Raw genomic sequence first — 119,816 nt, 5'->3', positions numbered from 1 at the left:
GCCTTTAGCTCTGTTTCTGGAAGGCAGAAGAGAAGACATCTTACCTTCATACAAAATAGCTTTTTTAAAAAAAGAAACCTTGGGTGTAGTGGAGCATCTGCTTGGCATGCAGAAAATCCTAGGTTCAATCCCCGGCATCTGCAGCTAAAGGAATCGGGTAGAGGGTGATGTGAAACATCTGTGCCTGAGGTCCTGGAGAGCTGCTGCCAGTCTGAGTAGGCAAGACTGACCTTGCTGGACCATGAATTTGACTTAATATCAGGCAATTTCATGCGATCAGTTATTTTTGGAGGAATTAGGAGTCAAAGGTATGGTTTGGAAAATTCTGGAAGGGTCGCCATGATAGTCCATTGTAGCAAAATAAAACAAAAGTTTGGGTGGCACCATAAAGACTAACCACATGTATTCCGACAATGAATTTTCATGAGTCAGAGCTCATTGAATCTGAATCTGGGGAGGGACGGCGGCTCAGTGGTAGAGCATCTGCTTGGTAAGCAGAAGGTCCCAGATTCAATCCCTGGCATCTCCAACTAAGGGTGATGTTTGGCGAGCCAACCTCCCTGTAGGACCCACTTATATGTGGAGTGCCGCAGGGAGCTATTCTCTCGCCTACATTATTTAACATCTATATGCGCCCCCTTGCCCAGATTGTCTGAGGTTTTGGACTGGGTTGTCACCAGCATGCTGATGACACCCAGCTCTACCTGTTGGTGGATGGCAGACTGTCTTCCGCCCCTGAACAGCTGTCAGAGGCGTTAGAAGTCATGGCTGAAGAAGCAGAGTCGGCTGAAGTTAAATCCAACTAAGACAGAGGTCCTGAATCGAGGGGGGTGGGTGGGTTCGTGCATCCAGCTCCCAGCCCTGGGCGATGCCGCTTTGGTACTGGCCCAGCAGGTGAAGAGTCTGGGAGTGATTCTGGATGCCTCCCTCTCCATGGAGGCCCACGTCACAACAGCTGCACGGTCTGCCTTCTTCCATCTACGGCAGATCAGGCAGCTAGCACCATACCTATCCTCCCAAGATCTGGCTACAGTGATCCATACAATGGTCACTTCCAGGCTGGACTACTGTAACTTGCTCTACACTGGCTTGCCCCTGAAACTGATCCGGAAACTGCAGCGGGTGCAGAATGCGGCAGCTCCCCTGCTAGCTGCATCACCTATACGGGTGAAAATACGGCCAGCGCTCCGTGACCTGCACTGGCTGCCTATAGAGTACCAGATCCGTTTCAAGGTGTTCGTTTTGACTTTTAAAGCCTTACGCGGCCTGGCACCAACATACCTACGGGACTGTCTCCTTCCATATACGCCCCGGAGGTCGCTTCGTTCAACCTCCCAAGATCTTCTGATAGTCCCCGGCCCGAGGGATGCCTGTCTTGCCTCTACCAGGGCCAGGGCTTTTTCGGTCCTGGCCCCGACCTGGTGGAATCAGCTCCCTATGGAGATCCGAGCCCTACCTGGCTTGTTGGCCTTTCGTAGGGCCTGTAAAACGGAGCTGTTCTGCCATGTCTTTAGATGAGGCAGCAGGCATCTATCCACCTATTAGATCGGTTGGCCTCCCCCATGCCCTTATGGCCTGCTGCTATACTATCTTGCTTCATATCATCATGCTGAACTGACCTATTGCACTTTACCGATTGCTGACGTTGATTTTATTATGATTTTATTGTGATCTTAATTTAAATTGTTGTACTCCGCTCTGAGCCCCCCAAAAGGGGGAAAGGGCGGGATAGAAATAAACTAATAATAATAAGTGTCCAGGCAAATAGGCGTGGAAAACCTCAGCTTGAAACCCTGGAGAGCCGCTGCCAGTCTGAGCAGGCAATACTGACTTTGATGGACCCAGGGTCTGATTCAGTATAAGGCAGCTTCATATGTTCAAAGAGTTGGAAGGGGCCATACAGGACATCTAGTCCACCCCCGGCTCAATGCAGGATCAGCCTAGAACAGTGGTGGCCAAACTTGCTTAACATAAGAGCCACATAGAATATACTTCAGATGTTTGAGAGCCACAAGACAAGAACATCGATTTGTTTGAGAGCAGGCAGGCAGGAAAACAGATTGGGGGAGGTCAATTTCTCAGCTCAATTTCTTCACCATGGGTTAACGCAAGCTCTCATCAGCTGCTGCATTAATCCATGTTGAAGAAATTGAGCTGAGGCTCCGAGTATCGCCAGGAGGAGGCTGACGAAGCTGATGATCGAAACCGTGAGGAGTCCTTTCATAAGCGGTTACTTCCTCACTCTCTCCACATCGTTCGGAATCGAACGCTGAGATAAAATGTGCTTACCCATTGTGTCTATCTGAAGAAGCCATTCCATAAGGCTGTTGAAAGACTTTGTGAGGATATTTCATGTATTGAATACTCAGTGTTCTGTAGTTTTTTGTCATATTCGGTTTGCACTGAACTATACTTATACACTGTTGACGTGAAAGTTACATTGCTTCCGGTGGTTTTCTCACAAAGCCTATTAATTACACCGGTTCGTTGTTTTGATCACGACAGGGTGGTGGAGGCTTCAACAGCCACACGGTATGTGTGAAAGAGCCACATGTGGCTGCTGAGCCACAGTTTGGCCACCCCTGGCCTGCAGCATCCCCGACAAGTGTTTGTCCAACCCGCTGCTTAAAGACTGCCAGCATGGGAGAGCTCACCACCTCCCTAGGCAGCTGATTCCACTGCTGAACGGCTCTTACTGTACGTTTTGTACGCCCCTCTGTCGATCTATAGTCCAGCCCATTTTGCAATACTGTTCAGTTCTGGTTGCCTTGCCTCAAAAAGGATATTGTAGTGCTGGGAAAAGTGCAGAACAGGGTGACTGAGATGGTCAAAGGGGTTGGAGCACTTTTTCTATGAGCAAAGACTGAAGAGTGGGACTTTTAGAGTTAAGGGGGAGAAGATAGAGCAGGGGTCCCTAGTAGGGTGCAAACACCTTTCTCGGTTAGGGTTGCCGGTCTGACTCAAGAAATATCTGGGGACTTTGGGGGTGGAGCCAGGAGCAAGGGTGTGAGAAGCACGATTGAACGCCGGCGTTCTGGCCATCACATTTAAAGGGACTATACGCCTTTTAAAAGTCTTCCCTCCATTTGGAAATAATGAAGGATAGGGGCACCCTCTTTTGGGGCTCATAGAATTGGACCCTCTGGTCCAATCTTTTCGAAACTTGGGGAGGGGTTGCTTTGAGGAGCGGCAGTAGATGTTATGCTGAGAATCTAGTGCCTCCACCTCAAAAAACAGCCCTCCCCAAGCCCCACAGATCAATTCTCCATTATACTCTATGGGAATCAGTATCCATAGAGTATAATGGAGTGCCCAGCACACATTCCCCCACTCTCGCTTTCTGATGACCTTGAGGGGGGAGGGCCTCCAAACCAGGAGATCCCCTGCCCCCACCTGGGGATTAAGTAGCCAAAGTGAAACACAGATAAGGGTGGCTAAGGATCCATAGCTTCTAGTAACCTATCTGGAACTAAAAAACTGGGTATGGATCTTAAGAACATAAGAGAAGCCACGTTGGATCAGGCCAATGATCCATCCAGTCCAACACTCTGTCACAGAGCGGCCAAAAAACCCGTGAGAAGTGCCTTGTCGCGATTGGAGCTTAGAGAAAGCCTGGAAGGTGAAAACGGGTTCTGAATTTCCGGATACCTCATTATGCAGTAAACATAGACATTTTCTACACGTCTAAGCATCTACATTGACCAGCCAATGTTCACCCATTCCCCTTGGTGTTCTTAAGGTGGTCCTTCGTTCTGTTTGCTTCACAGAAGGCTGAACCTGCACCTTCTATGAAATTGACTTAAGAAAAAGGAAATTGCCTCTGTGGACTTTTAAAAAATATTAGGTGTTTGGCTCTTCGCCTGCTGATGTTGCGTTTGCTATATTTTGATAAGGCCAGTTATCTTTTTGTGTTAGAGTAACTTTATTTGTCTTAGCTTTCAGAAGCACAATTGAGACTAATTTATACATGGAACCCTTGCTTTGTGTCTCTGCCACCCACCTGGGGATTAAGCAACCAAAGTGAAACACAGCTAAGGGTGGCAGAGGTACAAGCAACACTGTATAAATCAGTCTCAATCCTATTCCCGCTGCTCACCCAGTGTTTGTAGAACACGGGCATTGACAGGTGGGGCTTTTGCCCAGCAAGGCTTCTGATCAGCTATCTGAGGTCTGATTAGCTGTGCAGGCTTTTAAACCACTACACCAAACTGAACCAGTTTGGTGTAGAGGTTGTGTGCGGACTCTTATCTGGGAGAACCAGGTTTGATTCCCCACTCCTCCACTCGCAGCTGCTGGAGTGGCCTTGGGTCAGCCATAGCTCTTGCAGAGGTGTCCTTGAAAGGGCCACAGCTGTGAGAGCCCTCTCAGCCCCACCCACCTCACAGGGTGTCTGTTGTGGAGGAAGATAAAGGAGATTGTGAGCCGCTCTGAGATTTGGTGTGGAGGGCGGGATATAAATCCAATATCATCTTCTTTGGAAGCAGCTACCACTACAGCACCAGAACTCCAGAAGCCCTCCCACAGAATACAGAGCATCTCTACCCCACACGGAGTGTTCCTTCTATACCTAGTGGCTAACAGCCACTGATGGACCTCTGCTCCAGATGTTCATCCAGTCCCCTCTTGAAGCCATCTGTGCTTGTAGCTGCCACTTCTTGCAGCAGTGAATTCCACGTGTTCATTCCTCTTTGGGTGAAGATGCGCTTCCTTTGATCTGTTCGAAGCCTACGGCTCATCAATTTTATTGACTGCCCTCGAGTTCTTGTATTGTGAGAAAGAGAGAAAAAGACTTCCTTCTCTGCCTTCTTTCTCCCATGCATGATTCTGTAAATCTCTATCATGTCACCCCTTAGTCGTCTCTCCAAGCTAAAAGCCCGAACTTCTTTAACCTCTCCACATAGGGAATGACAAGGTGTTCCATCCCCTTAATCAGTTTAGTTGCCCTTTTCTGCACACTTTCCAGGGTGCTATAATATCTTTTCCGAAGTGCAGTGACCAGAACTGTACATAGTATTCCAAATGAGGCTTTATACAGGGGCATGATGATGCTGGCTGATTGGTTTTCAGATCCCTTCCTAATAACCCCCAGCATTGCATTAATTTAAGAGTTTCCCCCAGTGGTCTTCCTTACATGTACAGACTCTGCTTAGCTTCCCAGATCTGATGTGATCGAGCTGTACCACGCTGCCTTCCCTCTCTAACAAGAGACACGTTCTGTGATATGTATTTTCCAAGACACCTCTTAAGAAGGCTGTTCCCAAAGAAAAGTACAGGAAAATTACTTTGCAGTGCTTCGAAAGAGCCAATACAGGGCAGCAGTCCCACAGAGGCTTCTGGGATAGATGATGCTGCTGGCTCCACTTTGAGCTCTCTTTCCCCTCGAAAGAATGCTCTGAATTTCTTTATTAAAACATTTATATCTCGGATATCCTCAGGGTTGAAGGTGGCTTACAATAATAAATACATTTTCTTGCTACAACTAAAATAGCCAACCCCAGATCTCCCCCCACCATTAAAAGATGCCTGCCGTTCAAACCCCCTCGAATGCCCTAGCAAACAGGAAGGCCTTGCAGCACTTCCTGAAGAATGCCAAGGACGGCCCCTCCTCCTCCCCTCTTCAGGGAGTCTATTACAATTTAATTTAATTTTGATTTATATCTCGCCCTATCCCACAAGCAGGCTCAGGGTGGCTTACAACAAAGGGCTGGAGCCATGATGGAAAAGGCCCAGGCTTTGGTCAATGCCAGATAAGCCACACTAAATGGTGGGATAGCCCCAAAAGGTTACCTGATGACCATGGTTGGGGTAGAGGGCACTATGGAAGGAGACAGTCCTTTAAGTATGTGCATCCCAGGTCATGAAGGTTGTTGAAGGTCATAATTAGCACCTTGAATTGAACTCAGAAACAAAATGGCAGCCAACACAACTGGGTTGACTTCACGAGCAGTCTAACATAGAGTGTGTTGCAGTAATCCAACCAAGGGTGGAATTTGAGCAGGAGCTCCTTTGCATAGTAGGCCACACCCACCTGATGTAGCCAATCCTCCAAGCGCTTACAAAAAAAGAGCTTTGTAAGCTGTTGGAGGATTGGCTACATCAGGTGGGTGTGGCCTACTTTGCAAAGGAGCTTCTGCTAGAATTCCACCCCTGAATCCAACCATAAGGTTGAAGGAATCCAACCATGAGGTTACCTAAGATATTCACTTAAAACAAATTATCTCCCACATTATACACACACACACACACACACAAAACAAATTTTGGCCCATAGCTTGGGTGAAAGTAACCTAGTAAAACTGGCTATAAGGGATACCTCCCATCTTATGGTTCAAACTCCATGAAAGAAACAGTATTTGTAAAAAAAAATAATTAAGTTAACTTTCAGCTCTGGCCCACAGTGAAATTTTCTCCGCTTTTTCCATCAAGTGTATGGATCTTATGGTGCTTATCAAGGCTAACTCTCTGAATGAAGCTCTTCCCGCAGTCAGAACACTCGTAGGGTTTCTCCCCTGTGTGGATTCTCTGGTGTCGATGTAGATTGGAGTTGCTGCTGAATCGCCTCCCGCAGATGGGGCATTTGTGTGGCTTCTCTCCAGTGTGGATTCTCTGATGACGGTAAAGGACTGAACTGCACCTGAATGCTTTCCCACAGTCTGGGCACTCATAGGGCTTCTCCCCTGTGTGAGTTCGCTGATGAATTATGAGTTTGGAGCTAGAGAGGAAGTACTTCCCACAGACCAAGCATTTGTGTGTTTTTCCTCCTGCAGTAGTCTTTGAGACATTTGGGTTCTGACTCAAACATTTCCCATAAGCTTTGCTGGAAGTTCGTTTTGTACCTAAGTTACTTCCCGTTTGGACTGTGTTCTGAATGTAGGCCTTGTAACTTCTCTCACATGGAGAAGATTCATCCGCATCCTCCACCGTGTGGATTTCTGGGTGGGCCTCCGGTCCTCCCCAGCTCATTGAGGTGTTATCCTGCTCACAAGGCCAGGAAGGGGTCTCTCTTGTTTTCCACATCAACATCTCGCTTGGTCCTTCCAAATCTTCTGGCGCACATTTCTCCCCTTCATCTTCGGTCAACCCCTCATGGCCTGAAGAAGAAATCAGAGAGTCGTAAATAAGTATTTCCCCAGGCTACAGTGAAATGGAATTTGCAAAACAAGGAAACAAAAGATAATTAAAATAACAGACAAAAGATGATATTCCCTTCAAATACTCAACTGGAAGAACATAAGAGAAGCCATGTTGGATAAGGCCAATGACCCATCAGTCCAGCGCTCTGTGTCACACAGTGGCCAAAAAACCCCAAGTGCCATCAGGAGATCCACCAGTGGGGCCAGTACTACTAGAAGCCCTCCCACTGTGTCCCCCCAAGCACCAAGAATACAGAGCACCACTGCCCCATAGAAGAAGCCAGACATCAGACAGACATCCAAAGCACAAATCTTAAATTCAAGAAAACACACACAAAATAATTGGCACATGAAATGCACTGCCACAGGAAGTGATTGTGGCTCCAGGCACAGATGGCTTTAAGAGGGGACTGGATAAACACATGGAGCAGGATGCCTTCCCTTGGTCATGCAAAGAGGCAGTTATCCATTCCCTACTTTGAAAACCATCCTTGCAGGAAAATGATGCAACCTAATTTTGGTGCTGCAGAAGACTCTTGAGAATCCCTTGGACTAATCAGTCAGGTCAAATCAGTCAGTCCTAAGGGAAATCAACCCAGACTGTTCCCTGGAAGGTCAGATGCTGAAGCTCAGATACTTTGGCCAAAATGAGAAGGGAGCACTCACTGAAGAAGATTCTGATTCTGGGAAAGACAGAACGCAAAATAAGAAAGGGATGGCAAAAGATGAGATGGCTGGACAGCATTACTGATGGAACTAACACAAATTTGAATGCACATCATTTGTTATGAGGACTGGAAGTAGCATAAATGAGATCTTGCCGGGCCATGTGTGTCATAAAACGTAATGCCAGCTGGCAGAGATATAAACTTTATAAAGGACACAGACCAACACAATTAAAGGTTAAAAAAAAACTTAAGTAAAACATGCTTAAAACATTAGCAGTTCTTTCTCTTAAAGGTGCTTTCTTTGTATCTCTCCCATGTAATCCAGGCTCTCTCAATTGCACAGCAGAGTTACTGAGCCAAGCCTCTCTTCCGTCTATTGGCTGAGGCTCCTCCCCCTCCTGGTCCCGAGGAAGGAAGGAAAGAGCCAGAGCTTCCTTTGAAGCATGCTATCCCCCACCCTTCACTCCCAAGGGAGGAGCCTTAGCCAATGGAGAAAATAGAGGCTTTGCTCTGTAGCTCCTGAGCAATTGAGCAAGCCTGGCAAAGCAGGCTTCTGTGATGCAGAAGGAAGCATGAAAGGGAGAAGGAAGCAGATGACAGCCAGTTGCTTGGGGGCCTGATAGGAGCCCTCCAGGGGCCTGATTTGGCCCCTGGGCCACATGTTTGACACACCTAGTCTAAATCTTCTGATGGTGCTGAGGGGTCCTTAGCCAGCGCCTGACTGCTGTGATTAAATGGTTAAAAGGCAAATAAACTGAAACTGAACCAAGACAAGACAGCGGTAGTACTCGTTGAGAAGGCAGGGATCTTGACAGACACTGTTCTCCCCGCCTTTGATGGAGTTCAACTGACTCTTGCTGATTCAATTAAAAGCCTTGGGGTCATACAGGAACCAGCTTTATTAATGTACCTACAAAAAAGGTTTCTTCCAAATTTATTCCCAGCCTAATTTACATCACAGGATTACTGTGAGAATAAAATGAAGGAGAGGAGAATAATAAAAGCTGCTTTAGATCCCTGTTGAAGAGAAAGGTTGTGTATAAATGAAGTTAAATAAAGAAATAAGGACAGAACAACCTTCTGAAGCAAACAAAAGTGCCACTCCCAGGAGTTCCAGAACACTCAAGGGGTCAAACACAAGATATCCATACTTACTAGAGATGCCAGACCCCACCCCCAGTGGATGCAGGATTCCCCTGCTGCTAGGCCTTTCCCCCAGCCACCAATCAGCTAATTGGTGGGAGGACCTACCAGTAGAAAGAAGGCTACCTAGGCCACGTTGCTGGGGGTCACACAGGAAGTGATGTCATCATGCCAGTGACTTCCAGATGACACTAGTATTTGGGCAAAAACTCTATAATAGAAGCCAGTTTTACCATAGAGTTTTTGCCCAAAGACTAGAGTGTCACCTGGTAGTCACTGGCGTGATGACATCACTTCCTGTGAGTTGTGGCTTGGGCCTTTCTCTTTCTCCTAGTAAGTCCTCATTAGCCCCCACCGGCTGCTAGGACAGACCTGGCAGCCCTGGTCCTTACCTATCACGCTGGCATCATTGCTATCTTCCTGCTTGGGCTCCCGGCACAACTGTTTCTGCTTGGGATCAGAGTGAGCTGGATCTGCTTCCCAGGAATCCACACCTGTTGTGGCCAATTCCACCTGGAAGGGCAGCAGTAAAAGCTTTCAGGCAGAGCAATTAATCTAGCGATAAGATCCCTGATTCCAACACCCCATCCCTCTGCTTAGCAGCTTCATTCCCATTAGCTCCATGGACATGGGGTGGGTGGGTGCGCGGGTGCAGGGGTAACATATGCGAGCATGGAGCGAGAAGAAGCAGGACAGACCATGCTAGCACCACCCTGGGATCGAATACACCCATCACCCAAAAAGATTCATGGCAGATTTGATACCAGGTCCCCCCTTCCTAGTCCAAAACTCTTAACCGCAATACCAACGAAGCTATCAGCAAACCAGAAAACTGCCAACTTTCCATTTGGCTCAGTACAGTCAAGTGAAAAGATCACAAGCCACGTGAAAAGATCATAGGCCACTGCAAAAGGATATCATATCTAGATCAGACAGCAACATCAGATAGTATTGGGAAGCAGGGTTGGAAGAGGGCATCAGGATAAAGTTTCTTTTAACAAATTTAGTGACTTCAGGAGTTGGAAGAGGACAAAAAAAAATCAGGACCAAGTTTCCTTTTATATATTAAAAGATTTTAGGAGCTTCCTTCAGACTGTATTTAGTTCACAGGCCCCTAGCAGTCTTGAGCCTGTGGGCAACTTGGGACACGACTCAGCGTGGTGGGCGCAGCCACATAATGGCTGCCCCAGCTAATCTTCAGTCACACCGTGAAGATCTGTGCTACGGTTGCAGATGCTGCCAAAGGAATGTTTTTAAAAATCCGAAAAGCCAATCAAATCTCCCATATCAGATCTCCAGCAGCCAATCAGAAACCTTGCTGGGCAAAAGCCCCATCTGACCCCTACCCACTTTCTAAAAACAACTGGTGGTCACTGGGTGCTATGATACTCATGGGCACCATGCTACGGACCCCTGATTTGGACGGCCAAAACTCCCAAATGATCAAGGGAGCAGGTGGATTTGGTGCGCTAGATCCACAGCCAAGACTGGCTCTGACCCAACACCCAACACTGGTTTGGCACTCTAGGAGCAAGCATTGCCAAGTCCAATTCAAGAAATATCTGGGACCTTTGGGGGTGGAGCCAGGAGACATTGGGGGTGGAGCTGGGAGCAAGGTTGTGACAAGCATAATTGAACTCCAAAGGGAGTTCTGGTCATCAGATTTAAAGGGACCGCACACCTTTTAAATGCCTTCCCTCCATTGGAAATAATGGATAGGGGCACCTTCTCTTGGGCTCATAGAACTGGACCTCCCAGTCCAATCTTTTTGAAACCTGGAGGGTATTTCAGGGAGAGGCACTGGATGCTGAAAATGTGGTGCTTCTATTTCAAAAAACAGCCCCTCCAGAGTGCCAGATACTCACAGATCAATTCTCCATTATACCCTATGGGAATTGGTCTCCACAGGGAATAATGGAGTGCCCAGCAGGCATTTCCCCCCCTCCCCGCTTTCTGATGACCCTGAAGTAGGGGGAGGGCCTCCAAACTGGGGGATCCCCTGCCTCCACCTGGGGATTAAGTAACCCAATATGAATAGAGAATCACAGATAAATGACTAGCAGGGGAGCCCCTAAGGGTTCTGTGATTAAACCAGCCTCCAATATAATCAACAAAATTTCATTGAAATTTATAAAGGAAACATAAACAACTACTTAAAGCAGTGAATTGTACATAAGGTGAAATATTACAGTATGCACAGTCCTTTGTAAGGACAAAATTAGGTGAAGTTATATAGTATGCACAGTCTTTCTTGGGACCAATAGGCCTCCAATTGGTTTCAGCCAAGAACTGGCAAAGTAGAGTCTTCTTCACAAGTCAAACTGCTGTAGAAAAAAGCCAACAGTAGCAGACAGCTACGGAGGCGGCGCCTCTCTGCCTCCGTTTCTCTGAAGCTTCCACAGGCTTAATGCAAAAGATTACAAAGTTGATAATGGAAATCAATCCTTCAAGTACAGTGAAAGTGATGTTTATAATGAGGTGCTCCAGTGCCGCCTCCGTAGCTCTCTGCTACTGTTGGCTTTTTTCTACAGCAGTTTGACTTGTGAAGAAGACTCTACTTTGCCAGTTCTTGGCTGAAACCAATTGGAGGCCTATTGGTCCCAAGAAAGACTGTGCATATTATATAACTTCACCTAATTTTGTCCTTACAAAGGACTGTGCGTACTGTAATATTTCACCTTATGTACAATTCACTGCTTTCAGTGGTTGTTTATGTTTCCTTTATAAATTTCAATGAAAATGTGTTGATTATATTGGAGGCTGGTTTAATCACAGAACGCTTAGGGGCTCCCCTGCTAGTCCACCTGGGGATTTGCAACCGTAGGTGTGAGCCCTTCCTCTGGGCACACGGAAGTCAATGACTGCCTTCAGACATCTCAAGCACTGTTTGTTCACGACAGGCCCAGAAACAGCTTGTTTGCTGTGCCAGCAGATCCAGTTCTCTTCTCATTTCCTCACATGCAAAGCCTGAAAACTCCCTGGCTTGGGAATCTCCAGTCAGACTCTTATTTGCTAGGAAATCCAAATGCAGCCTCCTGAGAAAAATCTGGATTTCAGACATCGCAGAACATTGGAGTTTGACTGAAAACTTCCCAAACCATGGTGTTTTCAATCTCACGAAGAAGATGATGAAGAAGATATTGGATTTATATCCTGCCCTATACTCTGAATCTCAGAGTCTCAGAGCGGTCACAATCTCCCTTACCTTCCCTCCCCCCCACAACAGACACTCTGTAGGGTAGGTGGGGCTGAGAGAGCTCTCCCTGAAGCTGCCCTTTCAAGGACAATTCCTGTGAAAGCTATGGCTGACCCAAGGCCATTCCAGCAGGTGCAAGTGGAGGAGTAGGGAATCAAACCTGGTTCTCCCAGATAAGACTCCCCGTGCCTAACCACTACACCAAACTGGCTCTCATTGTGCGTAGAAGGCAAGGAGAGAGGGAGCACACAGGCACAGCAAACAAACGACATTCACACCCACATCACCAACTGAACTTTGTGGTGGCATCTGAATGCATTCTTTAATATCAAAGACACACAATACAGCCTCACCTCATTTTCCTGCCTCTCAGCCTCTGGTTGCCTCAGCAAGAAAGCCTCAGCCAGGGCCACTGCCTGAGAGCAGGTCTCTGGACCAAGCTCCCTGACCCAGCTCTGGATCTCTGGCGGCAGGATAGTCAAGAACTGCTCCAAAATCAGCAGCTCCAAGATCTGCTCTTTCGTATTTCTCTCAGCTTTCAGCCACTGACAGCAAAGTTCTTGGAGATGGCTATAAGCAGCCCTTGGGCCCTCGGCCTCTTGATAGCAGAAATGCCTAAAATGTTGTCGCTGCTTCTCCCTGGTGATGGAATCCCTTCTCAAGATGGCTGTCTTCACTTTCCCATAATCCTCTCTGTCTCCAGCTTCGAGCCTGTTAAAAGCCCGCTCAGCTTCCCCACTGAGTGCTGGCAAAAGCTGGGCTACCCATTTTTCCTTGGGCCAGTGACAAGCTTTGGCCACTTGCTCAAAGGAGGCCAGGAAGGCTTCAGTGTCATCCCATGGTGTCATTCCATGTGAGATTTTTACCTCTAAATGAGGGGAAGTAACGGTCTTTAGATACACTTGCTTTTGGGCATCCCAATGCCGGACCAAACAGTCTTCTGGCTCCTCCTTCACCCGATACAGGGCTGCCCATCCATGGGTCCTCCCAGTACTTCCCAACTGCATTGCCTGAGGAGGTTTACCTTCTCCCATCAAATCCATCTCAGGCTTGAGGCCTACAGCATCTTGAGAGACATGAGAAGATTTCCCTTCTCTCTCCAATACTTCCAGTTGCATATGGCCTGGGCGAACATCTTCCATTTTCATCCTTGGTCAACCCCTCAGAGATAACGCTGGGCTGTAGAAAATTCTAGAAGAAACGATGATGTAGATCAGTATGTTGCACTTCCACAGCGGGGAGGGGAAGGACACAGACAGAAAGCATGAACACAATATTCTATTTGTAATCTCAAGAGAAAAATCATTTCTAGCTCTATCCTCATCTTTATTAGTTCCTGAAAGTTAAACAGGGTCAGCCCTGCTTAGTTCTTGGATGGAAGACCACCAAGGAAGTCCAGAGGTTCCCATCCAAGTACTGATCAGGACTGAAGTTGTTTATCAACCAAGATCTGACATGACTGGGCTATCCTAGACAATCCACGCCAGGCCACAGAGGACACTGTCACTCTCTCATTCCTTCTTGGTGCCATACCAAAATGGTGATCACAATCTCTCTTCTACCAAATGAAAGGAGACATGGAAGTTTTGGTTCGGATTTGACCAAGCAAGAGAAATAATAACTTGGCTTTTTATTTGGTTTACTATCTGTAATCCTCATTCTCTGCTTATGAACCAGTAAACCATGCATGTATTATTTACAAAACTTCTAAGGATAATGACTTGGAAGATAAGTAATACTGCCAAGTTCCTAGATTGTGTATTGGAAATGGCTTCCCTGTGCTGTTACTAATTTTGTGAAACAAGTGGAAAACTTTCTGCCTGCTGTTCTGATGAGGAGGTATTATTTGTACCATTTTTTGAAAGCATGCTTGGTGGAAACTTCCATCAAGTCACAGCTGATTTATGGTGACTCAGTAGAGTTTGCAGTTAGATCCAAGTGGGCAGCCGTGTTGCCGTAGAACAAAGTAGGAGTCCAGCTGCACCTTTAAGACCAACAAAGTTTTATTTAGAATGCAAGCTTCTGTATGCATGCATACGTCTTCAGACGAGGGGATAGGGAACAGTGGGCTGAAATACATGTAATTTGGTGGGTTAAGAGTGTAAACTGAAACAAGTTGGGGAGCACTCAGCAGCTCTCCTCCCCTGGCTGATGTCCTGACAGGATGCCCGACTCAGGGCACCTGCAGCAGGCCCTTAACATTACATAAGAGCAGCAAGAGCCAGTCTGGTGTAGTGGTTAAGTGTGTGGACTCTTATCTGGGAGAACTGGGTTGATTCCCCACTCCTCCGCTTGCAGCTGCTGGAATGGCCTTGGATCAGCCATAGCTCTCACAGAGGTTGTCCTTGAAAGGGCAGCAGCTGTAAGAACTCTCTCAGCCCCACCTACCTCACAGGATGTCTGCTGTATAGGTGTGTGTGGGGGGGAAGTAAAGGAGATTGTGACCGCTCTGAGATTCAGAGTATAGAGTGGGATATAAATCCAATATCTTCATCTTCAATTTATATTTATATTTACATTTACATTTAAATGTTAGGAATTAAAATGTGAGGGAAGGGATGGGGCCCCAGCCTCTCAGCTTTCACACCCGTGGTGGTGGCAGGGGGAGGGAGGGAGAGCCAATGGCACCTGAGGTGGGGCACCAAAAAGGAAGTCATGGGGCAGGGTCCCCACAGGGCCTTCTGTAGCCACAGCCCTGCTACTAAACAGCAAGTATCACCCTTTAAATAGTAGGGGTATTGAAAGTGAGATTTGTCCTAGTGATGATCAGTGGTTCAAGGTAGTTTCAAAACATGGTAACCCTACTGTATGGCATTACACCCTTTTGAGTTCTCTCCCCCAAACGTGTCTTCTGCAGGCTCCAGTACACCCTCTCCAGGAATCTCCCAAGCTGGAGTTGGCAACCCAGCTCTTTCCCACCTCGGATCGCAAAGCCCCTGCCTATCCTAGAAGCCAAAAAAAACAAAGCGAAGCGTTCCTTTTTCGCCGACCGACCAAAAAGAAACTCTACATAACGAAATGACAAAAAAGATTACCAAAGCGCTGGCGCGGTTACTAAATTCAATCCCCGAAGTTACTGCAAGTCGCGTTCTCCACGTGCTTTACAAAGAGAGAAGGTGCGGGTGTATCACAATCACAAATCCTTTCTCCAAATCATGGGTGTAAAGGGGATCCTTTGCTCAAGAGGGAAGCACAAGAGGCTTTGCAATTGCCTAACTCCCTGGGAGAGAAGCCTCCGGTGCCCTTGTCTCGATCCTGATGCTTACCTTTCTACAAGCAAGCAAAACTCCTCTCCCAGTTGCAGCAGGGAAATTGACAAGCAAGCTCCGCCTCTCTGGCGTCTTATCTGTCCTCTCTAGGAATTGGAGCTCTGTCAGTTTAACCCCTCTCCAGCCCAAGCCTGGACATTTGGCTTGTTCATATGTGCAAGTTGTCACTTGATGTCTTCATAGTGCCCAGCAGACATTTCCCTCCCCCCCCACCGCTTTCTGATGACCCTAAAGCGGAGGGAGGGCCTTCAAACCGGGGAATCCCCTGCCCCCACCTGGGGATTGGCAACCCTATCTCTAGATGACCAATAATGAACTTTAGTGTGTGTGGTTTGCTGATTTCAACTTTCAACCTGCGATTTGAGAAGAGCATTAAGGAATTAGGAAGAGAACCGCAAACAGGGGTCTCCCCCACTCTTCTGCATCAGGTTTATGGCACTGCTGGTGCTAGAACAGAACCAGTGAGGAAAGATGGGAAGTCACCCTGCTCCAGAAAAATAATCACACAAAGAACCCAAACAATTCATAAGAGAGCCTGGAAATATTAGCATTTATTATTTCTAATACATCACCGTCAGTGGATTTGACAGAGTAACCTACCCAGGGGAGAAGGGCGTGTCCCTCCCTCAAAGGAGTTTATAATCTGAATTTTAAATCCCAAATGTAATTGAATTCCTACTCAGTTTCATACATAGCCAAATACAGGCCTTGAATTCAGCAGGAGCTCACAGGAGTGCAGCTCCTGAACCCTTCTGATGCCCCCCTCCTCCTTCCCACCTACCTACCTTGTCTATTGAATAGTTGGTACAGTTGCATAACAGTACCTGGATAGGAATGTGGGCAGCCAGCCAGCCACCAGGAGCTTTGCCACACCCCCAGCAGCCCTCATTAACCCCTGCAGAAGCCCACACCACCCTTTCTCCACTTCTTATGTGATTTTGGGTGGTGAGCGGCTTACTGGCCTTTTGACTTGGGGGGCAGGGCGGCCAAGGAGAGCCCCAGGTGAGCGAGGCCTGCTTGGGCTGGCTATTCTCTGGTCAGCCCAAGCAGGCCTCGCTCACCTGGGGCTCTCCTTTCTTGTGTCAGGTTGCTTTTGGCTGGTGGGGGAGCAGCAAATACTAATGAGCTCCACCACCTATTTTTCTTCAAAACAACCCCTGGCCAAATATGACTTCTCCTCTGTTAGCCGTAACATGAATGTGCAACTACCCCTGCATAGCAACCCTGGGCTTCCTTAGTGGTCTCCCATCCAAGTAGTAATTGGGGCTGACCCTGCTTAGCTTTGGAGATCTGATGAGGTTGGGCTAGCCTGGGCCATCCAGGTCAAGACTGGGCTATACAGGTCAGTTAAAGTAAAGGTAAAGGTAGTCCCCTGTGCAAGCACCGAGTCATTACTGACCCATGGGGTGAGGTCATATCATGATGTTTTCTTGGCAGACTTTTTGTTACAGGGTGGTTTGCTCTTGCCTTCGCCAGTCATCTGCACTTTCCCCCCAGCAAGCTGGGGACTCATTTTACCAACCTCAGAAGGATGGAAGGCTGAGTCAACCTTGAACCGGCTACCTGAACCCAGCTTCCACCGGGATTGAATTCAGGTCATGAGCAGAGTTTAGGACTGCAGTACTGCAGCTTTACCATTCTGCGCCATGCGGCTCCTGTTGGTTAGCTCCTGTTAAAAAAAGGTATCTTGGATGTTGGGAAGGTCTTTCTCGACCAGAGATGCTGGAGAGGAGCTCATAGGCAGGCACAACAGTTATGAAGGCAGATGGTTAGACTCTTGGGTACCACAGCTTCATGTGTCCCATTAATCCTGCTCATTGATCTTTACTCCCACAAGGTTCTGCAGCCCTCAAATAACAACACTGTGGAGAACAAAACTCTACCTCAGGGGTGCCAAACAAGCATCCCAGGGGCCAAATCAGGCCCCCCTGAAGGCTCCTATCAGACCCCAAATAACTGGCTGTCAGCTGCTTCCTTCTCCCTCTCTCTTGCTTCCTTCTGCATAACAGCTTGCTTTACAAGACTTGCTCTAACACACAGGAGTTACAGAGCAAAACCTCTATTTTCTCCATTGGCTGAGGCTCCTCTCTTGGTGAGGAAGGGGAGGAGGGAGAGCTTGCTTTGCCAGGCTCTCTCAATTGCACAGCAGAGTTACTGAGCCAAGCCTCTCTTCCTTCTATTGGCTGAGACTCCTCCCCCTCCTGGTCCCCTGGGGAAAGAAAGAGCCAGAGCTTCCTTTGCCCAGTTCCCTGGATCCTATGGGAGGGATACAAAGAAAACACCTTTAAGACCAACGAATGCTAATGTTTTAAAGGTTTTTTAAAACCTGGTCTTAAATAGGTACATATATGACCCGGCCCAACAAGGTCTCATTTATGTCAGATTTGGCCCTCATAACGAATGAGTTCGACACCCCTGCTCTAGCCTACTGGGCTCAAGAGATGTTTGTGTTGGTCTGACTGATCTTCCCCCACATTTTCACCTCTCGACAGAATGGAATGGTGGCAACACAGACTGAGTCCCTCTCTTGATGTCTCATGACCCACAGTCAGGACTTGCTGTGAGTTCAAGACCTGACACTTGGCAGAGATTCACAGAACAGAATCACAGAGGGCCGTACAAGGCATCTAGTCCAACCCTCTGCTCCATGTAGGATCAGCCCTACAGCATCCCTGACAAGTGTTTGTCCAGCCGCTGCTTAAAGACTGCCAGTGAGATTCTCACATGTTTTACTACACCTAGCTGAAACTCTGCTACGGTTTCTCTCTCGTGTGACTGTCTTGGTGCTTAATAAGAGTCGATTTCAGACCGAATCCTTTCCCACACTCGGAGCACTGATATGGCTTCTCTCCAGTATGGTTTCTCCGATGTCTGACAAGGTGATGGTTGTAAATGAAGCCCCTCCCACACTCCAAGCACGTGTATGGCTTCTCTCCGGTATGGATTCTCTCATGGGCTTTAAGCTGAGATGGCCGGTTGAAGCTTTTCCCACACGCTAAGCATTTATAAGGCTCCTCCCCTTTGTGGGTCCTCTCGTGGTTATGAAGGCTTGATGTCTGGTTGAAGCTTTTCCCACACTCTGAGCATTTGTATGGTTTCTCCCCTGTATGGATTCTCACATGTACAACAAGGTTGGACTTCAAACAGAAGCTTTTCCCACAGTCTGAACACTGGAAGGGTTTCTCTCCCGTGTGGATTCTCTGGTGTCTGATGAGGCTCGCTTTCTCACCAAAACCTTTCCCACAATCGACACACTTGTATGGTTTTTCTTCCATGAGCACGCTCTCATCAGCTAGATGTGTTTGATGATGTTTAATGAAGTAAGAGATTTGTCTGAAGCTTTTCCCACATTCTGGGCATTTATAGGGCTTCTCGCCAGTGTGAGTTCTTTCGTGTTCCTTTAGGTTCCCAGCCTGGCTGAATCTCTTCCCACACTCAGAACACTTATATGGTCTCTCTCCTGTGTGGGTTCTCTGATGAGCAATGAGGTTAGAGCTTGTACTAAAGGATTTTTCACAGCCTGAACATTTATACGGTTTCTCTCCCGTGTGGAATCTGTGATGTGTCGTAAGCTCAGAAATTTTCCGGAAGCTCCTCCCACAGTCTAAACATGTATATGGCCTCTCTCCTGTGTGGGTTTTCTCGTGTTCTTTAAGGGACCCTAACCGGCTGAAGTGTTTTCCACAATCAGGACACTTGTAGGGTTTCTCTCCAGTGTGGATTCTCACATGCAAAACAAGGCTTCCTTTATGGCTGAAGCTTTTCCCACAGTCAGAGCACCCATATGGTTTCTCTCCTGTGTGGATTCTTGCATGAGCAATAAGGTTTCCCTTCTGGTCGAAGCTCTTACCACAATCCAGACACTTGTACGGTTTCTCTCCCGTGTGGATTCGGTGATGTCTAATGAGTTTAAAGTGAGCGTTGAAAGACTTCCCGCAATATAAGCACTGGTATATTTTCTCCTCTGTTTGGGCTCCATCATTCGCAGTACGGTCTGAGCTGTCCTTCCACTGCGTTAACACCTCCTGTCTCTCACTTTCATAGGTTCCTTCCTGGCCTGCAATTCTACTTCCTTGGCAAGGAGTAAAGTCACTGTCTCTCTTCTTCAAGTTGTCTTCCTCTTTCCCCCATGGCCCTTGTGGACTTCTAGCAGCTTCAGGACTTTTGGAAACATTCCTTCTGGCTGTTCCATCTGACATATGTAGCTTCCCTTGCTTGGAGGCTTCCCAATGGCAATCGTCATTTCTGCTGTCAAGCTCACCTCCCTCACCTAACAGAGATAAGAAAATTCCAGAACAGACAAATTTAGAATGCAAAGCCAGCATGGTATAGCGGTTAAGAGCGACAGACTCTAATCTGGAGAACCGGGTTTGATTCTCTGCTCCTTCACATGAAGCCAGCTGGGTGACCTTGTGCCAGTCCCAGTACTTTCAGAGCTCCCTCAGCCCCACCTACTTCACACAGGGTGTCTGTTGTGGGGAGAGGAAGGGAAGGCGACTGTAAGCCGCTTCAAGACTCCTTTGGGTAGAGAAAACTGGGGTATAAAAAATTGTGTTCCTCCCTTCAAATACTGTATACAAAATTATTGCGATGAAGAAGCAGAATGAGAATTAATTCTAAATGTAATACATTGAATATGTGTATGGAAGTGGTTTTAGGGAGAAATTTTTAAAATTATATTATATATAATAGACTTTCCTTCTGTATTTTTGTTATATTATCTATCTGTTATGTTACTTTTAATAATTTATAACTGTTTTAATTATGTTTTTATGTTTTTATTATGTAAAACCGATGTAATGTATCATTATGTTGTGAGCCGCCCTGAGCCCGCTCCGGCGGGGAGGGCGGGATAGAAATAAAAAATTATTATTATTATATTATTATTATCTGCCAAAAGTAATAGTGAGTATGCAGAAATGGTGAAAACATACAGTGCTGAGTATGCAGCAATGGTTGAATAATTAGGGCTTTTGTTGAGCAGGAACACACAAGAATGCAGTTCTGGTTGACTTGGTGTCACGAGGTGTGGCCTAATACGCAAATGAGTTCCTGCTGGGCTTTTTCTACAAAGAAGCACTGTGTGAAACAATGGTGACATCATGGGGCATGGCCTAATATACAAATGAATTCCTGCTGGGTTTTTGCTACCAAAAAAACCCCTAGTTGAATTAATAATTCAGCTGAAAAATAATTAGTTATGAAATCTGAATTATAAAATGTTGAATATAAATGTAACACAGTTGGAGTCCAGTAGCACCTTTAAGACCAATAAAGTTTTATTCAGGATGTAAGCTTTTGTGTGCTAAAAGCACACTTCATCAGACAATAGAATGGGATGGAATTAGCAGTCCAACATATATAGAGAGTGGGCAGTGACTTATTATCACAACGGAAGTAAGTTTTATTGTATTTTATAGACAGTGTCAAAAAAACCTTTTAATTTAATGAAGGGAGCATTAGGGAGAAATACTTCCTACTTATATTCTGTTATATATAATCACCTTTTGATATAAATAATAGCAATAATCATTTTTTTCTTTTCTGTATTTTCTTTTTATTATCTTTAAAAAAATATATCTATCTATCCATCCATCCATCCACCCACCCTCCCTTAAAAGAAAGGAAATTCCAGAATGAGTTTGTAGGAGTTAGGCCATTTGTCCCATCGAGGCAAGCAGAGTCCACTTGGGCTGGCAGTGGCTCTCCAGGGTCTAGTTATACTGATCCATATTAATACAACCTCTAGGAGGAGCTACTGCAGTGAACTCTATGTGGGGCTGCCCTTGGAATTTAATTAGTACAAAATGCTCGAATCTGAATCAATCTGAATATAGAACACGTGTTCTTAAAATGATTCATCGGTGACCTCTTTCTCTTCAGTGCTTATTATTTTTAAAGCCATTCACAGCTTGGGAAACACACATCTAAAGGACCAACTCTCCCTGTACGAAGCAATATATCGACTGCATTCTTTTATCTATTTAAAGATAAAGATGAAACAATGATGTAAGCCAGGGGTGGTGAATGTCCATCCTGAGGTCTGTTTATGGCCCTCGAGATCACTTGGTCTGGCCCTCGGGGATTGCTGGGCCAAGCTGAGTCACGTGGGGGTCTCCCTGAGACCCGGTTGGCTGGCAGGGACTGCGGGGCCCAGCCACACTGTGCAGCAGCCTCCCTGAGGCATGACTGGTTGGCCAGGATTGTTGCAGGGCCTGGAAAAGTCACTGTCACAGTTCAGGTAAGTTCTCCCCTCATTTCTTTCTTTCCCTTTCTTTCAAGTTCTTCCCTCCATTTCTTTGTTTCCCTTAATTCCTCTTTCTTTCTTTCTTTCTTTCTTTCTTTCTTTCTTTCTTTCTTTCTTTCTTTCTTTCTTTCTTTCTTTCTTTCTTTCTTTCTTTCTTTCTTTCTTTCTTTCTTTCTTTCTTTCTTTCTTTCTTTCTTTCCCTTTCTTCCCCATTTCTTTCTTGCCCTTACTTGCCATGCATGGAACTTCTCTCACCTTGGTCTTCAGAGGACCCAAGCTCCTCCTCACATTTAACTGTAGCACAGCCAAAAAAATCCTCTGCAAACTCTGGAGAGGTCCTCTGTGGACAACCCTCTTGACTCACACCAGGTCTTGGCCTAGTTTTACAGGCCTTGGGTTTTGAGGAAAGTTCATCCTTGACTTTTTCTGAAGAAGACACACGTTCTTTCATCCGACTCAGGGCACACCTCTTCGGAGAGCTCCCCTTCGATTTTATTGGCAATGCTGTCGCCAAGCAAAATGCCGAGAGAACACAGTGTAACTACAAAGACTGCAATTATTTTTTCATGGCCCCTTGTGTTGTCATTCATCAACACTGGACTTGGAATGGAAAGACTCATTTTCAAATCTTTGTTTAGCCATGAAGATATTTTTGGAGGGCAGCCACATAGGTCTGAAGTAGAAGAGCTAGATTTGAAGAGCACCCTGGAGTCCCACAAGAGTTTTCGGGTGTGACCTTTCAAGAGTCAAAGCTGCATTCAAAGGTTCAAAAGTAGCTTTGACTCACAAAAGCTAAAAACTTGTTAGTCTCTAAGGTGCTCCTGGACTTGCATCTAGCTCTTGTTCAGCCATGAAAACCCACTAGATGGACGTCTGGCCAGTAGGGTTGCCAAGTCCAGTTCAAGAAATATCTGGGGACTTTGGGGGTGGAGCCAGGAGCAAGGTTGTGACAAGCATAGCTGAACCCCAAAGGGAGTGCTGGCCATCACATTTAAAGGAACCACATGCCTTTTAAATGCTTTCCCTCTATTAGAAATAATGTATAGGGACACCTTCTTTTGGGACTCATAGAATTGGACCCCCTGGTCCAATACTTTTGAAACGTGGAGGGTGTTTTTAGGAAAGGCATCGAATGCTGTGCTACAAATATGGTGCGTCTACCTCAAAAAACAGGGGGCTCCCACAGCCCCAGATACTCACGGATCAATTCTCCATTATACCCTATGAGAATCGGTCTCCATAGGGAATAATGGAGTGCCCAGCAGACCTCTTCCTCCCCCACAACATGCTTTCTGATGACCCTTAAGCAGAGGGAGGGCCTCCGGACAAGAGGATCCCCTGCCCCACCTGAGGATTGCCAACCCTACTGGCCAGACACCATCTTGTAACCTACTCCCATATTGTAAGGGGGAAAAATGGAATAAACCCATGGGTGCTACCCAGAGACTGTCAAAAGGGAAAGGCAGGACACACACTGAATGCTAACTAAGGCAGTGCAGCATTGTAGTTAAGGATGCAGCTGTGAACCAAAAGTGCTTGGTTTGAATTTAGTCTCTGCCAGGAACACACAAGATTACCTCAGGCAAATCTCTCCCCTCTCAGCTCCAGACTCTTGATCTATGTTATAAGAATAACCCCACTGACTGGTTGTTGAAAAGTTTACTGATACATTAACTGCGAATTAGGGCTGTCGCCCAACTGAAGAAATCTTAGCCTAGAGACTGAGCCGATATCCAACGAACTGGCTCCCCACAGGAAACCCTATTATTAGCCCTTTCTAGAAGCCTCTCTGGAATAAACTGCCAGAGGCCTGGGTAAAATATCTTTATGGAGGGGAGTTTCATCAATGGCTACTACTAGTCATGGTGACTAAAGGGAACTTCCCCATTCAGAGGCAGAAAACCAGTGCCAAGAAGCAGCATCAAGGGAAGGTCTCAGCTTCTACTCCCAGGTCCCAGAGGCGACATTGGGCCTCTCTGCCCTATTGTTGGCCTTCCAGAGGAACCGGTTGGCCAGTGTGAGACAGGAGGCTGGAATAGATGAACCCCATGCCTGATCAGCAGGGCTCTTATGTTCTATTATTAATACCAAATCAAGGTTTGTATATCTTGGCAGAGGGTGCCCCAAGGCATTTCCGGCTGGAACTAGCCCTCCTGCTTTGGAAGCTCAAAGAAAAGACCCATTCGGGCCAATGTTCCCTCTAAGCTGCAGAGTCTTGTGAGCAAAAGTTCTATTTTGTGAGCTACTAGTATTAAAGTTGTGAGCTACTGCATAAATTATTGTGTTCTGGGGCCATTTTTTCCTGAGCTGGGAGAAAAATGTGTGAGCTGGAGGCTAAAAATCTGTGAGCTAGCTCACACTAACTCAGCTTAGAGGGAACACTGATTCGGGCTCTAGAGCTAATCAAGGACCTATTCAGACACTAGAACTGCCCCATACTCATAAGAAAAGATGCAGGGTAATAAGCAGGTCTCCCAAATTGGCCATACTTTCTCTCCCCACCCCGCCTCCCCTGCATAACTCAATCAAGGTGGGGAGAACCATCAGTGCTCTGCCCAGTCCTTTGCTAAGCTGGGCCAGTAACCTAATCACCCCAGGTTGACTTTCCTCATACCTTCCTCCTACACATCATGGTTAACTAATGCCCATATCTGGAGTTCCTTCTAACTTCCACTCCCCTAAAATTCAAAGCTTCCAATTAGATTCAAAGTGCCTAGCCTGAATCCAATCTCAGCAGAGACACTGCCCCCCTTACAGTTCAATTAAAGGGGCATAAAAGCCCCTAAACTTTTGCAGCTGGTTTCTGGATGACCCCAAGCCTACCGATGGCCCAGTCCCTTACCCTTTCCCAAAAATCCTTGAACCTCCCTGCTTTGGACCTCCTTTCCCCTCTGGAATCTTTGCCACTACTGAACTTTGGCTGATAATCTCCATTCCATCTGGATCAGGCATCCCTTTCTCCAGGATCAGGTGCAGTAGAACTTTCTTTGGCACTTTCCATTTCCCCACTATTTTATTTTCTCCTCCAACCTCTCTCCAGCAGATGGAAACTTATAGGCTTACGGAGGGTTTTTTTGGTGTGATTCCACTGCTTGCTGCTTCTGCCAGTAACTTCTTAGACCTATATTCCGGTTAGGGAAGTAAAAACTCTTTGTTTTTCCTCACTCACTACTCTCTTCTTCAAATACAGCTAGAAGAAGTGAGCAGTGAATCACATCCCCTGCCACAAATCCAGTTAGTCTTTAAGGTGCTCTTGGAGTCTTGCTCTTTTTGTTAGGGTTGCCAAGTCCAATTCAAGAAATATCTGGGGACTTTGGGGGTGGAGCCAGGAGACTTTGGGGGTGCAGCCAGGAGACATTGCGGGTGCAGCCAGGAGACATTGGGGGTGCAGCCAGGAGACTTTGGGAATGGAATCATTAGTAACTGAAATAAACTCCAGCTGGTTGCTTGAAAGAACAAACTCCCAACCCAAGGTTACCAACCTCCAGGTGAGTCATGGTGTTGGCCTGAAACAGCAGAACAAAGCTGGAGTCCAGCAGCACCTTTGAGACTAACAAAGTTTAATTCTGGGTAGAAGCTTTCCAGTGTGTGCACACTGAAGAAGTGTGCATGCACACAAAAGCTTATCCCCAGAATGATACTTCATGGGTTTCAAAGGTGCCACTGGACTCCAACTTTGTTCTGCTGCTTCAGACCAACCCGGCTACCTACCTAGGGTTGCCAAATCCAATTCAAGAAATATCTGGGAGCTTTGGGGGTGGAGCCAGACTTTGGGGATGGATCCAGGAGACTTTGGGGGTGGAGCCAGGAGCAAGGGTGTGGCAAGCATAATTGAACAGCAAAGGAAGTTCTGGCCATCACATTTAAAAGGACCACGCTCCTTTTAAATGCTTTCCCTCCATTGGAAATAATGAAGGATAGGGGCACCTTCTTTTGGGGCTCATAGAATTGGACCCCCTAGTCCAATCTTTTTGAAACTTGAAAGGTGGTTTGGGGAGAGGCACTGGATGCTATGCTGAAAATTTGGTGCCTCTAACTCAAAACACAGCCTCCTCAGTGCCCCAGATACCTATGGATCAATTTTCCATTATACCCTATGGAAATCGATCATCATAGGGAATGATGGAGTGCCCAGCAGACGTTTCCCTCCCCCTGCCACCACTTTCTGCTGACCCTGAAGCAGGGTGGGGGGAGGGCCTCCAAACCGGGAGATTCCCTTTCTCCACCTGGGGTTTGGCAACCCTGTCTTTTCTACTGCTACAGACAAAGGTCTTTAAGGTGCTCTTGGACTTTGTTATAGACAAACTAACACAGCTATGCATCTCGATCTGCTTCCTTCAGTTAGTTGCTTTTCTTCTCTGTGTTATTCCAAGTTGGACCGTGGTATACACCAGTCAGTCTGGTCCCAATTTAGTTAAGTATCCTGGTGCCACATGTTTGGCCCAACATACAGTGCGGATGCTCTGAGTGTTGTGGTCCCATACAGGTTTTGGGTAACAGCAAGAGTTATCCAATGCTTAACTCTGGATGTTATTTATTTAGTTCTTCTATACCCCGCCTTTCTCCCTAGTGAGGGCCCAGCATGGCCTACATCCTCCTCCTCACCTCCATTCTATCCTCACAACCACCCTGTGAGGTAGGGTAGGCTGAGAGTGTGACTAGCTCAATGTCACCCAGCAAGCTTCCAGGCACAAGTGGAGATTTGAACCTGGGTCTCCCAGCTACTAATCTGACAGTCTTCACTGCTACTTCACAACACATAAATTCACATGTAAGAAAACAATTTTGAAGTGGGAGGAAATCTTTTGTTGAGATGATGATGTTTCACAGCAGCAGCTTCTTGGAAGCAGCATCCCCGCTTCTCTCACAGATAGAATGGGAGAATGCCTCTTCTAAGATGGCGCTCCGGCAGGGGGCATTTGCTGACCCCGCTCCCCTGTGCTGCCTCCTGCTCCCTTCCCTTGGTTTGCCCTCTGCTGCGTTCCCAACCCCTAGCAGGGCACGGGGTGTGTATGTGTGTGTGGCAGCTGCCCCGTTGCAGGGAGGTGGGTCAGAGACTGTCCCTTTAAGAGAGCGCCTGGCTGAAATGCAGCCTGCTCTTCCAGCCGCCCCCCCTGCAGGTGCTCTTGATCTCTATCTCCGTTTTGCATTTGGGACTCCAACACAGAAGCTTCCGTGTGTGTCGCTCCACACACACACACACACACCCCACTCCCTCAGCTACTTCTGCCTGCCGCTCGGAATGGAGCTCCGCCCATGGTGAGACTGCCCAGCGTGCGCTAGGGAGACTGTTGCACTCTGTTCCGGAAAAATAAAGTCTGAGCTGTGCCCTCTGTTGTCTCTCCTGATTGGCATCTGCTGCACATTCCCTGGGCAACCCCCCCTCCCCCCGTCAGTGGCCTCTCCGAGGGAATGCCTGGGAGGGTGGGCAGACTTGGTTCTTGGGGAGGGAATGGGCTATGAGCGGCCACGCTGCCCCCCACATGGCTGGACAGGGGAGGGGGGGTGCTGCACCTCAGCCTGCCCGGGCTGACAGCCTACCCCACCGCACAGGGCTGTTGTGTGCTGGGCACTTGTGGAGGGCGCCGAAGTGGATGCATGCCCGGCGGTTCACACTCTGAATTCTGCGGCCCCCAGGGGAGGTGTTCCTTGCACATAGCAGGGGGCGGCAACACCAGGGGAGGGGGCTCCAAGGGGTGTCTTTCGGACTTGGTCTGGCCGCTCTCAGACACATTCCAGCTGCTGTCTAGGACAGGGAACTCCTGCACTTGGCACTTTCTGCTTGTCCGCGCATGCCTCTGCCCGCCAGCCTACCATTGGCAGAGTCTCTGACAGCGGGAGGGAGTGGGGGGATTGACGGCCTCTCAGGCACGGGCTTTCTGCCCCCTTGCCCAGTCACGTGCAATGGGCTGGCCAATCCCATGGTCCTGCGCGAGCCTGTGCCTCCCCCTCCCCCACCTCAGCAGCGGGCCAATGGCATGCGCTTGGGTGGAATGACCATGGCGACGGGTTCTCTCTCGCTTGTTGGGCCCCTCTTCCCTCTCCCAGCAAGGCGTGACATCTCCCCTTTGGAAGTCAATGAGCAGCGCCGTAGATCCGCCCACGCCTGAGTGGCTGGCCACCACATATGTCTGGATTGGGCTGCCCGGTGTCCGTGGACTTCAATCTAGCTCATCTAAACAGTCAACTAAGTATATATATGTGTGTGTACTATCTAAATGCTGAGTATGTGTGCCATTAATTTGGCAGGATGAAGCATTGTACTTTATTCATTCACACCAGAGGGGGAAATCGATCCTTACCCAGAGACGCCACATCCCTTGCATTCTCCTGCATGTCTTCTTTTTACAGCCACTTTTTACAGGAGTGTCCACTCTCTGAACAAGGGAGGGGGAAAAATCTTATGTCCTGTGAATGGTAATGGATACTAATTATTTATTTTACTCCAAACATTTCTGTGCTCTCTTCAAGGTCCCCCAGGGAGCGAACATAAAAGCATTCCATTGAACATTTAAAAAACTGAAACAAATATATTCAAAGTACTTAAAAGAATAAAACATAAACTCATAAACATATAGATTCCGGTGGGTAGCCATGTTGGTCTGAAGTGACAGAACAAAGTTGGAATCCAGTGGCACCTTTAATACCAGCAAAAATTTAATTACGAGGATAAGCGTTTGTGTATGCACACAAAAGTCCTTACCCAGAAGTGAACTTTGTCTGTCTCAAGGGTGCCACTGGATTAGAACTTTGTTCCATAACACAACACATAACAACAACAAAACCCCCTCACATGCATAGGGGAAGGCTAATAAGAGTTAGTGAGGGAATGCCAAACAAAACAAAAAAGTCTTCACCTGCTGGCGGGAGACAAGGATAGAAGGACAAAACTCCCCGGGGAGGGAGTTCCAAAGTTAAATTCCATCTTAGTAAAGGAGCCCCACGGCACAGAGTGGTAAAGCTGCAGTACTGCAGTCGGAGCCCTTTGCTCACGACCTGAGTTTGATCCCAGTGGAAGCTGGGTCAGGTAGCTGGCTATAGGTTGACTCAGCCTTCTATCCTTCAGAGCTCGGTAAAATGAGTCCCCAGCTTGCTGGGGGGAAAGTGTAGATGACTGGGGAAGGCAATGGCAAACCACACTGTCAAAAGTCTGCCATAAAAACGTTGTGTGAAAGCAACGTCAGCCCAGAGTCGAAAATGACTGGTGCTTGCACAGGGGACTACCTTTACCTTTTACTAAAGGAGCAGAGATCTGACCCACATACACTTGAAGCAGGGGTAGGAACGTGGAGCCCCTCATCTGTGAGGGCGCAAATAAGCAGAAGTGCGTGAGGGAGATGGTACCGTTTTGTTCTTAGGAAGAACTAATGAGGGGACAGCTATTACACCCACTCCTCCATATCTAGGTAGGGACTGGAGAGAACTGGAGAGGAGAACAATGTAACCCACTTTGGATGCTAACTGGGAATTTAGCAAATAATAAATAAGAACTACGATATGCAAACTTCAGTAGCATATGGTATGCCATTTTACTGCCGTTTCTCTTTTTACTATTAGGTGATTGGTAGTTAAATGCAAATACCTGTGTGGGTGTCTGTAAAGCCAGCTTGGTGTAGTGGTTAAGAGCAGCGGACTCTAATCTGGGAGAACAGGCCTCGATTTGCCACTCCTCCTCCACGTGCAGCCATCTGGGTGACCTTGGGCCAGCTCTCTCAGAGCTCCCTCAGCCCCACCTACTTCACAGGGTGTCTGTTGTGAGGAGAGAAAGGGAAAGGCGATTGTAAGCTGCTCTGAGAATCCTTCAGGTAACAAAAAGCGGGTTATAAAAACCAACTATTATTCTGGTATTACCTTGTAGAAAATGAAGACGTTCATACTTTGGAATTTCGTAAATATGCCAGATTTTATCTACTTGGGTGGAAATGATCCATGTTATGTAGTTAAAGCATTAAAATATGGTTAGGCTTCATAAGAAAGCCTCACACACATTTTTTATTTCCCTTCAAGTTTCTGGGTTCTCCCCAAATAACCAGGATTTCTCCCCCCCACCACCATGACTTCAAAATTTTCAGAAATGTTACATTCCTAAGAAGAAACCCAGCTGTTAGAGAAAGGGCAGGCCACAAATATCCTATATTTTGGTGTTCTAGAGAGATCTGCAGTATTAAAGAGTGATTAGGGAAGTAGTATGTCTCCTGTAGGGGGCATGTCTGCACTGAACATTTGAACCAATTCCAAGCCTGGCTCACCACCACAGCTCTCCATTAAGTAACTCTGGCATGACATAAGCATGTAAACTGCCTTATACACAGGTGCTTTCCACGTGGGACAGGCTTGTACAGTTTTGCGTTGCCACCATGGGGCTTCCACATGACAGGTTTCCCCACATTTTCCCTGTCCCAGTCCCCATGGTAACCAGCCCCTAGCACCCTAGGCTTTTTAAAATTGGCAACTGACATTATTAGAACATCACAATCATCTCCCTACTACTTCCTCTGAATTCCCAACTTTTATTTTGTTAAAAGGCATCCCTAGCCCTTTTTGTTGTGGAGATATAAGGAGAAATATGTATCTCCACAAGGAAAAGAACTGTCTTCACTTCTTTTTTGCTTGTAATGAATACTGGGAAGGCAGAGGAGCTAGTAGACAACTTCAAGAGCCAGCTGCGGTGTAGTGGTTAAGAGCAGTTAATCTGGAGAACTGGGTTTGATACCCCACTCCTCCACATGCAGCCAGCTGGGTGACCTTGGGTCAGTCCCAGTTCTCGCAGAGCTCTCTCAGCCCCAACCACCTCACATGGTGTCTGTTGTGGGGAGAGGAAGGGAAGGAGATTGTAAGCTGCTCCAAGGCTCCTTTGGGTAGTGAAGGGTAGGATATAAAACCAACTCTTCTCATTGTCTTTTTTTCCGTTGCCAATTTAAAAAGAGACGCTCTCAGGCGGGGAGGAGAAACTGCCACCACCAAAGAGTGGTGGAGGGAAAACAGCACCAATACAGGCAGGACTGGGGAAAAAACCAAATTTTTGCATCCACATTAGTGCCATCCCTGTTTTACTGTAATCTTTCGCTAAATATTACAGCAAAGCAGGTTTTGGAAGGATTGCAGGAAGGATGGAAGGAAAGCCAGGAGGGCCAAGAAAACATCACAGCGTTAGGGGGAGATGGGAAGAGAATCAGTTTCCCATCAGCAGCCAAGACAGAGCAAACAATGATTGTATAAGCAACCAGGGTCAGATCTATCTAACTCAGCACTGGTATTGGCTGTCCAGGGTCTCAGGCAGGTAAAGCCCTTTTCTAACATCTGCCCCCTGACAGACAATACCTGGGATAGAACCTGGGACCTTCTGGCTTCCACCCATATCCTCTTATTTCCTAGCCAGCTCATTTGAAATGACATCTTACTGATTGGTTTACTTCATTGATGTTCTGCCTTTCTTCCCAGTAAGAGCCCAAGTTCTCTTCTCTTCCATTTAATCTTCACAACAACCCTGTAAGGTAGATTAGGCTGAGAATGTGTGGCTGGCCCAAGGCCACCCAGTGAGCTGCTACATCAGAGCAGGGATTCAAACCTGGGTCTCCCCGATCTTATTGTGATCCTCAGTCTAACCTATAAACCACAGTGGGTCTCAGCCTACTAAACCTAAAGTGACCATATTTGAAACCAGCTCCGTGCAAACTCTCTGCCTGCTTGATCTACACAAATGAGCAATGTTCCCACTAAGCTGAGTTATTGAGAACTAGCTCACAGTTTTTCAGCCTCCAGCTCACACATTTTTGTCTTAGCTCAGCAAGGATGGCCCCAGAGCACAATAATAATAATAGTAGCCAAATTGCTCACTCACAACTTTCATGCCAGTAGCTCACAAAGTAGAATTTTTGCTCACAAGACTCCACAGCGTAGAGGGAGTATTGGAAATGAGACGTTTGTTCTTTTTTTGCATGGTGCGCAAAGCTACAGATTTAACCCTGAGTTTTTGTTGTTAATTTTACCCTTCAGGTACCTGGAGAAGTGAGCGGTGACTCAAAAAAGCTCCTCCCTGCCACAAATGCTGTTGGTCTTTTAAGGTGTTCCTGGACTCTGGGAAACCCCCTTCCAATGCCCACTTGTTCCCACACTGGGGTCAGCCACTCTGCCTCTCAGCCTGACCTACCTCACAGGGCGGTTGCTGTGAGGATAAAACTCAGGTACACAGTCCAAGTAGGCCCACCTTGAGCTCCTTGGCAGCATAAAAATGTACTAAATAAATCAATGCACAGCAACAACAGCTGGTTCAGAAGCTGGCTACCTTAGACTCACCTGCTATGCTGCTATTTCATACAAGAGAATTTGGGCTCTATCTGCAAAGACTCTTAAGTTATAGGGTTGCCAAGTCCAGTTCAAGAACTATCTGGGGACTTTGCGGGTGGAGCCAGGAGCAAGTTGTGACAAGCATAATTGAACTCCAAAGGGAGTTCTGGCCATCACATTTGAAGGGACCACACACCTTTTAAACGCCTTCGCTCCTTTGAAAATAATGAGAGATAGGGGTCCTTCTTTTGGGGCTTATAGAATTGGACCCCCTGGTCCAATCTTTTTGAAACTTGGAGGGTATTTTGGGGAGTGGCACTGAATGCTATGCTGAGAATTTGGTGCCTCTACTTCAAACAACAGCCCCTCCAGAGCCCCAGATACCTGCTGATCAATTCTCCATTACACGCTATGGGAATCTGTCTCCATAGGGAATAATGGAGTGCCCAGCAGACATTTTCTCCCCCCCCCCCCCCCGCTTTCTGATGACCCTTAAGCGGTGGGAGGGCCTCCAAACCGAGGGATCCCCTGCCCCCACCTGGGGATTGACAATCCTGTTAATAAATTACCATCTAATTTCTCCACAGCCATCTTTCCCCTGCTGTATCTTTCCTTCCTCTTGGTATCCATTCCCCCACTTTTGTGCAAAGGCTCATTGTCAAACTCACCTCTCTGCCTCTTCCAATAGGCATGCAAAAAATCCAGCTTTTCTCTCCCCACCCCCCGGAAAAGAGGTGGGGGCAACCCCAAACAGGAAGAGGCAGGGGCGACACCATTTCCAGTCCCCCTTTCTCCCATTCCTTTGTCTCTCTAGGAGCCAGCACTTGGTCACCTTAACTCTTAGGCGCCCAGCTGGTGGCTTGTTGGCTTCAAGAGAGTTTTCTCATTAAGCTCCGGATCGACCTCTGCCGCTTCTTCCTCGGGTTTGGTGGCTATTGGAGGCTGCCCAGTGGGGGATCAGAGGCTTATCCAGGTTAGTATTGTCTGCTGTAACCGGCAACAGCTCCCTCCAGCCTCAGATCGGGGAAGTCTTTTCAGATCCGGGATGACCTGATGCTTTCTTCATTAGAGATGCCAGTGATTGAACGTGGGACTCTTGGCATGCCCAGAGATGCTCTGTCAACAGGGGCTGTCCGCCTCCAAATAGAGACTGGACTTCTCCAGGCATTGATCTCCAGACTACAGAGATCAGTTTCCCCCGGGGAGAAAGTGGTAGCTTTAGAGAGGAAGCTCTATGATTTACCATCAGTGTTAGGGGAAATCCCTCTCTAGATTCTCCCCTCCACCACGGACATAATCCCCCAAATCCCCAGGAATATCCCAGGCTGGAGTTGGCAACAGTGTTCCCTCTAAGCTGAGTTAGCGTGAGCTAGCTCACAGATTTTTAGGCTCCAGCTCATACCCTTTTTGTCTTCGCTCAGGAAAAATGGCCCCAGAGTGAGTTAATATATGCAATAGCTCACAGCTTTCTTGCCAGTAGCTCACAAAGTAGAATTTTTGCTCACAAGACTCCACAGCTTAGAGGGAGTATCGGTTGGCAACCCTGCTAAATGACCCAGTGTCTTTAATTTGCTCCACAGGCATTCATGGGTGACAGGGACTCAATCCTGGTTCACATGGAAGGGTCACTAAGACGGCAGGATAAACCTGCCGCAGGTGGAAGATCATGTTTTGGTGTGTTTCCACTGTGCTGAAGAAAGCCCCTGAAAAAAAAAGAAAAACAGCCTCATCACCCAAGGGGAGGGGAGGGGTGCCTGGGGAACTTCTCTCCCTTGATAAGCTAGCTCTCTGCTTTCGGGGTGATTCGCTAATAGCTGGAATTCCTTGCCTCAACTTTGAAGCGATGCTGTCCATTCTGTCACCCATAGGCTTTGCTGTCTGGTTGGTGAGGCTTTCACTCAAGAAAAGCAGTTTCAAGACTGTATGTACTTTTTGCAATTTTCTGTGCATGGAACTGGGGACACTGTGGGGTCGGGAGGGTGGAGGTATTTGTGAATTTCCTGCATTGTGCAGAGGGTTGGATTATCAATCAGGGCACTGGGGGGGGGGTGTTCCTATCAGGCCCCTGAGCAACTGGCTGTCATCTGCTTCCTTCTCCCTCTTTCTTGCTTCCTTCTGCATAACAGCTTGCTTTGCAAGGCTTGCTCAATCACACAGGAGCTACGGAGGAAAGCCTCTATTTTCTCCATTGGCTGAGGCTCCTCCTTTGGGGAGGAATAGCTTGCTTTGTCAGGCTCTCTCAACTCCACAGCAGAGCTACTCAGCCAAGCCTCTCTTCCTTCTATTGGCTGAGGCTCCTCCTTGATCTGGTCCCCTGGGGAAGGAAAGAAAGCCAGAGCTTCCTTTGCCCAGTTCCCTGAATCACATAGGAGAGATACAAGAAAGCAACTTTAAGATCAACAAGTGCTAATGTTTTAAGCTTTTAAAAAATTGTTGTGTTTGTCTTTTATAAAGTTTATCTCTCTGCTTCCTGGCATTACATTTTATGACACACATGGCCCGGCCCGACAATGTCTCATTTATGTCAGATCCAGTCCTCATAACAAATGAGTTCGACACCCCTGGAGGTCCCTTCCAACTCTATGATTCTACGTCTAGGGACTTGCTTGGAGATCTTTCATCCAAGTTCTAACCAGGGTAGACCCTGCTTAGCTTCTGAAACCTGCTGAGATCAAGCTAGCCTGATCCATCCAGCTCAGGGCTAACTTAACAGTGTCTTTTCCTGTCAAGTCCCAGCTGACTTCTGGCAACCCGGTAGTGTTTTCAAGGCGTTCCAAAGTGGTTTGCCGTTGCCTGCCTCTGGGTCATGACCATTGTATTTCTCCTATCCAAGTACTAGCCAGCTTGGTGTAGTGGTTAAGTGTGCGGACTCTTATCTGGGAGAACCGGGTTTGATTCCCCACTCCTCCACTCGCACCTGCTGGCATGGCCTTGGGTCAGCCATAGCTCTCGCAGAGGTTGTCCTTGAAAGGGCAGCTGCTGTGGGAGCCCTCTCCAGCCCCACCCACCTCACAGAGTATTTGTTGTGGGGGAGGAAGGGAAAGGAGATTGTGAGCCGCGCTGAGACTGAGATTCAGAGTAGAGGGCAGGATATTAATCCAATATAATCTTCTTCTTCTTCTACACAGGTACTTCTTGGCTTCTGAGATCTGATGAGATCAGGCTAGCTTGGGCCATCTAGGTCAGAGCTAACTTACATGTAGGGCACCACAGTAAAAAAAGCAGGGAGGGGCTGTGACCAACCCACAAGAGAAGTTGAGGTATATGTCTATGTAAGCATCACACTACAAATCCAATAGATTTTAAACTAAATACATATCGGGAGCAGGGGATCTCCTGGTTTGGAGGCCCTTCCCCAGCTTCAGGGTTATCAGAAAGTAGTGTGTGTTGGGGGGAGGGGGGGAAATGTCCACTGGCACTCCATTATACTGTATGGAGTCAGGGCCCCATATGATATAATTGAGAATCGATCTGTAGGTGTCTGGGACTCTAGGGGTTGTTTTCTTAAGCAGAGGCACCAAATTTTCAGCATAGCATCTGGTGCCTCTCCTGAAACTCCCTCCCAAGTTTCAAAAAGATTGGGCCAGGGGGTCCAGTTCTATGATTTCCCAAAGAAGGTGCCCCTAACTTCCATTATTTTCAACGGAGGGAAGGCATTTAAAAGGAGCACAACTGAACACCCTTCAGAGTTCAGCCTTTCTCCTGGCTCCACCCCCAATCCCCAGATATTTCCTGTGTCAGAGCCGGCAATCCTACATCGATTCTACCCTCCAAAGCATCCCTCTTCTCCAGGGGAACTAATCTCTGTAGTCTGAAGACAAGATGTAATTCCAGGAGATCCCCAGGTCCCACCTGGAGGCTGGCATCCCTATGACTGACATGGCTACCCTCTGAATTTAAAGGGCTTGTTAGTCCTTTCCTAAAGTCCTGATTAATTGTTGTAGAATGGAGCAACAGTCCAGTAGGACCTTCAAAGATTAACTGGGGTTGCCAAGTCCAGTTCAAGAAATATCTGGGGACTTTGGGGGTGGAACCAAGAGCAAGAGTGTGACAAGCATAACTGAACTTCAAAGGGAGTTCTGGCCATCACATTTAAAGGGACCGCACACCTTTTAAATGCCTTCCCTCCACTGGAAATAATGAAGGATAGGGGCAATTTGTTTGGAGCTCATAGAATTGGACCCCCTGGTCCAATCTTTTTTAAACTCAGGGGGATATTTTGAGGAGAGGAACTAGATTCTGTGCTGAAAACTTGGTGCCTCTATCTCAACAAACAGCTTCCCCAGTGCCCCAGATACCCGGGGATCAATTCTCTATTATACCCTATGGGAATTGGTCTCTATAGGGAAAAACTGAGTGTCCATCAGACATTTCCCTCTCTCCCCCCACCCTGCTTCTGATGACCCTGAAGTGGGGGGGGGGGGAGAAGGCCTCCAAACCAGGGGATCCCCTGCCCTTACCTGGTGATTGGCAACTCTTAAGAGTTACAAAAGTTGTGGCAGGGCCCGGGGAGGAGCGTTCATGCAAAGTATCTGAAGAAGTGAACTGTAACTTATGAAATCTCATCCCCTGCCCCCAATTTTGATTCCCCACTCCTCCACTCGAAGCTGCTGGAATGGCCATAGGTCAGCCATAGCTCTTACAAGAGTTGTCCTTGAAAGGGCAGCTTCTGGGAGAGCTCCCTCAGCCCCAGCCACCTCACAGGGTGTCCGTCTGTGGGGAGAAGATAAAGGAGATTGTAAACCGCTCTGAGTCTCTGATTCAGAGAGAAGGGCGGGGTGCAAATCTGTAGTCTTCTTTTGTTAGACTTCAGGGAGCTATTGGAGTCTTGCTCTTTTCTGTTGCTACAGACAGACTAACAGGGTTAGTCCTGTAATCTTGTTTAATTGTTGGTAGCCTTTTGTTAGGCTTTAAGGCGCTCCAGGGCACTTGTTTAAATTCTGAAATGAGCTAATCGCCTCCAGATCCTGTGGCTTCCCCAAGGCTGATAGGATCAAATCTGCATATGAATTCCAGTCTGGCAGTCTCAGAGGGAGGCCTCCCCTTGAAACTTGACTGCCTCCTGGGTAATCCTCTCGTGAAAACAGGAGTTTTCGCCTCCCTTGTTTTCTCCTGTGGAGGACCTGCAAGGTCGCCCTGAGGAGCCGTCCGCCCCTCCCCTTCACCACCTGGCTATTGTTGTGGAGATCTTGTTAGGTAGGAGGCTGAGAGCCAAGAATATGTTTTCAGGCCTTTCTTTTCTGACATTTTCAGGAGGGCCTACCTACAGAGAATGGTCTTGGTGGGAACTCTGGGTAGGAGGTCCTTGGGATGAGAAACATTGCCATTGAATTTGGGCAAGGCCAGCTTTTTGGACTGATCTCCAGGAAGGCAGAAGCAAGATCCTTGCTGTGAGGATTTTTGAGAGGATCCAATTTCTCTCAAGGCAGATCTGCATTAGAGAGGAAGGAGTCCCAGGGCAAAGGTGAAAATGGAAGGCAGCAATCACGTCGGAGGGTTAGAAAAGCGACTCGGAAGCCCCCGAGATGTCCTCCGGGCGGTTCTGCCCGAATGGAGGATGGACCATGCGGAATGGACATCAGAAGTGCCTGAATGGGAACAGCGCAAGAGGCTTCAACGGCACTGGGACGGTCAGTGGCCAGACTTTCTGAAGACACACCAGCCCTCTTGTTTGGGACTGAGGAACTCACTGCCACTGGAGCCCGAACCGTGGGATGACACCAAAGCCTTCTTGGCCTCCTTCGAGCAAGTTGCAAAAGCCTGCCAGTGGTCCAGGGAAGAGTGGGTGGCCCGGCTCCTGCCGGCGCTGAGCGGAGAAGCCCAGCAGGCCTTTGGTACCCTGGAGGCCAGAGACAGGGAGGATTATGGGAAAGTGAAAGCGGCCATCTTGCGCAGGGAAGCCAACCGCATGGAAACCTTGCGCCAGCACTTCCGGCAGTTCCGCTCGCGGGAGGTGGAAGATCCCCGCCGGATTTACAGCCAGCTGCAAGAGCTTTGCTGCCGGTGGCTGAAGCCGGAGAAGCACTCAAAGGAGCAGATCTTGGAGCTGCTGATCCTGGAGCAGTTCCTGGCCATCCTGCCGCCGGAGCTGCAGAGCTGGATCAGGGCTGGCTGTCCTGAGAACTGCACCCAAGCCGCGGCCCTGGTGGACGATTTCCTGCTGAGCCAACAAGGGGGCGAGACAGGGATATGGCAGGTCTGTATATATTGCATACCCAGAGTTTCCAAAAGGGGGCAGAATGTACATTAGATTGCTGACAATGCCTCTCTTGCCTCAGGTGTCTCTGTTGTTGCCCTGCTTCAGCCATCTGCAACTGAAACAGGACAGTCCATCTGGGAATGACAATAGTATGATATCCATTGATGTGTAGGTGCAGTCTATTGGGTAGGGTTGCCAAGTCCAATTCAAGAAATATCTGGGGACTTTGGGGGTGGGGCCAGGAGCAAGGTTGTGACAAGCATAATTGAGCTCCAAAGGGAGTTCTAGCCATCACATTTAAAGGGACCGCACACCTTTTAAATGCCTTCCCTCCATTGGACATAACGAAGGATAGGGGCACCTTCTTTGGGGGCTCATAGAATTGAACCCCCTGGTTCAATCCTTTTGAAACCTGGAGGGTATTTTGGGGAGAGGCACTGGATGCTATGTTTTAACTATTCTGATGTTTTACTGTTCGTTTTAATGTTTTAGCTTGTTGGAATCTGCCCTGAGCCCTTCATGGGAAAGCGCGGACTATAAATGTACAGAAATAAATAAATAAATGTTGAAAATTTGGTGCCTCTATCTCAAAAAACAGCCCATTCAGAGCCCCAGATATCCTATGGGAATCGGTTCCCATAGGGAATAATGGAGTGCCCAGCAGACATCCCCCCCTTCTGATGAGATCCTGAAGTGGGGGAGGGCCTCCAAACCAGGAGGTCCCCTGCCCTACCTGCGGACTGGCAACCCTACTAACTGGGAGGCCCAAGTAGGGCTGGGAGGGTGTGTGTGTAATGGGTTGCCAGGTCCAGAGGCAGGAAGACATACCTCAAGTGGTTGGGTAGGTCCTTGCCGGCAGCATGCTGACATCACTTCCTATGCACTCGGAAGTGATGTCAGCATGTCACGAGCGATTCCAGAGTGTCCTCCAGCAACATGCTGACATCACTTCTGGGTAGGGTTGCCAAATCCAATTCAAGAAATATCTGGGGACTTTGGGGGTGGAGCCAGGAGACATTGGGGGCGGAGCCAGGAACAAGGGTGTGACAAGTAGGGAGTTCTGGCCATCACATCTAAAGGGACAGCACACCTTTTAAAATGTCTTCCTTCCATAGGAAATAATAAAGGATAGGGGCACCTTCTTTTGGGGCTCATAGAATTGGACCCCCTGGTCCAATCGTTTTGAAACTTTGGGGAGAGGCAGCCAGCCCAAGCAGGCCTTGTCACCTGGGTCTCTCCTGGGCGCCCCCCCTCCCACCAGTCAAAAGGCCAGCAAGCCACCCACTACCCAAAATCACATAAGAAGTGGCGAAAGGGTGGTGTGGGCTTCTCCAGGGATTAATGAGGGGTGTGTGGCAAAGCCCCTTGTGGCTGGCTGGCTGCCCACTCTCCTAATCCAGGGATTGTTATGCAGCAGCACCTACTACTCAATGGACAAGGTATGTGAGGAGGAAGAGGGGGAACCATCAGAAAGGTTCAGGAGCTGTGCTCCTGGGAGCTCCTGCTGAATCTAAGGCCTGGTATCAGTTATTTACATTGGGAAAGAGATGCTTTGGAGAAGAAGCAAATGGTTGGCAGGCACTATGGTTAAGGTGGCCAGATACCCCACCCTTGGGCTGCAGGCTGCTACTCAGTGGAACAGTGGAAGCACAATAGAGGTGGGGTGGGAGAAGACATCATTGCAACAACATTATCAAGCCCCCTCCCCCGAAAGCTCCCTGGGATTGCCAGCAGATGGCTATCAACCCTAGCTGTTTTGGCCATGGACACTGCATTGGGGATCACTGGTCTTATCCAGGGATCAGAAGTAAGAAACCTAAAAGGTTAATATGCAATTAAAGGGCCAAACATTAAAAACGAAGTGTAAAAAAATCATAAATCAACATATATGTATTTATTGTTGAAAGCTAAAACCGTTTAAGGGCCCACCAGGGGTCACCAACCTGTGGGCAGCTTTGGAATTCTGACAACTCAAATGCAGCTACAAGATGGATCCTGCAGGAGGTGGAGCCAAGGACAAAATGGTCACTGCAAGAGGTGGAGGCACCCACACAAAGGAAGCCCAAGGGTGGGGAAGAAGAGAGATAATTTTTAAAGAATATTCTAGAAAGAGTAATGCAAGCAAATAAAACCAACCCTGGGGTAGTAGCTTCAGCTGAAGCAACATTGCCTTATTCCACACAGCCAATCTGATCTCTGGTGGCCAATCAGAAGCCCTACTGGGCAAGAACCCCATGTGGCTCCGCCCCCTTCCTTAAAAACACTTCACGGGCTCCAGGAAAGGTATTGATGGGCACCATGGCTCCCACATTGGACTCTCCTGGACTAGACAATTGCCTGGGTTGAGATTGCCTTGGAATAGGGTTACTACGTATTGGAAGATCCCTGGAGATGGGAAGGAGGGGCTTGGGAATGGCCTTGGTTGTGGAGGTGAGGGAGCTCAGTGGAGATGTGATACCATGTAGTCTGCCCTCCAAAGCAGCCGTTTTCCTCCAGGGGAACTAATTTGTGTTGTCCAGAGATCAGTGGTTATTCTAAAGCAGAGGTGGCTTGGGAGCCACATGTGGCTCTTTCACATATATTTCACAGCCAGCCCAAGCAGGCCTTGTCACCTAGGTCTCTCCTGGGCGCCCCCCCCCCACCAGTCAAAAGGCCAGCAAGCCAGCAAGAGAGCATTTCTCTTTTTAAATCACTTCTCCAAGCCTTCTGGCAGCTTGGATAATATATTTAAAGTTGCTTTCTTTCCACCTCTTCCTCCCCCTCCCCTCCATCTATTTGCCTTCCTTCCTTCCTCTGGCAGAGGTTGTCCTTGAAAGGGCAGCTGCTGTGAGAGTCCTCTCAGCCCCACCCACCTCACAGGGTGTCTGTTGTGGGGGAGGGAAGATAAAGGAGAATGTGAGCCGCTCTGAGACTCGGAGTGGAGGGTGGGATATAAATCCAACATCTTCCTTCCTTCCTTCCTTCCTTCCTTCCTTCCTTCCTTCCTTCCTTCCTTCCTTCCTTCCTTCCTTCCTTCCTTCCTTCCTCCCTCCCTTCCTCCCTCCCTCCCTTCCTCCCTTCCTCCCTTCCTCCCTTCCTTCCTTCCTTCCTCCCTCCCTCCCTCCCTCCCTTCCTTCCTTCCTTCCTTCCTTCCTTCCTTCCTTCCTTCCTTCCTTCCTTCCTTCCTTCCTTCCTCCCTCCCTCCCTCCCTCCCTCCCTCCCTCCCTCCCTTCCTTCCTTCCTTCCTTCCTTCCTTCCTTCCTTCCTTCCTTCCTTCCTTCCTTGTCTTCCTTGTCTTCCTTGTCTTCCGGCTCTCAAACATCTGACATTCATGTCTGCGGCTCTCAAACATCTGATGTTTATTCTATGTAGCTCTTACATTAAATAAGTTTGGCCACCCCTATTTTAAGGGAACTCCAAGCCCCACTCAAAGTCGGCCACCCTACCTGGGAACCACTTCCAACCCACCTTGAGCTTCATGGTGCAAAAACAGAGCAGAAGTACGCTAACCATCACCAGACCAGATTTGGGTGGGGTTGCCCTGTTTGTTGATCTGAAGCACTGGAACAAAGTTTGAGTCCAGAGGCACCTTGGAGACCAACAGACATTTAATTCTGATATCAGCTTTCATGTGCATGCACGAATTAAACTTTGTTAGTCTTAAGGGTGCCACTGGACTCAAACTCTGTTCTATAACCAGATCAGCTATTCTCCCCATTCTGTCTCCAAGCCTAGAGAGGCATAAGAACTGCCCAACAGGGTCAGAACAAAGGTTCCACATCCTCTGCCTGCTGGCCAGCTAGGAAGCCTCTAAGAAGGGCATGAAGATAACAGCTTTTTTTGTAGCAGGAACTCATTTGCATATTAGGCTACACACCCCTGATGTAGCCAATCTTCCAGGAGCTTACAGGGCTCTAAGTTCAGGGCCTGCTGTAAATTCCTGGAGGATTGGCTACATAAGGGGTGTGTGGCCTAATATGCAAAGGAGTTCCTGCTACAAAAAAAAGCCCTGCCTCTACCGATGGGTTGCTCCCCAGCAACTTGTACTCAAAGGCACATTGCCTCTGAATGTGGAGGTTCCATTTAGCTACTAGGGTTAATAGCTGACAATCTTCATTGCTGTTTCAGGCTCCGCTGCGAGAGAGGCCTGTAAATTCACTGGAGGCGCAAGATGGTCCCTTGGGTTCCTCCCGGAGACAGATCCAAGATGAGACGGATGATGTGGAAATTATTTCAATGGGTAAGGAAGGACTGACTCGTGAGGCCCTGCTGTTAAATAGAAAAAGGAATGGGCTCAGGCTGGCCTAAGAACATAAGAGAAGCCAATGGCCCATCCAGTCCAACACTGTGTGTCACACAATGGCCAAAAAACCCAGGTGTCATCAAGAGGTCCATCAGTGGGGCCAAGACACTAGGAGGCCTCCCACTGTTTCCCCCCCAAGCACCAAGAATACAGAGCACCACTAGCCCCAGATAGAGAGTTCCAACAATATGCTGTGGCTAATAGCCACTGATGGACCTCTGCTCCATATGTTTATCCAATTCCCTCTTGAAGCTGTCTATGTTTGTAGCTGCCACGCCACCACCTCCTTGGCAGTGAATTCCATGTGTTAGTCACTCTTTGGATGAAGAAGTACTTCTTTTTATCGGTTTTAACCTGACTGTTCAGCAGTTTCATTGAATGCCCTCTAGTTCTTGTACTGTGAGAAAGGGAGAAAAGTACTTCTTTCTCTACCTTCTCCATCCCATGCATAAGCTTGAAAACCTCTGTCATGTCACCCCTCAGTCAACATTTCTCCAAGCTGAAGAACCCCAAGCGTTTTAACCTTTCTTCATAGGGAATGTTTTCCAACCATTTAATCATTCTAGTTGCCCTTTTCTGCACTTTTTCCAATGCTATAATATCTTTTTTGAGGTGTGGTAACCAGAATTGCACACAGTATTCCAATGAGGCTGCATCAGCGATTTATACAGGGGCGTTATGATACTGTCTGATTTGTTTTCAATTCCCTTCCTAATAATCCCCAACATAGCGTTGGCCTTTTTTATTGCAGTTGCACACTGTCTCGACATTTTCAGTGAGTTATCTACCATGACCCCAAGATCTCTCTCTTGGTCAGTCTCTGCCGGTTTACACCCCATCAACTTGTATTTATAGTTGGGATTTTTGGCCCCAATGTGCATTACTTTGCACTTGGCCACGTTGAACCTCATTTGCCACGTTGACGCCCACTCTCCCAGCCTCAACAGATCCCTTTAGAATCCAAATATCTGCCAAGCGCTTGGTGAAATGATCTCAGTGGGCCGCAGAGCACCCAGAAGAGTTCTACAGGTCTACGCTTCTTGGAGGCAAGGGTGGTGGAGAAATATTGTTTCTTTGCTTCCATCACAGCCATAGGATAGGATAGGCTCGCAAATAATCTTTAGCCTGCGCCTTGTTGGGTTCATCCCTAAGTTCATGGAGGATAGGTCTATCAGTGGCTACTAGCCATGGTGACTGAGGGCAGGGCCGGCGCAGGGGAGTTGACGAGGTAGGCAGTCACTTTGGGTGCCACCTCGCCTACAGGGCGCCTTCAGGTGTCCTTTCCCACTGCTCTCAGCTTCCCCGGTCACAGACCCGAAAGCTGAGAGCAGTGGAACTGTGTCCCAGTTTGTTCTATCCTTCAAGCCTGGCTTCCTAGCTGGGCTTGGAGGAGAGCGGTGTCGCTCTGAAGCTACCTCCCCTGCAAAGAGAGACAGCCTCAGAGTGAGGCACGGTAGCCCCGTGGCCCCTTTCCCCCGCCCAGCAGTCAGGCGAAGGATAGGCTTCCCAATCCCCAGGTCCCAGAGGGGGATCCCCCGTTTTCACAGGCTTCTCCCTGCCCCCAGCCAGCTGGCCAGCGGGGGAAGCCCCGCCCCCTATAATCACCATGTAGTTTTAGAGCTCCGGCAGGTCCGTTTTTAAAACGGCCCCTCCCTTTGTTTTGCTTTCGTTTTTAGATCAAGTAAAGTTCTGCAGGAAGAAGACCCAGTAAGTATTTGTGTGTGAGAGAGAGGGAGGGGGCAGGGGATTCCTTGGTTTGGAGGCCCTCCCTCCGCTTTAGAAAGCGGGTGGGGGGGGAGGAAATGTCTACTGGACACTCTATTATTCCCTATGGAGAACAATTCCCATAGGGAATAATGGGGAATTGATCCGCGGGTATTGAGGGCTCTGGGCTATGTTTTGAGGTAGAGGCACCAAATTTTTAATATAGCATCTAGTGCCTCTCCCCAAAATACCCCCCAAGTTTCAAAATGATTGGACCAGGGAGTCCAATTCTATGAGCCCCAAAAGATGGTGCCCCTATCCTTCATTATTTCCTATGGAAGAAAGTCATTTAAAGGCATTTAAAAAGGTGTGCTGTCCCTTTAAATGTGATGGCCAGAACTCCCTTGAAGTTCAATTATGCTTGTCACACCACCTGTTCCTGGCTGCACCCCCAATGTCTCCTGGCTCCACCCCCAAAGTCTCCTGGCTCTGCCCCCAAAGTCCCCAGATATTTCTTGTATTGGACTTGTCAACCCTAGCGAAGGAAGGAGGAGCTGCGGCGGCGCTCAGACCCCCAATGGGGGGCATAGCTGTGCAGGCAGCCTGGGGCAGCAAAAACCCCAGCACCGCCCTTGACTGAGGGGAACGTCCACATTCAGAGGCCTTAATCCTCTGAATCCCAGAGCCAGGAGGCAACACCAAGGGAAGGCCTCGGCCTTTTTGTCCTGCTGTTGGCCATCGGGAAGACCTGGCTGGCCACTGTGTGAAACAGGATGCTGGACTAGATGGACAACTGGTCTGAGCCAGCAGGGCTCTTTTTATGTCTTTTCTGCACTGCCACTCTAGCCATCCTTCTTGTCTTTTCATTGTCCGTAGCCCCTCAGTAAACCGAGGGGCTACCTGGGCTCTTAGACCTGAGACAAGATGCCGAGGTGCATTCATGTCAATCGCCTGGCTCATTTCCCCATGCCAGGGCACTGAAAGGAATGTGGACCATGCCAGCAGGAAAATCCCCTAAATGCTGCAATCTAAAAACAAATCACATCCATCAGGCTATGGGGGTGGATCATCTTAATCGATCCCCTGCCCCCACGGAGCTTTGGTACTCCTGTAAGTCTGCAACCCAACAAGTATGGATCCGTCCATGACATGGGGACCATTGTCCCTCTCCCAAATTCAGATTGCCTTCTTCCAGCCCAGAGTAAAAGTTCGAACCGAGAGGGTGACCTGCACAGTGTGTGTGGCCTTCTGTGAACTGAGACAGGCCCATGGTTGTCATGGAGACCATGAAGGGAGGGGCTGTGGCTCAGTGGTTGAGCATTCACTTGGCATGCAGAAGGTCTTAGTTCAGTCCCTGGCTCTCCAGTAGAAACAAGGATGCCAGCCTCCAGGTGGGACCTGAGGATCCCCTGGAATGACAGCTCATCTCCAGACTACAGAGATCAGTTCCTCTGGAGAAGATGGATGCTTTGGAGGGTGGACTCAGTGGCATGGTACCCCACTGAGGTTCCTGTCCTCCTCAGGCTCCACCCCCAAACCTCCAAGGAGTTTCCCAACCTGGGTCTGTCAACCCCACCCTTCCATCCCCTGCCAGTAAACAGGAGGGACCGGACGCCCCTAGATGAAAAGGATCAGGTAGAAGGAGAAGAAGAAATTGGAGTTATTTTTTGTTGTTCAGTCGCAGTCGAGTCTGACTCTTTGCAACCCCATGGACCAAGTCACGCCAGGCCCTCCTGTCTTCCACCATCCTCTGAAGTCCGTTTAAATTCATGTTAGTTACATCTAAAGCTTTGGTGTTACTTTTGGCACCTCAGGACAAGAGATTGAGGCCCTTTGTTTTCCTTTTATCTTCCAGCTGTCTCTTTATTTATCTGGGGCAGGGGGGCTCTGGGTTCTGTCTGTGCTGTTATTCTTTGCAGGCAACTGTGACCTCGGGCTATCAATAAGACTCCAGAGACACACATTCCATCACTCTCTGATTTCCCAGACACAGCAGCCTTTTACTGACTTTGCAGCAAGGAGCATAAGCAGAGAGGGGGGAAATGGCGGCAGTTTGGTTCTGTCTGCAGGCTGAGGGTCCCTCTGACACTGCCTTCTGGTTCTAGTAATATGGTGTGAGATGTATTATTTGAGAAATGTCCTTATTCAGAGGCAGCAAACCATGAAACTGATGACAATAACATCTTAATCTGACAGCAAAGATCCCTATAGTAAGTAAGGTTGCCAGTTCTTGGTTTGGAACAGGGCTTTTTTTTTAGCAGGAAAGCACAGAAACACAGTTCCGACTGGCTTGTTATCAGGGGTGTGGCCTAATATGCAAATGAGTTCTTGCTGGACTTTTTTTGACAAAAAAGCCCTGTGTGAAACAATGGTGATAAAGGGGTGTGTGACCTAATATGCAAATTAGTTCCTGCTAGGCTTTTTTCACAAAAAAGTCCCGTGTGAGAGAACAGTGACACCAGGGGGTGTGGCCTAATATGCAAATGAGTTCCTGCTGGGGGTTTTCTACTAAAAATCCAGTTTGGTGTAGTGGTTAAGTGCGCGGACTCTTATCTGGGAGAACTGGAATTGATTCCCCGCTCCTCCACTTGCACCTGCTGGAATGGCCTTGGGTCAGCCATAGCTCTGGCAGAGGTTGTCCTTGAAAGGGCAGCTCCTGTGAGAGCCCTCTCCAGCCCCACCCACCTCACAGGGTGTCTGTTGTGGGGAGGAAGATAAAGGAGATTGTGAGCCACTCTGAGACTCTTCGGAGTGGAGGGCGGGATATAAATCCAATATCTTCTTCTAAAAAAGCCCTGGTTGGGAAAGACCTGGAGATTTTTTTGGGGGGTGGAACCTGAGTAGGGGAGGCTTTGGGGAGAGGAGGGGCCTCATTAAGGTACAATGCCATAGAGTCCATCCTCCAAAGAAGCCATTTTCTCTGGGGGAACTGATCCCTGTTATCTGGAGATCAGTTGTAAAACTGGGAAATCTCCAGGCCCCACCTGGAGATTTGGCAGCCCTGTTAGTAAGACAAAGGAATATAGTTGGGCTGCAGTTGCAAAATGGAGGAAAGGAAAAAGCTGAAAGCATGCAGCCACACAGATGTGCTGTGGTAAGAATGGAAACTGAGGCGTTAGACTTTGTTCCTCCCCTCTCAGCGAGCCTGGATCTTCAGGCATCCACGAGCAGATAATCTAACAAAGAAACAAGTAACATAGAACCTAATGGTGTTGACCTACGTAGAGTTACGCCCTTCGAAACCTATTGGCTTCAACTGAATTAGAAGGAGGGCAACTCGGTTTAGGTTTGCCCTGTAAAATACCCAGCGAGGGCGCAGACCGTCACTAAATCTAGCCACACAGTCTACAAAATAAAAGATAGTGTCAGTGGATAGTCGTGTTAGTCTGCAGCAGAACAGCGAGATTGAAGTCCACGAGCACATTAGGGACCAGCAAGATTTTCAGGCAATGAGCTTTCACGAATCGAGGCTCCTTTCATGAGATAGTAACCTAGCAACCAAATAAAAGGGTCTTGAAACGTTGGGTGGAGGAGCAAACGTAAAGTGTCCTTGGAAAGCAGCTGGGATCCAACAGCATCCAATAAGCAGAGTAACAGGCAGCATAATCAATAGTCCTTATTCTTAAATAATGAGATAAATAGATATGCAGACCTTACTCTTAAATAATTAGATAAATAGATATGCTTGGTATTCAGACAAGGAGAAGAAGAAGAAGAGATTGGATTTATACCCCGCCCTTCACTCCAAGTCTCAGAGCGGCTTGCAATCTCCTTTCCCTTCCTCTCCCCACAACAGACAGTAGGAGGGGCTGAGAGAGTTAGGAGGGACTGAGAGAGCTCTCAGAGAACTGCTCTTTCGAGAACAGCTCTGAGAGAATTTGTGACTGACCCAAGGTCACCCAGCAACTGCATGTGGAGGAGGAGTGGGGAATCAAACCCGGTTCTCCCAGATTAGAGTCCACACACTTAATCACTACACCAAACTGGCTCTCAGGAGAAGCATTTGAGTGGATGTTGAAGATTTTAGGGTGGGGTTGGTTTGTTTTTTGTCTTTTGTAGCATGGGAGGATGAACTAATTTTCCTTTGCGGTATGTCTTTCTCTCTTTGTTACACAGATATGGGAATGGCAGTTCCAAAGATCTGTGGCCCAACACTTCCTGCCAAAAGACAAGAAATGGCTGGTGCTGGCCCGATTGAGGTACAGGAAACTCTGGAGCGATCAATGGTCCACGCAAAGTCCAAAAAGAAGAACAAAATCCTCATAATGCCTTTTATTTGGATCAGCCAAATTGACTGCAAAATGCTGTGCAAGCTTTTGAGCTCAGCAGAACTCTTCAGCAGGCTGAAGGTGACAATGTTTAAAAGAATGAGAAAGGCAGAAAGCAAGTTTCCCAAGCCATGGTTTGAGATCACACTATGGCCTGGCAAAGCTTTCCCCCCCTTCTCATATTTCTAAATGTTGTAACATTCAGCATGACCAAGAGCTCTGCTGAGCCCAAACACTTGCACACCCTTTTCCACTGGAGATGCCAGGGATTGAACCTGGGACCTTCTGCTTACCAAGCAGATGCTCTACCACTGAGCCACCGTCCCTCCTGTTTTGTGTCAGCTTGGTTGGTCCTAACCAAGATGTTACATGGATTCCATTCGGGTTGAGCCAACCAAACACAGCCCCAAGCCATACATCGTGACCTCTTCCAGCCATACACACATCCCTTTGGCAGCAAAAAAGGAGGTTTATCAAGCACCTGGTAGGCCACAGACAAAAGGATGCTTTTGGTTTGGCAGGTCACACAATATATCGGCCTTCTCTGTGGTCCAGTTCTCTCTAATGGATGGGATCACATGCACCCTCGGTCCGTCAAGGTCAGTCTTGTCTATTCAGACTGGCAGCAACTCTCCAGGGTCTCAGGTGGAGGTCTTTCCCATCACCTACTGCCTGGTCCTTTTAACTGGAGATGCCAGGGATTGAATTTAGAACCTTCTGCATGCCAAGCAGATGCTCTACCACTGAGCCATGGCCCCCCTATGAAGTAACTGATCTGGACTGTGCCCGGGGGTGGAATTCTCGCAGGAGCTCCTTTGCATATTAGGCCACACACCCCTGATGTAGCCAGTCTTCCAAGAGCTTACAAGGCTCTATTTTGTAAGCTCTTGAAGGATTGGCTACGTCAGGGGTGTGTGGTCTAATATGCAAAAAGCTCCTGCTAGAATTTTACCCTTGGCTGTGTCACATGCCTAGGATGTACCACTTTTGGTTTTCAGGGACGTCCTGGTCAAAAGACCTTCTTCTGGCCTTCCCTAAGCACTGTTGTTAGGGTTGCCAACTCTGGTCTGGGAAATTCCTGGAGATTTGTGGGTTGAGTCTGGAGAGGGACCTCAGAGGGGTATAATGGCATAGAATCCACCTTTCAAAGCAGCAATTTTCTCCAGGTGAACTGATCTCTGTAGTCTGAAGGTCCACTGTAACTGTGGGCAATCTCCAGGGCCCACCTGGAGGCTGGCAACCTTAACTGTCACACCTCATCCTCCTTTACCCATTTGCTCCCTTTTATTTTTGTGTTAACCCTTCCACCATGTTATCATCTGTGAGGGACTTAGAGGGCTGCCTCCTAATTTCCCCTCAGCCAAGAAATGGGAGATTGCCCCCAGAGGCTTATCTGAGGTCACAGAAGCCTCTGAGGTGACTTTCCATTTCCTGGTGGGAGTGATCAAGGTGTCTCCCCTGTTTTATTCACTATCTTAAATGTTGGTTTTGAAATTGAGTTTTTAAAATGCTGTTGTTATTGCATGTTTGTATTGTAAGCCAACCTGGGTTCCATGAGGTAGAAAGATCCCAGTAGGCAGCCATGTTGGTCTGAAGCAATAGAACAAAGCAGTAGACTAGTGCACCTTTAAGACCAAATAAGTTTTATTTAGAATGTAAGCTTTCATATGCTCTTAAGCAAACTTCATCAGACAAAATGGGAATGGCAAGCAGCAATATTTAATATGTGAGCAGTGTGGAATCATGGGAATGTTTTCAGCAGATTAAAAGACTCACCAATAGGGATCTGTGTTTGTTAGTGTACGAAGTGTAGGACAAAACAGGGTTAAAAAAAACTTTGGAGAGTGATAAAAAGCAGACTGCTGTTAGTTGGTTGGTCTTAAAGGTGCACTTTGGTCTTAAAGGTGCACTTATCTACTGCTTTGTTCTATGAGGTAGAAAGGCAGCTATTGAATAAATTAAATCAGGGATCCCCAACGTTGTGCCCGTGGTGGGTGCCATGGTACCTGCCAAACATGAGGCTTTTGCAAAGCAAGGCCATTGGAAATTTGATTGGCCATTCAGATTTTTCAAAACATAGCTTTGGCAGTAGTCACCACTGCAGCTTATGGATCTTCACAGGGTGACTGAAGAGCAACTGTGGCAGCCATTTTGTGGCTGGTTCTGTCTCCACAGTGGCAGCCATTTTATGGCTGCATTCATTAAGCTGTGTCAGGATTCCAAAGATGTCCATAGACTCAAAAAGTTTTTTTAAAATACATTTCAAAAATAAACGTAGGTCAGTGGCTTTGTTGCCCCGTTGTCCTGTTTTGTGATGCCAACTAAAGGCTAAATTGATAGAATGGTCTTTCCTACACAACAGTTATCTCTACTGTTGTTGTTCAGTCACACAGTCGAGTCCAACTCTTTGCGACCCCATGGACCAAGTCACACCAGGCCCTCCTGTCTTCTACCATCCTCTGAAGTCTGCTCAAATTCGTGTTAGTTACATCAGTAACGCTGTCCAGCCATCTCATCTTTTGCCGTCCCCTTCTTCTTTTGCCTTCTGTCTTTTCCCCCAGCATCAGGGTTTTCTCCAGTGAGTGCACCCTTCTCATTGGGTGATCAAAGTATTTGAGCTTCAGCTTCAGCATCTGACTTTCCAGGAACAGTCAGGGTTGATTTTCCCTTAGGACTGACTGATTTGATCTTCTTGATTTGATCTATCTCTACTAGAACAGTAGAAAAGAGCAAAAGTCCAATAGCACTTTAAAGACTAACAAAATTTGAGGCAGGGCATGAGCTTTTGAGAGGTGCTGCTCACTTCTTCAGAACTGAAGGCAAAGAGAAGTGAGCCATGACTCATGAATGATCCCCCTCTGCCACAAATGTCGTTAGTCTTTAAGGTGCTCCTGGACTTTTTCTACTGCTACAGACAGACTAACATGGCGACCCATTTTGATCTATCTCCATGGAAGGCACCACATTTATCCAAACAGAATGGAAATAAGACTCACATTCTAGCTGTATCTGAAGTGAGCCGAGACTCACAAAAGCTCCTCACCTGCCACAAATGTCGTTAGTCTTCAAGGCGCTTCTGGGCTCTTGCTCTTTTTCTACTGCTACCCATCTTGATCTCTCTACTACAGGGGTGGGGAATAGGGTTGCCACATCGAGCCCCAGAAATATCTGGGGACTTTGGGGGTGGAGCCAGGAGACTTTGGGGTGGAGCCAGGAGACACTGGGGTGGAGCTAGGGGGAGGGGCGGAAACGGCGCCGGGGAGCGTGGCGGACCGCCCCGCAGCCTCTTCTCCGCTCGCCGTGCTGCTCCTCCGAGATGGGCTCAGCCTGAGCCCATCTTGGAAAAGCAGCCACGGCGAGCGGAGCAGAGGCCGCCGCAGCCGCCTCTGGGGTGGAAGCGGAGGTGGGGGGGGTGGAGGCGGGCCGGGGGCGTGGCGAGCCGCAAGTCCGGGTCCTAGAAGGGCCTGGATTCACGGCTCGCCATGCTCCTGGCCTGCCTCACCCTCCCCTGCGCTGCTGCCGTCTCTTGGCTGCTCTTCCGAGATGGGCTCAGCCTGGGCCCATCTCGGAGGAGCAACTGCGGTGGGCGGGGAGGGGGTGGCAGTGGTGCGGCGCGGCGGCCTCCGGGGGACTCGTCATGCTCCCCGGCGCCGTTTCCCTCCTCTCCCCCCCGCTTCCATTTTTGGGGGGAGCGGGAAAGAGGGTGGAAATCCTGGGGTCCCCCGCCAGGGCGGGAGGTTTGGGAAGCCTAGTGGGGAACCTTTTTTCTGCCAAGGGCTGTATGGATATTTATAACATCATTCGTGGGCCATAAAAAATTATCAATTTAAACAACATTGCTCTGCTGGGGGAGAATGATTCAGGCCAGCAAAATTAATGCAAATAATTGTTTTTCTATTTTCTATTTCTATCATGTGAGGAGATCCTAATCTGGCGCGCGCACACACACACGGCCCGCCGCCCTAGCCAAATGCCTAGGTCCAGGACTTTTTTGTAGAAAAAGTCCAGCAGGAACTCAGTAACATATTAGACCACACCCCCTAATATTAACATATTAGTTCACACACTTATTAGCATATTAGGCCACACCATCTGGGATAATCAAGTGCAAACTGAACTGTGACAGTAACTTTTCCAAGCCCTGCAGCAATTCTGGCCAGCCAGCCAGGCCCCGGGGAGGCTGCCGCACAGTACATCTGGGCCCTGTGATCCCTGCCTGGCCCTGGGGAGGCTGCTGCACAGCATGGCTGAGCCTCACGATCCTCGCTGGCCAGCCAGGCCCCAGGGAGGCTGCCACGTGGCTCAGTTCAGCCTAGTAATCCCCGAGGGCCACACCAAGTGACCTCGGGATGGAGGTTCCCCACCTCTGCTCTACTAGAACAGAAGGCTTTCCCCTGACATGCTAGCTTTCTACATGAAGAGACTTCTTGTGTGTGGAGATGCAGTCCATCAGGGGAGCTCCGCCTTGCTCCAGCAAATGCGGTTCTGCCCCAGTGAGGACAGGGCTGTCCCACTAAACCAAGCTAACACATAAATGTGGGATGCAGGCTATAAAATGTAGTGATTAGGGTACTGGTCTGGGATGTGAAGGACCTGAGTTCAGTCTCTGCTCTGCCATGAAGTGCGCGCACGCACACACACACAGGAACCTTGGGCCAGTCACTACTCTTTACATATGAACATATGAAGCCGCCTTCTACTGAATCAGACCCTCGGGTTGATCCAACTCAATATTGCCTACTCAGACTGACAGCGACTCTCCAGGGTCTCAAGCTGAGGTTTTTCATGCCTATTTGCCTGGACCCTTTTTAGTTGGAGATGCCAGGGACTGAACCTGGGACCTTCTGCTTATCAAGGAGATGCTGCACCACTGAGCCACTGTCCAACTACCCCACAGGGTTACTGAGAAGGCACAACAGGGAAGGCAGAGCCACGCAGACTGCCATGAGGTCCTCTGGAAAGGCAGGATAAAAACCTACCAGTGGCCCAACTTCTGAGTGGGGAATGCTTTGCCATTTTAGGGAGCTGTGAGTTCAAAAGCTGCGCCTGTCTTGGTGGATGAGGTTCAGGAGACCGTCCTGGATTTCTCTGAGAAGCCTCTGCGCTGGGAAGTCACTCAAGAGAATTCTGGGGAGGTCATCTCTTCAGGTAACCATCTTTTGTGGGGAAGGCGTTTTTTTACTGAAGCACAGGGTTGCCAAATACCTCCTGGCCATTGGTGGGGGATTGGGGGAGGGGAGGGTTGCCAGATCCAGGTTGGGAAATTCCGGGAGATTTGGGGGTGGGGCCTGGGGGTGAGAGGGACCTCAGTGGGGTATGATGTTATAGTAGGGCAGTGGTCCCCAATCTTTTTGGCACCAGGGTCCAGTTTTGTGGAAGGCAATTTTTCCACGGGCTGGAGGGGTGGGGGCGATGGTTTCGGGATACAGTTGTGCACTTTATTTTGGTGTGGTTAAGTGTGTGGAGTCTTATCTGGGAAAACTGGGTTTGATTCCCCACTCCTCCACTTGCAGCTGCTGGAATGGCCTTGGGCCAACCATTGCTCTCGCAGGAGTTGTCCTTGAAAGGGCAGCTTCTGGGAGAGTTCTCTCAGCCTCACCTACCTCACAGGATGTCTGTTGTGGGGGAAGAAGATAAAGGAGATTGTGAGCTGCTCTGAGATTTGGAGTGGAGGGCAGGATACAAATCCAATGTCATCTTATTATTATTACTACACTGTAATATATAATGAAATAATTATACAACTCATGGCCATGGACCAGGACCGATCCACAGACTGGGGATTGGGGACGCCTGCTATAGGGTCCACCCTCTAAAGCAGCCATTTTCTCCAGGGGAAATGTGTGAGAGGATCATTTATACCACAAAGCTCTGATGCGGTACAAATAACTCTTATTTTGTATCCCACAGAACTGTACCTGCTCAGGTAAATCATTTTCAGGACAAGAGGGCTGCTCTGTGGCCTTGCCCCATCTTATAGAAGATGGGTGCTTGCGTGATATAAAGTTAGGACCAGCATAAGAACATAAGAGAAGCCATGTTGGATCAGGCCAATGGTCCATCCAGTCCAATACTTTGTGTCACACAGCGGCCAAAAAAACCATCAGGAGGTCCATCAGAGGGGCCAGAAGCCCTCCCACTGTTGCCCCCCCACAAGCACCAAGAATACAGAGCATCACTTGCCACAGACAGTTCCAACAATATGCTGAGGCTAATATCCACTGATGGACCTCTGCTCCATATGTTTATCCAATCCCCTCTTGAATCTGTTTATACTTGTAGCCATCACCACCTCCTGTGGCAGTAAATTCCATGTGTTAATCACTCTTTGGGTGAAGAAGGACTTCCTTCTATCTGTTCTAACCTGATTGCTCAGCATGGCCTAGTGGTTAATTTCAAATTCCCACCCTGCCTTCTACTGGAAGCCCCTTTTGATACTGGTTTTAAATGGCATCAGTGACACCAAATTGGTTGGCCACATGAGGTGTGACCTGCAGATTTTATTATGGCTTCCCCTAAAAGGTGCCAACCTGCAGGTAGGCTCTGGAGATTTCCCAGAATTACATCTGCTCTCCAGAGTTCAGTTGTACTGGAGAATATGGCAACTTCAAAGGGTGAAGTCTATGCCACTGTACCTGCTGAGCAGGCCCGGTGCTAGGGGTTCTGGTGCCCGTGGCCGAACCCCCCGCCTCCTTAGGAGTTTTCTTGCATGCGCAAAGTACACACGGCCCAATAATGTCACCGGAAGTGACGTCATTGGGCCATGTGCACTTCGCTGGAACACTCGGCCTGGCCCTCTCCCGCTTCAGAGGCAGCCAGGAAGAGGCTGCCTTCTTTTTTCTTCACAAGAAAGAAGGAGGTGGCCTCTTCCCAGCTGCCTCTGAAGCAGGAGAGGGCCAGGTAAGGGGCAGCTCCAGCCGCATGTTCTGTCTTCGAGAACAAGCAGCTCAGGTCACCCCATGCCTAGCCCTCTCCGGCTTCACAGGGTTGGCGTGAGCAGGGAGGGGCATCTACCCCTGCAGCAAGGTGGTGCCCCAGGCGGCCACCTACCTCGCCAACTCCCACGCACCAGCCCTGCTGCTGAGGTCCCTCCACTTCCCAAACCCCACTCTCCCCAGGCTCTACCCCCCAAAAGGGATATTAATCTCCCTTCTCCTCCTCCTCTTCCACTGGCTAAATTCAGCCTTTGAGCCTGAGAATTAGAAGAAAGACAGGATAAGAACATCAGAAGAGCCCCCACTGGATCAGACCAGAAGTCCTTCTAGTCCAGCATCTTGTCTCATGCAGTGGCCAGCCAGTTCCTCTGGAGGACCCACAATAGGGCACAGAGAGACCAAGGTCTTCCCCTGATGTTCACTGCCTCTGAACGTGGAGGTTCCCTTTAGACACCATGGCTAGCAGAAATAATACAAATAAATAAAACTCCCCACCCCCACACTTCAGTAAACCAAGTTTTCTTCTTCTTTTTACTCGTTGTGATTGATTATCGAAAGGAGGCCTCTTGATACCCAAACCTCAGAGCATCTCCCTGCCGGAACAAGAGAAACCGAACAGTGTCCTGAGCTATGATGACAGCATGGCTTTTTCAGGTAATCTTGCTTTGGTGCGGGGGGGTGGGGAGGGGGGAAGAGTCAGTTTTCTAGGAATCATGACTGGACTTCTGTGGTGATCACGTCATATTATGCCTGCTTCCTTGGGGTTCCACTTCCTACATTTCCTGTTCTCCTGTGTGTGGCTAGGACTGACTCTGCCAAGATCGGCTCGTCCTTCTGTTTTCTCCTCCTCCAAAGATTCATAGCAGCTGTTGTATTTATTTCTGATGGGCCTCCAAGCTGAATACAGTCTCTAGAACTCTAAAGCAGATCCCTGCAACGAAAGGGGATGGAGACTTTTAAGAAAATTAAAAGTGGGAGACTCAGAGAATCTAATAGGTTGGTAGCAAGAGCAGTGTGGTGGAGTGGTTAGAATGCTGGGCTAGGACTGGAGAGACTCCAGGTTCAAATCCCTGCCCTGCCATGCAAGTTCACTGTATGACCTTGGGTCAGTCACAGACTCTCAGCCTAACCCGCCTCACAGGGTTGTTGTGAAGATAAAATGGAGGAGAGGAGAAGAAGAGATTGGATTTATACCCCACCCTTCACTCAAGAGTCTCAGAGCGGCTGACAATCTCCTTTCCCCTCCTTTCTCCACAACAGATACCCGGTGAGGTAGGTGGGGCTGAGAGAGCTCTGACAGAAACTGCTCTTGAGAGGACTGCTCTGAGAGCACTGTGACTGACTCAAGGTCACACCAGCAGCTGAATATGGAGGCGTGGGGGATCAAACCTGGTTCTCCCAGCTGAGAGTCCACACACTTGACTACTACACCAAACTGGCTGGATCACCACTGGGGAGAACGGTGGGGTATAAATAAAGTAAATAAATCTTGCATTATAAATATTTCATTATAACAATGTGGGGGGGAAAGCCCTGGAAGAGGTGCCAAAGCTCATGAGCACAACTCATTTGCATATGCCACCCACCCCTGACATCACCGGAAGGTGCACTCAATTCTACCAGCCCAGCATCTACCTTCAAATGCTTCTTGAATTAGAATTGTCATCATAAAACCCTACTCCCATCATACTTTTTACATTGCTTTCTCCTCTGTGGCCACAGCAGCAGAATGAAGATTTCCATCTGTTTGCTTGATACGTTTTGATTATGTCCCCTTTTCTTGTGGGGAAAAATATCAGAAAGTTTGTCAAATCTTAGAGCAGGGGTGTCAAACTCATTCGTTAAGAGGGCTGGATCGGACATAAACGAGCCCTTGTTGGGCTGGGCCATGTGCGTTCCTATTTAAGATTAAGTAGCAGCGATATAAACTTTATAAAGGACACAGACAAACACAATGAAAGGTGTTTTTTTTAAAAAAAAACTTAAAATAAAAAATGCTTAAAACATCAGCACTCATTGGTCTTAAAGGTGCTTTCTTGTATTTCTCCCCTCCTGCCTAGTTTGCCCACTCCCAAGCTCCTCCCCCCTCCCTTCCCACCATGTCTATTTCAATGCCGGAACAGGCTCTAGAGCTGCATTCTCAGCTATCTAAAGGCGCCCCCCCACACCATGTGGCCATGCTCACTGTCCGTTAGGACCAGCGTCCTGAAAGGGCTGCCCCACTGCCGCTGACTCCTCTCTACTTCCTGAATGGAAATGCGCACTGTTAGATAGCTGGGGACGTGGTGCTAGAGCCCGTTCCGGCATTGAAATAGATATGGGGTAGGGAAGGGAGGAGGGGGAGGCGCGGGGGGCACTGTGGAGGGAGGCGTTAGGCAGTCTTCTGCCTAGGATGCCATGTGGGGTTGGGTCTGTACCGGGAGTGACTATCTAGAACCTAAAAACTGCAAGATAAGAAGGAAAAGGGAAGGGGAGGAAGCCAGCCCAGATGAAGGCGCAACTCTCTTTTACAGGCCTTGGGGGATCGCATCAAGTCCCACTGGGCCTGCACCTCACCTGGACGAGTGTTCCACCAGGTTGGAGTCTGGGCTGAGGAAGCCCTGGCTCTGGTTGATGCTCTTGCCTTCCTCTGCATAGCAACCCTGGTTTTCCTTGGTGGTTCCCCATCCAAGCCCTAACCCCGGCCAGCCATGCTTAGCTTCCAAGATCTGACTAGCTGGAGCTACTATGGGCTAGTCAGGTGTCTCGCCACCTGCATTTAAGTGACCAGCAACCAATGCTTTCTTCTCTGCTGCAGGTGCTGTGGAGCCAAACACGGGCAGTATGAATTCGGAGCAGGAAAAGATTGAGCCGGTGAAAATCCGCAGTCAGCTTCCTGGAATACAACAGGATGGGCTTTATTGGGCTTCGATTTGCCAGCAAATCTATGACTCCGAGGGGCGGCGAGGAACAGAGCCAAAAGAGACCCCAGCCAAGTCCATGAAGCCAGCACAGTGCCCCAGGAACGTGGGAGAAGCCACGACATACCCACGAGTGGAAACAGACAGAAGGATTCACGAGTATGAATCTGGAGTGTTTCAGAGTCCGAGGCGCCGCTTGGAAGAGAACCTTCCCAGCGGCTCAGAGCGGGCGCGGCAGTTTCTGCAACCCCCCCGGCAGCAAATGCTAAAAAACACAGACCTGAAATTGTTCGAATGTGCCGAGTGCGGGAAAAGTTTCCGCCTCAAGGCAAAGCTAGTCAGGCACCAGCGGATTCACACCGGGGAGAGACCTTACGAGTGCCTCGACTGCGGGAAGACCTTCTGCCGGAGCGACGGCTTGCTTTCCCATCAGCGATCGCACACGGGGGAGAAGCCCTACAAGTGCATGGAGTGCGGGAAGGGCTTCCGGTGGAGGAACAAGTGGCTCGCACATCAGAAGGTCCACACGGGAGGGATGGACTGGGGACAAGTGGAAATCCACAAGTACCAGGGGCAGCACGGCATAGTGGTTACAGTGTCTGACTAGAATCTGAGAGACCTAGGTTCGAATCCCCACCCTGCCCTCTGCCATGGAATGACCTTAGGATGACCTGAGGCCAGTCATATAGTCTCAACCTAGCCTACCTCACAGGATTGTTGTGAAGGGAAAACAGAGGAGAGAAGAATGACGTCAGCCACTTTGTGTCCCCAATGAGGAGAATATAAGTGGCGTAAATAAATAGTACTGGGTGGGGAGGTCAGGGCCAAAGGAAGAAGGGGACAATTTTGAGTGAACACGCATGCACATACACAGACTGTTCATGCCACTTCATGGTTTTCCTCCCACATTCTCTTCCACACATCTGCTGCAATCATACAGTCACTTACTTTCCCCAAACACCTTCCCATTCTCCACCACGGAAGTCATATTCAGACATTACAGACCAACTCCAGATCCTTTGCACAGAGAACAGGCCTGTTTTATTTGCAGGATCATGTATTTCCTCCCACCTCAGTCCTCTTTTGTGCAGAGAGCCACAACTGGAGACTTTGCTAGACGAGGAACTTCCTAACCACAATTAAGTTCTGGTGTCTGAAAGCTGGGTGCTTCGTCAGACCTGGTTTTGTAATCTGCAAACCCCGGATTCTGCACTGCAGGTCACAACCCCGGTTTGTGGGCGAGAAAGAACCCCCCGTTTGTTGAATTCGGACATCCTGCTGAACCTTTGCTTAGATCAAAGACTTCCTTAATTAGGAATCTCAGCTCCATGTGTGATGGAAGGAGGAATGGAACAGAACTGTGAGTCTGAGAATGAATCGGCCTCATCATCCCAGCTATCGTTTGCCTCCCTTTACTGCAGGGGAAGAAATGTCTTTCCAGCCACTTCTGCCCTAGTGTTAGTAAGCAGCAGAGTTGTGTGGGCTGAAAGGAGGGGTGTTTGGCCAGCGCCCCCTCCCCTTGAAAGCACGACTGTGCACGTGGGAGCTTGAAACTGATGGCTGCTGTAGCTTGGGCAGTGGTGAGAAATAATGAAAACTCTGGTTCCATCGTCAGCACTGCCATCCTTTACTCTCCTGCCTTCTTGATAGAAATGACTGCTCTCTCATACTCGTGGCATTCCTCAGCTCTCCCGTGTGGGATTCTTTAATGTCTAAGAAGATTAAATTTAGTAAGAAATGTTATTGACTGTTCTATCTCTGGCTTTTCAGTCAGTGGGATACACAGGATGGCTTTTCCCCCTTTCGGGGTGCTTTCGCACACACCAAATAATCCATTTTCTTTTTTAGCTTTTGTTTTTGTTGAGTAGTTGTGGTGTGTGCTTGGAAGTCAAATTGACTTCTGGCAACCCCTAGTGGGGGTTGGCATTTCTGAGAGGTGGCTTCCTATTGCCCAATTCTGCATTCTGGCCCTGGTATTCATTCATTTGGTCGTTTATTCCCCAGAGCCCCAGATACTCGCAGATCAATTTTCCATTATACCCAGAGCTTTTTTTTTGTAGCAGGAACTCCTTTGCATATTAGGCCACACACCCCTGATGTAGCCAATCCTCCAAGGGCTTACAGGGCTCTTAGCACAGGGCCTACTGGAAGCTCCAGGAGGATTGGCTACATCAGGAGGGTGTGGCCTAATATGCAGAGGAGTTCCTGCTACAAAAAAAGCCCTGATTATACCCTATGGGAATCGGTCTCCATAGGGAATATGGAGTGCTCAGCAGACATTTCCCTCCCCCCCCCTGCTTTCCAATGACACTGAAGCGGGGGGAGGGCCTCCAAACCGGGGGTTCCCCTGCCCCCACCTGGGGATTGGCAACCCTACCAAGGTGAAGGGTTCTAAAGGGAGCTGATAGCCCAATTTCCCCTTAGAACCCTGATTCAGCCAAGACTTAGAGTAGGGGTCCCCAAAGTGGTGTCCATTGACTCCATGGTGCCAGCCAGCACCTTCCCAGGTGCCCCCCTCAAGTGTTTTTAGAATATGTTGTGGAGCCAAATGGGTCTTTTCAGGGGTGGAATTCCAGCAGGAGCTCCTTTGCATATTAGGCCGCACACCCCTGATGTAGCCAATCCTCCAAGAGCTTACAAGGCTCTTTTTTACAAGGCCCTAATATGCAAAGGAGCTCCTGCTAGAATTCCACTCCTGGGTCTTTTGCCCAGTAGAGCTTCTAATTGACTAAAGGAGATTTAATGGGCTGTGGAGATTTTTGAAAAGTTGCTTCACTAGCAGTTGCCGCCAGAGCACATGGGGCTTGACGGTGCACCTGAAGATAAGCTGTGCGTATGCAAGAAAATATTTTATAATGTGTTCACTTTAAAGGACATCCTTTCAACAGAGTTTTTGCCTGAAAAGGCAAAGAGTTGAACTTCCTGACAGAGCGGTTCCTCAGTGGAACGGGCTTCCTCAGGAGGTGATGGTCTCTCCTTTCTTGGAGGTTTTTAAATGGAGGCTAGATGGCCATCTGACTGCAATGCTGATGCTGTGAACTTAGAGGGAAGGTATTTCTGAAGTTCCTGCATTGTGCAGGTCTGCATGACCCTGGGGGTCCCTTCCAACTCTATAATTCTATGAGTTACTATTAGAGTTCTGTGTGACCTTCCTTCTTGACATTCTGTGATTGGCTCTGCCCCCGCAGCAGCCATTTTGTGTGTTCACCACTACCCTGTGTCAGAATTCCAAAGATGTCCGCAGGGTGAAAAAGAACTTAGAGCACCGTGTATTTCTCTCAAGCACAACTGGAACATAACATATCTTGGACTGCCAGGCATGTGCCTCACCCAGTCTCTGGTTCTTTGCCTCCTTTGCTTCTGGGGGAGACTGTGGAGGGACTGAAGGCAGGCACACCATACTGTGGCAGAAAGGATCGTGGTGGGTCTTACCTTGAAAATCCTGAGGTAAAAGGAAATTGGGTATAACAGGGACCTCTGTCATCAAGGACAGACTAAGAACATAAGAAGAGCCCTGTTGGATCAGACATATGAACATATGAAGCTGCCTTTTACTGAATCAGACCCTCAGTCCATCAAAGTCAGTATTGTCTACTCAGACTGGCAGTGGCTCTACAAGGTCTCAAGCTGAAGTTTTTCATGCCTATTTGCCTGGGCCCTTTTGAGTTGGAGATGACGGGGATTGAACCTGGGACCTTCTAGACTAGGGGTCCAGCATCCTGTACTGAAGACGGCCAGCAACAGGGCATAGGTTAGAGTTACACTGTGCATAAATTGGGATTGGGGTGTCATTTTTTACTCAAAACATTCACTTGTAAATATTAACACTCTTAAAGCATGCTTAAAACATTCACAAAGAAGGAGTAGTCTTACCATGTTTCACAGAGACGGTTGTAAGCAGGCAGCCAAGTTCCCACAGACACGTTAGTAAGTCTCACTGATTCCCATTCATTTCCAATTCTAATGGCCCAAGGAACAACGTTTTTTGTAGCAGGAACTCCTTTGCATATAAGGTAGGATTGCCAAGTCCAATACAAGAAATATCGGGACTTTGGGGGTGGAGCCAGGAGACACTGGGGGTGGAGCCAAGAGCAAGGTTGTGACAAGCATAATTGAACTCCAAAGGGAGTTCTGGCCATCACACTTAGAGGGACCACATGCCTTTTAAATGTCTTCCATCCATTGGAAATAATGGATAGGGGCACCTTCTCTGGGGGCTCATAGAACTGGACCCCCTGGTCCAACCGTTTTGAAACTTGGAGAGTATTTTGGGGAGAGGCACCAGATGCTATGCTGAAATTTGGTGCATCTACCTCAAAAAGACAGCCCTTCCAAAGCCCCAGATACCCACAGATCAATTCTCCATTCTATCCTATGGGAATCCATAGGGAATAATGGAGTGCCCAGCAGACATCCCCCACCCCCCATTTTCTGACGACCCTGAAGTGGGGGGAGGGCTTCCAGAACAGGGGATCCCCTGCCCCCACCTGGAGATTGGCAACGGCAACCTAATATTAGGCCACACACCCCTGCTGTAGCCAATCCTCCAAGAGCTTACAGTAGGCCCTGTAAAAAGAGCCCTGTACGGTCTTGGAGGATTGGCTATAGCAGGGGTGTGTAGCCTAATATGCAAAGGAGTTCCTGCTACAAAAAATATCCCTCCTTTGGGCCATCCAAAATGGCACATCCCCAGACCCCAGAAACTGTCCCCTCCAGCAGGCATCCTGTGGTGCCCCATCCAAACACCAAGAAGCCTGCTATTACAAAGAAAATTTGAATAAGGAACTGGAATGGCTACGTTACCTCTGCTACCCAAAATAAAGTTTGGACTTCTGTCCGCTACATATCATACTTCCCTATATTCAGGAGACTCTGCCCTCTAAAGGGATCTATGCTACTACCTGATCTAAAGCCTGGTTCTTGTGTTCTTATTACTCCAGTGTTGGGGGTTTCTCAGGACAAATGCGTACATGGACACTGACTCCAGTTTGGTGTGGCTAAGAGCAGTGTAATCTAATGTAATCTGAGTATGATTCCTCACTCCTCTGCATGCAGCCAGCTGGGTGACCCTGGGTCAGTCACAGCTCTTTCAGAGCTGTTCTCTCAGTCCCAGTTCTCTCAGAGCATTCTCAGCCCCATCTTCCTCACAGGGCGTCTGTGGTGGGAATAGGGTTGCCAAGTCCAATTCAAGAAATATCTGGGGACTTTGGGGGTGGAGCCAAGATCAAGGCTGTGACAAGCATAATTGAACTCCAAAGGGAGTTCTGGCCATCACATTTAAAGGGATGACACACCTTTTCAATTCCTTCCTTCCATAGGAGATAATGGATAGGGGCACCTTCTTTTGGGGCTCATAAAATTTGACTCCCTGGTCCAATCTTTTTGAAACTTGGAGGGTATTTTGGGGAGAGGCACTAGATGCTATGCTGAAAATTTGGTGCATCTACCCCAAAAAATAGCCCCCAGAGCCCCAGATACCCGCAGATCAATTCTCCATGATTTTCTATGGGAATAAATCTCCATAGGGAATAATAGAGTTCCCAGCAGACATTTCGCTCCCCTCCCCTCCCCCCGCTTTCTGATGACCCTGAAGCGGGGGGGGGGGGGTGTCTCCAAACCAGGGGATCCCCTGCCCCCACCTGGGGATTGGCAACCCTAGGTGGGAAGAGGAAGAGGTTATAAGCTGCTCCAAGACTCCTTCAGGGCAGGATATAAAACCAACTCCTCTTCTTCAGTTGCTGACCAAGAAGTGGCACTCCTCAGTGAAGCTTCAGGGGAAGAATACAAACTGAGATTGCTGGACTGAAGCTGTGAAGAAGTGTGCCTGCACACAAAAAGAATTAAACTTTGTTGATCTTAAAGGTGCCACTGGACTCACATTTTGTTCTGAAGTTCATTCACACATTCAGACCAGGGCTGAATGAATTATTATCTCACTACAGATGCTAATGTTCAACACCAAGCTCCGTTGCATCTTGACTCCTTTCTCCGCAACACCCTTCCCACCCTCTGGCTGGGACATAAGGATTCAAAAATTTCCATTTCAACTAATACCTGACCAGGTGAGCTTTGACTCTTGACAGTCCCTCCCCCCCCCCCCAAAAAAGATTGTTGGTCTTCTCAAAGGTGCCACTGGGGAGTTGAGACATGTGACTTGTGAGATTCTTTGGATTTCAAAGAACTTACTAAGCATTACGTAAATTGGCTGTTCGTACTACAATTGCATTTTCAAAGCTATGTCAGGAGCTTAGTAAACGTGCTTCTTCACATATGTGGGGTTGGCTCTTTACATCATCCTGTCATAGGTACTGGTTTGTGGAAATGCTGTGGAAAGCCAGACATAATGATCTGATCTCACCTTTGAGGAAAAAGCATAAGTGCATTCTCAGAACAGTACCCTTTGCTACAGAAAGAAGGCTACCGAAAGAACACTTCCATTTGGGGAAGGGTGGCAAGCAAGTTACATTCAAATACCACATAATTTAGGAAACGGCTACATGAAAGCCAGTTTGGTGTAGTGGTTAAGTACGTGGACTCTTATCTGGGAGAACTGGGTTTGATTCCCCACTCCTCCACTTGCACCTGCTGGTATGGCTTTGGATTAGAAGATAGAAGAGGGTGAAGATATTGGATTTATATCCCGCCCTCCACTCCGAAGAGTCTCAGAGCGGCTCACAATCTCCTTTACCTTCCTCCCCCACAACAGACACCCTGTGAGGTGGGTGGGGCTGGAGAGGACTCTCACAGCAGCTGCCCTTTCAAGGACAACCTCTGCCAGAGCTATGGCTGACCCAGGGCCATGCCAGCGGGTGCAAGTGGAGGAGTGGGGAATCAAACCCGGTTCTCCCAGATAAGAGTCCACACACTTAACCACTACACCAAACTGGCTCTTCATAGCTATCGCAGAGGCTGTCCTTGAAAGGGCAGCTGCTGTGAGAGCCCTCTCAGCCCCACCCACCTCACAGGGTGTCAGTTGTGGGGGGAGAAGATAAAGGAGATTGTAAGCTGCTCTGAGTATAAATCTGGTATTCTTCTTCTATATAATTTTCTTGGCATGAAGACAGAAGGCAACTGAGAAAGGGCCAAGAAGTGGAAACGCATCTGTAAAAAACATGAATATTCACAGTCGTCTGTCCACTGTGAGAAACGCAAGGACTGGTTTCCTCCAAAGAACAGCAGTTATCAATCATAGTTAATGGTTGCCCAGCTAATGCGATGGTTTTGCCCAGTCTATGAAGCCACCAAGAATACTGTATTTAGCAATAATAGTGTAACAAGGGTTAATACATATGGGAGAACAAATAACAGCTAAAGGTGCACACCTCAGTCTTGATGCAAGTAGTTTTGTGCATCCACAAACTGTGGTAACATCTCATAATAACGACATGGAACAAGAACATGCCAATGAATGTGGACCTGGGTTTTCTGAAAAGAAATGTGTGCTCAGTTCTATTGAGACCAAATGCAAAGGAATTGTTATCTGTTTCTAGAGACATTGGGAAAAGTCACAGCAAAGGAGACAGGGTTGCCAATCCCTAGGTGGGGGCAGGAGATTTCCTATAGGAATAAGTCTCCATAGGGAATAATGGAGTTCCCAGCAGACATTTTTGCTTTCTGATGACCCTGAAGCGGGGGGAGGGTTTCCGAAGCGAAGGGATCCCCTGCCCCCACCTGGGGATTGGCAGCCCTAGGTTGTAATGTTCTATTTTCTATAAATTCCCAGTCTAAATCTGTATTTTCTTTAATTACTCTATTGGTGTTAAATTAGCTGCCTCATAATATAAGGCTAAGTCTGGGTAGTCTATCCCTCCTCTTGCTGGTAAGCGTCTTAAAGTATTGTGTCTTATCCTAGGTTTTTTATATGCCCATAAAAATATATTCACATCTTGTTGCCATTTTCTAAGGACTTTTGAAGCACTCTTGATCGGAAGTGAGCGAAACAAAAAAAGATATCTAGGGAGTATAAAATTCTTAACTAAGTGAAACCTGCCCGGCCAGGTTAAGGTAAGTCTGTTCCAGTCTTAATTGTTTAGTGACTTCTTGATGTAATTTGAAAAAATTATGATAAAATAATTGGTTTAAATTTAGTGGAATTTGGATTCCCAAGTATCGCATTGTTTTTATAATCCAAGAAAAGTTCATTATCTTATTTATTTGTCTTTTAGTGTCATCTGTACTGTTAATTGGGTATATTTCCGATTTACTCGGATTAAAATTAAGTCCAGAAACCTTGCTAAAATTATCTATTGTTGTTTGTAAAACTTTAATAGATTTTTTAGGGTCAATTAAGGATAGCATTATGTCGTCAGCATGCAGGCCAGTTTTCATTTCTCGATTTCCAATTGGTATGCCTGTTATTTTGGTATTTTTCTGTATGTCCTGTGCTAATGGTTCTAGTGCTAAAATAAATAAGAGTGGTGACAAAGGGCATCCCTGTCTAGTCCCTTTTTGCAGATTAATAGGGTTGGAAATAATATTATTAATTTTTATTTTTGGAGAGCCAGTTTGGTGTAGTGGTCAAGTGTGCGGACTCTTATCTGGGAGAACCGGGTTTGATTCCCCACTCCTCCACTTGCACCTGCTGGAATGGCCTTGGGTCAGCCATAGCTCTGGCAGAGGTTGTCCTTGAAAGGGCAGCTGCTGTGAGAGCCCTCTCCAGCCCCACCCACCTCACAGGGTGTCTGTTGTGGGGGAGGAAGGTAAAGGAGATTGTGAGCTGCTCTGAGACTCTTCGGAGTGGAGGGCGGGATATTAATCCAATATCATCATCTTCTTCTGCTGCTGGGTTTTTGTATATAGCATTTATTGCTGATTGGAATTTTAGTCCGAATCCCATTCTTTCCAAAAGTAATTTGAGGTAACTAATTTCTATATTGTCAAACACCTTTTCGGCGTCGAGCAAAATTATTGTAGCTTCTTCTTTTTGAGTTTGACAATGTAAAATTATATTTAGCAGTCTTCTAATACTGTCTGTCATATTGCGGTGCACCACAAAGTCAGTTTGGTCTTTGTTAATATAGTATGGCAAAATTTGTTTTAATCTATTGATTAAGATCTTAGCAAATACTTTGGCATTTGTATTTATGAATGATATTGGCCTGTATGCTGATGTCTCTAAGTGGTTCTTATTTGGTTTTGGAATGACAATAATATTAGCTTCTGACCATGAAGTAGGCATTATTCCAACCTCTATAATATGATTGCATAAATCTTTGAAATGCTCCACTAAGTCATATTTAAACATTTTAAAGAACTCTGTTGGGAATCTGTCAATCCCTGGAGCTGAATTGTTTTTTTAGCTGACCAAAAGCTTCACTTACTTCTTTCATAGTTATTTGTGCCTCTAAGATGTTGTAGTGGTCTGTAGTTGATTTTGGGATGGCCTCATTTGTATCCAGATACTCTTTTATTGCATTTACATTTGGTTGCTTTGAAGTGTATTTGTATCCAGATACTCTTTTATTGCATTTACATTTGGTTGCTTTGAAGTGCATAACTTAGTATAATAGTTTGTGAAGCTTTGTATAATGTTTTGTGGGTTGTGTTTTGTGTATTGTGCCATTTTGAACTTTAATTGCAAAAATTTGTTTTGCCCTCCTTTTTTCTTTAACCTTCTATGCAAGATACCTCAGTGTTCCTTGTGAGCGTTTCCAATGTTGTTGTTTAAGAAATAGCAAGTCCTTTTGTATTTTATCATTATCACAAGATTCTAAGAGCCTGCGTTCTGCCAATAGTTTTTTATATATACGATTGCTTCCTGTGCGTTTATGCTGCCTTTCTAATATCTTTATGTTGTTTTGAATCGTATTAATTTGTGCTATTTTCTCTTTTTTTAGGTGGGAAGAAATCGAGATTAACGGACCGCGAAGAGTGGCCTTGAATGCGCCCCATCTAATTAATTGCGACGTGTCTAATATTTTATTAGTTTTTTTAAAAATTCTGTATTCTCTGTGATATTTGTGCTTGTATATTTTCTCTTAGGAGAATAGACTTATTTGGGGGGGAGGGACGGTGGCTCAGTGGCAGAGCATCTGCTTGGTAAATAATAATAACCGGCACCAAACCACTAAAGTACCAAAAACTGAAGGAAGTGCTTGGATTGCACGTCGTCGACGGATGCACTGCTTTTAATGTTTTAATTTCTTAATTATGTAAATTGTTATTATATTTAAATTGAATTTTATGTTAGAATCTTTGTATTGTGAGCCGCCCTGAGCCCGCCTTGGTGGCGTAGGGCGGGATATAAATCAAATAAATAATAATAATAAATAAATAATAAGGTCCCAGGTTCAATCCCCGGCACCTCCAACTAAAAAGGGTCCAGGTGTGAAAAACCTCAGCTGAGACCCTGGAGAGCTACTGCCAGTCTGAGTAGACAATACTGACTTGATGGACCAAGGGTCTGATTCAGTATAAGGCAGTTTCATATGTTCATATTTAAGGACCATTGTGAAGGAATCTTGTTTTTGGAAAAAATTTGTATCTGACACAGTACTGGAGCGTGATCCGTCCGTTGCTTAATGCCAATATCTGCAGATGTAACTTTGTTTACTAGTGATTGTGATAAAAAATAAATAAGCAATTCTTGTGTGTGTTTTAAACCGGGATTTGTAATATGTATAGTCTCTTTCCCTTTGGCGTTTGTGTCTCCAATTGTCACCTGCATCTACCCTTATTACATTTCCCTTTTTGATGTGCCAGCGCTGAGACGCAGGAGGCGGCGCCTCTGGGGTTAAACCCCGTCCTCCGAAAGGCATCGAGACGCTCCAGGCAAGAGGTGGGTCCGGCTCCAACGAGAAAAGGCCATTCGCTGTTGCTTTGGGGAGGAGAGGGCATTGGCCAGTAGGGGGAGCTGAAGTCATTTTGTAAAGGAGCGGCGGGGGGAGGCTTGGATTTCTGCGCGCCCCGGGAGACAGAGAGGCGGCGACGAAGGAAGAGCACGTGGGAAGAGACGGGGGCGTGTTGACCAAAGGATCGGCGGTCTGCCGAGGTGCGTTCGTGACCTTGCGGGGGGGGGTGGCAGGCGGCATCGCATGGGTTGTTATTTAACGGGGGGAAAGGCAGGCGATGGTGCATGGGGGGGGGAGGGTTTGCTATTTAATAAAGGAAGGCAGGCGGGAATGTCTAGGTTGCTATTTAATGGCGGGGAAGGCAGGCGGGAATGTCTAGGTTGCTGTGCGGGAGAAGGCAGACGGGAATGCCCGGGTTCCTGTCATGGCTTCCCCAGTCGAGCGGCGGCAGAGACTTAGCTCGCTTTATTATGGGTAAAGATCGGGGTGAGTGGTTGCAAAGTAAGGTAGGCAGGAGAGCACAATTTGCAGATGGTATGTTAAGAAGGGCGGCGGCTTCGGCTTTCCAGAGCAAAGTTCGAGCCCAGCGGCACCTTTAAGACTAATGGAGCTTAATTCCGGGTATAAACTTTAGTATGCATGCACACCTCTTCAGGGGCAACGTGTCCAAAGCGGTGCGCGCGCACAGGAACGCTTCTACCCAGGCTAAAGCTACTTTGGATACGTTGGTCTTCCAAGATGCCACTGGACTCAAAAGTTTGTTCTGTTGCTTCAGTCCGACGCGGCTACCCACCTGAATCCAAGGGGGAAAGTAACCTCATTGGATTGCGGTCTTTTGTGTACTGTTATATTATTATTTTTTTGTGCATGGTAAGCCGCCTTGAGTTCCGAAACTTAGAAAGGCAACTGACACGTGTCTTAAATAAGAGTTTCTGGGAAGTTCTTCGTGCAGTGGAAAGGGAGAGGGGAGGAGGAGGTTATGACTGGTCAGGAGGAGGGCGCTTAAAATTTGGAAATATGTTGGCCGCAATGTGGAAGCTGCGGAGTTTCCCCCCTTTAGGATAACCCTCGTGCCTTTAATCGGGAAGAGGCGATTTTTGCGGCTTTGGGGTGAAAATGAGGTTCGAATGTTCCCCGGTGGGGAGGAGGAAAAGGTGGGAAATGGGCTTCGCTTGACCCGCTGAAGCTGGGTGAACCAAAGGCTTTGATTTGCTACAGTGAATCAACGTGAATGGATTACCAAAATCGCAAACGTAAAAACTTATTAAAAGCCTACGGAGCAGGCTGTACATAACGTTACTGGAATAGTTCCAAGACTCCAGTAGCAACTTAAAGACTAACGTTTGTGGCAAGGTAGGAGCTTTCGTGAGTGTCTGCCAGGGCGGTGCAGTGATTTAAGAGTGTCTGATCAAAGAGATGTGAGTTCGAATCCCACACCTGCCATGGAAGCTTGCGGGGGGGGGGGGGGAGGCTCTCGAGCCAGTCACACATATCTCAGCCTGACTAACATCCCCCAGTTAAGAAGGGTACATCTGCCTATCTCTCTCCAATGCTGATAGACTTATTTCCTTTTCTATGTTCTCCCCTCCCACCCCCCGAATTAAACTCAAACAAATGGGTAACCATATAAACGAAGCTTGTTATTCCATTTTGGTCCTTGCATCTGTTAAACAACCTTTTATTATGCTGTGTACTAATTTGCTGCTCACCCTCGACCTGTGGACTGGTGACTTTGATTTCAATGTATCTGAAGAAGGGCGCGTGCAAACCGAAGTTTATAGGCAGAATAAAACTTTGTTGGGTCTTAAAGGTGCCGCTGGACTCGAACTTGGCTCATCAGGGTTTTTGAGGAGGATCCAGTAGAGGAGAGGAGAACGGGGTACGTCGCTTTGGGTCTCCATCGGGGAGAAAGGCAGGGGTTATACATGAAACTATATCAAATGGGTCCCGATGCGGGCGTCTTCATTAATAAGGAGAAAAGGCAAATTTGAATTGGGTTTAGAAATTTGACTTTCCCGAGCGCCCGTAGCCGGACTCAGCTGGACTATCTTTCCCAGCATGCCCATGCGAATGGAGACGGAAGAGCCGAGGAGAAAGAAAAGGCGGGCGTGCACTGGGAGGCTCGGCTGCGTCTTTTTCAAAAAGCAAACCTTGAAGCATTGCAAAATGCACAAGTCGTCTTGATCCTTCCTAGGCGGCAGCGAGGGCGCTCCCTCGAGGATCCGTTTTTTTGGAAAGCAATTGCTTCGGGGAGGTTTTTTTTTTTAAATCGCCCAAACTGTCCTGCCTGGAAAGGTCTTCCGGAAGCCATTGTAAGATTCTCTTTTTTTAATGTTTTGGGCGGGCTGGCGGGTCGACGGCGTGGGGTTAGGCAAGGTGCGGTGGTTGTCATCTGCTTTTCCGTCACAAAGAAAGCAAAGAGGGCGCGTTCTTCTTGGATCCGTGCTTTGAGAAACCCTTTTGCAGCCCAGCCTGAGCGCAGGGAAGGTAAAACTTGCAGCCATTTTGAAGGCGGGGTGGGTGGGGAGAAAGTTTGTACGCAGCCCGCCCCAAAATGAAAGTGTCCCCTTTGTAGTTTGTGCTTCGTGACCTTCTCATGAGTTGAATTTCTCTGGCTGGATTTGGACTAGGTTGCCGCCATTTGTTAGGTTGCTTTGCTCTGTGTGTGTGTGTGTGTGTGTGTGTGTGTGTGGACTGACATTTTGGGAAGATGGTGTGCAATCCTGCTTTGCTTCCCCAATATGTTCACTTGATTTGCCGTTTTCTGGACAGGCAGTGTGGCTTTTGTTGACCTGGATTCCCATATCCTGCCTTCCCTAGCTTTAGCCTCGTGGTTGGGGGAAAAAATAAGATATATATGCAACATTGTCTTAATTTACATGTACTTAAGAACTAGACAACTGTGGTCATTCAGCGTGCATCAGATTGAAGTAAGGTTGTTTATATTAAAAACAAGTACAGTTTTGTGGGACACAGCTTTAGTTGGATTTAGATTTGCAGATTTGTACAAGTTTCAATCCTCTGCATGCTTACCCAGTGCTCGGGAAATAGGCCATTGGGTGGGGTTAGTCCCACTGTAAGATCCGTGAAAACCCCCAAATGACATTCCCACCTACTTGTTCCATTCAGATCTCTTCCTCTGTTTGTAAATTCTTTTGTTATGTGGTATGCTACTTTGCTGCTATTTGCAAATTTTACGAAGTGCCTTAATCCAATTAATCCATGTTTAGCTGTATCTGTTGCTGAGTTACTGATGCGTCTTGACTCTAGTTAGCCCTTCCTGGCAACACCCTCCCACCCTACCCATATTTAATGGTTGGTGACTTCTTTTTCAATGGATCTGAAGAAGTCTACATGCATATGAAAGTTTAGATCCAGATTAAGGTTTGGTTGGTTTTAAAGGTGCCACTGAACTCAAACTTCATTCCCTGGTTGAGTGTGTGGCTCTGTAAATGAGGCTCTGACCAAAGGAAAGGTCCCCTGTGCAAGCACCAGTCATTTCTGACTCTGGGGTGATGTTGCTTTCACAATGTTTTCACCGCAGACTTTTTACGGGGGCGGTTTGCCATAGCCTTCCCCAGTCTTTTAGGTTAAAACAATTTTATTGGTAACATATGGTAACAAAATTATTTCTTAAATCTTAATAACTTCTTTTATCTACCCCATATATTACTTTTTACCCACCCCTCCCCCCGTTACTTGACCCCCGCCGGTGTTATTTACTTATAATGCTAATATTTAAAGGTAGCCTTAACTATTAAAACAAAAACTTATGTTTTTCTTCTAAAACTTAATCATTATCAAAAATTGTCCAATGTCCTTTTACTTTCCACTCTTTTTCTACATATCTTCTAAACTTTTTCCATTCTGTCTTAAAAACTTCTAAATCATAGTCTCTTAATGTTCTTGTTAATTTGTCCATTTCACTCCATGTCATAACTTTTATAATCCAATCCCATTTCTCTGGTATTTTTTCTTGCTTCCACAACTGTGCATATAGTGTCCTAGCTGCTGAAAGCAAGTACCAAATTACAGTTCTATCTTCTTTTGGAAATTTTTCCATTTGTAATCCCAACAGAAAAGTCTGCACATTTCTTAAATTCATATCCCAAGATCTTAGTAATTTCTTGCTGAATCATCTGCCAATACTTTTTCGCCCTTTCACAAGTCCACCACATATGGTAAAAAGAATCTTCATGTTTTTTACATTTCCAGCATCTATCTGGCATCTTGTTATTCATCTTTGCCAATTTTTTAGGAGTCATGTACCATCTGTACATCATTTTAAAACAATTCTCTTTAATACTATGACATGTCGAAAGCTTCATAGAATTTTTCCACAAGTGTTCCCAAGTTTCCATCTGTATTTCTTTATTTACATTAATTGCCCACAATCATTTGAGATTTCACTACTTAATCTTCCGTAGACCATTTTAACAGTAATTTATATATTTTTGAAATTAATTTTTCATTATCTCTAGAACTATTTCCATTTCTGTTTGTTCTTTTCCTATCCCTTCAGTTTTAATATCATTATCCACCAAGCTCTTAATTTGTTGCATTTGGAACCAATCATATTTATTATTCAACTCTTCAGCAGTTTTCAATTCTACTTTGCCACTTTGTATTTTTAATACTTAATTATATGACAACCACTTTTCTTCACCTATTTCAGCCGTTATTTTAATTACTTCAGCCGGCACTATCCATAACGGTTTTCTCTCATCCCCATATTTCTTGTACTTAATCCATGTATTTAACAAATTATTTCTTATATAATGGTGAGAGAAGAAACCGTCCATCTTCTTTTTTCCATAATACAAATACGCATGCCAGCCAAATTTGTTTCCGTGACCTTCCAATGCTAAGATTTTTTTGTTTAACAGCGTTATCCATTCTTTTATCCACCAAACAAATTGCTTCTTGATATAATTTTAAATTCGGTAGTTGAAATCCACCTCTCTCTTTTGCATCTGTCAAAACTTTTCATTTTAATCCTTTCTTCCCAGCCCACACAAATTCTGAAATTTTCCTTCGCCATTTATCAAATGTTTACTTTCTTTCACAATGGGAATAGTTTGAAACAAATACATTATTCTTGGTAGAATATTCATTTTAATTGCAGCAATTCTACCCAGCAATGACAAATTAAGCTTGTTCCATTTTAACATATCTTCATCCATTTTATGCCATAGATTCTCATAATTGTTTTTAAATAAATCAATATTCTTCATTGTTATCTCCACACCCAAATATTTTACTTTGGAGTTAACTTCACAACCCGTTAGTCTCTGTAATTCTTGTTGCTTATTTAATTGCATATTTTTGCATAGGAATTTTGATTTTTCTTAATACAAAGTCCCGCCAGCTCTCCATATTCTTGTATTTTCGCTAACAACAAAGATGTAACTTGTATGGGGTTTTCATTTATAAACATGTCATCTACAAATTCTCTGTTTGTAAGTAAATCCTTTTATTTTTAATCCTTCTATATCTTTGTCTTCTTGAATCTGCATCAGTAATATTTCAAGAGTCATTATAAATAACAATGTGGAAAGCGGACAACCTTGTCTTGCGCCTTTGCTAATTATCATATCTTCTGTAAGGTCTGCATTTATACATAGCCTTGCACGTTGTTCAGTATATATCGCTTTTATCATTCTAATAAAGCTTTCTCCCAATTCCATCTTCGCCATTACTGCAAACATAAAGTCCCAGTTTAAATTTTTATTTATTTATTTGAGATTTATATCCCGCCCTTCCCACGAATGGCTCAGGGCGGCTTGTCAAACGCTTTCTCTGCATCCGCAAAGAATAATGCTACTTCCTTTTCTGGATGTCTTTCGTAATATTCTACAATATTTACAACAGTTCTGATATTGTCTCTTATTTGCCTTTTGGGAAGAAACCCTGCTTGAGCCTCCTTTATAAAATTTATCAAATGTTGTTTAAGCCGTTCTGCCAAGATTCTTGTATATATTTTATAGTCATTATTTAATAACGAAATTGGTCTATAATTTTTACATTTGTGACATCTCTATCTTCCTTTGGTATCAACAAAATAACAGCTTCCTTCCATGTGTTTGGTATTTTCCCTTTTGTTCTTACCATGTTCATCAACTTCTGCAATTTCGGTGTTAACTCATCTTTAAAAGTTTTAAAATATTTAGCTGTATTTCCATCTGGCCCAGGTGCCTTTCCAATTTTCATTGCATTAATTGCAGCTTCAATTTCAGTTTTTTCAATTGGATCATTCAAAACTTGCATATTTTCTGTTAAGGGTTCTATTTTATCTTTTGTAAATATCCATCTTTTCTTTCTTTATTTTAACACCTTTAAACAACTTGGCATAATACTTTAAAAAATCTCTTTTTATTCCCTATTGGTTAACCACCTCTCTTCCATCTACCACAATTTTATTAATAATTTTATTTTCTCTCTTCAAATATTTTCCAGGTTTGTTTGTACCCTCAAAAGATTTCTGCTGCAATCTTTTCAAATTCCATTCCAATTCTTTATTTAACAAATGTCTCATTTGTGTTTGTAATATTGTAATTTCCCTTATAATTTTCTTTTTCCCTGGCGTTTTTCGCAACTCCCATTCTTTTTTCTTTATTTCATTCTGAATGTCCAACAACTGTTTTTCTTTTGCTCTTTTATCTTTATTATTCAAAGTAATCAATAGTCCTCTCATTACTGCTTTATAGGCATCCCAGACCATCTGAAAATCCATATCCTCTTTATCATTCACTTGAAAGAAAGCTTTAGTTTCATTTTCTAAAAATGTCACTATTTCTTTATTCTGTAGTAAATCCTCATTCAATCTCCATCTTCTCAACTTCTTGGACAATTTTGTAATCCACAATATTGGGTTATGATCAGCCCCAATTTTGGGTAAAATCTCTATTTTCCTTGTTATAAAACCTAAATCTTTAGTGCCCCACAACATGTCAATTCTGGAAAAAGTTTTGTCTTGCTGAAAAAAAGGTATAATCCCGCACCTCAGGGTTAAATTTCCTCCATATATACTCCAAATTTTCTTGTTTAACCAGTTGAAAAAAAAGACTTTGGCAATTTTCCTTCTTTGTTGTTATTCCCTCCCCCCCCAAAGATCTATCCAGAGAGTTCTTAATTGTTCCATTAAAATCTCCCATTATCAAAACTTGGTCATACGTCATTTCATCAAATTGTTGTGTAATGTCTTTTAAAAAAGCATCCTTTGCACCATTAGGCGCATACAATCCCAATAACAACGTTTTCTTTGCATTTAATATTATTTCTACTGCTACAAATCTTCCATCTTCGGCTTTAAACACTAATTTTGGCTCCAATTCTTGTTTAATATAAAAAAATCACTCCCCTTTTCTTCTGTTCAGCCAATGAAAAAAATTCTAACCCCAATTGTTTATTCCATAAAGATTTGTAATCCTTTTGTTTAATATGCACTTCTTGTAAACAAACTATATTACAATTTTGTTTTTTCTGTCAGTTTTTTATATGTTGTTCTATCATTTATCACTTGCCTTGGCAACTCCTTCATAATTCTTACTCTGCTGCCTCCCACTATCAATGTCTTTTCAAAGTTTTTACTCATGATCTTTCCCACCATTTCTTTTGTCATATATCTTATAACAACATCTCTTGGTAGATTATTTTTTTGGCATAAAGTGAGTTCACTCTATACGTATAGTCATACATATTTTTAATCCCTTCAGGATCTTCCTCTAAAAATCCTGCAATTATTTTTATTATATATTCTTTTAGGTCACCATCTTCCTTTTCAGGTACTCTTCTCAGATGTATCTGAGTCTCCATCAATTCGCAGTCATGGATTGTTGCTTTTTCTTGCATTTTCAACAAGGTGGAATCTTATACTTTCATTCTACCTTCTACCTCCTGCACTTTCTTAGATGCTTCCTCTGTTTCCTTTCTGAAATCTTCCATATCTTTTTAAATCTTTTCATTTTCTTTTTTAGATTCATTTATCTCTCTCATACCTCTCATCATTCTGGCCTCCATTGCTTCTAATTGGTCCTGCATTGTTTCCAATGAAGTAGCCCTTGTACGCGGTTGCTTGTGTTCTGACATTTAAAAAACAGCGAAAATGTGGACCTCACCTTCAAATTCAACTATCAGATTCAAAAGAATAGGACTTGCCCTTTATAACAAGCCTAATTTTGCTGTCCTCAGAGCTCCCAAAACCAAGATATTTATTTTTAAAGTTTTTAAATCTTTCAAAATGGCGGTCGCGACTTTTTGCTGCTCCTTACATTTTCCCCCCTTTTATAAACGTCTAAAGTCCACACAAATAATATGTCCAATAATACTTACCTTCTTGTCCTCTTCTCAATTAATTCCAACAATTTTTTAATGTCCCGAACACTTTAAAACCTCATTTTAATTTTGACCTCCCAGCAGTGGCCGCCGCTATTTCTCAATGGTGTTATATTCCTAGAGTAGGTTTTCCATCCGGTACTTCCTGCTTTACTTGCCACAAAGTCTCATTCGCACTGGTAAGGAGATCTTATGATACTTGACGTAATTCCTGTATGGCTTGAATATGCTGCAGGTCTGTGACGATGATGCTCTTTTTTCAAAACCGCAAGTAGATCAAACAATAAATTCCTTTCCACTTTTTAGCACTGTCCTTGATATTTACAAAGTCCAAATTTCACCTTTTCTTCCCTTCTTCCAAACTTTCTAAGTTTTCATTTCCCACCTTTGAAATTTACTCCATTAAACAGTTAATAGTCCCGAAGTGAAAGATAGTAATCTGTACCTTCTCTTCCAATTATCCAAGTTCCCACCGGTCTTGTGTAGCTTTAGATGTTTAGCAGTGTCCAAGAAGGTTAGGATTCTGTCGACCTTATGTCAAATAAATGACTCTGAAAACTTCTGCAGATGATGAAAATGCAACTCTTCCCGGAGACCCCTCAAAGGAGCCCCCTCCCCAACTCCCTTTTAGCCAAGGTAAATCTCCTCAACGTTTCCTGTGCATATCTTGGACTAATCTGTGACTGAGAAAAGTAGGCAGTAGGTATTTATTTGCCTTCCACTACCCCGAACAGAAGTTCCAGCCTGCTCCCGTTATGAGAAGCAGCTCAGCTCAACATTTTCCTCCCCCGGAAGTCCTCAGCCTTCCCCAGTCTTTTACCCCAAAACAGACACTTTAAAAAAATATCTTTTAAAAGATGCTTACAAAAATACATTATTAAAAATTAAACAACAAATATTTTGTTGCTGTATTCGGGTGTAAATCAAGAAGTATTTGGCAGTTTGAGTTAATTTCAAGTTAACCTAATGTTTCAGTTCTAAAAACACCGATGGAATACCTTTTACTGTGTGTATTTGATGCTGTCAAGTTGCTTCAAACTTAAGGCGACCTCATACTCTAATGTTACCCAGAATGTTTCATCATTCACAGCCTTGCTCAGGGAGGAAGAGTTTAGAGAATGGACCCCAGAGTTCCCAAAAACGGTGACTGCCTTTCATAGCTTTTAGCCTTCTGCTTTTCTAGGTAATGCTGCACATTCAGTCCAAGAACACTGAATGCCATCCTTAAACTATATGGACATTGGCACCACATTGTTTTAATTTAATGTTTAATTTAACTGTTTTTATTGTTTACTCTTACGTTTTGTGAGCCGCCCTGAGTCTGTTTTGGCAGGGAGGGTGGGTTATAAATCAAATAAGCTCAACTATTATTGGGAAAACACATGGCGTAGATACAGGCAATAGCCTGTTGTTGGCTAAACTGGAATTGTTGTTGTGGTGTGGTGCAGTGTCATCAAGTTGCGGCAGACTTAGGGCAATCTTTTCAGGGCAAGAGATATAGAACATGGACATAAGAGAAGCCATGTTAGATCAGACCAGTGGCCATCGAGTCCAACACTCTTTGTCACACACTGACCCAAAAAACCCAAGTGCCATCAGGAGTTCCACCAGTGGGGCCAGGACACTAGAAGCCTTCCCATTGCCCCCCAAAGCACCAAGAATACAGAGCATCACTGCCCCGGACAGAGAGTTCCAACAGTAAGCTGTGGCTAATAACCACTGATGGACCTCTGCTCCATATGTTTATCCAGTCCCCTCTTGAAGCTGTCTGTGCTTGTAGCCGCCACCACTCCTTGTGGCAGTGAATTCCAGTGAATAGAGGTGGATGGTCAGCTGCCTGCCTCTGCGTGGTAATTCTGGATTTCCTTAGTGATCTCCTATCCAAGTACTAACCTAGGCAGACCTTACTTAGCTCAGGGCAGAATACGTTGTGTCTGGGTTTTTTTTTTCTGTGGATCAACATGGCTGTGTATTATCTTTGTCTGATTTTTTCAGGCTGTGGCCCGCAAGCATGACCAGTGATCAGATGTCATAATCTGGTTTCTCCTTGAAGACTAACAAAATCTGAGGCAGGGTATGAGGTTTTGTGAGTTGCTGCTTGCTTTTTCTGAAGAAGTGAGCCATTGGCACACGCAAGCTCATACTCTTCATTAGTCTTTAAGGTACTACTGGACTCCTGCTCTTTTCTGTCACTACAGCCTGACTAATATGGCTACCCATCTCGATCTATTTGCATAATCTGGTTGTGGACTGGGGCTTTTTATTGTTCCTTATGTTGGTTAGCCGACTTCTGTCTGAGCAGCATTTCACTTTGGCTAATGCAGAAATGTTTAGTTCTAAAGAAAAAACTGTTACGTCAGAAATTCCGATAGATCACCATCACTGGATTGACCCCATTGTGCCAGATTTTCTTAATGGCTCACTGTTGTTTAACAGTGTTCTCCTGGGGAGTAATGTTAATTCTATTAGGGGAACTACAAAGTGTTGATACACAGTTGTTGTGACATTGGTGGCCCTTCCTGAAGTGGGACTTGAGGTCAAAAGGTTGAACTGTTAAATGTTTGTTAAACATATTCTTCAGAAAGAAAAAGTACATCTTTTTTGCATTTTTTATTTTTAAATGATCAAGCTACAAAATAGCTGTAAACTGGTCCACCCTAGATTTTTTTTTTGTTTACTTGTTCCAGAGCTTTTTGGCTTTAGAAATAGCAACTGACCTCATTGTTATTATGCAAAAGAAGGAAAAGCTTGTGTTTTTAGAGAAGCAACTTAAAAAATTTAACATCTGTAAAAATGCAGATAACACCACTTCTTGTGATAAATACAGCCCTACCCTCTTCAGATTTTTCAGTTTGGGGGGCTGACTTGCACAATTTTTGGACACAATTCTTATTCCATTAATGTGTTTTGTATTTTGTTTCACTGGGTTTTTATATGTAAAAGCTTGTTTTAATATTTTTATTGTTCTGCCTTGAGTGTCCTAATTCAGATGCAATAGCACCTTTAAAATATTTCAAATAAATCTATAATACACTCATTAAATGTTTTTTTTTTTTTTAATTCCTGCTGTTCAGCCATGCTCAGGCCTAAGAGACTTTCCTGGATGAGTGGGACATACGGGACTGGTAGAATCGTGAGATGAAGGGTGAACAGAAGCACTATGTTTAAATGGAGTTTTCTAGTCCAGGCAGAAAGTCGGTAGCTGCTGGGAGAGGGGGAGGGGCTGTGGCTCTGGAAGAGCCTCTGCTTTGCATGCAGAAAGTGGGCACCTCTGGTTAAAAGGATCAGGCAGTGGGTAGTGCAGAAGACCTTCTCCTGCCATCCTGGAGAGCCAGTCTGAGTAGGCAGTACTGACTTGTAGGGGGAAAGGAAAGGTGCAAGCACCAGTTGTTCCCGACTCTGGGGTGATGTTGCTTTCACAACGTTTTCACGGCAGACTTTTTACGGGGTGGTTTTGCCATTGCCTTCCCCAGACATCTACACTTTCCCCCCAGCAAGCTGGGGACTCATTTTACCGACCTCGGAAGGATGGAAGGCTGAGTCAACCTCGAGCCGGCTACCTGAAAACCCAGCTACTGCCAGGGATTGAACTCGGGTTGTGAGCAGAGTTTTCGACTTCAGTACTGCAGCTTTAACACTCTGCGCCACTTTCTGACTTGTATGGATCACTGGCCTAATTCAGTATAAGCTTCACGCACAACCAGTAGATCAATGGCCAGGTTGCATCTGACTGATGATTGTTTTGGGATGCAAATACTTGGTGATGCTTTTTTAAAAATTCTTTTTTTGGGGGGAGGGGTTGTTGTATGTGTGCACCTGGAAGTCATGGTGACTTCTGGTGATTTACTGGTGGCCTGAAGGACATTCAGAGAGATGACGGAATAAAACCTGCGGTATTCCTTGGAAGTCTCCCATCCAAGTTCTTGCCGGAGTTGACCCTGCTTAGCTTCTGAGATAGCTTGCCTGGGCTATCCAGGTCAGGGCCTTGGGGCTGCTTTTTAAAAACTTCCAGTAACACAGAAGCATCCAGCAGCTGCTTTGGGCCTGGGCCTGCTTTGTCGGGGAGGGTGGGATATAAATTAAAAATTATTGTTATTATTATCATCCCATTTTCCATGTAAGATGCTTTTGTGCTACATGGCAGTGGACCCCACTGGTTCCTGTCCTCCCCTCAGGCTCCATCTCCAAATCTCCCAAGAGTTTCCCAACCTGGATCTGGTAAACCTCCCCTCCCTCCCACATCCCCTGATGGTGATTAGGGGGACCTGGTAAGCCTATGCGTGAGAGGTCCTTTCTCCAGATAAAATCAGCCCAAATGGACGCTTCTCCCATCATGCCCCAGGGGATTTTATCTGCCCATCCTCTTTGTGGGTCACAATTCTTCATCCTGGGGTCACCAGGAAGATCCTGTCTCGCCCCTTGGTCAAAAGAATCACTCTGGTTTTCTTTCCTGCCCACTCCTGTCCATACCAGTTCTGTTTTCAGATCAGGCCCAGACCTGTAGCCCCTTGTGTTTTAGATTTATCAGGTTGCCACCCCATTTGTTTCTCGCTCCACTGGTAGAAACCAGCTGGCTGTGGGGAAGAGACTGTGCATCTAGATCTGATAGGGGCTTTGTGTTTCCTTTGGCAGGGAAAGGAAGCAGTCGCAAGCAAAAGTCTGGAGGGGGCTGTGCTCTCTTCTCTGTCGCATGTTTTGTTCCGGGTTCTAACTGTAACAAACCTGGGGTGGTTTCCTACTAGGACTAAATTGTGGGAATCAAGCAGCAGTTTCTTTTTCTGGGGGTGTGTGTGAGAGAGAAGGGCACGTGTGCCGTTATCTCACTGTGATCTTCTGTGTCACTTCTTTTTTGCACATTTCTCTCTTGTGCATCTCAACCCCATTTTCTGTCTGACTTAGTAGAAAGGTGGCCACAAGTCATGTGGATTTGTTATCTGTGACTGTGTGTGCTTTTAAAAAAATCTGAATTACTTGTTGCCTTGCACACTGTGTTCTGGGAATGCAGCTATTTTGTTATCCGTTTTTGACGTGATCCAAAATTCTTGCCACTCTAGGGTATGTTGTGGTGGTGGCTAAGCTTTGCTTCAGTTTTGGGGTCCATCTGAGGTCTTTAGGGTGAGAGAGAGGGAGAGGGACTCATGGGAAAAACTGCTGACTTCCATGAATGAGTTCTAAAGTGTTTGCACAATAATCTTCTCTCGCTCAGGCTTTTGCTGATAATACTGCAAGAATGCATGAAGGCCAGGCTGCTTGCGTGATAAGGAAGGGCGGTGACTTCCCTTTTGTTTTCAGAAAGGGAATAAGGAAAAAAAGTAGGTCTTTCCACACTGGAATCCCCTCTCCCTCCCTCCCTCATTAAGCGTTAGCTAATGGCTGTCCAGGCATCCAGAATGAATAGATTCAAAATGGTTCCTGGTACACTAATGTCTCTCTCAGTGCTTAATTTGTGATCTGTTAGCTTTACGGATTACATGCTCTGTCAGTGGCTCGTGTTTGCCACGCCATCCTACAGGACTGTATGTGGGGCTTCAGTTTTACCCAGTTATGGCTCCGATCTTCCAGAGGGAGGTGAGGAATGCACTTTGTCCGTTGATTTTTTTTTTTTGTTCAAAAGCAGCAGTAAAATGGCTTTGTTCTCGGGGTTTTTTATTGAGTTAGATGGTGGGCTATCCTTGTTTTTTGTGATAACTGGCACTTGGTGAGTGGTTGTCATGCCTGATTTATAGCAGGGGTGGGCCCACACGGCGGCTTTGCTCAGGAGTGCTGCGCCTTGTGATCTTTCTGCCCGCTGCAGGATTATGTTCTTCTCTGTCCATCTTGCAGGCTTTTTCTATAGGTGCTCCCAGGTTGTGCAATGAGAGGAAATTAGAGAATCTTCATGTCTTTTGTAGTTTTGGAGGACAATGTGAAACAGAACCTCTAGAAGAGTTCTTTTCTAGCACTTCAGGCTTGGTGGCTGTCTTCAGAGACGGTGGTCTTTGGGCTTTATTTCTCTGTTTGTCTCCTGGTGCTTTTAATTTCATTCTTAGAATGAGGTAATGCTGGGCTAATTTTTATTGCTGCTGCTTATCTTGGGTCTCGCTTCTCTGGGAGAAGGGTGGACTTAAATATATTTGTCACTGTGTGTGAAAATGGCTGTATATGTAAACATCACTGGATCCCTTTTGGGGACAGGTCTTTGAATAAATGGGATCAGATGGAGAGGGTGCAAATGCTACCCCAGACATAGCTACACAGAAGGATTGTCAGGAATCCACATTCTCAGCCTAACCTAATTCACAGGCAATACTCCCTCTAAGCTGTGGAGTCTTGTGAGCAAAAATTCTACGTTGTGAGCTACTGGCATCAAAGTCGTGAACTACTGCATAAATTAGTTTGCTCTGGGGCCATTTTTCCTGGGCTCAGGCAAAAATGCGTGAGCTGGAGGCTAAAAAACACTGAGCTAGCTCACACTAAGCTTAGAAGGGAGCATTGCTCACAAGGTTGTTGTGAGGATACAGTGGAGAAAGGGGGGATGTCGTAAGTTGGTTTAGATCCCCATTGGGGAGAAAAGTGGACTATGAATGAAGTAAATATATAGTGCATCTTAAAGACGCTTCAAAAATCTTGTACTTTTAGAACATATGAGTACTTTTGGTAAAAGGGCTGAATATGAACACAGAGTAAGTTGACAGTGGCATTGGAAAGGGTTAAATCAAAAACACAATCAAATGTGGGAAGCCTGAAGCAGCATCCAATAGCTTCCCTGACAGTTTCCCCTGGAAATACTGTTCTCAGAGCACAGCGGCCAGGCCTTATTGGGGAGAAGCCTCCTTGACTGGCTGTCTTCCCTTAGCTCTCTCTCATTGGTTCACCTTGTTTGTGTGAGAACTTGCAGTATTTGGTGTGTGTGTGTGTGTGTGTTTTTTTTTAAAAAAGATTAAATTGTAAGGAAGAGACTTGCATTTTTCTCTGGGACAAATAGAGGTAAATTTACAAAAATTATTTCTGTCTGTAGGAGGAATTGCAGATCTCTGAAAGCAGGTAACCCTGGAGAAATACAGCCCATGATTTTTCTCAGCATGTCTGTATGGCAAGAGAGGCTTTACTTGCTGTATTTCTGTGGGCTAGTTGCTTTTTAAAAGCTCAGGAGGCCAGGGCCAACAAAAATAAAATGGATTCAAAATGGAGTTAGGTTCTCAGAGGGTTCAGGCTTTTGATTGGCTGTTCTCCCTCAGCTCTGTTTCTCATTGGCTTTCCCTAGTGCATGCCCAAGCGGGATGCTGGTCAGTTATGTGAATTTTCCAGCAAATTGGAATTTAAAAATTTTCCTACTCAAACGTTAATAAACAATTTTTTAGTCAGCTTGGTCCCATGTACAAGGGTTGGGGGCTGTCTGTATTTCATTTCCCATATTTAGCCTATCTGAAATGATTGATTTGCAGCACAACAGCCCTGACAACTGTTGATAGATATGTGGGGCGGAAAATTTTCCACAGAGAACTTATAGCATCAGAAAAATTTTCAGCCCACATCACTGAGGTTGGTTGCCACCTTTTCACACAGGTCAGGCTCTTACAGGATATGTAGAAATGAAGCCATTTTGGTGTAGTGGTTAAGTGTGTGGACTCTTATCTGGGAGAACCGGGTTTGATTCCCCACTCCTCCACTTGCACCTGCTGGCATGGCCTTGGGTCAGCCATAGCCCTGGCAGAGGTTGTCCTTGAAAGGGCAGCTGCTGTAAGAGCTCTCTTAGCCCCACCCACCTCACAGGGTGTCTGTTGTGGGGGAGGAAGGTAAAGGAGATTGTGAACCGCTCTGAGACTCTTCGGAGTGGAGGGAGGGATATAAATCCAATATCTTCTTCTTCTTCTTCTTCTTAGCAGACATGATATAAGTTTCAAACCTCACAATAGGCACCAGGGTTTGTCAGAGCTGAGGGAAGACAGTAAAGACGCAGGAATGCGAAAAGTGAAGCCTTTCTGGTACAACTTTTGGACATTGTGTTGTTTTTAAAGGTATTAATGTGTCTTCAAGAAAGGCAGAACATAAATGTGTCGCTTGAGGGGAGGCAGTTTGAACCATATTTACATATTGGTGGTGTGGGTTTTTTCTTTTAAAAAAATCATGCTTACATTTATTTCCATTCTAATACACCTTTTTTGTTTCATTCTAGCTTTTAAGGCAGCCATCCTCTTGGTGGGGATGCTTTTGGGAAGAGGACAGATCTATATTTTCCAACATCTAGGATTAGCCAATTGAAATACATTCCTGACTGTCAAGGGCCAGCACCCGGACTTCAGAATATCGACAGGCACTTAGCTGGAGCTTCTGGTTTCAGGACCAAGCAGCAGCCCCCCCCCTTCCCCCCCCAAAAGACAGACATGAGTTCGGAAGCCTCCGGGAAGGTTCCACGCATTGTCCAGGTGATGTATTTCAAGGAAGCCCCAAGACCGTCTGCGAACCAGCAGCCGGAGCAGAGTTTGCCCCAGGTGTGGGAAGCCCAGTGGCAACAGTTTCTCAAGACAGTGCAGCACTCTCACGCCGGATGGGGCATCCCACAGCTGACGGATGCAGTGCCCTGGGACGATACCAAAGCTTTCCTGGCTGCCTTTGAGCAAGTGGCCGAAGCTTGCCGGTGGCCTAGAGAAGAGTGGGTAGGCCGGCTGCTGCCAGCACTCAGGGGAGGAATGGAGCAGATCTATTGCCGGCTGGATGCCCGAGAGAGAGGAGACTACACGAAGGTCAAGTCCGCCCTCTTGCGAGGGGACGCCATTCGGACGGAGTCCAAGCGGCAGCACTTCCGGAAATGCTGTTACCAGGAGTTCGAAGGGCCGCGGCGGATTTATGGCCATCTTCAGGACCTCTGTCGTCAGTGGCTGAAGCCAGAGCACCGCACCAAGGAGCAGATCCTGGAGCTCATCATCCAGGAGCAACTTTTAGCCATGCTGCCTCCGGAAGTCCAGAACTGGGTGCGGCAATACGCCCCAGAAGACTGCGTTGAGGTGGTGGCCCTGGCGGAGGACTTCCTGATGGGCCGTCAACCACCCAAGACGTGGGAATGGCCGGTGAGGGTTTGGTATTTAATCCAGACATTTAGTATTGGGAAGGGTGGGGCCCTCAGTACTTCCAACCATATGTTCCAACAGGACCTCCAGGGTCATCTAGTCCAACCTCTTGCACAATGCAGCAAATTCACTAATATCTCCCCACACCCACCCACAGTTATCCCTGCTCCATGCCCAGAAGAAAGCACAACAGGTAACGGTACCTTTCTCTCCCTCCTTTCTGTCAAATGAAAGGGACATGAGGAAGTTTTTGTCATCTTCTGGGCATGGAGCAGGGGTCACTCTGGGTGGGTGTGGGGAGGTGTTTATGAATTTCCTGCGTTGTGCAGGGGGTTGGACTGGATGACCCTAGAGGTCTCTTCCAACTCTTGGAATTCTATGAAGGATTTTTTTCCCCTTCTTACCTGTTTAGCAACGGTATACTTAAGATTACAAGGTTGGGGCTGATGTGTTTGAAGGTATAGGGTAGGTTTTTATTTGATGGACTGTCTCCTTCCATAGAAGAGCCCCGTGGCACAGAGTGTTAAAGCTGCATTACTTCAGTCCTAAGCTCTGCTCACGAGCTGAGTTCGATCCCCAGTGGGAGCTGGGGTTTCAGGTAGCCGGTTCAAGGTTGATTCAGCCTTCCATCCTTCCGAGGTCGGTAAAATGAGTACCCAGCTTGCAGGGGGGGGGGGAGTGTAGATGACTGGGGAAGGCAATGGCAAACTACCCCGTAAAAAGTCTGCCGTGAAAACATTGTGAAAGCAATGTCACCCCAGAGTCGAAAACAACTGGTGCTTGCACAGGGAACCTTTCCTTTTCCTCCTTCCATATGTCCCTGGGTGATGACCACTGCCATTAGCACTTTTATTAATTTAATTTAATTTAATTTTAAAACTTAAGCAGATTTTTAATTAAATGTTCATGTTGTTTAACTGTAATTTTATCTATCTGTATAGCTAAACTTGAATTGTGTTGTTAGCCGCCCTGAGCCTGCCCCGGCGGGGAGGGCGGGATATAAATAAAATTTTGTTGTTGTTGTTGTTATCAGGCAGCCACCTGTTGGCTGTCCCACCACTTAGGGTTGCCCATCTGGCTTCACCCAGAGCCCTCAGCCCTTTCTGTCATGGTTCTATCTCTGTGGAATGGGCTCCCCGAAGAGGTGAGGTGTGCCGCTTCTTGGTGATCTTCAGGAGGTCCTGTAAGGCCTGCCTGTTTGAGGGTGGGGAACGGATTTGGGGGCTTATTTTAATTTTGGTTTTAGCTAGGCAGGGGTGGAGTTCTAGCAGGAGCTTCTTTGCATATTAGGCCACACACCTCTGATGGAGCCAGTCCTCCCAAGAGCTTACAAAAAAGAGCCTTGTAAGTTCATGGAGGATTGGCTCCATTGGGTGCATGGCCAAATATGCAAAGGGGCTCTTGCTAGAACTCCACCCCTGTAGCTAGGGATGTTTTTACTGTCATTATAAGCTGCCTTGAACCAAGAGGAAAGGCCAGGTATATGTTTTAATACATTTATTCAGCCATTCCTGTTGATTTCTAGTTGCAGACCTGACTGCAGCACCCCCCCCCCCCGCCAAATCAGCCAGTATCATAATGCCCCTGAATAAACAGATGGTGTGGCCTCATTTGGAATATTGTATCCCAGCAGTAGCTAAGCTTGCTTAATGTAAGAGCCACGAAAAATAAACATCAGTTGTTTGAGATCCACAAGACATGAACGTCAGATGTTTGAGAGCTGAAAGGCAAATTGATGGGAGGGCGGAGGGAGGGAGAGGTGGAAAGAAAGCAATTTTAACTTTAAATGAATTATCCAAGCCAACTGGCATGGCTTGGAGAAGTGGTTTAACGAGAGAAGTGGCTTCTCCAAGCTGGCTGATGGGCAGTGGGGGCTTCGAGAGCCACATGATATGTGTGAAAGAGTCACATATGGCTCCTGAGCCACAGTCTGGCCACCCCTGTTGTATACAGGTCTGGTCACTGCTCCTCAAAAAAAAGAATAGTGTAGCTTTGGAAAAGGGCAACTACAATGATTAAAGGAATGGAGCGCCTTCTCTATGGAGAAAAGTTAAAGAGGTTAGGGCTCTTTAGCTTTGAGAAACAACTATTGTGAGGAGACATGATAGAGGTTTACAAAATTATGTATGGGGTAGAGAAAAAAGTACTTTTCTCCCTTTCTCGCAAGAAGTCCTAGGCATGCAATGAAATGAATGAATAGTAAGCTTTGAATAGATAAAAGTCAGTACTTCTTCACCCAAAGAGTAATTAACACATGGAATTCACTACCAAAGGAACTGGTGGCAGCTACAAGCGTAGACCGCTTCAAGAGGGTATTGGATAAACATCTGGAGTGGAGGTCCATCAGTGGCTGTTAGCTGCAAGGTATAGATGGAACAGTATGTCTGGGGCTGTGATGCTCTGTCTTGGTGCTTGGGGGGGAGGGCAACAGTGGGAGGGCTTCTAGTGTCCTGGCCCCATTGATGGGCCTCCTGATGGCACCTGGGTTGTGGCCACTGTGTGACACAGAGTGCTGGACAGGATGGGCTATTGGCCCGATCCAGCATGGCTTCTCTTACATCCATATTGCACTGTGTCATTTCCCGTTTGGTGGGCAAGACTCTTCCTCTGCCTGTAGCACAGGAGAATTGTAAGAGAAAACCCACAGATCTGTCAGAGATGTTGGCCTTCTGAAAAAGAGGTAGTGTGCAGTATAGTTGTCAGGGTTGATCTTCACTGTGGTACAAATGTGTTGCTGTTTGAAGGCTTCCTTGTGTTTCTTATCGGAAGCCATTTTGGAAGCCTAGCAGTTGCAGAACAGGATAAAAATGAGCAAATAGCACCGCTTGGTGCAACCAGACAGAAATTGGTGTTACGAACATGATGAGGCTGCTGATCCTCAGCACTCACCTGGACATTCACTGCTGCTTTCATGTGCCTTTGCAGCGGATTACTGTAGATTCCCTAGAGGTGGAGGAGCCTGACAGACGCTGCAAGGATCTGTCAAAGCTGCAAAAGCAAAGTTTATGTAAGAAGTTCAGGTGCTCTCAGTTTATGGCATTTTAATAGGAGACATGGAGCTGTAAATAATCATGCTGCAAGGCTGATAGGTGCTGGCATTATTTGAGTGATGGGCTCATGCGACTGAATGGTGTATCTTTTTACACAGTGGTTTTGAGTAAACAAGAGCCCCGTGGCTCAGAGGGTTAAAGCTGCAGTGTGCAGTCCTAAGCTCTGCTCACGACCTGAGTTCGATCCCTGGCGGAAGCTGGGTTTTCAGGTAGCCGGCTCGAGGTTGACTCAGCCTTCCATCCTTCCGAGGTCGGGAAAATGAGTACCCAGCTTGCTGGGTGGGGGGAGTGTAGATCTGGGGAAGGCAACGACAAACGACCCCGTAAAAAGTCTGCCGTGAAAGCAACGTCACCCCAGAGTCGGAAACGACTGGTGCTCACTTGCACAGGGGACCTTTCCTTTGAGTAAATAGGTTGTTAGACCCAAGTGAGCAGTATCGTTTGATCTTGCTTAGAGTTGCCAATTTGAGGGAGCCCCAGACCCCACGTGGAGGTTGGCAGCCATATTGGAGATCTGGTTGGCTATACAGATATTTTAAAAGTTCCTTCAGGAGTAGCTGCCCACCGTAGCCCAAGGATCTTTACTGTGGGTCCTGTGTGTGTGCAAGAAATGTAGATTTTAAGCTATACGTTCTTTTAAAAGGGCCTCTTGTTAAACAGAGCTCTTCCTGAAGTATTAGAGTTAGAATTAAGCATACCCTCGCTCCGATATTTTGCATTTGGCTCCTATTCCTGCGGCAGCTATTTTGTAACCGTCTCTGCCTCTTGAGTCAGCCGTTTTGTAGTTGTGCACTCCGCCCTGTGTCAGAATTCCAAAGGTACCTGGAGGCTTGAAATGGTTGGGGACCCCTGCTCTGACGTGTGCTGATCCTACCCTTACAGAGGCAGTGATGGGAGTAGAAAAAGCATTGATTTTCTCGCTGTCCTATATGTCCACAAGAAATGCTGGTTCCACAAGAATGTATGTCCACAAGAAACTACCTCTAGAGAGACATGAAATATCCAGCACTGGCACCTCCTCGGGAGGTGGTGGGCTCTCCTTCCTTGGAGGTTTTTAAGGAGAGGCTAGATGGCCATCTGACAGCAATGAGGAGCCTGTGAATTTAGGGGGAGATATTTGTGAGTTTCCTGCACTGTGCAGAGGGTTGGACTAGATGACCCTGGAGTCCATTCCAGCTCTGTGATTCTAGTCTGACTGAGGCATGCTATAAGCAGATCTTCCGTTCTGCTTGGAGATGGAACTCAGTTCTCTGTAGGCTGTCTTACTACACTGGTTCTGTCCGGGGTTAAGAACAATTTCTGAACAAAGTGTAAGCTGTTTTTGTGTTGGTCCGTGCACTGGCATTTGGGAAACGGAGTTTAGGCCAGAACGTAAGCTTAAAAGTCTATTTTATTTTTTTTAACTCACAGCCTGTTGTGGGCTAGAGCCCTCTGCCGTTGATGTAAATGAGGCCACATGGTAGATTTATACAGGGGCATTATAATTTTATTTTCAGTTCCTTTTCTGTGAATCCCTTGCCTTTTTCCACTGTGGCAGCCCCAGTTGAGTTGCTTGAGTTGCTGTCTCCTGACTTCCGATAGCCGCGGCAACCAAAGTAGGGCCTCCTGAGATGACTAGCAGACATTTCATATGGGAATAGGCCGTCCTGAAGATAGATACCCTGGTCTCAAGCTGTGTAGGCCGTGAAGGGTCAACTGAGAGACAGATTGTACATGTGTCAGGGTTTGTTTCTGGGGCCTGCTGAGTCTAAGCAGGGCACGTTTTCTTTTCTTTTTTTTTTTCAGGGGCTTGCGAATTTGAAGGATAGGAGCGTGGCTTTGGAGAGGAGTGGCTGGACTACGGTAAATGTTGATCAAAAGCCAGCGCACTGGGAAATCGCACACGGGAACTATGGGAACGTCAGCAGTTCCGGTAAGCCTTTTCTCCTTTAGGAAAAGAGGTAGTGGGGTGGGGGGAGGGGGTCTCTGTGGAGTTGGGGTGACAGACTTTAATTTTCTGATTAAAAGTTATAATAAGGCTGAGAAGGAGGAAAGGCCCTGTGACAAACAGTCCACTTAAGTAAGGGCCAGGTGAGAGGTCCCTTGCTGGACTGGCCCAGAGGTCTCTGTGGTCCACCCTTCTCTTTCCTCCTTTGGATGAAGGCCTCTTGCAGCTTTGTACCACCCACCAGGAAGTCATAGAGAAGATCGTGGAAGCTGTCTAGTCCAGCCTCCCTGCTCAGTGCATTCTGAGATATACGGCCTCCAAACATAGAAATCCCGTATAGCTGTCATGGTTGACAGCCACCAGTAGGTCTTAATTTCCCTGGATTGCTTAACCCAGGGCTTTTTTTTTGTTGCAAGAACTCCTTTGCATATTAAGTCACACATTCCTGACGTAGCCAGTCCTCTAGGACAGAAGTGACCGTATGTGCTTAACATAAGAGCCACAGAGAATAAATGTCAGACGTTTGAGAGCCATAGCACAGGAAGGAAGGAAAATAGATGGGGAGGGAAGGAGAGGTGGAAAGAAAGCAACTTTAGTTTTAAATGTATTCTCCAAGCCGGTTGATGGGATGGTGGAGGCTTCAGGAGCCATACAATATGTGTGAAAGAGCCACATGCAGTTTGGTCACCCTTGCTATAGGAGCTTACAGGGTTCTTAGTACAGGACCTACTGTAGGCTCCAGGAGGATTGGCTGCAGGAGGATCAGGGCTGCGTGGCCTAATATGCAAAGGAGTTCCTGCTACAAAAAAAGCCCTGGCCTTAACCCTTCTCAAAAGCCATCCAAAAGCTGTCACACTTATAGAAACAGAGGTGGAAGGGACCTCCACAGTCATCTAGTCCAACTCCCTACAGGAGTCCATGAATATATTTTCCACCAGGATAGGGTAAGAACGTACCATACGAATGCTTTGCTTTCCTTGTTAGCCCCTGTTGGTTTCAGTGAAGACGCCCATTATTCTCTCCTTCCTGCTTCAGCTTTAGTTAACGGGATTAAGAGGCTTCAGATAGCCCGTCCTCCTAGACAGAAAGTCTGCTAGTTTTCTGTTCTTGCTTCTGTACACACTTCAAGGATGGCCTCCTATACAAAGCCATTCTGCAGTCTAGTGTTCAGATTTGTGAAGGGATGGGCGTTTTTTCTCAACAGCCTGTTTGATTGTTGTTGGGTTTTTCTTAAATGCAGCACAAATCGTTAGGCGGGAGTCCATGAATAAATTATTTTCCACCAGGATAGGTTTAGGTGTATTTGACTTACATCCCGCCACTCCCCGCCAAAGCAGACTCAGGGCGGCTCACGGTTCATGATAAAAAACAATAAAAACATTTAGATTAAATGAAATGAAAACTATTTGGTGCTAATTTCAGTACAGTTTAAAGATGGCACTCTGTAGTCTTAAAAATCCATTCAGAGCCATTCAGGTAAATGCTAGCTGAAATAGCGTTGTCTTGCACGCCTTGCGGAACTGGGCAAGGTCCCACAAGGTTCTGACCTCCTCAGGGAGTTGGCTCCACCAATAAGGAGTGGTGTTGGAGAAGGCTCTTTCTCAAGTTGTTTTGAGCCTTGCCTCCCTCAGCCTGGGGATCGATAGTAAGCTTTGAGTTCCTGACCTGAGTAGGGCAAGAATGGACCAGTCTCCTGATGTTGGTTTTGTTTTCCCATACCCAAGAAGGACTCTTGGCTCCCAACCCGGATATCTCCCAGCCTGATCAAGAAGGATTTATCTTCTCCCATATCACTGAGACAGGGGAAACGATTCCAGGTGTTATTCCAGGTAAGTGTTTGATATTGAGTGTGAGAAGCCCCAGGCCTTCTCGGCAACCGCCTTCCCAATTTCCTGTGTGCGACTACCGCTAATAATGGTCTGGTCAGGGGTTCCATTTGTCACAGGCCAAGTGCCTGGAGCCCTGGCCTGTGTATTCAGTGGCAGGTAGAGGAGGTCAGCTTGTGTGAACTGATGTGTAGAGAAGTCAGGAGGGCTCTTCCTCGCCACTCTGGCTGGACCCAGGTTTCTGCGCATCTGCTGTCACCTGTGGTGAACCCCGAGGATACAGGTCAGAGCAGTTTGGGGCAGTATCAAGATTCCAAACCTTTCAGTGGCTCTCCCCCAGGCAAGCCAACCATCATTTCACCTTCCTGAGCTGGAAGGATTATAAATGCCCAGGAAGTTCGTCAGTATCTACAAATGCAGTGGGGTGACTGTCTGATGCAACAACAATGAACAGGAGTCTTGTAGCAACTTCAGGTCTTTACAGTTCTGTTCCAAGCATAAGTGCTTGTAGGCTGAAGCCCAGTTCACGTGCTGTGAGTGTAGTAAGCAGCTATTTACATGGGTTTTTCACACCTCCTATTTTAGGGTTCCCAACATGGTGCCCACTGCCCACCACCAGGTGCTTTAACAAAAAAAACAATTCCTTAATCGTGTTTGTGTCTTTTATAAACTTTATATCTCTGCTACCTAAATTTAAATAGGAACACACGTGGCCTGGTCCAACAAAGTCTTATTTATGTCAGATCCTGGCCCTTGTAACAAATGAGTTTGACGCCCCTGGGCCAACCAGTTGCCTTGGAAGGCCAACCAATGGGGCACAGAAGCCAACCCTCCTCAGGCCACCTCCCAGCCCCAGTTTTCAAAGAGCAGTGTCCCCCATACATGGAGGCTCCCTTCAGTCACCGTGACTAGTTGCCATTGATGGATCTCTCCTTCATGAATTGATGTAATCCCCTTTGCAAGACTTCTGTTCTCCTGGCCCTCTCTACCTCCACTAGCAGTGAATTCCACAATTACTTTTTTAAAAAAAATGGGGGAATTTGTGTGTGTGTGCATATGTGTCATAGTTAACTTCTCGCAACCCTGAGTGGAACTTGGACTTTCAGAGAAGTGGCTTGATGAAGCTGGCCTCTGTGTCCTGGCCCAGCTAGTGTCTGGAGGTCTTTCATACAAGTACTTGCCAGGGTTGGCTCTGCTTAGTTTCCAAGATCTGATGAGATAGGACTTGCCCGGGCTATCCAGGTCAGGGCCCTGTACTCTGTTCGGAGTGAAAAGTCTTGGCTTAAGATCCTTCCTTCCTTCCTTCCTTCCTTCCTTCCTTCCTTCCTTCCTTCCTTCCTTCCTTCCTTCCTTCCTTCCTTCCTTCCTTCCTTCCTTCCTTCCTTCCTTCCTTCCTTCCTTCCTTCCTTCCTCCCTCCCTCCCTCCCTCCCTCCCTCCCTCCCTCCCTCCCTCCCTCCCTGGCATGGAGGACATTCAAAGTAGCTTCATAAGCCTGCCTCTGCCTCTCTACCATGGTATTTTCTGGAGTACCTTTCGAGTACTTGCCAGGGTCTGCCCTGCTTAGCTTCTGAGATCTGACAAGATCAGGCTTGCCTGGGCTATCCAGGTCAAGGTGAATTCCACAGTTACTCCATAAACAAAGAAACCCCCCCCCCCCACACACACACACACACCGCTCCTTCCCTACAAGGGAAGTCTGAAGAGTGTGAAACTTCTAAGTTCAAAAAAGAGACAGCTAAGAGAGGACATTATAGAGCTTTATTATGGCGGGGAAAGAGGGAGCCCTTTAGCTTTTGGCATAGGAGAGGGGCCCAACAATATAGTCATCCAGGATGCCTCCTTGCCTGTAAAACAGGAAGAACGGTGGCCTCAGGTCGTATCAAGAGTCCATTTTAGAAGCCTTCCTGGTCTCAGCCCATCTCCCTGTCTTCCAAGCCAAACTTTTTAGATATGAAGCTGCCTTTGACCCTGTGTCCATGAAAGTCAGTATTGCCTACTCAGACTGGCAGCGGCTCTCCTGAGTCTGAAGGTGAGGTTGTTCACGCCTATTTGCCTGAGCCCTTTTTAGTTGGAGATGCCAGGGATTGAACCTGAGACCTTCTGCTTACCAAGCAGATGCTCTACCACTGAGCCACTGTCCCTCTTCCTTGGCAGCGAAGTGACTCTTGGTATCTCTTCTTGCCTCTTTCAGCAGAGAGCAGAGTTCTGAGTGAGATCAAAATAGAGAGCTTCGAGGATGCGGATTCGGAGGCGGGAGGCTCTTTTGACGCCATGACGGAAGACTCCACGGAGGCCTTTCCGAGCCCCGAGGTGGGCGAAGAGAGCCCCAGGAGGAAGCTGCGCCCGAGGGAACCTCCAGGCAGGAAGCAGGAAGGACCCGTGCCACAAAGGACTCCAGTGCAGCTTCGCGGGAGGAAATCCTTGCCGGCGACAAGCAAAAAGCAGAAAGAGAAGAAACACCAGTGCAAAGAGTGCGGGCATCGTACTTACTACTTGTCGGACATGCTGAGGCACATGAGCTGCCACAACCCGAAAAGGCCCTACCGGTGCTCCGAGTGCGGAAGAACTTTCTCAAAGCTGGCCACTTTGGAGACTCACCAGAAGATCCATGCGCCTGCTTCCCGGCTCAGGCCTGGGAGAAAACCCTTAGGCCGTCCAGGAAAGAGCAACCACTTCGGCTCCAGGCGGGGAAGGAGACCGGCCACGGCTCCTGCCTTTGCCAAGCCTGCCGATGTCCACTTAGAAGAGAAGCCTTTCCGGTGCCAGGACTGCGGCCAAAGCTTCAGGTGGATGTCGAGCCTGTGTAGGCACTGGAGGATCCGCGGCTGCCAAAGGAACCCAGGTCATTTCAAGCGTGGAGGTGAGTTGCAGTGACTAATAGAGCCTGGTGGCTGCTTAGACATTTTCATTTTATCTTTTATCTTCCCTCAGTCAGCATCTTCAGAACAATAGGAGAGCGGTGTTACCTCGAAGCCAGGGATGGCCAAACTGTGGCTCTTTTGCACAAACTGTGTGGCTCTTGAAGTCCCCACTGCCCTGTTGGCCAACTTGGAGAAGTCATTTGTCTCTTTAAATCACTTCTCCAAGCTAAGCCAGCTGGCATCTTGGAATGCATTTAAAGTTGCTTTTCTTCCGCCTCTTCCTCCCTCCTCCCATCTGTTTGATTTCTTTCCCCCTTCCTTCATTCCTGTCTTCCTTCCTTGTGGCTCTCAAATATCTGATCTTCGTGTCTTGCGGCTCTCAAATATGTAACGTTTATTCTGTGTGGCTCTTACACTTAGGAAGTTTGGCCACCCTCGCTCTAAGCTGAGTTAGCGTGAGCTAGCTCACAGATATTTAGCCTCCAGCTTACGCATTTTTGTCTTGGCGCAGGAAGGATGACCCCAGAGCACAATAATTTACGCAGTAGCTCACAACTTTAATGTCAGCTGCTCACAACTTTAAAGCAAGTAGCTCACAAAGTAGAATTTTTGCTCACAAGACTCTGCAGCTTAGAGGGAACATGGAAGGGAGAGCCCTGCGGGATGAGGCCAGTGGCCCATTAAGTCACACAGTGGCCCACCGGTTCCTCTGGACGGCCAACAAAAGGGCATAGAGGCCAAGGCCTTCCCTTCGTTTTGCCTCCTGCTCTGGGATTCAGAAGCCTCTGAATGTGGAGGTTTCCCTCAGTCAGCATGCCTAGTAGCCACTGATAGAATTCTCCTTCACGAATCTTATCTAATCCCCCTTTGAAAGCTGTTAATAAAGGCCATCTATACATCCTCTGGCAGCAAATTCCACATCTTAATCACTCTGTAAAGCAGTATTTCCGTTTGTCTGACCTGAACCCACTGCCCGTCAGCTTTGTCGGATGCCCTTCAATTCTAGTACCTTGAGGGGGGTGGGAGTGAGAGAAATTCTCTTTAACCCTCTCCACCCCGTGCATAACATTAGAAACCTCTGTAATGTCCCCTCCCCCTCGGTCATCTCTTTTCTGAACTGGAAAGTCCCAGGCTCTTCAGCCTTTCCTCATAGGAAAAGTGCATCCAACCCCCTAATCATCTTGGCAGCAGGTGCTGCCACAGCACAAGGATCTCAGGGGTTTACTGAAATGAGCTGTAGCGGCCATTTTGTGGCTGGCTCTGCCTCCCGAGGCGACCATTTTGTGACTGCTCCTCTCGTCAGAATTCTGAATGTGCCTACAGGCTCAGAGAAGGTTGAGGGAAGCTGATCTAGTTCATCACCTTCTGGCAAATCAGATTCCCACCTGCAAGCAGAGGTCAAAGGCCAAAACCCTTCCTCTGTAGTCCCCCCCCCCAAGAACCGTTACGTAGTTACTTTATCTGAATGTTGAGGTTCCACTAAATCAGCGGTACAATTGTGCACTTTATTACTACTAGTTTGGTGTAATGGTTAAGTGTGCAGATTCAGGTTTGATTCCCCACGCCTCCACTTGCAGCTGCTTGAATGGCCTTGGTTCAGCCATGGCTTCTCTCAGAGCTTTCTCAGCTCCACCGACCTTACAGGGTGTGTGTTGTAGAGGAGGAAGATAAAGAAGATAGTAAGTCACTCTGAGATTCAGAGTGGAGGATGGGATATAAATCCAATGTCATTATTTTCTTCTTTTTCTTACGTTGTAATATATAATAAAATAACTATACAACTTACGACCCAGTTGCTAACAGGCCACGGACTAGGGGTTGGGGGCCCCTGCACTAAATCATTGCGGCTAATAAGCCGTTTATGGACCTGACCTATGAATTAACCTTCCATCTCTCAATTCTCCGTCCCTGCAGCCATCGAAGACAGGATTGAATCAAAAGATGGGCTCGCAGCATTGCTAGGGAAATCCCCAGCTAACTTTTCGCAGGCCCCCAGGGCTTGCAAGGTGACGCCCGCCTCCTCCAGGCTGCGTCCCAGGAAGCCTGAAGTGGACCCCCCAGAAGCCTCCACAGGTCCAAAAGTGAAGAAGCACGTGTGCAAAGAGTGTGGGCGAAAATGCACAAAGATATCAGACCTCATTCAGCACATGAGGATTCATACAGGCGAAAAACCCTACGAGTGCGAGAAATGTCAGAGGGCTTTCAGATGGTCATCGAATTTCTTGGCCCACCGGCGGAAATGTCACGTGAAGAGACCTGCTTTCAGTGCCACTCCTGAAGACCACCAGGGGATGGACACAGGTGGGTGAAATGGGTCGGTGCAGGTCCTTGACCTAGCTCATTAGGTCTGCAGAAGTGTTGCTTTTTGTTAGAGATCAGCCAGGTGCCTCCCAAGCTGTACGGCAACAGATTTGAAAGCGAGCAAAGAAATAAAAGGGGAGAGTGGGTGGGTTTTGCCCATTTTTCCTTCTGTGACATTCAAGTGGGAAAAGCCGTTGGCTCCGTCTCCATTGTTCACCCAGGGCTTTTTTTTTAGCAGGAACTCCTTTGCATATTAGGCCACACACCCGGATGTAGCCAATCCTCCTGGAGCTTGCAGTACGTCCTGTACTAAGAGCTCGGTAAGCTCTTGGAGGATTGGCTACATCAGGGGGGTGTGGCCTAATAGGCAAAGGAGTTCCTGCTACAAAAAAACCCTGGTTCCACCCCTTCATTTGCATTGAACTAGCTTGACTTTAATTCCTCGTGGCCCTCTAGGTAACTGACGCTTGCTCAGTGACCTTCTGCAGCTCTTCTGAACATGGTTCTTCCAATGCTCCCTCTGAGCTGTGGAGTCTTGTGAGCAAAAATTCTACTTCGTGAGCTACTGACATTAAAGTTGGGAGCTCTTAAATAATAATAATAATAAATTTTATTTATATCCCGCCCTCCCCGCCCAGGCAGGCTCAGGGCGGCTAACAACATATTCATACAAAAGTTATACAATAATTTTAAAATCAGCATTATCTTAAAAACCATTCTAATTTACAGTCGACATAATTTAACAGTAACAGTGGTGTTCCTGGCGCTATTCTGTCTGTTTGCATGATGGCGAAGATCACTGAGACAAAAGTCACTTTGGCGGATCCATCAGTTCGGTGATCCTTAATCAGCAGTCTGCAAAGGCCAGCCTAAAAAGGATGGTCTTGCAGGCCCTGCGGAATTGGTCAAGACTCCGCGGGGCCCGCACCTCTTCCAGGAGCTGGTTCCATAGGCATGGAGCTGCAATGGAGAAGGCCCGTGCGCGGGTGTTCTGCAATTTCGCCTCCTTTGGCCCGGGGATAGTCAGCTTGTTCTTCCCTGCTGACCTCAGTGCTCTCTGGGGCTCATATGGGGAAAGATGGTCCCTCAGGTAGGCAGGTCCTCGACCATATAGGGCTTTAAAGATAATAACCAGCACTTTGTAGCGAACCCGGTATGTAACTGGCAGCCAGTGCAGTTTGCGCAGCCCTGGCTATATATGCTCCCACTTTGGGAGTCCTAGTAACAGCCTAGCCGCCGCGTTCTGCACCAGCTGCAGCTTCCAGGTTCGACACAAAGGCAGCCCCATGTAGAGGGCATTACAGTAGTCCAATCTTGAGGTGACCGTCGCATGAATCACTGTTGCTAGGTCCCGACACTCCAGGAAAGGGGTCAACTGCCTTGCCCGCTTCAGATGAAAAAACGCCGACTTGGCAGTGGCTGCTACCTGGGCCTCCATTGATAATGAAGGCTCCAGTAGAACTCCCAGGCTCTTGACTTGGTGCACCGCTTTCAGCGGTGCACTGTCAAAAACCAGGAGAGATATTTCCCTTCCTAGAGCGCTGCAGCCCACGCAAAGGACCTCTGTCTTCATCGGGTTCAGCTTCAGCCCACTCAGCCTAAGCCAGGTTGCCACGGCCTGCAGTGCCTGGTCCAGATTCCCTGGGACGCAGTCAGGCCGGTCATCCATTAGCAGATAGAGCTGGGTGTCATCTGCATATTGATGACAACCAAGCCCAAACCTCCGGGCAATCTGAGCAAGGGGGCACATGTAGATGTTAAATAACATCGGGGAGAGAACTGCTCCCTGGGGCACCCCACAGTCTAGTGTGCGCCTCTGGGACAGTTTGCTCCCCGATTGCCACCCTTTGTCCCCGTCTTGCAGAGATTAGTTTGCTCTGGAGCCATTTTTCCTGCGTGAAGACAAAAATGTGTGAGCTGGAGGCTAAAAAACAGTGAGCTACAGTATGTCACAGAAGTGAGTACACACCCTCACATTTTGTAAATATTTAAGTATGTCTTTTCATGTGACAACACTGAAGAAATGACGTCTGGCTACAATGTAAAGTACTGAGTCTACAGCTTGTAAAGCAGTGTAAATGTGCTGTCCCCTGAAAATTACGCAACACACAGCCATTAATGTCTAAACTGCTGGTAACAAAAGTGAGTACACCCCTAAGTGATAATGTCCAAATGGGGCCCAAAGTTTCAATATTTTGTGTGGCCACCATTATTTTCCAGCACTGCCTTAACCCTCTTGGGCATAGAGTTCACCAGAGCTTCTCAGGCTGCCACTGGAGTCCTTTTCCACTCCTCCATGACGACGTCATGGAGCTGGTGGATGTTAGAGACCTTGTGCACCTCCACCTTCCGTTTCAGGATGCCCCACAGATGCTCAATAGGGTTTAGGTCTGGAGACATGCTTGGCCAGTCCATCACCTTTACCCTCAGCTTTTTTAGCAAGGCTGTGGTCATTTTGGAGGTGTGTTTGGGGTCGTTATCATGTTGGAATACTGCCCTGCGGCCCAGTCTCCAAAGGGAGGGGATCATGCTCTGCTTCAGTATGTCACAGTACATGTTGGAATTCATGGTTCCTTCAATGAACCGTAGCTCCCCAGTGCCGGCAGCACTCATGCAGTCCCAGACCATGACATTCCCACCACCATGCTTGACTGTAGGCAAGACACACTCGTCTTTGTACTCCTCACCTGGTTGCTGCCACACACACTTGACACCATCTGAACCAAATAAGTTTATCTTGGTCTCATCGGACCACAGGACATGGCTCCAGAAATCCATGTCCTTAGTCTGCTTGTCTGCAGCAAACCATTTGTGGGCTTTCTTGTGCATCTTTAGAAGAGGCTTCCTTCTGGGACGACAGCCCTGCAGACCAATTTGGTGCTGCGTATGGTCTGAGCACTGACAGGCTGACCCCACCCCTTCAGTCTCTGTAGCAGTGTCATGGTCTGGGGCTGCATGAGTGCTGCCGGCAATGGGCAGCTACAGTTCATTGAGGGAACCATGAATGCCAACATGTACTGTGACATACTGAAGTAGAGCATGATCCCCTCCCTTTGGAGACTGGGCTGCAGGGCAGTATTTCAACATGATAGCACACCTCCAAAATGACCACTGCCTTGCTAAAGAAGCTCATCCCCCCGCGCAGCCTTGCTGTCCCCCGTTTAAGCCTCGCCGTCCCCCCTGTGCACAGCCTCGCTGTCCCCCACTTTAAGGCTGGGGAAGTTGCCATGAAGCACTTTCCAGGCCGACCTCTCCCGCCCCCTGCTTATCATCTGATCCAATAAGAGGGGAAAACAGCGGCAGCAGCAAGCAACTGGCTAAGCCGTAGTTTTCCCGGCCGTTTGGATCAGCTGATCGGGGACAGGGGAGGTCAATCTGGAAGGCACGTCACCTTCCCTGGCCTTAAAAGTAGTAAAAACAGGAGGCAGTGAGACTGCACGGGGACGGACGGCAAGGCTGTGGGGGGCGGGGCAGAGGAGGGAGGAGGAAATGGGGGAGGCGGTGCCACGGAGGGCGAAGAGGCACCATGAGGGGGGGGGGGGAGCGGCCGCTGGCTCTGGGGCCAGTCCCTGGGATAAAAAAGGTTGGGAGCCTCTGCTCTAAAGAGCTCACTTGGCTCCACCTACCTCACAAGGTGTCTGCTATGGAGAGGGGAAAGGAAGGGGATTGTAGGCTGCTCTGAGGCTCCCAAGAGGAGTGCTGGGGTAGAAATGCAGTCTTCTTTTTTCTTCTACTGGGCTGGTATGCTAGGATGTGCAGTAGTCATGAGATTCTTACGGTTGATGGGCATTGTGAATGTGGCTCTATACGACCCACAGAGTGAAGACTAATTTTCTAAAATTGTGTGTGTGGGTGCCATGGTGGCCTTGACACCTTTCTTGGTGTCCACAAAGTGTTTTTAGGAAGTGGGCAGAACCAAATGGGGCTACTGGCCATTAGATATTTTGATTGGCTATATAGATTTTAAAAAAAAACGCTGCCACCCCAGCAGGAAGATTTTTTTAAACATATAAGTTTACTGAAAATTCCAGGTTGTACAGAACTCTGTTGAAAGTAGTATCAAGTAGATTAATTGCACACATAACAAAATTGTACTGTGCTTAAAGTACTATAGTATGTATAATCTTGTAGAACATATTATTTAGCATTTAAGATAAAGTCCAGTTTGTCAATAAATACATACCAGTGTATATGTATGTATGTGTGTATATGCATACACACACACCCCTTAGCTTCTAAAGTTCACAGGATCTTAATAAAAATGGGTTTCCAGACCTTAAGACTTGGATTTCTGGTTCTGATAAGCTGATTAAAACCTCCATATTCAGAGGCACTAGATCTCCGAATCCCAGTGCCAGGAGGCAACATCAGAAGTCCTCGGCCTCTGCGGCCTGTTGGGCGTCACTCCAGAGGAACTGATTAACTGCTGTGAGAGATAGGACGCTGGACTAGATAAACCCCCTGGTCTGATCTTATGTTTTGATGTTCTTCTACCTAAAAAAAGGTAAAGGTAGTCACCTGTTAAAGCACCAGTCGTTTCTGACTCTGGGGTGATGTTGCTTTCACGTTTCCATGGCAGACTTTTTGCGGGGTGGTTTGCCATTGCCTTCCCCAGTCATCTACACTTTCCCCCCAGCAAGCTGGTTATTCATTTTACCAACCTCGGAAGGATGGAAGGCTGAGTCAACCTGGAGCCGGCTACCTGAATGAGCTTCTGCTGGGATCGAACTCAGGTCTGCGGCTTTACCACTCTGCGCCACGGGGCTCTTCTCTTCTACCTACCATCAGTTTTAAACCAAGTTATTGATTTTAACTAGTGATTTTTAATGCATTTTGCTGTATTTTTGTTATTTACACTGGGCCAACCCCACCCCCTTCTCCGATAGGCTTGCAAAGTTGTCATTTATTCCTTTACCGTCCTCTGCAGGCAATGAACAACCGTGTGAAATAAAAGAGGAAGACATCAAATCGGAAGATCAGTACGGCACGTGGCCAGAAGAGAGCTCAGGGGGCCAGGCTTACGAGCTGAGATCCGCATTCACGGCGCAGCCCAGCGAGCATCAAGATGGGGGACAGGAGGAGGAGTCTGTCCCGCCCAACAAAAGTACTTTTTCCATAAAAAGACCAACAGGCTATACAAGAAAGAAGAGGTTCCCATGCTTGGAATGTGGGCGCAAGTTCCTGAGGCTGTCGAACATGCTTCTCCACACACGAGTCCACAGTGGAGAGAAACCCTACGAATGCTACGATTGCGGGAAAACATTCCGGTGGGCGTCAAACCTTTCGGAGCACAAGAGAAGCCACAGGTGCTGCCCAAAGGAGCCTGCTCCTAGCCCCGGTCTGGCAGAATGTGACGTAATACTGGAAGGTGGGTATGTTGTAGAATAGTCCAGTGAATGACTTTCTGTCCTCCAGTTTGGAAGGGGTAGGCATTCTGTATCATTTTTTTTTACCACAGGGGGTAGAGATGTAAGCTTTTTGGACCAAGAATTGCAGTTTGTGTTCTCTTCCTTTCATTCAGTTTGGTGTAGTGGTTAAGTGTGCAGACTCTTATCTGGGAGAACCGGGTTTGATTCCCCACTCCTCCACTTGCACCTGCTGGAATGGCCTTGGGTCAGCCATAGCTCTGGCAGAGGTTGTTCTTGAAAGGGCAGCTGCTGTGAGAGCTCTCTCAGCCCCACCCACCTCATAGGGTGTCTGTTGAGGGGGAAGAAGATAAAGGAGATTGTGAGCCACTCTGAGATTCAGTGGAGGGCGGGATATAAATGCAATATCATCATCTTCTACAATATGTGCTTATCAGGGCTTTTTTTGTAGCATGATCTCATTTGCAGATTAGGCCACACACCCTGATGTAGCCAATCCTCCAAGAGCTTACAGTAGGCCCTGTAAGAAGAACCCTGTAAGCTCTGGGAGGATTGGCTATATAAGACAGGTGTGGCCTAATATGTAAAGGAGGTCTTCTCCCCCCCCCCCCCAAAAAAAAAAAAGCCTTGGTGCTTGTCTGCACATCATCTCTTGGGTTTCAGTTTAGCGGTTGAAGAGGAGAGGAGGGGGCTGTAGCTCAGTGGCAGAGCATCCATAGGGGATGCAGAAGGTCATAGGTTCAAATCCCTAGCATCCCCCCAATTAAAAGACCGAGGGAGTAGGTAACGTGAAAGACTTCTCCCTGAGACCCTGGAGAGCCACTGCCCGTCTGAATACACAATAATCTTCGTGGTCTGATTCAGAGTAAGGCAGCTTTGTGTGTGTGTGTGTATGAGAAGATGACGACTGTAGATTTATACCCTGCCTTTCTCTCTGAGTCTCAATGCGGCTCACAATTTCCTTTACCTTCCTCCCCCACAACAAACACCCTATGAGGTAGGTGAGGCTTAGGGAGCTCTAACAGAAGCTGCCCTTTCAAGGACAACTCCTGCGAGAGCTATGACTGACCCAAGGCCATTCCAGCAGCTGCAAGTGGAGGAGTGAGGAATCAAATTCGGTTCTTCCCAGATAAGAATCCACGCACTTAACCACTATACCAAACTGGCCACATGTCTGAACTCTTTCCCCTTCTATCCTTGCAGATGAAGAAGAGTTGATCCACAGTGTGGAGAGGAATTTTCAGAAGGGCGGGGCGTTGCCAGAAGACTCCCAAGACGCTGCCTCTGACAGCACTGAGGATTGTAAAATCAGGGCCGCCTCAAAGCCCCATCCAAGGATGCGGGCAGGGAGGCGTCAGGGCATGTCCGCTCAGTGTCTGAAAATGGCCGCCATCGCAAAGAAAAGCAAATACAGCCAAAAGGAAAGAAAACACAAGTGTACCGTCTGCGGGCACAGAGCCTATTACTTATCCGACTTGCTGAGGCACATGAGAGTCCACACAAGGGAGAGGCCGTACAAGTGCCTGGAGTGTGGCAAAACCTTCACCCAGAATTCGGCCCTTCTTTTCCATCAGAGAAAGGACATGTGCGGCAGCAATCCCAGCAACGGCAAAGGCCTGGCGAAGAGCGTCACAGCCCGCAAAGGGGAGGTAAATCCCAGAGGCCGGAAAAGAACTCATAAATTAGCTGGCCTTGGGAAAGGAAAGCGGAGTTGCCCAGAGAGGGAGAAGCGCTTTGTATGCGAGGAGTGCGGGCAAGGCTTTACGTGGAGTTCGAATCTCTCCAGGCACCGGAAACTCCATGGGCTCTTAAATAACACACCAGATGCAGGTTAGTGAGTGGGCTGTTGGGTGGTGAAATGAAGACTTGACACACTTTTCTTTTCTGCAAAAATTTGATGACTAGTTTTGGTCTCTTACCCCCTCCCCCGCAAAAAAAGGTGGGAAGGGGGGGGGTACAAAGTACCAGAAGTCTGATATTGTTTGTGTAGACGGTATTAAAAGTACATAAAATAGTTAAAGAGTTTTGCTGGTTTTTTTCTGTTACAATGAATTCATTGAGCTGATGGGTTGTTTTTTAATGTTTTTTCACAGGCTTGTTGTACTATGTTGCACTGTGTAGGTATCAGGTTTTTTGAGCCTTGGGTATATTATTTTAATTTGCATACGTTTGAAAATCTTGGTCTGCCTTAATGCGGCTAGTATTTATTATTCATTATTCAGTATTGTTAATAACAGACCTTCAGACTTCCCAATGCAAGGTTATGTGACTAATGGAGATGGAAGTCTTTGTGTTTGCACTGTACACTGTTTGTTTTGGAAAATCTTGCTTTTCCAAATTGATTGTAAAAGATTTCCTACAACTGATGAAGATTTATACTGAAACAGGAGAATAGCTGGCAATCCCGTCTCTCTTGTGGGTCCTCCTTCAACTTGTTTATTTCTTAACACCACCATTCCACAGCTGTTTTTTTCAATTGCAAAGATTTTGGCACACGTTACTGCAATTGTGAATGTATGTAATTGCTGATTTTGAAAAGAATACTTATTACTGTGATCTTAATCATTACTATTGTTACATATGTTAATGTCTTCATAATTTTGTAAGTACAACTGGTTTTCATATTTTTGCAATTTTAACAACTGTAATGTGGTCACTATACACACATTTAACACCTTCTACACAAATATTATTAGACTTCTGGTACTTAGTACTTCCCCCACCCCTCTTTTTTCCATTCAATCAGAGGTTTTGTATCTTTTTTTTTTTTGTTAGCTGGTTTTGGTGTACCACTAGCAGTTCTCTAGGTTTTTTCCACCTCCACAGGTATCTTTGGGGCTCCAGAAGAAAAAGGAAAGGGATTTAAGCTCATCCCATTCCTCGTGAGAGCCAGTTTGGTGTAGTGGTTAAGAACGCAGACTCTAATTTGGCAGAATTGGGTTTGATTCCTTACTCCACGTGCAGCTGCTGGCGTAACCTTGGGTCAGTCGCAAGTTCTGTCGGAAGTGATCCTCTTGAGCGGTTTCTGCAAGAGCTCAGCCCCGCCTTCCTCACAGGGTAGCTGTTCTGGGAAAGGGAAAGGAGATTGTAAGCCGTTCTGAGACTCCCAAGTGTAGAGTCAGGATATAAATCCAATCTCTTCTCTCCTTCTGGTGGAGACATCTGTGGCCAAAACAGACTGGGGAGTCCTTTGGGGACTCTGTTCTTTCTTTCTCAGCTTGCCATACCCCAGTTGCCTGTAAGCAGTATTCCCTCTAAGCTGAGTTAGTGTGAGCTAGATCACAGTTTTTTAGTCTCAAATGCACACATTTTTGTCTTAGCTCAGGAAATAGGGCCCCAGAGCGAACTAACTTATGTAGTAGCTCACGGCTTTAATGCCAGTAGCTCACAAAGTAGAATTTTTGCTCACAAGACTCCACAGCTTAGAGGGAGTACTGCCTGTTAGCCCATCTCAGTGTCTTTGGCTTCCTGAGACACTGTGTCCTTTTCAGAGATAACGGCCAACATTAATGTCTTAGACTTCAGTTTGATTAATTAAGCAATTCCACAGTCCACAGTTTTGAATTGCAATCAGGTTTTTTCTCCCTTACCCCCCCCAAGCCCCCCCCCCTAATGTAAGCTTGTCTAACTTTCTGTACCCATAACTGAATCTTTGGAAACGTATCCTGTCTCTAGGAATCTAGCAAACACATTGGAAAGGCAACATTATGGAATGAAGAAGCCAAGTGTAGATCTTCCTCTTCAATATTTGTTCCTGCTATAGCAGGGGTGGCCAGACTTGCTTAATGTAAGAGCCACATAGAATTAACATCAGATGTTTGAGAGAAGGAAGGAAGGAAAATAGATGGGGAAGGAGAGGTGGAAAGAAAGCAATTTTAACTTTAAATGTATTTCCACCAGCTGGCTTGGCTTGGAGGAGTGATTTAATGGCTTCTCCAAGCCAGCTGAAGGGGTGGGGTGGGGTGGGCTTCGAAAGCCACACTATGCATGAAAGAGCCACAGTTTGGCCACCCCTGTGCCTACTGCATTAGATTAGAGAATGCCTGAATACATTGGCATTGCCTGATAAAACCAGTTTCTGAAGAGGTGTCAATGGACCATTCAGGGCTTGGAGGCCCAGCTGGCTTACATTTCTCTTGTGTTTCTGTTTGTTCCTTCACTGCGGCGGGATCTCATGTTTACTTCTCTGTATCCCCCCCCCCCCTCAGGCAACAGGAAGTCGAACAAGATGGTAGAGAATTCAACACAGGCAAGAGCCACTCTGAAGAGGATGGGCGGCACGTCTGCGGAAATAACCCCCGGGGTCGCTTCTGTGACCGTCGTGATTAATGACGGAGGCTGGAAGTCCAAGAACCAGCCCGGTAAGAAACCGGCAGCGGGTAACGCAAAGGGAAACGGGGCGGCGTATCATTACGCTTCCGGACTCGCAGCTGCTGAGAAGGCCCGTGCCAAAAAGAAGCATCAGTGCAAATACTGCAACAAGTCATTTGCAATAAAATGTCACCTCACTGACCACGAAAACAGCCACACGGGAGCCAAGCCGTACGAATGCGACGATTGCGGGAGACGCTTTGCTTGGAAGGCGAAGATGTACCGCCACAAGAAGATCCACACCGGCGTGAAAGCCTATCAGTGCCCCGAGTGCGACAAGTCCTTCTTTCGGAAAGACGGCTTGATGGTCCACCTGAAATCCCACGGCTCCACCTGTGCGTACAAATGCTTGCAGTGCGGCAGGCGGTTCAGCGAGCGGGAGCAGCTGTTCAGGCACCAGAAGAGCCACACGGGGCAGCACCCTTACGAGTGTGAGGAGTGCGGGCAAGGTTTTGGCCAGAAAGACATTTGGATCAGACACCAGCAGAAGCACGGAGGGAAGAAGCAATAGGAGCGAGCCGAGGACAGAGTGGACTCACAAAGACGTTTGCATGTGTTGTAATAACTGCCTCGGCGCCCCGTCCGCTTCTGAATTTGCGGAGTTTCCAAAACCCGTGTGGGCTCTCCCACCGTCAGGAACGCTTGAGCGGTGCTTCAATGGCGTCGCCTGTTCTGTTCTTCGATAAACTCTTCTACCAAAATCCCATCATCCCTAAGTCTTGTGTGCTGACAGAGTGGGTTTTTGTGTGTTTTTTTTTTAGGGGGGGGGGCGGGATTGTTTCCACTTCTGAGAAGTTGGCATTTTCCTGAAGATTCCGTAGTGCTTCAACAGCTGAGCTGATAACCTAAGGAAAGCTCCCTCAGTCAGCGGACGCCAGAACCCTTAAATTGTCAATAGATGGGGAGATAGCGAACATCACAGCCTGCATTTACCTCAGCTTCATCATTATCCCTTTGCCGGGAGGGAGAGGGCACATGTGACAAATTTTGCATTTGCTTTTGTTTGAATGCCAACCTTTGACACAGACATCCCCCCCCCCCCAGTAAACACCCTAATACATTATTCACATTTGGCTTCTTTTTAACATGGAGTTCTTCTGTCAGGAGGAAGAGTTCTTAGACATCAGGGAATTCATGGGGAAGGAGAAGCTGTGGTTATGGTCAAAAGGGAGGCCCTTGGACCTGAAGAGTTACGGCTCAGGGAAGATGCTCGGGAACTGCAACCCACGACACACCAGGGAATCAATTTGAGAGAGGAATCTTATGGATCACAATAAGGCCCTGCCCCCCGGGCCATGTGGATTCTAATCATAGGTGCACAATCCTTCCCCCCCACCCCAATTTGGCCCCTGCGCACCTAGTTAAAACAGGGATATTAGTCTGGTCTGTACATGCTGCCCCATAAAATGGTAGGGAGCAGAATCAACTGTTACATTATAAAGCTTCTATGGAGACCCCCTTTGCAGACTTCTCATGAAAGATGGTAAGACCCAGCCTTCCAGCTTCCATGGGCGAGACGCAGGGCTTCTTTTGTAGCAGGAACTCTTTTGCATATTAGGCCCCACACCCCTGATGTAGCCAATCCTCCATGAGCTTGCAGGGCTCTTAGTACAGGGCCTCCTGGAGGATTGGCTACGTCAGGGGTGTGGAGCCTAATATGCAAAGGAGTTCCTGCTACAAAAAAAAAAAACCCTGGTGAGGCGTATTCAGCATTTGTTTTATTCTAAAAGGGGATTAGGGAGACAACCTTTTCTCCTCATCCCTATCTGCAGCACTCTCCGGGGGGAGGGTGTGTGTGGCAGGGTTGCTGTTAAGCAGTTGCAGTAGTTACCTGTGTCTTTTGGCTGGCCTTCCTGTGCCTGTAAGGTCAACAGGCATCGGGACAGAATGCCTGTCTCCCATATTGTGAACGAAGTTGCCAATACACTTCTGCAAGGTACTGTTAGCCGGGGCTTTTTTTTTTGGGTAGAAGGAACTCCTTTGCATATGAGGCTGCACCCCCATGATGTAGCCAATCCTCCAAAAACTTACAGGGCTCTTCTTACAGGGCCTACTGTAAGCTCTTGGAGGATTGGCTACATCGGGGGGGTGCGGCCTAATAGGCAAAGGAGTTCCTGGTACAAAAAAATCCCTGCTGTTGGTGTTCAAGAGCAGACCAGGAAGTTCCCCCCCCCTCCTTGGTTGAAAACCCCAATGTGAAACTTCCACGTTCTCAGAACTTGATTCCCTTTGGTACTTTTTTGACCTTCCTGATCTCTCGACTTCCCCTTTTTTCCTTTTATTAGGTAGTTTTCTTTTTTAAAAAAAAAAATACTGTGAGCCTTCTTGGTTTTTTTTTTTTTTAGGTGTTTGTGATCGTAGTGCGTTTTAGATACTGTTAGGAATAATTCAGGGACGGTGGGAAAAGCTTTTGCCTGAGTAATTCCTGTGTTTCAAGGTGCCGTGGAAAGCGCAGGATCAGGGCCAGATGAGAAGCTATATATAGTCCTTAGTAGACCGAGGTGTACATGCTAGGATGATCCTTTTTTTTTCTTTTTTTCTTTTTTACACTCATTGAGCCACACAGACCTGTTGCTTGTAATAAAATCTGGCATGGTTGGTTTAGTTTTAATCAATAAATAGGTGTTTTACAATCACTTGGAGTTATGTGCCTTTTTAAAAAGTGTTTTTGTAATATTTTGGAAACTTGGCTTTAAGGATGCATGGATGTTGTCCGGCTTGAGTCAATGGCTTTGAATTCTATGGACGTTATAAAAGGAAGTCCTTCACCAAAAGGGTAACTAACCCATGGAATTCACTGCCACATGTTGCACATAGACAAAGTCCTCTTCCCAAACAAAAGACTTCCCAAATGACAGAGGCGCAGAAGAGATGATGTGCAGATTTCTTTTATTGTTTTTACATTAATGGGAGGAGAAAACAAACCATACACCCCGTTCTCCTCCGACCTTCCTTTACAAAACATAATCATTTTATACCTTCCTGTAAACAAAGGAAATTCAGTTGATTGGCTACAAAGTTCTCGCTTCTGGCAATATGCGGTATCTCATTGGCTTAAACCCATTTCTCTCAGGATGGGGCAATTCCTTAGGGAGTTCTTTGTTCTCTACTCCCAATCTCCCGTCTTCCTGGCATCCAGCATCTGCACGGAACTTTGTGGTTAGGTGTTCTTTTTAAAAATGTGCAGATGGCTTGGTTCCAGAGAATGTGTCAGTAAGTACAATCTCTACTGTGTGGGCATGATGGCTCCTTCAGGCTAGGAGGTCCTTCCTGAGGTAGGGAGAAAAGCTTTCCTTATCAAAGGATTCTAACAGAACTCTGGTAACCCAATTTTGCTAGAGAAGAGGCTTCCTTTGGTGCTTACCAAGGACTCTTTGTCCCCAGACCACTAGGCCTAGAATCCGCAGGAGAAGGTACTATATAGAGCAGAGGTCCATCAGTGGCTATTAGCCATAGGGTATAGATGGAACTCTCTTGTCTGGAGCAGTGATGCTCTGTATTCTTGGTACTTGGGGGGGGCACAGTGGGAGGACTTCTAGTGTCCTGGTCCCACTGATGGACCTCCTGATGGCACCTAGGTTTTTTGTCCACTGTGACACAGAGTGTTGGACTGGATGGGCCATTGGCCTGATCCAACATGGCTTCTCTTAGGTTCTTACTGCTTCCGCATGAAAGTACAGGATCTGGAAAAGCCAAGCTCAGCAGACCTTGCTTCTCTCTGTCCTTCCTTATGATGGCTATCTTAACAGCAAGAGTGAGCATGGTGGGCTTGATTACCTTTCACTGACTTCGCCTACATGTCTCCTACCAGCCTCCCTCAGGCATGGGTGAAGCCTCCACCTCCACCAGTCCTTTTGTCCACCCAAGATGGTCTCCTGCCTGGATTCAATTGTCTTTTGTTGCCCTTGTTATGGTCAAACTGCTGCTGGACTGAAGCGATCCATTCAAATGCCTGCTTGCTGTAAAACTTGATGAGTGACCTCGTGGAAGTCACTCACATGAACACCTGACACTGCCTTCTGTTGGAGCAGATCTGTTTATTCGGACTAGCAGCAGTTCTCCAGGGTCTCAGGCAGAGATCCTTCGCATCACCTACCAACTCAGTCTAAGAACATAAGAGAAGCCATGTTGGATCAGCCAGTGCCCCATCTGTGTGTGACACAGTGGCCAAACCCAGGTGCCATCAGGAGGTCCACCAGCAGGGCCATAGAATCATAGAGTTGGAAGGGATGTCCAGGGTCATCTAGTCCAACCCCCTGCACAATGCAGGGAACCCACAAATACCTACCCCAAATTCACAGGATTTTCATCGCTGTCAAATGGCCATCTAGCCTCTGTTTAAAAACCTCCAAGGAAGGAGAGGCCACCACCTCCTGAGGAAGCCTGTTCCACTGAGGAATCGCTCTAACGGTCAGGAAGTCCTTCCTAATGTTGAGCCGGAAACTCTTGATTTAATTTCAACCCATTGGTTCTGGTCCTACCTTCCGGAGCCCCAGAAAGCAATTCCACACCCTCCTCTAGATGACAGCCCTTCACGTACTTGAAGATGGTGATCATATCACCTCTCAGCGGCCTCCTCACCAGGCTAAACATGCCTCATAGGTCCTCATAGGACTTGGTCTGCAGACCCCTCACCATCTTCGTTGCCCTCCTTTGGACCTGTTCCAGCTTGTCTATATCCTCAAAATGTGGTGACCAAAACTGAACACAATGCTCCAGGTGAGGTCTTACCAGAGCAGGGCTAGTACTCCAGAAGCCCACCTGCTGTTGCCCTCTCCCAAGCAGCAAGAATACAGAGCATCGCTGCACCAGACATACTGTTCCATCTATACCAGGGGTGGCCATACTGGCTCGGGAGCCACATGTGGCTCTTGCGCACATATTGTATGGCTTTTGACGCCCCCACTGCCCCGTGGCTGGCAGCTTGGAGAATGCATTTAAAGGTAAAGTTGCTTCCTTTCCACCTCTCTCCCCCATCTACTCCTCTCAAACATTGATGTTCACGTCTTAGGGCTCTCGGACATCTGACGTTCACGTCTTGCAGCTCTCAAACATTTGACTTTCTTGTCTTGCACCTCTCAGACATTTGACATTCTGTTTGGCTCTTACGTTAAGCAAGCTTGGCCACCCTTGCAGTTAATAACCACCGATAGACCTTTGCTCCAGATGTTTATCCAATCCCCCGTTGAAGCTGTCTCTGCTTGTAGCCACCACCACCTCCCGCGTCCTACCTCCAAGGGTTATGGTGAAGATGAGTAAGAGAAAGTCATGTATGCCGCTGATCGTCTTAGAAGAAGAAAGGTGGGCAGAGGCAGTCTTCAGCAATGGACCACCAAGGCAGCTGCCTGGGCCCCATTCGAGGATCAGGCAGGTTGTCTGGGTTTGGTATTAGCTACCACCCACATTTCGTGGAGTCAGGGCTGCTCCTTGCTTAAGCTAAGGGAGAAGATTTTGGATTTATATCTCGCCCTATACTCTGAATCTTAGAGTCATCACAATCTCCTTTTCTTCCCCCACAACAGACACCCTGTGATGTAGGTGGGGCTGAGAGAGCTCTTGCAGCAGCTGCCCTTTCAAGGACAACTATGAGAACTACAGCTGACCCAGGGCCATTCCAGCAGCTGCAAGTGGGGAATCAAATCCAGTTCTCCCAGATAAGAGTCTGCGCACTTAACCACTACACCAAGCTGGCCCCTGAAGGGGGGTTGTTCCACTGTCCTGTGAGCAGCAATGGCAGTGCCAGTGATATTGGGGGCTCCTCTTGAACTTTATCCCAGAGCCCACGGAATCATTAAGACCCAAATGCACTAAATTGTACGGTTATCTCATTAATGGATTTGAAGCTGTCTGACCCGAAACTAGGCCCAACTAGCTCTGTGTGGGTTTTACCGATTAGCTCTCTGGAGTCTCAAGCAGAGATCATTCCTAGGGTTGCCAATCTCCAGGTCAGGCCTGAAGATCTGTTCACAACTGATCTCCAGCTGACAGAGATGAGCTCACCTGGAGAAAATGGCTACTTTGAAGAGTGGACTCTAGGGCATTGGACCCTGCTGAAACCCCTCACTAAATCCTGCCTTCTCCCAGATCCCCCTCCAAATATTTCCCAACATGGAGCTGGCAGCCCAAGTAATTCCCAATCCTAGAGAGCATTAAATGCAAGACGCTAGGGATTGAAACAGACACCTTCTGTGTACAAAGCCACAGTTCTTCCTCAAGAACTCTGAGCCTGCTTCGGCGAGGAGGGCGGGGTATAAATATGAGAAATAATAAATAATAGTTTTCAAAATTGTAAATTCTGCCGCATATGTTGTTGAAAGCCGCTCTGAGCCCTTCTTGGCAGAAAAAGCAGGATATAAATTGAATAAAATAATAATAAAAATTTTTAATAGGGGCCTCCTGGGGAGCAACCCCCTGACCTCCAAAGCATCTAGGCACCAGTGGGTGTCCGAAGGCTCCACCCAGAGTCATGCTCAAGCCTCTGAGGGTTTTTCAGGGAGTGGAGAGCCAGTTTGGTGTAGTGGTTAAGTGTGTGGACTCTTATCTGGGAGAATTGGGTTTAATTCCCCACGCCTCCATTTGCACCTGCTGGAATGGCCTTGGGTCAGCCATAGCTATTGCAGGAGTTGTCAATGAAAAAGGCAGCTCCTGGGAGAGCTCTCCCAGCCCCACCCACCTCACAGGCACTGTTCCCTCTAAGCTGCAGGTCCTGTGAGCAAAAATTCTACTTTGTGAGCTACTGCATAAATTATTGTGCTCTGGGGTCATTTTTCCTGAGCTAAGACAAAAAATATGTGAGCCAGAGGCTAAAAATCTGTGAGGTAGCTCGCGCTAACTCAGCTTAGAGGGAGCACTGCTCACCGGGTGTCTGTTGTGGGGGGAGAAGATATAGAAGATTGTAAGCTGCTCTGAGTAGGGTTGCCAAGTCCAATTCAAGAAATATCAGGAGACTTTGGGGGTGGAGCCAGGATCAAGGCTGTGACAAGCATCAATGAACTCCAAAGGGAGTTCTGGTCATCACATTTAAAGGGACGGCACACCTTTTCAATTCCTTCCTTTCATAGGAAATAATGAAGGATAGGGGCATCTTCTTTTGGGGCTCATAGAATTGGACCCCCTCATCCAATCTTTTTGAAACTTGGGAGGTATTTTGGGGAGAGGCACTAGATGCTATACTGAAAATTCGGTGCCCCAAAACACCCAAAAAACAGCCCCCCCCCCCAGAGCCACAGATACCCGCAGATCAATTCTCCAGGATTTTCTATGGGAATAAATCTCCATAGGGAATAATAGAGTTCCCAGCAGACATTTCCCTCCCCTCCCCCCGCTTTCTGATGACCCTGAAGCGGGGGGAGGGTCTCCAAACCGGGGGATCCCCTGCCCCCACCTGGGGATTGGCAACCCTAGCTCTGACTGTCTTGAGTTGAGAGGGAAGGGCGGGGTATAAATCTGCAGTCTTCTTTTGGTACCACTGCCATCCACTGGCCATTTTAGGAACTACCCATTGAGAAGGCCAATGTTTTCCATCTTCCTTTCCCTTTTCCATGTTGCCATTCAAAGGCCCCATCTTAACCTGGAGCCTTGACTGAGGCAAGGTTTCTCTCTCCCCACCCCCTCTCTCTTCATCCCAAACTTTTCCCAGCCTCCCAGGGACCCAGCTCTGCACGCCCATCCCTGCCTCTCCAAAAAAAAAAAGGTCTTATCTTGTGATATCTAGCAACGGGCTACCACAGGGAGGGCACACTACATTTGCACACACCCAGGAAACTAGCAATTTAGCACTTCCCTTCTCTGCCACCCATCCAGAATTGCGTATTTTAACGGTGGAGGTTTATGAGGCACGAAGAACTGCTACCAGCGCTCAAAATAGTTAAGAATTTATTAAAAGTAAATTCCTATGTGCCCTCTCAGCACAGCAATGGATTCAGCAAGGAATACAAAGAGTGTGAGACATGCAGTCCCTCTGCCCCTCACTTTGTGCATGCGCTAGCTGATCTTAGTCGAAGGCCTGCTCTTCAAGTCAGCCTGCCCTTTGTTTGCTCCACATAATAATGGTGGCCACCTGCTGCAGCTCCGGTGTGAGAGCGCTTCCCCCAAAATGGACCTTGCAGAAAGCACCCCTTTTCCTTTGTGCCAAGGGATTTCATTTCCATTTAATTGCCCCCTTGTCGGTCAAAGAATCCTTTACTGAAACCTCAAGGAAGCTACAAGCTAGCCAGGGATCCCCAGCCTTGTTGGGCACATTTGGAATTCTGACACAGCCACAAAATGGCTGCCACACAAAGCGGAGGCAGCCACAAAATGGCTGCCGCAGCTTCCCTTCAGTTAAGACCCTTGAGCTGCTGTGGGAGCTACTGCCAAAGCAATGTTTATTTAAAAAATCTGCACAGCCAATCAGAAACCTTGCAGGAGAACAGCCCCACTATATTGTGGGCATTAGGAAGTGTCAGTGGGCACCATGGTTACCATACTTGAGATCCTGATCTTGCCCCTCACACCCCCTGGTCTCTGGCCATTTCATTGTCTCCAACCAGGAAGGCCACTAGCATTTCCAAAGAGTTGATGGTTGATGCTTGGGAGCAACTGGCTTCCTGCCTGTCTTCAGCTAGGAGACAGTAAAAGCTTTTAAAACTCCATGTGGAGGTTTCATGGAGCCCAGACCGCCACATAACAAGCATTCCTTCACTGGCCCCATCAGGATAGCTTCAAAGGCAAAAGGAGAGGAAGAAAAATCCCTGCCCCCTGAGGAATTTACATGTACACATGAGAAGGAGTCCTGTGAGCACCGTTTATCAGTCGTGGCTGCCTGTCTTTTCCCCAGCACAGAGCTCATGACAACTTGGAGGGGGTGTGTGTTTTACACTGGAGGTCTGTTGCTGAGACCCAGACGTGACTTGCTTCAAAGTGACTACATCACGACCTGGGACTAAGCCTCTTTTCATACACCAGAATTTATCTCCAAAGTAAATGTGTGTCAGACTGGGTCACAACTTCAGGAAATCATTTCAACATCAGCAACGGACCTTTGTGTTTATTACAGTACTTGATGGTGTGCTCAAAGCAGTGTTCCCTCTAAGTTAACGAGAGCTAGCTCACAGATCTTTAGCCTCCAGCTCACACATTTTTGTCTTGGCTCAGGAAGGATGACCCCAGAGCACAATAATTTATGCAGTAGCTCACAACTTTAATGCCAGTAGCTCACAAAGCAGAATTTTTGCTCACAAGACTCTGCAGCTTAGAGGGAACATGGGCTCCGAGCACTTCATTTATTTATTTTATAGTATTTATATAATATTTCTATCCCACCCTCCCCTAATAGGCTCAGGGCAGCAAACAACAGTTAAAATAACATCTTGCAGTTGTCCTTACAATGACCTTGCATGGTAGGTCAGTGTTGTTTATACCCCACAGAGAATGGCTCACCTCAGACCACTAAAAAAAAGGTAAAGGTAGTCCCCTGTGCAAGCACCAGTCGTTTCCGACTCTGGGGTGACGTTGCTTTCACATTTTCATGACAGACTTTTTACGGGGTGGTTTGCCATTGCCTTCCCCAGTCATCTACACTTCCCGCCCCCCAGCAAGCTGGGTACTCAATTTTACCGACCTTAGAAGGATGGAAGGCTGAGTCAACCTCAAGCCGGCTACCTGAAACCAGCTTCCACTGGGATCGAACTCAGGTCGTGAGCAGAGAGTTCAGACTGCAGTACTGCAGTTTTACCATTCTGCACCACGGGGCTTCCCCAGTTCAGACCACTACCCTATTATAATTTTCTTGTAATAAATGCTGTTAGAAGAGTGTTAATATTTTCACCCTGACATTTCTTCTAACAACACTTCTGAGTAAATGGCAGATTCAGAATCTGAACACAGGACTCGCAGATTCATAGTACAGTGTCTTGGCTCCTTTCCCAAACTATGATTTGAAGAGAAAGAGATATGTAAGTGCCAGAGGTATTAAACAGAGAAAGACCTAAAGCAACTTCCTTCACACATGCATGAACAGCGTGTCTCGAAAGTTTCCATCTTTATTGGTTTCATAAATATTTCCTCAAGCATTGGCAGGAATCTTAATCTCAGGGCAGGTCTCCATCAAAAATTAAGATGAGAGAAATCAAAGATAACCAAGGCTTTTTTTTTGTAGGAGCTCCTTTCCATATTAGGCCACATATCCCTAAGGTAGCCAATCCTCCAAGAGCTTACAGAGCTCTTAGACATGTGGTCTAATATGCAAAGAAGTTCCTGCTACAAAAAAAACGCCCATAAGATAGCCTACTGCCTCCACAAAGGGCATTTGGGCAGGCCAAGGAGGTTTAAGAACATAAGAGAAGCCATGTTGGATCAGGCCAATGGCCCATCCACTCCAACACTGTGTTATACAGGTGCCATCAGGAGGCCCACCAGGGGGCCAGGACACTAGAAGCCCTCCCACAGTTCCCCCCCGCAAGCACCAAGAATACAGAGTATCACTTGCACCAGACAGAGAGTTCTATCAATAGCCACTGATGGATCTCTGCTCCAAATGTTTATCCAATCCCCTCTTGAAGCTGTCTATGCTTATAGTTGCCACCACCTCCTGTGGTGTGTTAATCACCATGTGTTAATCACTCTTTGGGTGAAGAAGAGGTTTATTTACTTCTAAAACCAGCCACAGTTCCCCCCCATCAGGAAAGTGGCATGGTATAGCCCAATCTTGTCAGATTTCAGAAGCTAGGCATGGTCACTGCTTGGATGGGAGACCGCCAAGGAAGGCTCTGCAGGGAAAAGCATCGGTTGAAACTCGATGGCACTTCTGTAAGTACATGTGGGTCCTCCCAGGGCTGGAATTCTAGCAGGAGCTCCTTTGCATATTAGGCTACACACCCCTGATGTAGCCAATCCTCCAAGACCTTACAAAAAAGAGCCTTGGAAGCTCTCGGAGGATTGGCTAGATCAGGGGTGTGTGGCCTTATATGCAAAGGAGCTCCTGCTAGAATTCCATCCCTGGATCCTCCCCCCACAAACATATTCAAAGCAACATAGAAAAAAATGCAAAAACTTTCCACTTTTTTAAAAAGTGAAAACAAAAACATTAAAATCACACTCACACAATATTAGTAGATTACAAAATAAGACAGTAAAATTACAGTGGTGAAGCCAAACATAAGAACGCATGTAGGTTCTCACACGGCACTCTAGCTTAGGTCCCACCAATGGGATTTCCATGTTGCCCAGGGGTGGAATTCTAGCAGGAGCTCCATTGCATATTAGGCCACACACCCCTGATGTAGCCAATCCTCCAAGAGCTTACAAAAAAGAGCCTTGTAAGCTCTTGGAGGATTGGCTACATCAGGGAGATGTGGCCTAATATGCAAAGGAGCTCCTGCTAGAATTCCACCCCTGGTGCTGCCAATTGTAAGGTTGCCATCTGCAAAGAGCAGTGCTCATATACTAGGTCCCTTGCTGTGTGTGCCAGCCTCCTAACCTGGATGGCCCCGGCTACCCTCAGCTCATCAGCTCTCCAAAGCTAAACAGGGTCAGCCCTGGTTTGAACCTAGATGGGAGACCCTTAAGGAAGTCCTGGGTTGAACCTAGATGGGAGACCCTTAAGGAAGTCCAGGGTTGCTGTGAAGAGACACAGAATGGCAAACCACCTCTGTTTGTCTCTTACCTGGGAACCCCTACGGGGTCACCTTTAAGTCACCTGCAATTTAAGGTGACCCCGTAGCACTTTCTAC

The 119,816-nt window shown here is 47.1% G+C and overlaps 4 protein-coding genes across 6 annotated transcripts; 2 read left to right on the top strand and 2 right to left on the bottom strand.

Moving 5' to 3' along the window:
* Positions 1-5,386: 5,386 nt before the first annotated feature.
* On the bottom strand, positions 5,387-15,453 carry LOC132571195 (zinc finger protein 24-like). Of its 3 annotated transcripts, none has more exons than XM_060237896.1 (4): positions 15,407-15,453; positions 12,494-13,331; positions 9,337-9,457; positions 5,387-7,091 (listed from the first exon to the last, which is right to left on the bottom strand). In XM_060237896.1, exons 2-4 carry the CDS (start codon positions 13,286-13,288, stop codon positions 6,382-6,384), a joined length of 1,626 nt encoding a protein of 541 aa, XP_060093879.1. In that variant the 5' UTR covers positions 13,289-13,331; positions 15,407-15,453; the 3' UTR covers positions 5,387-6,381. The 3 variants fall into 3 exon arrangements, with proteins under 3 accessions (XP_060093879.1, XP_060093878.1, XP_060093880.1); XM_060237895.1 differs by having other exon boundaries at positions 15,176-15,422; XM_060237897.1 differs by lacking the exon at positions 15,407-15,453 and adding an exon at positions 13,993-14,124.
* Positions 15,454-18,129: 2,676 nt separating this feature from the next.
* On the bottom strand, positions 18,130-32,705 carry LOC132571183 (zinc finger protein 883-like). Its single transcript, XM_060237878.1, has 5 exons — positions 32,612-32,705; positions 29,239-29,405; positions 27,959-28,064; positions 21,912-22,160; positions 18,130-19,679 (listed from the first exon to the last, which is right to left on the bottom strand). Exons 3-5 carry the CDS (start codon positions 27,990-27,992, stop codon positions 18,163-18,165), a joined length of 1,800 nt encoding a protein of 599 aa, XP_060093861.1. The 5' UTR covers positions 27,993-28,064; positions 29,239-29,405; positions 32,612-32,705; the 3' UTR covers positions 18,130-18,162.
* Positions 32,706-37,406: 4,701 nt separating this feature from the next.
* On the top strand, positions 37,407-59,974 carry LOC132571179 (zinc finger and SCAN domain-containing protein 30-like). The gene is made up of 6 exons (XM_060237873.1): positions 37,407-38,139; positions 42,250-42,361; positions 48,245-48,327; positions 53,418-53,544; positions 55,890-55,985; positions 58,129-59,974. The coding sequence occupies exons 1-6, from the start codon at positions 37,414-37,416 to the stop codon at positions 58,836-58,838; spliced, it is 1,854 nt and encodes a 617-aa protein (XP_060093856.1). The 5' UTR covers positions 37,407-37,413; the 3' UTR covers positions 58,839-59,974.
* Positions 59,975-71,145: 11,171 nt separating this feature from the next.
* Positions 71,146-110,741, top strand: LOC132571150 (zinc finger protein 287-like). The gene is made up of 9 exons (XM_060237825.1): positions 71,146-71,508; positions 85,511-86,402; positions 91,238-91,364; positions 93,104-93,208; positions 95,398-96,066; positions 97,982-98,368; positions 103,296-103,736; positions 104,938-105,564; positions 107,943-110,741. The coding sequence occupies exons 2-9, from the start codon at positions 85,719-85,721 to the stop codon at positions 108,614-108,616; spliced, it is 3,714 nt and encodes a 1,237-aa protein (XP_060093808.1). The 5' UTR covers positions 71,146-71,508; positions 85,511-85,718; the 3' UTR covers positions 108,617-110,741.
* Positions 110,742-119,816: the final 9,075 nt, after the last annotated feature.

Source organism: Heteronotia binoei, chromosome 5 (assembly GCF_032191835.1).
Source record: "Heteronotia binoei isolate CCM8104 ecotype False Entrance Well chromosome 5, APGP_CSIRO_Hbin_v1, whole genome shotgun sequence".
In the NCBI taxonomy this organism is placed as follows: domain Eukaryota; kingdom Metazoa; phylum Chordata; class Lepidosauria; order Squamata; family Gekkonidae; genus Heteronotia; species Heteronotia binoei.
Note: the sequence above shows the minus strand (reverse complement) of the source record. Positions and strands in the feature narration are given on the sequence as shown.

What these genes read in the sequence shown, in the direction of transcription:
- LOC132571195 (XM_060237896.1), bottom strand. Translation starts at nt 13,288, where the DNA reads ATGAAAATGGAAGATGTTCGCCCAGGCCATATGCAACTGGAAGTATTG. An exon ending in CTGAGAGGCAGGAAAATGAG is followed by an intron (nt 9,458 to 12,493) that starts GTGAGGCTGTAT and finishes CTGCCCTTCCAG; the next exon opens with GTGGAATTGGCCACAACAGG. An exon ending in CAATGATGCCAGCGTGATAG is followed by an intron (nt 7,092 to 9,336) that starts GTAAGGACCAGG and finishes TTTCTTCTTCAG; the next exon opens with GCCATGAGGGGTTGACCGAA.
- LOC132571183 (XM_060237878.1), bottom strand. Translation starts at nt 27,992, where the DNA reads ATGCAGGAGAATGCAAGGGATGTGGCGTCTCTGG. An exon ending in AAGGGATGTGGCGTCTCTGG is followed by an intron (nt 22,161 to 27,958) that starts GTAAGGATCGAT and finishes GCTTGGCGACAG; the next exon opens with CATTGCCAATAAAATCGAAG. An exon ending in TGGGTCCTCTGAAGACCAAG is followed by an intron (nt 19,680 to 21,911) that starts GTGAGAGAAGTT and finishes TATCTCTGTTAG; the next exon opens with GTGAGGGAGGTGAGCTTGAC.
- LOC132571179 (XM_060237873.1), top strand. Translation starts at nt 37,414, where the DNA reads ATGGAAGGCAGCAATCACGTCGGAGGGTTAGAAAAGCGACTCGGAAGC. An exon ending in GCGAGACAGGGATATGGCAG is followed by an intron (nt 38,140 to 42,249) that starts GTCTGTATATAT and finishes TTGCTGTTTCAG; the next exon opens with GCTCCGCTGCGAGAGAGGCC. An exon ending in TGTGGAAATTATTTCAATGG is followed by an intron (nt 42,362 to 48,244) that starts GTAAGGAAGGAC and finishes TTTGTTACACAG; the next exon opens with ATATGGGAATGGCAGTTCCA.
- LOC132571150 (XM_060237825.1), top strand. Translation starts at nt 85,719, where the DNA reads ATGAGTTCGGAAGCCTCCGGGAAGGTTCCACGCATTGTCCAGGTGATG. An exon ending in CCACCAGGGGATGGACACAG is followed by an intron (nt 98,369 to 103,295) that starts GTGGGTGAAATG and finishes CGTCCTCTGCAG; the next exon opens with GCAATGAACAACCGTGTGAA. An exon ending in AAATAACACACCAGATGCAG is followed by an intron (nt 105,565 to 107,942) that starts GTTAGTGAGTGG and finishes CCCCCCCCTCAG; the next exon opens with GCAACAGGAAGTCGAACAAG.